At 46.3% G+C, this 142,916-nt stretch overlaps 3 protein-coding genes and 2 non-coding genes across 7 annotated transcripts; 2 read left to right on the top strand and 3 right to left on the bottom strand.

Annotated features, from left to right (window-relative positions):
* On the bottom strand, positions 4,174-4,250 carry MIR9 (microRNA 9). Its single transcript, NR_129802.1, has one exon. It is a non-coding gene; the product is annotated as a microRNA 9 (primary transcript).
* TRNAR-UCG lies at positions 38,635-38,707 on the bottom strand. Its single transcript has one exon. It is a non-coding gene; the product is annotated as a tRNA-Arg (tRNA).
* Positions 38,942-56,083, top strand: POLG (DNA polymerase gamma, catalytic subunit). 3 transcript variants are annotated; one of them, XR_001919869.1, is made up of 23 exons: positions 38,942-39,106; positions 39,834-40,604; positions 43,450-43,645; positions 44,529-44,693; positions 44,790-44,936; positions 45,086-45,165; positions 45,976-46,158; positions 46,264-46,418; positions 46,642-46,768; positions 47,686-47,922; positions 48,836-48,956; positions 49,109-49,195; positions 49,498-49,605; positions 50,342-50,502; positions 51,212-51,265; positions 51,371-51,488; positions 51,878-52,013; positions 52,113-52,359; positions 53,314-53,436; positions 53,554-53,722; positions 53,846-54,054; positions 54,553-55,038; positions 55,564-56,082. XR_001919869.1 is itself a non-coding variant. In XM_018066145.1 (23 exons), exons 2-23 carry the CDS (start codon positions 39,994-39,996, stop codon positions 55,620-55,622), a joined length of 3,654 nt encoding a protein of 1,217 aa, XP_017921634.1. In that variant the 5' UTR covers positions 38,943-39,106; positions 39,834-39,993; the 3' UTR covers positions 55,623-56,083. The 3 variants fall into 3 exon arrangements, 2 of the variants coding, with proteins under 2 accessions (XP_017921634.1, XP_017921635.1); XM_018066145.1 differs by having other exon boundaries at positions 38,943-39,106; positions 54,878-55,038; positions 55,564-56,083; XM_018066146.1 differs by having other exon boundaries at positions 38,945-39,067; positions 54,878-55,038; positions 55,564-56,067.
* FANCI (Fanconi anemia complementation group I) lies at positions 55,300-118,136 on the bottom strand. Its single transcript, XM_005694969.3, has 38 exons — positions 118,018-118,136; positions 115,306-115,408; positions 109,929-110,001; positions 105,250-105,380; positions 104,664-104,820; positions 104,526-104,583; positions 102,988-103,029; positions 102,538-102,661; positions 102,040-102,125; positions 100,365-100,491; positions 97,130-97,219; positions 96,357-96,493; positions 93,249-93,429; positions 91,825-91,912; positions 86,200-86,330; positions 85,663-85,733; positions 84,753-84,867; positions 83,565-83,687; positions 79,795-79,863; positions 76,093-76,194; positions 75,023-75,193; positions 74,825-74,946; positions 74,142-74,306; positions 73,397-73,576; positions 68,753-68,919; positions 68,345-68,418; positions 67,236-67,352; positions 64,822-64,873; positions 63,865-63,992; positions 63,699-63,767; positions 63,420-63,513; positions 62,949-63,136; positions 61,500-61,553; positions 61,358-61,417; positions 58,931-58,999; positions 57,323-57,418; positions 56,922-57,029; positions 55,300-55,988 (listed from the first exon to the last, which is right to left on the bottom strand). The coding sequence occupies exons 2-38, from the start codon at positions 115,387-115,389 to the stop codon at positions 55,908-55,910; spliced, it is 3,984 nt and encodes a 1,327-aa protein (XP_005695026.2). The 5' UTR covers positions 115,390-115,408; positions 118,018-118,136; the 3' UTR covers positions 55,300-55,907.
* On the top strand, positions 131,330-142,593 carry RLBP1 (retinaldehyde binding protein 1). Its single transcript, XM_018065879.1, has 6 exons — positions 131,330-131,449; positions 133,414-133,618; positions 135,492-135,670; positions 139,800-139,958; positions 141,599-141,709; positions 142,028-142,593. Exons 1-6 carry the CDS (start codon positions 131,336-131,338, stop codon positions 142,184-142,186), a joined length of 927 nt encoding a protein of 308 aa, XP_017921368.1. The 5' UTR covers positions 131,330-131,335; the 3' UTR covers positions 142,187-142,593.

The raw sequence follows: 142,916 nt of genomic DNA, 5'->3' as shown, positions 1-142,916 counted from the left end.
AGAACACCACTCTCTGAGGAAGAGAGACACAGAAGAGGGTAAGAGGTTGACCAAGATGAGAGACAGAAGGGAACACCACCTGGAAGAATGGGAAAACTCCTGAAAGAGCAATTCCCAGCACAAGCTCAGGTCTCTACCAAGGCACTGCCCACATCATCCATTCTCCCCCTGCCTGACCCAAGCTGAACTGGGATAGGAGTAAGGATGAGGTGCCACAGCCTTCCTCCAACCCCCACCTGTCACCACCTTCCTGTCCAGGCGGATTGAAGACTCACCCTCTGTGATGGGCGGCACTGCCAGGGCGCCCTGACTGTCGCCATGGTGACGCGCATCCCACCCTAGGCCAGAGCTGATTGGTCACTCCATCCAGGCTGATGGAGGGGGGCTAAAGTCTAGGCGGGATGGGGGACCGAGACACCCCGACACACACACACACACACACACACACACACACACACACACACGAGAAAGACAAATGCCAAGGGGGAACTGAAGGCTATTAAAATGGCGCCGCGGCCTCTAAGGGGCCGCTGCGCTGGGTGCGCATAACCGGGTTGGAGAAATCTGGGCGGTTTTCTTGACCGCGCCGCGTCGCCTGGGACCTGGAGGACGCATAAATTCCGCTGGGGCTGCCCCGGGGCTCGAAGCAGACCACTCCCTGCCTTTCCCCGACCTAGGCGTACAGGACTGCACACCCCAGCTGGCCGGATCCGCCCTGCGCACGGCACGTTCGGGCTGGGCGAGCGCGGCGGATTAGCCCTGAGCCCGCAGACCCGAGGGCGCGGGGCCCGCGCGTTTGGGGGTGTGAGGGCGGGGCGGGGCGGCGGCCGCGCCTCTAATCCCAGCGCTGCGTGTGGGAGCGGCCGGATCAGGGAATTAGCGCTGTAACTTCGGATTAGTAACGCTCGCTAAATGAGCGCCTAATTCCGACCCTTCATGCTTTTCAGCGTCGCGGCTGGGCCCTGAGAGGCCTTCTGGCCTCGCTCCCTCCGCGCTCAGGTCCCATTTCCCGGGAGGTCAGCCCGCGACCGTGGAGAGCTCCCTGACCACCCTAGATCAGGCCTCTAGCCGTGCCGCAGCCTGATTTTCGGCGGCGCCCAGCGATGCCAGCTTTTCATTCGCTGGGCAGAGGCCCCAGCAGGCACTCTTGGTTGGGAGTTCGTGGACTACTGAGCAGGAAACCCTTTACGTCTCACCACGGCGGCTACCCTGATCCTTGCCCTACTAGTGGCTTGCCGTGCGACCTTTGGCGAGAAACCGGGTCTTACCGAGCTCGCTGTTATAGATGTCAAATCAAAGAGGTAAAGAGCATCTTTGAGACACCAACCACTCCCAGCTTCCAAGCTCCATCTTTAATTGCGTTCTCAGGCTCCCTAAAGCCTTTTTGAGTGGGTAGCAGACACGTGGGGCAAAAATGAAGCCCAAACATGGGGAGCCTAGTGGCCAGAGGCGGCTTGGGGGAAGGCCTCCCTGGGGCATGGAGAGAAGAGCCAAGAAGGGCCAAGGCCCAGCCGGCTCCTCCAGGCTCGGGCAAGCCAGATAAGGTTTGATGGGGTGAGGCATCGATTTTGACTCTGTGCCTCAGGCTTTCAGTGTCCAGAGGGGATGTCAGCATGGCTCTGTTAGGGCCGGGCATTCATACCCTGAAGCCCAAATCCGGCAGGTTGGCCTCTTTAGGAAGGGCACTTCTTAGTGGGTGTAGGGTGGGGTCCAAGAGATTAGGATGCAGGTGCTCTCTGTCTGCCAAAGCCCTGCCATGATCCTTTCCCTGACCCAGGGGTTTGCATCAACGAATTTTCGTAATAAGCGGAAAGAAAACCGTATTCTCTCCTGCTCAGACTCCTCCTCCCCTGACCTAGATTTCAGGACTGACCAGAGGGTTTGAGACCCTAGTGTTTAAAAACAAACAAACAAAAAACTCATTTGAATTGTGTAGATACAGCTGTGAAGGTGCAAAGCCATCAGGCTACTAGAAAGACTAGTTCTTGCAAAATAGCAAAGGATAGGGGTGGTGGGAAGGGAAGATGGAAGCCCGGGACCCAGGGCCAGCTGGCTGGGAATGGAGGCAGGAAGGGCTGTTCTGGTTTCTTCCGAAATGGGGTCACAATCATTGCACAGACTCCCAGGTGTGCTGAGAGGGGAGGGCCGACCCCAGTGATGCTGCCTGTGGCCTCCAGGATCCTGAAACAAGATAGCCATCCCCTCCCTGCCTCTTCCCAGGAAAAAAGGGGAGACTGGCCTTTAAAAATGGGAGGCGGGTATCACACAGGATCCGTGAAAACCTTCTACCTGGTGATTATCTCTAGGGAGGAGAAGGGGGCCAGAGGGAGGACAACTTGAACTTCCCTGCCTAATCTTTTGTTTTTTCAATAACTAACACATTCAAGTGGTTCATAATTCAAAAGGTGATGTAGTGGAAAGTCTCCATCCACCATTAATCTTAGCCTCACAGTTCCTCTCCAGAAGGCCGACAGACTTCCTTTCTGTACTGTTTGAATTTTTGCCTTTTACACATATAACCCATTAAAAAAATTTTTTTTTTGTTAAGCAAAGACAAAACAAAAAGGCTTACAGGGATAAAAAAATGGAAAAAGATTTCTGTAATTAAAAGAGGACTGGGCAGGTTCTGGGTAAGATGATGGGAATGATAAGCCATATAAACACCTGAGGGAGATGGTCTGGGGAGTGAAGTGGGCAGAGGTGGGAACAAGACCTGGGCCCAGCTCTGCAATTCTGACCTGCAGGAATCACTCTAGGCCTCCTGATTTGTTTCCTCCTGTATAAAAGGGTAATAGGATGGAGGGCCATGTCTAAACAGTGGCTCAAGTTCATTCCAGCCTGCCTGTCATACCACTCACACGTACATTCCTAGAAACCCCCCCAAACCATCAGGAGATCTGAACCCACATTGGCTGCTTTCTTCTCTGAAGCATGGCATGGTGCAGGGCTGGGTCTACAGCCACTCATCCCTGGGAGCTCGGGAGGTTCCAGGGCTTCCAGGACAAGTCAGTTGCCAGGGAGGAAAGTGACCTGGAGGCAGATGAGGACCGCAGGAAGGACCCCAGCGCTGTGTGCTGTGTGGGAGCCTGATACCCATGCAGTGAGCAGGGGTGCGTCCCCACACCCCCACACCCAGCTAAGAGGGGCTGGGAGCCTGAGTGGCCGGGTGTGCTGCATTGGGTTGCCATGGGAACGGAATGCAGATTTCCCCCAATTGCTTTTTTATTTGCTAGACATTGTAATACATCTTATGTTGCAAAGGGGTGGGGGGGGGTGCGGGAGACTAGTGGGAAGGAGCCGGGAGCCTGCCTGCACCCTAACCACTCCGGGAAGTCGGGGAGGCGCGGGCAGGAATGGCCGAGCCAGGGCTAGTGCAGAGGTTGGCGGGGTTGAGCTCCGTCCTTCCCGCCCGCTGGCTGGCCAGCGCTCGGTTTGTATGCAGGGCAGAGACGGCCCGTCGGGGAGGGAGGCCCCCCGCCCCAGCCCCTAGCCATTGAGCGCACTCCTCGCCGGTTCTGCTCCGCTTCACGCTGCACACAGACCCCCCAACTGCACACAAAGGCAGCTGCCAGAGCCCGTGAAAAGTGATCAAATTATCAAGAACTTGACCTCACCGAGGGGCGAGGCTCCGGCAACCCCCAAGCCGTATGCTAATGACGCTCAGGGACTGACTCGTCGAATAATTCGATAAAGGGCGCATTGTTAGCGGCAGGGCAGCCCCCCTGCCCACCCTTTCACTTCCCCCCACTCCCACCCCCTACCGGCCACTGTCTCTCTCCGTCCACATTTGCATCCCAAAATCCCCGTCCGCAGCTCCGGGAGAGGATTGTTCCAGCCTGATTTATGGGGTGAAGGCGAAGGCTGGCGCCTTACCCGCCAGCGACCCCTCTGCAACCCCAACTCCCTTCCCCCAGCCCGCTCCACTTTGGGGTTCCAACTTCGGCGCTGGGGGATGGGTGGGGGCGGGGAAAGAGGAGGAGGAGTGGGGAAAGCGGGCGAGTTCCTCCAGGGTTCGGAGAGTGTCTCGGGGGACAGCCGAGGTCAGGTACCTGGTCCTGGCGCGGCCGCTCCGCCGGGCTGGAGTCCGCTGGGCCGACACTGGGCTTCTTCGGGTTCCTCGGGCTGGTGGGGGCCGGGGCGGCCGGCGGGACGGGCGCTCGCACGCAGAAGTTGTGAGAGTCATTTCTACTTTCGGTTATCTAGCTTTATGACGGCTCTGTGGCACTCATACAGCTAGATAACCAAAGAGAGAAACGGGCCTCCCTTCGCCACCGCCGCTGCCGCGCCGCTGGCCCCACGTGCCGCTGCCCACCGGGCGCGGAAACCGGAGCGGGCGCGGCTCTCGGAGCCGCGGGCGCACGCGGAGAGCCGAAGGGGACCGACAGACACACAGACACACTGACTCCCAACAGCCGAGGCCGGCAGCCCCCGCCCAGTCTCCTCCACCCCTCCCTCCTTCGCCCTCCTAGAGCGTTCCCGCCCGGCTCCCCGCGCTGTCCGTCCGGGCACCGGCGCCGGCTGCCGGCTCCGACGGCGCCCCGTGGCGCACCGAGGGCACCCGCGCGGCGCGCGTCGGCAGCCCCGGGCGCCCCGGCCGCCCCCAGTGCTCTGGACTGCCAGCCCTCCTCTCTCAGGCTAATCGCCCCGCGGGGAAGTGACGTCAGTCCAGGGGTTGACCAATCACCGCCTCTCATTCAAATCCCAGCCCCCTTCCCGCGCTCCGTACCACCCAGCCTTACAATGGCCTCGGCGTTCACAGCTTCCCCTCCGCGAGCGCAGGGAGCGCCCCCTCTGCTCTCAAAAGCGCTGGGGCTGAGCGCCTGGGTGCGCACCGTCTGGCCTTTCCCCCCAACTCCTTTGCCTTCCCCCAAGTCCCTAGGAGCCTGGCAGCCACCGCGGACCAGCAGAGTTAGGGAGCTATGGTGACAGGTTTTGGGGACGCGCTCTTGGGGCGTGGTGAAGGTCTCCCTAGAACGGCCAGAGATACGCGCTTGGGAGGCCGATAGCCGAGACTAGGCGCTATTTCACCTTTAACTTCCCTTTCCTTCTCCCACGCCCTGCCCCTCACAGTCGACCCAGCCCACGCGCCTGCCGAGACTGAGTGAGAAGGGAGGGAGGAAGTAAATGTACTGGTGCGCGTGGGTCGGTGTCCCACCCATTGGTGCGTGCCTGGCACCCAGAGGCTCCGGAGCCTTACGACACTTGGGCCAGGCCCTGACACTCAGTACGAGGCTGCTGGGTCCCTCCTCTCTCTGCAAGCCTGGGAACGTACAACCGATTGTGCCCGACCCCTTGGAGATGTCCCTGGCCCGAACTACGATGCTGGTTACATTTCTGTGCCACTGAAAAATGAAAGCACAAAGCCTTGCCTCGGCTCTCCTTCTAGGACTCTCAGCACCCGCCTGGCCTACTCACTGCAAGTAGCTCCACGGGGGAAGGGGCTGCCACCCAGGACCTCCCAGAGTCACCCCCAAGTAAGCCTGACACAGACCTGGAGGCCCCATTGTAGCCTTCCAGAGGTGCATGGCCAGGGGCAGCCTTTCTCGCTCACTCCAGCCATCATCCCTTTCGTCCTTGATGCTGCAGCCACCCTCCAACCGTAGGCACTGAGATTCACCTTCCCACACCAGCCATCCCAGAGAGGCAAAAGATTAAATGTGAAAAAAATGTGTTATATTTGCTCCCAGATACCCCCCAGGGCAGGTAGTGAGTCCAAGAGCTAGGGAGAGATTTGGCAATGGAATAGGCAGGTGGATTCTCCACTTTCAGCAGCCAACACACCAGTTTTCTCTGACCGGAGACTGCTGCCACTGAGCAGAGCACCGGGGAGGTTGTGCAGAGGTACCCATGAGGATCTATTTTCCTAGGATCCAGGGGCGCTGAGCCACTCTCAGCCAGGCAAATCTCCACAGGATGTGTTCCAAACAGGAGGGCCAAAGCAGGTGGCTTGGAAAGGATTTCATGATTTTTCTAAATATCCCTGATCTCCCTGATCTTTCCCTAAAAACAGGACACATTTCCATTTTGCCAAGTTCTCGATTTTGTCAATTCCTGTCGCCCCACCACTTGTCTCATCCTGAACCTAAATCCAAGGCAGCCTGCATCCCATTCCCATCCCAGTCCGCTTTTGCCAGCCCAGACCTGGTGTTTACATATCTCCCCCCAAATCCCATTTTGCACATACATCCCTTTTCCCCCAGAAGGTGAACAAGAACTAGACAGAACCACAACGGACGGAAGAACAGAGCGTCTGACAGCAGCCTCCGGGAAGGAACCACCTGAATTTGGGCCTGAGACAGTTAATTCCAAAGGATTACCATAATTGGGAGGCGCCCCTTGCTTCCCCTCCTCCAGCAGCTCCAGGAACCCGCACCATCTCCCCTTCTTGGTGTGTGTGTGTGGGTGGCCTCCAGAGCCCTAGCCCTCTGGGCCACCCCGGGGTGGGAAGGGTGGGGCTGCAGAGGCAGGAAGGGGTGGAGAAGCACTGCTCACCTGCGGGAGAGGAAGGGGAGAGAGAGAGCATGGGGGAAGAGAGCGAGGAAGGAGCCCCTCGGAGTGTGATTTAACCAGGATGCTGCACAAAATGGCTCCTCAGCGAGGCTCACGGTAACAGCGGCGGCGCCGGAGGCCCAACTGGCCTGCTGAGGGCGAGTAGGGGCTCTGGGAGGAAGAATTAAAAGCCCGATTTAGACTGAGTTCAGATGCGAGAGGCCACTGTCTTCAGGGCCACGTATCCGCTACCCTTTCTGAGAAATTGAGTCCCTTGGCGGGGAGCAGGTAAAGCCAGCCAGCAAAGGTCCCAGGCCCTGCCTGAGCGGGATGCTCCCAGAAGGAGTGACCCCTACACCTCACTTGCAGCTGGCCCTTTGAGCACTGCTGCCAAGAAGGAGGCTACAGAAAAATCTGACCTTGAGGGCACAGGCATTGGGAAGGAGACCACTCTTCGGGGTCAGGGCTGACTGTGTTCTCCTCAGGCTCGTGGCCGGCCTCCACGCACAGCTTACACCGGGGCCCAGGAAACGGTCCAGGTTGGAGCGCATCCGGTGGAGGTGCATTGTGTGGGCCTGACACCGACAAGTGAGGTGGCAGGCTGTTGAGCAGGCCGATTCCAAGCCCGACTGGGGAGAACCCCATCTGCCCTGGCCCGGATCACTCTCTTCTCTGCACAGCGGACTGGGTCTGGCATCTACACGCTTTGTCCCACGCCAAGCCCCTGGCCTTGGCACCAGGGGCCCAGCACAGGCCTTATGGGGAAGCACACACTGGGGCTGACTTAAGTGCTGGGCGGGGAGATGCAGGCGGCAGTGGTGCAGCTGGGCCCTGGCCATGGTGCTGAGAAGCACCGGCCGGGTCTCTCTTGCCCCCACTCCCTTTGCCCTGATTGTCTTCAGCCTCTTCCCCCCACCCCCCACCCCGCCCCAGTCCTAAACCAAGCTCCAGGGACACAAGCAGCTACCAGGAAAAAAGGGAGCGACCCCTGAAGAGAGTCGCGTTGGCAGGTGACTCCTCAAGAGGAGGCTTCCCTCCTAGGCACCTCCCCCAAGGGCCAGAGATTTCATTTTTCATACTTGAGTCTCGTCAAAGGACAGAGAGGCTCATGGGCCCCTCACACCTGCATCTACAGAAATGCTCATTCCTGCTTCAGCCACATGTGCCCTGTAGCTCTGCAGAGCCATGCAACCCAAAAACCCCTCCTCCAAAACCTGGCCCAGGCACCCATTTAGCAGCAAGGTCCCTTGCTCATGCAGGCACTTCTGTGCACAAGCGTTCTCATATCCACTGGCAACCTCAGCTGCTAGGGCTCCAAGTCGGCTTTGGCCCAAGCAACTGTTTCCTCTTGGTCGTTATAGCAGTCAGTGCGAGGGCCCTAACCACCACAGGAGTGTGACCCCCACGTTAAGACACAGTGAGTTAACTGGTTACATGGAAGGAGAGCGAGCAGTCCTGACTCCAGCCAGCAGCCTGCCAGGCCCATTTTCCTGCTGCCAGACTGGCCCTTATCCAGAGGCTGGGAGCCTGAGACCCACAGCGCTCCCCAAGCTCCAGCCCAGGCAGATGCAGCCACCGGACCTGAAATTCAACCTGGATCTTGTGCTCCCTTCCTGAGCTCCTCTGGGACTAAAATAGAAGACATCCCTGGTCACAACCCAGGCCAAGTCCAGAGTGCCCTTTCCCCACTCCCTCCCTTCCTTCCTCCTCCCTCAGGCTCAAGCTTTGATTAAAATGATCTTCCTATTGTCTGGAGTTTGGAAGTCCAACAGTGGACTGCCTCGGATGGACCCAACTTCCTGCACCCAGGACCTCCACATCACCTTCATGTCCACGTGGTCAGCAAGGCTGTGGTGCTCTCTATGGCTGCCACATCCAGCCTCCGTTTCCTCAGCAGCTAAAGCTTAGACATCCAGGGTGTGGGCGCTGGGGTGACCCAGGAACCCAGAAACAGCCCTCCTGAAAAGATATGGGCAGAGCAGCTCCCCTCTCCGAGGTCCAGCTAGCATCACTGATAGAGGCTCCTGTGGTGGAGCTTTGCATATTACCCCCACCTCAGTGCCCACCTGTCTCACCTTCTGGCCTCTGTTCCTTGATTGAGAGCCAGGCCTCCAAACTTCATTCTCTCCCTCTACATAGCTAGAGAAACCGCCTTTTTCAGGGTAGGGGTAGGGGGAGCTCAGAAAGGAGTTCCCTTTCAGCCCCAGCATCTGTTTTTCAGTCACAAAGAATCACACTGTGTCTTTTCGGATGCATGTACAGTTCCCATGAACTGGCTGGGAGCCACTCCCAGCTTCTTCTACCTCCCTGCTTTTCTGGGGGGTCAGCCTGGCTACTGCCCCCACCCAGACTTCTCCCAGAGAAGGCCCTCACCAGAGCCTCAACCTCCACTGGCACCCTCATTCTTTCTCAGTTCACTGGAACCCAGGTGGAGAAGGCTGCAGGCACCCCCAAACAGATCCAAGAGGCCTATTCTGGGGCATGGAGAAGGAAGCAGAGCAGAAAGGGTTTCCCCACAACTTCCCATTACAGAAGGGGAAAGCCTACCATAAATCTTGTCTAGAGTGGATGCTGTGGGTTGCAATATTCCTTAAAATATTTTCCCAGGAAACCACTTTCTGGATTCTTTTCTGTGAGATGGGAGGCAGGGATAAGAAGGAAGAGGAGCTTTAGGGGAGGGGTGGGGTGGGGAAGGGGGGGTCGGGGACTCCAGGGAACCTCACTTCGGAAACATTGCCTCCTCTGCTCAACCTGTGGGCCATCCCACAACTTCCGTCGGCCGTGTGCCCCTCCCCTCCCTGCATACCCAAAGTCCTCACCTCTGGGCGCTTCCCACTGCCCCACGACCCTTGACCTTGGCCTTGGTGATTTGTTGGGGATGGAGGGGGGGGTCAGGCTCCAGAGGCCGATCCTGCCTTCCACCCGCAGTCGGAGCGCACCCCTCACCCCGCCCGGCGCCAACGGGAAGCCTGGAGCCGCCCGTGCTGCCCAAAGGGGCTGAGCAGGGGCGCCTCAGGCCCCTCTCCCAGTCCAGACCAGCTTCTTGACGCTGCCCTAGGCGAGGCTACCGCCCTGGCGCCCGAGACCACGCTCCCCAGCTTCACTGACACACAGCCGGCAGCGGCACTTACGGACCGGGAAGGGGGCCGGGGGCCCGCGAGGCGGCGGCGGGGGTGGGGCGGCTGCGGGGACGGCGGCTCCGCGGTCCCTGATCTGGCGCGTCCCCGGGCTCAGGCCCGGCTCCGGCCGCTCTCCGGGCGCCCCGGCCCCGGCGGACGCACGGCCAAGAGCCTCCGGAGGCGAGCGTGGCAGCGGTGGTTCGGGGGCTCCCGGCGGTACGCGGCTTCTACCGCTCCGAGCCGCTCTCAGCGCCGCCTCCTCGGGCGGGCACGGCCCGCAGTGACGTCAGCGCGGCTCCCCCCCCGTCCCCCCTCCCCTCACCCGGACCAGTGCGGAATGGAGGGGGCGGAGGCAAGCGGCGAGGGGCGCCCAGCCCCGCGCCCCGGCCCTTGCGCCCCCACCCAGCTCGCCTCCCAGCTTTTCCCGGGGAGTCGTGGCGCCATTCGAGCCCTCCTTTCCCCTCACGCCGCCTGACTCGTGCAGAGCCGACAACTGGAGGCAGCGGGCTGGAAGCCTCGCTGGCAGCTCTGAGCTCAGGGACCCGGGGAGAATGGAGAGCTAGGAGGATGGGGACGTCTCCCCTCCGTGCTGGAAGGGGACGTCTTACCTTGTTCCCTACGCGAGTGTGGGTTAGGGTGAGGATATCCACGCTGATAGGCCGGAGCCTCCGTGGGAGCTCATAAGGGATGTTTTAGCATGGGAAAACGTGTCCCGTGCAGAGCTCAGAGAGCCCTCCAGCCTGGGTCCTGCCTCTCCAACGCCCAAGGCCTCCGCCTCCTCTTCCCCGCCGGCCCGCCCGGGGCTATGCACCTACAAACTCCACTCTCTCGGCCGACGGCGCCCCGGAGCCGCTGTCCAAATGCTGAACCCGGCCTCCTTAGAGGCTGGCTCCCGATGCCTCGTTCCGCTCGCCCAGAATGCTCACAGGGGCCGGCAGGGGGTTCTGGGACACCCAGCGCGGAGTCCCGGGAAACTTTGGTGCTCCACGGAGAGGTCGGAAAGCTTCGAGGAAGGAGGCGAGCGGCTAAGGAAAGGAGGGAGCCGAGAGGGCAGGCAGAGCCGCGCGCCGTATCGGTCGCCCTGCCCTGTCGCCGAACCGCCGTCTTCCCCTGCGCGCCCTGGCCGCGCGTCCCGGGTCCCCTCTGCTTGTGCGTTTCTCCCGCCGCCACAGCAGGGGAGGTCCCTCCGGCTGAACTTGTCAGCGGGTTTCACCATCCATCACGAGCCAGACAGACAGGCCAAGTTCACGAGCAACGCTGTTAACCCCTTGCAAACCGAGCGCCTCCCATAAAAAGGAGCTGCCTGACTGGCGCGCTCTCTCCGATTCTAGAGGCATTCATTGCCTCCCCAAAGCTGTGGTCGCCACAGCACTTTTTTTCTTTCCCATTTCTCTCCTGAATAACTCGGGAAAAGGGATGGAAGAGAGAAAGATGATTTGTCTCTCCATCCCACCACCCCCAACGCATTTCCTGACCATTTTCCTCCGTCATTTTGTTTACTGTTTTGGTCTCCATAACCTCTCCAGTTTCTCTTCTAAATTAATTTGACAGCAGTGTAACTGAGTGCTTTTCTAACTGGCTCCCCCTTTTTCTGCTTTATGACTGTTCATGGTGGGGGGGAATGAGATTTAGAAAAATATGAGATAAAAATAATAATTGGCCCTGATTTCTAACCTAGAGGCCTGACTTTCAAGGCAAAAGATAAAGAAAAAAATATTTTCATTAGAAGAATCTCGACTGCTGGTCCTGTGAGGGGGTGGGGGTGCCAGCAGTCCTTAGAGCCGAGATGGGGAGGGAACCCATCCTTCCTGAATCGGATGGAGAAAGGAAAACAAAAATGAGGTTTGAGGAAAGGATCAGAGAGGAAGACCCCTCCAGATAGAGGAGCCTCAGAGAGAAATGGGGAGGTAGAGGGCTAGACACAGGGACCCAGAGAGAGAGGGTATATTTAGAATCTCTACTGGAGAACAAGGGTGGGCCCAGTCACTCCATCCCCCCTGCCCACCCTTTGGCCCCCGCTCTAGCATTCCAAGTCCAAGAGACGCTTTTTTAGCCTCTCTGGGCAGCCCAGCTCCTGAGTCTGGTCCACCGCAAAAGCCTGGAGTCTGGATCCCTGCACTGGGCAAAGACTCAGTCCTGCTGGGGAACCCTAGCCTCCTCCAGGAGAACTTTCTCAGCCTCTCCCTGCCGTCCAGCAGACTTGGCCTCCCCCCACCCCCATTTCCTATTGAATTCCTGGTGTCTGGTAGCTGGCGGCAGCTAGGGAGACCTACCAACTTTTCCCCTGTGCATTTTCTCACCCCCTCCACCCCCCCAGTGCTTTCTTTTCTTCTCCCAGAGCTCTTTTTGAAAGGAGGCACCCAGGCCCAGAACGTGTTCTGCAGTTTAACTACTTCCAAATTCTTTGTTCGGGTCACCCCGGGACTCCATTGTCCGCTATTGAGAGCTGGGGCAGGCGCTCTCCTGCCAGCGGGCCTGAATCCATTAGGCCGCTGCTCGGGTCCCTGCCGCCCATTGAGGCACCCGCCAAACCCGGGCTCCTGGCCCCCTCCAGTCCTCTCCACACCCGCACCCAGCTGCCCTGTTTGGAGCCCTCAACAGAGTCCGCCCAGGGTTACGTGGGTCTCTCCCCTTCCGGAGGGAATGGGCACGGATGCAGGCCTAGCATGATTCTTGCTGACCCTGTCCCAGCCTACAGGTTCTCACCCTGGGGGTTGCCAAGACCCTCTCATCTGCCCTCCGGGGCAGCTTTTGAGGAGGCCGCAGTCTTGGCCTCAGGACTGGGCAGTGAGGGGACAGCCAGCACATACTGCTGCGACTTAACCACCTGCTCACCTGCTCTCCTGCAGCCCGAATTTCCCTTCCTCTCTTTCCTCCCGGCCCAGACCCCCAGCTTCCAGTTGATTCAAGCCTCTCCTGAGTTAAGGGAGTGAAAAAAGGCATCCCAGTGTTAGAGGAGAAGCACAGAAGGGCACATCAGCTCTGTCCTGTGCCCACCAGGTGCCCTGTGTTCCCTCCAAAGGCCTGTCTCCTCAGCATAACAGGTCTCTCAGATCACTAGGAAAAGAACGAGAGATGCTCCGGTCTGAGGCATGACTTTCAGGCTCCCAGGGTGCCAGAGCGGGTTCCCCAGTGGCCTCACCTCTCCTGCCTCAGGACCAGAGGAGAGAGAGTGCCCATGAACCCCTCCGAGGGCTCAGCTCGGTGGTGCTAGCCTGGGAATCGGACTCGGATGCCTAGGCCCTACAGAGCGCTCCAGCGAGTGTCCCTTCCGGTCCTACTGGAAGGTGTTTGCCCTCTGAGCCCCGAAAAGCCCAGGAGAGACTGAGAGTTCAGCTTGAAGCCACGGGGAAAACCATCGAGATTCCAGAACCAGTGCCCAGGAGAGGGTCGATTTCTCTCAGCATGTCTTTTCCTGGCTCCCTAAGGTTCCCTTCCCGCAGCCCCCATCCTACCCTCCTACTCCAGGACTATGGGGTCCCCGAGTCCAGGGTGAATAGACGTCTGGCCCCAGAGGTCATTCAAACCTCTGGCTCGACCTGCTTCGTCCATTTCGAGGATCGGCACGCCCTTCCCAGGAGCAGAACTGGAGGGAAAGCGGTTAGACGAGCTCATAGGCGGGCCGGGGTTAGGAGGACCAGACCTATCGCGGGAGAAGGGCCCGGGAGCGCAGAGGAAGGGCGCTGGATGGTGGTCTACACAGGCCGCGGAGGGAGGGAGGGCGGTTGGGCGGCCTCTTTTGCACGATCTCTCCCAGGAAGCCCCGCGACTCGGACCCCGGGGCGGGGACCGCGGAGGGACGCGGAGACTTCGAGGAACCGACTGCGGCCTAGATGGATGGCGGAGAGGCCAGACTAGCGCCCCTGGCGTCTCTGCTGCAGCCCGCGCAATGCCACCTGGACATCCTCCTTGCCACAGGGTTCAAGACCCGCAGCTGGAGAGGCTGAAGCCCGCGCACGCCCAAGACCTGGCCATGCAATGCCAGCACTCTTGCAGGACGCAGGAGTTATGAGGATATCCCGGCCTCCCACCCTAAGCCCTCCTCCTGTTCTTTCTGTGTGTCCGCTGTCCTCCTGTTCACTGTTCTGACCTCGCCGCCCTCCGGAGCGCGGCTCTGCGCGCTGTCCAACATCGCCCTCTGGCGGCAGTTCCTTGGAAGTACAGGCGCACTGCGGCCCGGGCAGGAAAGCCTCCAGACCCGCCGGGCGCCAGCCTGATGGTTTAGGGTTGTCTCTTCTCACCCCTGGCTCCTCTAGTCTTCTCAGCCTGCACGCACATCACCCGCTCGCGTGCACCGGGCCCTCTCATGGGAAACAGGCACTCAGGTAGTGGGAACAACAGTGAGGCAGCCAGTCTGCAAGCCTAAAGCTCACCTGTTCTACCTGGGACTGGAGTCTCTGCTATTCTGGCCTCCTTCGGGAAGATCCCATGAAGACTGAGGGGGATCAGGCAGGCTCAGGACCTCACCCCCAGGGTTCTTGCAGCCAGGCAAGCTGTGCCCCTTGTCACTTCCCATCTTTCCCCTCCCCACTTCTGCAAAAACCCTGAAGAATGAGATTAGGTCTGAGGAATGAGAGATGGGCCAAGGGAACTGTGGAATCTGTGGGGAAAGCCTGGGGTTTGGAGAGTCTTGAGTTCCAAGAGAGTTGGAGTTGGAGAGTCTAAGCTCACACCTCCAGTGGTAGGAGCATCTCTGCCCCTGCAAGCATGGTGTTCTGCTTTCTGCCTGATCATGTGTTGATAGGTTCTTGACATGCATTCAGCAGAGCTGAGCTCCAACTACATGCCTCTGGGAACACAACTCAGAGAGGGGAGGTAACTTGCCGGGAGTCACACAGCTAGAAATTTCTGGAGCCGGGATTCAGCTTCAGACGCATGCCACCCTGCTCCATCTCTCATCTTTCACCTGAATCATTTCAGAGGTCTCCTGGCTGGGGCTCCTCTTCAGAACTCAGCCCCCTCCAATATGTCATCTACACTTCTGGACGAGGACCCTTCTAAGATGCCAGTCTGGTTGGTCATGTCTCCTCCTTGCTCAGAATCCTTCAGAGGGTTCTGCTACTTTCAAAATAAAAGCCCAAGTTTCTCAGAAGCATTCAAGCTCCCCCCATGACCTGATCTGTGACCTCTCTTCTGGGTTCCCAACACTCCCACCATCTCAGATGTCTTCATTTCCCCAAGGCCCACAATTTTGCACCACTCACTCCCTACATTTGTGTGATCAACCCTTCCCCTGCCTGTAATACTCCTCTCTCCTGAGTATCTTTTGGATTCTAGGCAAATGTCACCTCCTCCATAAAATCTTCTGACTCAGACATAGCTCCCTTCAGATAAAAGACCAGATGGGCCTAAGTGGCCAGCTGGGGCTACTCTCTAGTTGCAGTGTGCAGGCTTCCCATTGTGGTGTCCTCTCCTGTTGGAGAGCACAGGCTCTAGGGCACGTAGGTCTCAGTAGTTGAGGCGTGTGGACTTAGTTGCCCCAGTGCACGTGGAATCTTCCTGGACCAGGGATCGAACTTGTGTCCCCTGCATTGGCAGGCAGATTCTTATCCACTGGTCCATCAGGGAAGTCCTAAGTGGTCACTTCTGCACCTCCTGCATTCTTTCTTCTCCGTGATGATCCACTGATTATATCAGGCATGGCCACTGGCCCCCTGAGGCTGATTTCTGGCCCAAGTGGAGTCTCTCCTGAGCACTGAAGTGAGAGTAGGCTGAGCAGGTCCTCATGGGCCTGATGGATGCTGTGTCAGCCCAGGCAATGGGAGCAGAGACGCTGAGAAGAGAATGGAGCCAGTAGACAGAGAAAAGGTCCCAGGGCTCCGGGATGAGAGGGCCCGAGACTTTCTCAGAGGGTTTCCGCCCCTCCCTGGCGGGAGAGTCTTGCAATAAGCCTATATCCATTGGCCTGCTTGGCATAGGATTCTGTTCTCTGCCCCTGACAGCTTCCTGACCCAGAAAAAAACCCTTCTGTCAAGCCTGGCCTTCCTCCCTCGTGTGCGTGGGCACCTCTTGGCAATGGGCACATCTCGCGGAAGCGGCCCTCTTGACCACCTGGCAAGAATCACACCTGGCGGCGTAATGCGGGCGCTTCTGTTGCGCCTGCTGCGTAGCGCCACCGTGTGGCAATTCTGAGAAACACAGCCTGCCGTCCACTCGAGAGCCAGCCCAAGAAAGATGTGCTTATTGATTAACGTTTAAAACGTTTTAGGGTTTGCATTTTTCAGATTTGGTTCACGGGGTGAGAATTTGCTAACAGTTAATTGAGTGAGAACAAACCAGTCGATCCTAAAGGAAATCAACCCTGAATACTCATTGGAAGGACTGTTGCTGAAGCCAAAGCTCCAATACTTTGGCCACCTGATGCAAAGAGCTGACTCATTGGAAAAGACCCTGATGCTGGGAAAGACTGAGGGAAGGAGGAGAAGGGGGCAACAGAGTATGAGATGGTTGGATGGCATCATCGACTCAATGAACTTGAGTTTGAGCCAACTCCTGGGAGATCGTGAAGGACAGGGAAGCCTGGCGTTCTGTAGTCCATAGGGTCACATCCAACACAACTTATCGACTGAACAGCAACAATAATTGAGTGAGTGTGCTGTCCCAGCACTTTATGATTAATCTTCACAGCCATCCTTATTCCAAGAGGGTCTTCCTCTCCTCATTCAACAGATAGGGAAACCGAGGTACAGAGAGGTTAAGTCATTTGCCCCATCACAGGTAGTCAGTCAGTGGCTGACGGGATGTGAATCCACAGTCCACGGTCTTTACCACTACGTGACACCGCCTCTTAGTAATAGTTTTGCATTGTCCCACTTCCTGTTCAAATCATCCAATGTTCTTAAACAAACAAACCAGGCAGCACTTTTTATTGTTGTTTAATTGCTTCAGTTGTGTCCAATTCTTTGCGACCCCTTGGGCTGTAGCCCGCCAGGCTCCTCTGTCCACGGGATTTCCCAGGCAAAGTGGACTGGAGTGGGTTGCCATTTCCTTCTCCAGGGGATCTTCCCGACCCAGGGATCGAACCTGCCTCTCCTGCCTCACCTACATAGGCCGGCAGATTCTTTACCTTATCAGACTCGGTTGTACATCTCATCTGTTTGCTCTACACGACTGTGAGCCCAGTGAGGGAAGAAGTCCTGTCTTACTCATCTCCACATTTTCGCTCCTAACACAGAAGACACAGGCAGCAGCATCTCTAACAAATGACTCGCTTTTTTATTACTCTTGTATCGATGGCTGCTCTGGGTCTTCGTTGCTTCTCGTGGGCTTTCTGTAGTTGTCAGCAGGGGGCGCTCTGCACTGCGGTGCGCAGGCCTCTCGTGGCGGCTGCTTCTCTTACTCTGGGACGTGAGCTCTAGGGTGTGTGGGCTTCCGTAGTCGCAGCTCCTGGACTCAGCAGCTGTGGCACACGGGCTTTAGCTGCTCCCACACATGCGGAATCTTCCCAGACCAGAGACTGAACCCGTGTCCCCTGTATTGACAGGTGGATTCCCATTCACTGCACCAACATCTCTAGAAGCTGCACCCTTCAAGAGATAAGAAACTGCCGAAATGCTCTGCATATTTCTGCTTGTTTTCATTACTCCCGTGGCAAATTCTGGCATTTCTCTTCTAGAGACAGCAACAAGTTTTTGAATTATTGTTTGTAAATTTCCTCACATGGTGTACTTTAGAGGAAAAAAAAAAAAATTGGAGCCTCCTTGTGGACCACAGGCTGCCCTCTCCTTCTTAGTGCATCCTGAGACTAGGACTATGCAAGTCAGAGATTTCAGGAACTTGATCTGCACAAACAGGAAATGGGCTTCCTGATGAGGTAGTGAGCACCCTGTTTTTGCAGGTATGTAAGCAGAGTCAAGAGGTTGGGGGAGACAAACAGGGATGCCCTCAGGCCACAGTTCATCTGGGGCTTCAGGAACCATGTTGAAGTTCATGTGTTAAGCATCCAGCCCGTGCAGACCCCTCCTGGTTTTATTCTTTAATGGGCTGCTGGTCTCCCTCTCCTTGCTTTCATGCCCTCATTTTCTCTCTGCCAAGCCCTTGTGATTTGGCTGCCTCTCTGTCCCTTTTGGTGATTGAAGTCACCCTCTCAGCGAAGGCCAGGGGATGCCAGCCAAGGCCTGGATACCTCCCTCAGGCTTGAAACAAGGAGTCTCAGGTCCTTGCTCTGGCTTCAGAAGGAGCCTGGCAGGCACTCTTTCTCCCTGTCTGCAGACATCTCCGCCTGTCTTGGTGATTACAGCCCCCACACCTTGACAGTCCAGCTTTGACAGCTTGTAGAGTGGCCGTGTTCAGCTAGGATTTCCTCCCAAGCCAGGGTCACCAGGCACAGTTGCACAGGTTGGGTGCTGCATTTCTCCAGGGGGTGCCATTCATTTGCACCCCAGTGCTTACCCTCCCCAGGGTTGCATATTGCAGGGGAGGGAAGACTATCAGAACAATGGTGGTGGTTTGGTCACTAAGTCATGTCCGACTCTGCGACCCCATAGACTGTAGCCCACCAGGCTCCTCTGTCTATGGGATTTTCCAGGCAAGAACACTGGAGTGGGTTGCCATGTCCTTCTCCAATGCACGTGCGACCCCATGGACAGCAGCCCACCAGGCTCCTCTGTCCACAGAATTCTCTAGGCAGGAGTACTGGAGTGGGTTGCCATGTCCTTCTCCAGGAAGCCCTTTTAGATAAGGAGAAATGTCATTAAGAAACATATATATCCAGGGTCTTCCCTGGTGGTCCAGTGATTAAGAATCTGCTTTCTAACACAGTTTGAAACCTGTTTGGGGAACTAGGATCCCACATGCCGAGGAGTAACTAAGCCTGAGCATAGCCACTGAGCCCACGTGCTGCAACTAGAGAGTCTGTGCACCACAACAAAAGTCCTGAGTGCTGCAACTGAGACCCGATGTAGTCAAATGAATCATAATATTTAAAATATAAATATATCCATTACTGGGGTATAATTACCTTTTCAGAAAAATTAAATCCTTCGTTGTTTAGGCAAAACAACCATAGAGAGTAAAGGTGAACTAAATCTTCTCTTCTGATGGGGTCTGTGGAGAAGATCTTGATTTTCAGTGGTGTGTGCAGCTGGCAGGGGAGGGCAGGAGATGTTTGTGTCTGTTAAAAGGTGATCAGAGGTTAGGACTCTGGGCTTCCACTGCAGAGGGCCTGGATTTGATCCCTGGTCAAGGAACTAAGTTCCTGTGAGCTGCGTGGTGCAGAATGCACCCCCTACCCACCACCAAATAGATCATAGAAGAATGTTGAGAAATCTGGTTGTCCCAAAGAGTGGACAAGCCTCTGGCTGACACTTCCGAGTGTCCAGCAGGAAGTGAATGCATTTTGGAGGGCACCAGACAGGCTGGGTGGGGGCCAAATGTGGTACAAAGGCAGGGGGCCTGGCCACCAGCAGGCGAGGTGGGCCAAGGGGTAGCTCTAGGCCCCATGTAACCTCCAACAGCCTTCAATAGCCCCCCAAAGAATACCAATAATCACGATCCCACGCTGTGTAAAGGAGGAGGAAGAAAAGAACTGGCAGGGTGATCCTGGCAGGGGTCACGTCAGTCTATCCACGCTGCATCTTGCGTGCTCCACACCGTTCCAGGAACAGAGTGAGCACTTAGCAAATCAGAGTTGGTTTCCCCTGAGGCCCCTCTCCTTGCGGATGGCTGTCTTCTCTTCCCTGAGTTTTTACGTGGTCTCTCCTCTGCGCTGTCTGTGTCTTATCCCCTCTTCCTATCAGAACACCAGTCAGACTGGATTACAGCCCACTCTGAGGACCTCACTGCAACCTGATTCCCAGCTTGCCGGGGCCAGTGTGGCTTTGGGACAGAGGGGTCATCACCATGCAAAGACCATGCCCACCCGTGTCCTAGGGCGTGCGGTCCACGCCCACAGGTCTTATCTAGTCAGCAGGTCACTGGACTCTCTTGCTCCCCGTCCCTGCCGAGTCCCCACCCCCATCCTTGCCTGAAGCCTGGTGTGTGTGGCTCCCTGAGGGACCCGCTGTCATTTCCTGGTCCACAGCCACCTGTCCTCACCCTGCACGTGCTCAGAAATCCGCCATCGGCTCCTTTTAGCCCTCAAGTCCCACATTCACCCTGGAAACTTGGACGGTTCCAGGCTGACACTGGCCCTGATTTCAGCCTGGTTGAGAAGAGAGACTCTGTTATTTCACATTGCCCCTGCCCCTTCCCTGCTCTGTGGCCAGCCAGGGCCAGCAGTGGGCCTCGCCTCACTCCTAGCTAGAGCACGTCATAAGACGCCCCCCAAAGGCCTGTACTCATCTGTCCAAAGCCCTTCTGTCCTGGAGACAGGCTGGTTCTAGATCAGGACAGATTTTATGGCATAAACTCGGGCCACATTCCCAGCAGCCTGTGCAGGTGGCATCCGTGGGTGTTTGCGTCTCAGCTAAAGGGAAAGGCAGCAATACCACCCTTCTGTGCCACTCGGGCGGCTCCCAGCCCTGCTCACGAGTTAGTCATCACCTTGGCAGAGCCCACGGATCCAAATAAACCATCTGGAATGAGGAAGGCCAAGTGAAGTGAGGAATCAGTGGAAAACAGCAGAGTGTCCAGGCAGTCGCTAATATTCGTGTGTAAAGGAATACGTGCAGGCACAGAAAAATAATCACTCGATAGTGTCAGATGACAGACAGGGGTGTGGGTGCACGGCTCACACCGAAAATGACAAATACAGCAACTTCACAAAGTGCACCCACCAAAGTGTCAGCAGCGATTATCTCTGGGTGACGGGCTTGGAATATCTGAATTCTCTTTTTTTGTTTGTCAGTGTGGGGGTGGTGGTGAGGACCGGCTTGGGTCTAAATGGGATTCAGACAGCCTGGGCTGGACTTGTGGACTAAGCTATTTGCATGTGACCTCTGGGAACTACGATTCTAGTTCCACAATCCCGCCAACCAGGATTCTTCCTCTTCTTCTTCTTTTTTTTTTTTTTTAACATATATTTGTTTATTTGGCTGCTCCGGGTCTTAGTTGCGTCATGCAGAATCTTTGTTCTGTGTGTGTGATCTTTAGTTGCACCACGTGGGAGCAAGTTCTCTGGCCAAGGATTGAAACCTGGCCCCCTGCATTGGGAGTGCAGAGTCTTAGCCACTGGACCACTGAGGAAGTCCCCACCAACCAGGATTCTGGTCACTGTTTCTAATGTGTGTAGGGGGTTCCCCCTCATCACCAGGCAATCTGTTGCTCACCAGCTGGGTGTCGTGTAATCCCAATCCCACTCGATCTGACACTGTGGAGACAGCATCAGACTCCACAGGTTAAGGGCCCGGTCCCGCGAGATCACCTCCCCTGTGGGTGTCCCTTGCAAGTCCATGCCATCACCTGGGCTTCTGACCAACTGGCTATAAACCAGAGGTTTCCACGACCCATTCCTTGGGTTTGATGAATTTGCTAGAATGGCTCACAGAACTCAGGAAACTCATTGACTCACTAGACCACTGGTATATTACCAAGGACATTAAAGAATGTGAATCAACAATCAGGGGAAGAGATTCACAGGACAAGACCCTGAATAAAGGAGCCTGTGTCCTCGAAAAGTCTGGGGAGTTTGGGGCCCAGCAAGGTAGCATGTGGAAGAGTTCTGGTTCGTCAGCCTGGAAGCTCCCTGAACCCTCTCTTTTTGGATTTATCTGGCAGCTTTGTGGCATGTGCAGGATTGATTAATACATTGATCATTGGTGATTGATTCCGCCTCCAGCCTCACTGTCTTTCCTGGAAATCAAGGGGTGAGACTGAAAGTTCCACTCCTCTGTTCAGTGTTGGTTCCTCTGGCCACCAGCTCCCCATCTCTAGAGGATTTCCAGAAGTCACCCCATTAGCATAAACCCAGTGGTGGTGGAAAGGGGCTTGTGAATGATGAGACAAACATTTCACTTTTACAGCTCTGAAGTGATTTCAGGAACTGAGATTGGCTTGTTGATGTTTAATCACTAAGGCATGTCCTACTCTCACATGGTTCTCCCATGAAAGCTGTGAGCCGGGAACCATGGATAAGGACCAAATGTACATTTCATACAAATCACAACATCACAGGAATCTTCTGAAAGTTTACAAACTCTACAATAATAATAGCTAACCTCATTGTAAGGGACTAGGTATTTGCCAAGCAGTTTGTTTGATTTTGATGCCTACATAACCTTGGTATCCCTATCTTACAGATGAGGAAACTGAGGCCAAGAGAGGTTGAGTAGCTCATCCACAGTCACACAGTGCTAAGAACCCAGCTTTTAACCACTCCATCCTCATGCTCAGTCACGTCCTACTCTCTGTGACCCCATGGACTGTAGCCTACCAGGCTCTTCTGTCCATGGAATTCTCCAAGCAAGAATGCTAGAGTGGGCTGTCATTTCCTCCTCCAGGGGATCTTCCTGACCCAGGGATCCAACCCACGTCTCCTGTGTCTCCTGCATTGCAGGCGGGTTCTTTATCCATTGAGACATCAAGAAAGCCCCACTCCCTCTGACCACCCCTCACATTCCCCCGTGGTTTTGAGAATGACCTCCCTCCATCTTCCCATCAGAGAAGCCAGGCACTCGGGGTGCCATGCTGGGGGCCAGGTGGCATGCAGACAGGCCTCGGTGAACTGACAGACCCGTGTGACTTGTCCTTGAATCCGTGTGAGATGTCCCCAGAGGTTCTGAGGTGTATCTAGGGGTAAGGGCTGGGGTCATGGGTAACCTCATCCATCAGAGGGCAGAAAGAATGCATCTTCCCATACATAGGATGCTAAATTCCTTAACTTGCTACCTGAGCTTTGATATTCAGACGGCCTGCTCCCTTTGTTGCAAACCTGTATATAGCCTGACTTCCCCTCCTGCCTCTTTGGAACAGTTTTCTCAGAGCTACTGAGATGCTGTTTTCCAGGCTTGGGGTCCCAAGGATACCTACCAAATAAAAATAACTCTCAACTTTCAAAAAAAAGAAAGAAAGAAAGAAAACCACAATCACAGAAAACTAACCAAACTGATCACATGGATCACAGCCTTGTCTAACTCAATAAAATGATGAGCCTCACCAGGTAGGGAGAATCAGTGATGTCGGTAATTCCAGCTGTACCCACTAGGTGCCGCCACTAGGAGAAAGAGATTTTTTTTTTTTTTTTTTTTTTGAAGTTGCATGGAACTTTGTTCAGTCGCTCAGTCATGTCCAACTCCTTGCGACCTCATGGTCTACAGCACGCCAGGCTTCTCTGTCCTTCACTATCTCCCAGAGTTTGCTCAAACTCGTGTCCACTGAGTTGATGATGCCATCCAACCATCTCATCCTCTGTCGTCCCCTTCTTCTCCCCAATCTTTCCCAGCATCAGGGTCTTTTCTGATTCAGCTCTTTGCATCAGGTGGCCAAAGTATTGGGAACTTCAGCTTCAGCATCAGTCCTTCCAATGAATATTCAGGGTCTATTTCCTTTAGGATTGACTGGTTTGATCTTCTTGCTGTCCAAGGGACTCTCAAGAGTCTTCTCCAACACCACAGTTCAAGAGCATCAATTCTTCAGTGCCTAGTATTTTTTATGGCCCAACTCATCCTGATCCATCACAGGGCAGACAGAATGAAAACCACAATCACAAACTAACCAAACTGATCATACAGATCACAGCCTTGCCTAACTCAGTGAAACTATGAGCCGAGCCGTGTGTAGGCCACCCAAGATGGACGGGTCATGGTGGAGAGTTCTGACAAAGTGTGGTCCACCAGAGAAGGGAATGGAAAACCACTTCAGCGTTCTTGCCTTGAGAACCCCATGAACAGTATGAGGAGGGATGGAAGTTCAAAAAATTACAAAAGTGACGCACACCTCTCATAACAAAGCAGAGGTGTATAAAGAAAATACTTCATCATCCCCTCATCCCTTATTCTTCCCCAGGAAAGTCAGGTTGAACTTCTCCACTCTTCTCTGAGTTCCAACAAACATAAAACACAGAGGTGGAGGATTAAAAAAGAAAACTTGGCTTTATTTGTTTATGTACTTTTTACAATATGGAGTCATCCTGTAGTCAGTACTTTTCAACCTTCAGTCTTCATTGAACTGTCATGGGCATCCCTCTAAATTAGAGAACAGATCATGCTCATTATCCAGTAGTCATGCTCTGTAAAGACCCTCAAAAACAGGGAAGAAGCGAAGGCTGAACCACCTCTCCTAGGGTAACGTGGAGTTGGATTCTTGCCAACCTTGGGTCACTGCATTTTTCTCAGTGGATCAATAGGTAAGTATATAGCCTTGTTTGGGGGGATGTTTCTACTTGAAGACATCTTTTTAATGTGTACTGCTGGTTCATTAATGTTGCACTCAGGGTCAATAGCTCTATGACTTATGTCTGAACAGAGCTAATTGAATGACCGTATTTTCTCCTTAAGGCCCACTGCATGCTGAGTCCACTTAAGAACACTTGAGGGTACTTCATTCACCTCTAGGTTTGGGGGTCGTTATAAAGACCAAAATCACCTACAAAAAGTGCATAAATGCGAAAAAAAATCATCCTGCTTAAATTACCAAAAGGACACTTGTTTGGGATCTGAGAGCTGAAAGGAGAAGGCAGAACTCTGTCTTACTGGACCTCAGCTAGAAACACCAGCACCCGGCTCCTCAGGTTCTTCTCAGCTCTGCCCATGTTGGAGAATGACCGTGAAAATCCCACAGGGATCGATCTTGGGGGTTACAAGTACATGCTAGAGAACAGGTGAATTCACAAATACAGAATCCATGAGTTAGGGGTATGGATTGTGTTTTTTTTTTTCTTTTTTCCTTTTTTGGCTGCTCTGGGTCTTCCTGGCTGTGCGTGGGCTCTCTCTGGATCCAGTGAGCTGGGGCCGCTCTCTAGCTGTGGCTCACAGGCTTCTCATGGAGGTGGCTTCTCCAGTTGCCAAGCTGGACTCTAGGTGTGCAGGCTCAGCAGCTGTGGCTCACAGGCCTGCTAGTTCGGGGCATGGGATCTCCCTGGACCAGGGATTGAACCAGTGTCCCCTGCATCACCAAGAGGTCTCTTTTCAAAAAAGAAATGCGTCTATTTGCTTTTGGCTGTGCGGGTCTTCGTTGCTGCACAGGCTTTTTCTCTAGCTGTGGCGAGTGGGGGCTGCTCTCTAGCTGTGGTGCTCAGGCGTCTCTGCTGCAGAGCACAGGCTCTGGGGTACGTGGGCTCAGTAGTTGGGGCACATGGGCTTAGGTGCTCCTAGCACGTGAGATCATCTTGGACCAAGGGTCAAACCCATGTCTCCTGCTTTGGCAGGTGGATTCTTTACCACAGAGCCACCAGGGAAGCCTGGCAGGAGGACTCTTAACCACTGGACCATCAGGGAAGTCCTGGATTGTATACTGATTAAGATACATTTTCAAAAATTTCTATAGTTCATCTGTGGGGTTTTTTTTTTTTTTTTTGAATGGGGAGGAGCGGTAAACAGAGAAAAAATATTGCTTACTTGGCAAGGGTTGGGGGAGTGGGTGTGCTTCACCTCTGCTATTAATTCCATTTGCCACCCTGGTCCTCCACGCAGAGTGAAGGTGGAAGCAGTCGCTTCAAATGGAGGGGGCCCTTGGCTTGGGCTGTGGCCAGCGGGTGAGGGGGTTGGAGGAGTGGGAGGCCACAACTCTGTCCACAAGGCACAGAGAACTCTGACGAGGGCAGGGAGCTGGGCAGTGTCCCAAGTCTTCCACTCCCGAGGGCTCAGCTGGTTGTGAGGGAGGCAAGGAGGCATTTTCTCCCCATTTCACAGATGAGTGACCGTGGTTCTTAGAGGTCCCCTTCTGCAGTCACGTAGCACTGGATGTGGCCCACCACTGGCTCAGGCCTTTCACCGCGATGCTTTCTCCCGACATCCATGGAGTCAGTGCTGCTCTGGGGCCTCTGGGGGCTAAGTGAAAGTCACTCAGTCGTGTCAAACTCACTCAACCCCACGGACTATCCATGGGATTCTCCAGGCCAGAATACTGGAGTGGGTAGCCTTTCCCTTCTCCAGGGGATCTTCCCAACCTAGGGATCGAACCAAGGTCTCCCACATTGCAGGTGGATTCTTTACCAGCTGAGCCACCAGGGAAGCCCTTGGAAAATTCTGGGGGCTAAGCCCCTGGAAGATAGTGGATTTTCCCCTTTCCTCCTAGGTGGGTCTGGCCTGGAGGGCCTAAGGGACAGCCCCCCAAAGCAACTGAGCCTGTAAGCAAGGCCAAGTAGAGGCCTATGAACAAAAGGAGTCTGAACCCTGACACCGCCTGTTGAAGCCGTGTGACCTCCAGAAGAATATGCTGGACCTCTCCGGGCCTGAGCCCTCCTCTCTAGAAGTGGGAAGCCTTGGCTCCAGAGGGAGCTTGTGAGGTTTCATTGCAGTAACAGGGACTGATTCCCTACTCAGAAAGGCTCTGGTTGTGTTCCCCTTCTCCTGGCCCAGCGGCGGGGCAGGTGATGGCAGGCTGAGGCTAGAGAAGGTGGCCAAACACCTTTTCGTCATTTGGCCCATCCTTCTGAATGCAGTGTCCCAAGAATGAGCCATTCCGCCCAACACAGAGGGGGATGGTCTGTGTCATATCCAGGTCACACCCTGGCTCACTCCAGGGCGCAGGGCGTGGACTTTACAACCTCTGATACCAAAGCTACCAGGACACCCCCCCAACCCTGCTCCCAAGACCAGCCTGTTTAGCCCCTTTATTTTACAGAAGGCAAGATGAATCACTTATAATTCTTTTAGCTGCAAGCACCAGAAACCTGATTCACACCAGTTTTGGCAGACAAAGGGAAAACGTATTGGCTTTCCCAGCCAAACCGCAGAAAGGGAAGGACGACAGGAACCTGACATCATCGGGGTCTCGTCCGGCTCTCCTCTCCTCTCCTCTCCTCTCCCTGCGGGTCAGACCAGCTTTCTCCACACTGCAGATGCACGGCTGCAGCAGATTGGAGGCCTGACCCCTCTTCTGCTGCTGCTGCTAAGTCACTTCAGTCGTGTCTGACTCTGTGCGACCCCACTGATGGCAGCCCACCAGGCTCCCCCGTCCCTGGGATTCTCCAGGCAAGAACACTGGAGTGGGTTGCCATTTTCTTTTCCAACGCATGAAAGTGAAAAGTGAAAGTGAAGTCGCTTAGTCGAGTCCGACCCTCAGCGACCCCATGGACTGCAGCCTTCCAGGCTCCTCCGTCCATGGGATTTTCCAGGCAAGACCCCCTCTTCTAGCTGCCGTTTAAAGAAATTCCAGGCAAAGAGCCTGATGGGCTGCCTTTGACTCACCTGCCACCTTTAGATCAGTCCCTGTGGCCAAGGTGGGGTCTGCAGATCTTTACGGACTACCTGTGGGAATCCATGGCTCAAGCGGTAAAGAACCCACTTGCTCGGGTTCAATCCCTGGGTCGGGAATATTGCCTGGAGAAGGAAATGGCAACCCAGTCCAGTATTCTTGCTTGGAAAATCCCATGGACAGAGGATCCTGGCGGGCTACAGTCCATGGGGTCACAAAGAATTGGACACAACTGCATACACACATAGGCAGATTGTGGGAAACCAGGTGTGTGCTCAGGGTGGGTGTGAAGTATAGCATGGAGAGACCTGCTTGAGGAACCATAGTGACTTGACCGTCGCCTGCAGTTACGTCGAATGTATGTTAACCATGGAAGTAAGTGAAAGTCGCTCAGTCATGTCCGACTCTTTGCGACCCCATGGACTGTAGTCCGTGGAATTCTCCAGGCCAGAATACTGGAGTGGGTAGCCTTTTCCTCCTCTAGGGGATCTTCCCAACCCAGGGATTGAACTGCTGTCTCCTGCAGTGCAGGTGGATTCTTTACCAGCTGAGCCACAGGAAAGCCCTAACCATGGGAGGAGGTAATAATAATATATGGAGGGGAAAATCACTTCTTTTTCTCTTTAATCACTTCTTTCCTTTTTAGTTTTCTTTTTAGTATTATTTTTGAACAATAACAAGTTCATCGTTCAACATTCAAGAGCTGGGAATTCTCTGAAGGTCTGGTGGCTAAGGCTCCATGCTCTCAACACAGGGGGCCAGGGTTCGATCCCTGGTCAGGGAACTGGATCCCACATGCCTCATATAAGAGTTTGCATGCCACAGCTAAAGACGCCACACGCCACAACTTAGACCTGGTGCAGCCAAATAAACAAATATTAAAAAAAAATTTTTTTTTTAATTCAAAAGCTGCCACAGGATTGAAGTGAAGATTCTCCCTGTGTCCCGCCTGGGGGCATTGACGGGGCCAGTTTCTTGCATTCTGGGGGAAGGCGAGGAGCCCTGAGCGCTCCCCTCAGGATGCCCAGGGTGGAGGGGAGGTCACGGAGAGAACCAGGCGCCGGGGTTTGCCGCTCCCATCAGGCCCTGGATGTGCCTGCTTTCTTGGTGGACCCGGCCTCCCCAGCTGAGCCCTGGAAGAAGCGTGGCAGACCCTGGCGCTGTGGTGTGTCAGCAGCTTCCACAACGCCCTCCCCTTCCCACCCCTGCCTGCTGGGGGGCTTAGGGTCCAATTTCTAAGGCTGACCTGATCATGGCCTGCCCCACCCCGGGGGCTCTTCACAGCCCTTCAGACCCAGGACTGGCAGGAGGCTGAAGCACCCAAACTGGGTGGTCAGACCCTGCCATCTACCAGGTACGGGTAGCCGAGGGGACCTGACCCACTCAGGAGGCCCCGAAGCAGAACAGCCAGACCCCACGCACCTCGATGGGTGAGGGGTGAGGAGCCCTGTGCCGGTGGGTCGGGGCGGCCGCCTTTGCTCTCTGACCCTGCAGTGAGGCCATCGTTTTCCCCTGGGCTCCTCCCTCTCACACACCAGTCACACTTCAGTGGCCTTGACTTCAGGGCCTCTCCCTCTGGGAGTCACCGAGGCTCTCTGCAAACACAGGGAGGGGCAGCTGAGCCCTGTCTTCTCTTGCTGTCGTCCTGGGATTACACAGCCTGCCCAGGACCCCCACACCGGGGGTATAGTCCTTGTCTGGGGCCACCAGGCTTCCCCAGCAAAGTATTCTGAATTCTTCTGTTTGCCTGACCCAGGCCTGCCCTCCCGCCCGCTTCTGTGCTCTGCCTTCCAAGAGGTCACTGGTTCCTCAGCTGAGGCGCCTCAGGCCAGGCCTGCAGCTGCTCTTTCCTGCTGCCTCTTGACTCCTGTGAGTAGGGGTCAGGGGGTGGGGGTGGTTTGCTGGCACTTTTTAGGAGTAGCCCAGCAGTCCCTCTCCTAGATCCTCATTCTTGGGAACCCACAGAAATCTGTGTGAGAACTTGGCCAGAAACCTCAATGGAGCTCTTGTTGTCTTCAGAGCAAGGGTCAGGCCCAGGGTAACGAAGAAACAGCTCCTGCCCTCAATGCTGGGAGCCAGCGTGCAGTTCCCAGAGGCCCTTGCAGCTGGGGTTCTGGCTGTAATTTATATTCTGCCTGTGAGACACACATATGAGAGGCCTGAGAGGCCAGAGAGAGGCAGGAACCGCCTTCCTGTGGCCTCCGCACAGACCAGCACGCTCTGGCTGACATGATGGCTGTCGCAGCCCAACTCGGTGTGGCACTCTCTAGTCGCTGGATTCGCATTGTGGCAGCAGCCACAGTGGTAGCCATGGCAACAGTGGCCTCCTTCCCTCTAGAATCTGGCTCCAGGTCCCCTGCTGCCGTGGTGTGACCTTGAAGCAAGTCACCCGAGACACCCACTCTGCCAGCTCGTCCGCCATCTTTATTCTTGCTGATGAAGTTCTGTACCAAATCTCCTCTTGCAGGAAATAGCCAGAGTGTTCCCTAGTTCCTACTCTGAATGATGTGGCTATGAAGGTGAAAAAGAATTTATTCTCACCAGGGAGATTCATTGGTCCATGCAACAAATACTGGCTGGGCACCTTCTTCCTGCAGGTTCTGTGCTGGGTGCTTGGGATATAAGGGAAACCAGACACAGCTCTCAGCGAGCTTGTGGCTGGGGTGGATGAGGGCAGCAGGGAACTTAAGCACACCATGGCTGCGTGATCCATACCAGAGAGCGTGATGGGAGCCCAGAGGAGGGTCCTGGCATCAGTCAGCGTTCAGTTTCAAGAAACAAAGCTTTCCAGATATTTTTGTTGCTGTGTTCAGTCTCTCAGTCGTGTTCAACTCTTTGCGGCCCCATGGACTATAGTTCACCAGGCTTCCCTGTCTTTCACTATCTCTCGGAGTTTGCTCAAACTCATGCCCATTGAGTCGATGATGCCATCCAACCATCTCATCCTCTGTTGCCCTCTTTTCCTCCTGCCCCCAATCTTTCCCAACACCAGAGTCTTTTCCAATGAGTCAGCTCTTCACATCAAGTAGCCAAAGTATTGGAGCTTCAGCTTCGGTGTCAGATTTTTTTAAATTTAATTGGAAGATAATTACAACATTTTGATGGTTTTTGCCATATATCAATATGAATCGGCCATAGGTATACGTGTGTCCCCTCTATCCTGAGCCCCGCCTCCCACCTCCCTCCTCACCTGATCCCTCCAGGTTGTCACAGAGCACCAGCTTTGGGTGCCCTGAGTTATACATCAAACTTGCACTGGTTATCTGTTTTACATACGGTAATGTATATGTTTCAGTTCTTTCCCTTTCCAGATATTTTAATACACAAGGGACTTAGCACAGGGAATTAGGTGCTTACAAATCTTGGGAAGGGCTGGAGGGTAGACTCTTAGTTGGGCTTCTGGAACGAACTTCGAGAACTGACCCTCCAGCAAAGTGACCCTCCTGCCACGGTCACAGAGAGGCCTGCAATTCTGCATCACTCACAGGGGTACAGCGGTAGCTCTGGTGACCTCGGGCCTCTTGTGTTCTCAGATGAGAATGGCCAGGGCCCCTTCACGCTTCCTGAAATAGGATGCGTCAGGGACACTTGGTCACTGTCTGGTTTGGATCACCCCTGTGGGCTAAGCCTCACTGCATTGACATCTAGTCTCTTTCAAACCTGGCTGGTCCATAGCTACCTTGGCTGGGTACCTGCCTGAGCCCAGTCAGTTGTGGTCAGGGGAGCCCGGCTGGTTTCCTGAGGGGTGGGTCTTTGGGCATGGCAAGTCTTTGGGCACCTTCTGGCAGGATCCCCTCCCCTGCGGCTGCTGACACCACCAGACACTAACCTGAGCTGCTTCCTGGTTCTACGCTCTAACTAATGATTACCTGATCACAACTAACCTTGTTCAGTCACTAAGTTGTGTCCGACTCTTTGTGATCCCATGAACTGCAGCATGCCAGGCTTCCCTGTCCCTCACCATCTCCTGGAGTTTGCTCAAACTGATGTCCATTGAGTCAGTGATGCCATCCAGCCATCTCATCCTCTGTCACCCGCTTCTCCTCTTGCCTTCAGTCTTTTCCAGCATCATGGTCTTTTCCAGCACAACTAACCTCTGCCACCTTAAAGTGTTTCTGGGACAAAGCAGGGAGTAAATAAATAGCCACACCAGTCTGAACTGAATGGCATATTACAATTACCAAATATGCCCGTCATTTCCCCTGAAGGACAGCAGACAGAATCTCGAAACCCTGACGATTAAATGGCAAGACAGGATGACCATTTCCTTCTAAAAGTGGGGTACTAGAGATGTTCCTCTACATGAGAAAACCTGCTCTCAGAGAGTCTTGCTCTCATTTTCCCCCCATTGAATGAATAACTTAAACCTTGTTTGTTACTGGGATGGGATGGGGTGTGTCCTCTTTCAATAGGAGAGCAAGACTGTCTCTACAAAAATTCTTGGTGCTTGGAATTTAGCCCAGTATGACCCAGAAATCCCATTACTGGGCATATATATAGAGAAAACCATAATTTAAACAAACATATGCACCCCGGTGTTCATTGCAGCACTATTTACGATAGCCAGGACATGAAGTGAGAGTGTTAGTTGCTCAGTCGTGTCCAACTCTTGGCAACCCCATGGGCTGTATTCCACCAGGCTCCTCTGTCCATGGGGTTCTCCAGGCCAGAATACCGGAGTGGGCTGCCGTGCCCTCCTCCAGATCTTCCTGATGCACGTCTCCTGCACTGTGGGTAGATTCTCTACCATCTGAGCCACCAGGGAAGCTTTGCCAGGACATGGAAGCAACCTAAATGTCCATCAGTGGAGGAATAGATAAAGATGTGGTTCATATATACAATGGAGTATTACTAAGCCACAAAAAGGAACAAAATTGGGTCATTTGCAGAGATGGGATAAACCTAGAGACTGTTACACAGAATGAAGTCAGTCAGAAAGAGAAAAACAAATATTGTATATTAATGCGTGTATGTGGAATCTAGAAAAACGGTACAGATGACCTTATCTGCAAAGCAGAAGTAGAGACACAGACATAGAGAACAAGTGTATGGACACTAAAAGGGAACGCGGGATGGGAGGAACTGGGAGACTGCGACTGACGTATATACAGAATTGATAGGGTGTAGAGCATAGACGGCTAGTGAGAACCCTACTCTATGTTTGTGATGACCTGAATGAGAAGGAAATCTAAAAGAAGAGAGGCTATATGTATGTATGCATAAAACTGATTCACTTTGCTCTACAGTAGAAATTAACACCACTTTGTAAAGAAACTATACTCCAAAAAATTAGCTTAAAAAAGTAAAAGAGTTCAATCCAACATACTCCTCAGGAAATGTCTCTGCAGGAGAGAAATACACATTTCTTTTAATCCCACAGCTTATATTTTGAGCATAAAATCTTTAGAGATAAACAAACGGCAGGAAACCCATTTGCCTTCTCCGGAGGGCGTGTGGAGTGGCCGCTGCAGGTCCAGGCTCTGTGCCGTTCTCACCCTGCAGGGGTCGCTGCTCACCAAGCCAGGCCAGGCCAGGAGCTAACAGATTAGGAAGTGGGATTCGCAATTTTGCAGCTGGCAAAACATGCCACAGGGCCTTTGCCAGGGCTCAGAGCCCATGGATATTTCAATCCTCCAGGAACTGAGGGTTTTGCCCTTCTCAGTCTGGAAGGACACACGGCACTGATGCCATGACCCCTAGGATGGATCCTTGTGGGGATTTTTTTTTGCCCCAGCGATTTGTAGCACTGTCACTTCCAGAAGTTGGCATTTGTTTAGTGTATGAAGTATGAAGTAAGGATGCTAATGTCTGTCAGAGAAGGCAGTTCGGTCGCCTTTCTGGTGGTGTGCACATGTGGACTGAGATGCCTGGAGCTGATGAATATTACCATTTTATATGTATATATATATATGAAATGAAATTGTCTTGTTGACCCAGAACCTCCTCTTTATCTTAAGCTAAGCTATGTTAACTGTCTCCCTTTTGCAGAGTGTTCGTAACATTTCATTCTTCTGATGGAAGAACTTACTTTCAGGAGTGGGTTTATTTTTTTTAAGGATTTAAAAACTAACTTTATTTTTGTCTGTGCTGGACCTTTGCTGCTGTGAGGCCCGCTCTCTAGTCGCGGGCCTTGGGCTTCTCATCACGGTGGCTTTTCTTGCTGCAGAGCACGGGCTCTAGGGCACAAGGCTTTCAGTAGCTGCAATGAGTGGGCTCAGTAGCTGTGGCTTCCGGGCTCTAGACCACAGGCTCACTTGTTGTGGCACACGGGCCTAGTTGCACGTGGGATCTTCCCCAATCAGGGATCGAACCTGCGTTCCCTGCATTGGCAGGTGGATTCTTTAACCACTGAGCAGCCAGGGAAGCCCTCAGGCGTGGGTTTTTGTAAATCAGTTGAATTTCTTACTGGTGTTTGTTATTTTAAAATTGTATATGTTAAATTATAATTCAATGTATTTTAAATATATAAATTAGCCATTATATAGTCGTATATGTTGAAATTATATTTATGACGTGATAATTTTCAGCTTATGGTAGGAATAAATAGTTTTCTTTCTAAATGCTTCTCTGTATCAGAGATAGCTCCAGTATCATAAATTGCTGTGCAGCTAAGGTGAAATTAACAGCTGCAGAGCACATTGCAAATGGAAGAATCTCGTATACTGGCCTGGTGAAATTTACTTCAGTGAAATTTAGCCAAAGGTATATTTTTTAAAAAGCTCAAGCATTTATTCAGCAAATATTTAATGAGTGCTCAAGCCTGCTGGTCGAAACCACGGAGCCCCTGTGCCACAACGAGAGAATCCACATTCTGCAACGAAAGATCGGACACGATGCAACAAAACCCTGCAATGAGACCCGACGCAGCCAAGTAAGTGATTATTGAAAGCAGTTGCCCCTCTGAAATATGAAGCACACTTTGAAACTAGCCTATGCGTGTCATCCCAATTTTTACATCCATGCCAGGGTGATCCCACATGCGGTAGACAGAGACCTGGGACTCCACAGGAGCTGACCCCAAACGAGCACTCGACTCCCTTTACCATGTGCTTAGAAACAGCTCAAGAGAGATGGTTGCCTTCTGCCTTCTGAAGCCTGGAAGTGAAGGCCTTGTTATTTCAGGGACAGATGCCCTGGAGGTGCTCATAATGCTGGTACAGCTTTTACAGAGGTGCTGACGTAAGAATAATCACACACTGTATTTTGTGAGCGATTACTCTGGGCCAGGCTGTGTTCTCAGAGCTTTACACTTAGAACTCATTTGACCCTCACAGCAGATTCATGGTGCTGATGCTATAACTGCCCCAGTTTATGTATGAGGAGGCCCATGAACTGCATAGTAAATAATATTTGGTTAAGACACCTCCCCTACCCACTGCTTCATCCTGTTCCTCTCTTTCAGCTCCTTGGGGGGGGTCCCACTGGTCAAGCACCAAGGAGGCAGTCTCATGAAAAATATTGCTACATTCACATGTAGTACACACTGCTATATTTAAAATGAATGACCAACAAGGACCTACTGCATAGCACAGGGAAGGCTGCTCAATATTATGTAACAACCTAAATGAGAAAAGAATTTAAAAAAGAATAGATACATGTATATGTATAACTGAGTCATTTTGCTGTACACCTGAAACTATCACAACATTGTTGATTACCTATATCCAATATAAAAGAAAAAGCAAAAAAAAAAAAAAAGACCTATATCACTCAGATACAAATGTAAAATGTTTTTGAAAAAATAAACTCACATTTGCTTTCCGACAAATATCAGAAGGCCCGCTATTGCTGTGACCTGGGATCTTAGGCCAGTCACTCGGGGGCGGGATAGTAGCAAACCCAGGATCAGGGCTGACTTTTTGTCTTTTCAAACTTGCTTTCTTGCCTGCGGGGTGTTTAGTGGGCTCGAAGAAATGCCTGGTGGGTTGGGAATCATACGGTACTTGGGTCCTAATCCAGGCCCTGCACTGACTGTATGATTTTTGGATAAGTGAGTCAACATCATACTTATTACTGGAGACTTTCTTTTCTCCTCTGGTTCTCTGAGATGACCTAGAGGGGTGGGATGGGGAGAAGAGAGGGAGGCTCAAGAGGGAGGAGATATATACATAATTATAACTGATTTACATTGTTGTAGGTCAGAAACCAACACAACATTATAAAGCAATTCCCTGCAATTGAAAAGGAAATTTTTTTAAAAAAAGGAGAAATTCTGGGTATTAAAAAGAAAAAAACAAAGAACATCAACCGTACCTTTCTATTCTAAGATTCAATTAGTCCAACCCCAAATTATTACTTTAATATAATTAATATTAATATAACTATTATAGTAATATAATCACCCTAATAAAATAGTTAATATTGAAATAAACTAGTATTGTGTGCATGCATGCTAAGTTGCATCCAACTCTTTGCAACTCCATGGACTGTAGCCCACCAGGCTCCTCTGTTCATGGGATTCTCCAGGCAAGAATACTGGAGTGGGTTGCCATGCCCTTCTCCAGGGGATCTTCCCAACCCAGGGACTGAACCCAAGTCTCTTATGTCTCCTGCCTTGGCAGGCGGGCTCTTTACCACTAGTACCACCTAGGAAGCCCCATAAATATAGTTCAAAGAAAAATCAAATAATAACAGTACCTATGTGCTAGTGGTAAAGGACCCGCCTGCCAATGCCAGTTAGACGTAAGAGACGCAAGTTTGATCCCTGTGTCTGGAAGATCGGCTGGAGGAGGGTATGACAACCCACTCCAGTATTCTTGCCTGGAGAATTCCACGGACAGAGGAGCCTGGTGGGCTACAGTCCATAGGGTCAGACAGAGTCGGACACCACTGAAGCGACTTAGCACTCGCACACCAATAGTACCAAAGGGGTCATTGAGCAGATTGAAGGAGATGCTACTCTAAAGCGTTCAGCTTGGTTCATTTGGCAGTGGTAGCTTTTGTTAAAGGCAGAACAGTGATAGTTTCTCTCTGAGGCAGAAACTGCTGAAGCTGGGCTTGGCATAAATGACACAAAAAGGTCATCAGGAAGGAAGCTCCCTAGAGGGACCGTGGAGGAGAAGGCAGTAACTGGAGAATCCCTTAGTCAGCAACAGTGATGCAGAGTCACCCCAGCCTGCATCTCCAGCCTCAGCCTGTGTCTGGCCCACAGCCTAGGAGCAGGGGTCCTCAGCTTTCAGGGTTGGTGGGTGGTCACCAAGTAACACAGTAGAGCAGGTCTCCCTGGGTTCAAATCTTGGGGAAGCTCTACCACTTACATGCTGTAGGGCTTTAGGTTCCCTACTTTATCTCTCTGGGCCTCAGTGTCCTCATCAGTGGAAGGGGATAATAACAAAATTTCTATCCTAGGGTTAATGCAAGGATTAATTAATTTAGATGCCACAATCTGACATCTTAATATATGCTAGTAGTTATTACCAAGCTCCAGCCAGGTCCTGGAGCAGAGCATCCAATGAGACACAAGGTCAGTCTTCCTGGGTATTTAACAGCAGTGGAAAGGGGATATTAAAAAAAAAAAATCAGCTTCTGTTGCACCTGAGATTCGTGCTCTGCAAGAAAGTACAGAGTGTTTCCCTCTGGGCAGGGGGTTCCTAATGAATTTGTCTCTTGCTCTGTGGGAGGAGAGGTCCAAGGAATTGTAGGGAAATGTATGTGGTTTCTCAGGTATTATTCCCTTGGACAGCAAGGAGATCAAACCAGTCAGTCCTAAAGGAAATCAACCCTGAATATTTATTGGAAGAACTATTTATTGTGAAGAATTATTTATTGTGTCATCTATGCCAAGCCCAGCTTCAGCAGTTTCTGCCTCAGATAGAAACTATCACTGTTCTGCCTTTAACAAAAGCTACCACTGCCAAATGAACCAAGCTGAACGCTTTAGAGTAGCAGCTCCTTCAATCTGCTCAATGACCGCTTTGGTACTATTGAAATTGAAGCTCCAATACTTTGGCCACCTGATGAGAAGAACTGACTCAATGGAAAAGTCCCTAATGCTGGGAAAGATTGAAGGCAGGAGGAGAAAGGGATGACAGAGGATGAGATGGTTGGATGGCATCATTGACTCAATGGACATGAGTTTGAGCAAACTCCAGGAGGTGGTGAAGGGCAGAGAAGGCTGGCATGCTGCAGTCCATAGGGTCACAAAGAGCTGGACAGGACTGAAGCTACTTAGCACAGCACAGTATATATACTAAATACATCTAGAACAATGTATAAACAAGGTTTCATACTTAAAACTAAAGAAAGGGGAAATGTATGGAAGGATCTAGGTTCAGTGCTACTGTGCAGTCTTCAAGCCTTGTTCTGGGGCTTCTCACTGCCTCCCTGGGCGCGATCAGTTCGCAGGACCAGTGGGGCAGCGTGTTTTCCCCCTTGTTCAGTGGCTAAGTCGAATGGGACTCTTTGTGACCCCATGGACTGCAGCGCATCAGGCTCCTCTGTCCTCCACTATCTCCAGGAGTCTGCTCAAATTCATGTCCATTGAGTTGGTGATGCTCTCTCACCATCTCATCCTCTGCTGCCACCTTCTCCTTTCCCTGGGTGTCCCCAAACCACACCCCTGAAAAACACCGAAGTCCCTTTCTCAAGTCAGTCAGTTCAGAGTGTCCTGGCACACCTACAGCCTAGGAAGTGGGGGCTGACTTTCTGCGAGGCCTGAATTTTGTCCCTAATCAGCTGTGTGTCCTCAGGCGTGTCTCAAACCTCTCCCAGCCTCACTTTCTTCATCCACGTGGCCGAGCCTCCAGGATCCAGCCTCTAGGCTCTCGTCGTGTTCGTGGGCCTGATTCTCTGCAGCACTTTACAGTTTATCAGAGGCACCTGGAGCAACAGGCGGTGGATGCAGACAGGAGACCGCGAAGATGGAAGGCTACCTCTGGTGACTCCTCCGGCCGGCGGGGTGAGCCAGATGCGTTGGCTGCTGTTGCTGCTGCTAAGTCCCATCTGTCGTGTCTGACTCTGCGACCCCATAGATGGCAGCCCATCAGGCTCCTCCGTCCATGGGATTTCCCAGGCAAGAGTACTGGAGTGGGGTGCCATTGCCTTCTCCTCAGACACGTTGGATGAGAGCTTAACATCTGGCGACAGATTCAGCTTCAAGAGAAGGCAATATTTTTACTCATCAGAATTGACCAGGATGAAAAGAGGGAAGGGGCTTGCCTTCAAATGTGAATCTCTATGATTCCCACCTATCAGTTCAGTTCAGTTCAGTTCAGTTCAGTCGCTCAGTCATGTCCGACTCTTTGCGACCCCATGAACTTCAGCACGCCAGGCCTCCCTGTCCATCACCAACTCCTGGAGTCCACCCAAACGCAAATCCATTGTGTCGGTGATGACATCCAACCATCTCATCCTCTGTCATCCCCTTTTGCTCCTGCCCTCAATCCTTCCCAGCATCAGGGTCTTTTCAAATGAGTCAGCTCTCCGCATCAGGTGGCCAAAGTATTGGAGATTCAGCTTCAAATCAGTCCCTCCAATGAACACCCAGGGTCCAGTTGATTTAAAATCGGGGTTCCCCCAAAGGATGCTCCTGCTTCTCTACCAGTGTGACGGTATGAACACGGATGGTACGTTTTTAGAAATGGACCACCACTTCCGCTCACCTCCATGTAGCTGTAACAGGTAGAGGAACAGTTTCACAAGGACACTGCCGGGTGGGATGTAGCTGCAGTTACTTCGTCTGATTTGAGTGTTCCCAGATATCAACAAGAGGTGATAATTGGCAACAGAGTTTCCATACGGTCCTCTTACTTAAATTCCTAAGAAAGGATAAACCAAAAAGCAACTTTTCCCATCGCGACCGCGGCAGGACTCGAACCTGCAATCTTCTGATCCGAAGTCAGACGCCTTATCCATTAGGCCACGCGGCCGCCCGCTAGCTAGTGCTCTTTGGACAATCTAAAAAGCATTATTACCGCCCACCAGCTTGCCTGGGACCAACCCACCTGCTTCTTGAGCAGGGGAGGTTGGACCTTGGTTCCCAGAGTTCCGCAGGGGAAGGTCCACCCGGAAGTCCTTTTCCCCCCCCTACGGGCGGACCGGTCTACTTGTGGCTCTCCTATTGGTCGCGCTAGGAGTCTCCCGCCTGCGTCTCGGGTAGCCGCGGGACCTAGTGGGGTACAGACGGGAAGTTGCCCCTGCCAGCGAGGCGGATCGCTCGGGTGGAGGCCACGCGCCACCCCGAGGCTGCACAGGCCGCGCGGAGGGAGCCGGGGCGTCGCCAGCCTGGGGTCGGGAGCCGCAGACCGGGAGGCACCGGGCGGACTGAGGTTTCCGGCGGGTTCGGCGCTGGGGGGCAGGTGGCCGGGTCGCTGAGCGGCGGCGCGGCCCCTCCCTCTCCAGTCTGGGAGCGCGGCCCTGGGCTGGGCGGAGGCTCGTCCCAGCGCGCACCGCGGCGCGGCCGCCGGGCTCAGGCTGGCGGCCGAGGGCTCCTGCGGCGCGCTGGGCCAGGGCTCCGGCGGGGGTGGGGCTCCCGTGGGACTGCAGCCCCCCTGGCGGGCTCGAACCCGGGCACTGGCCCCTAAGGGCGCTAGGCCCTCGGGCTGCGGCGCTGGGGGCACCGGCAGCCACCGTTTGCCGAGCACTTGCCGAGGGCCGTGCCCCGCGGCAGGTTCGCCCTGTGTGTCACCCGAACAGCAGTCCTGTATGACCGGTAGAACCCAGTCACCCCAATTTACAGAGTAGGGAAATGGGCCCAAGGCGCTTGCCCAAGGTCACACGTCTCGGAAGAGCTGGAGCCGGGATTCAAACCCTCGTCCCCACCAGAGTCTTGCGCTCTTAACCACTACCGTCTCCTTCTCTGATGAACTTAACCCGAACCTCGGTTTTCCGAGGGGTATTGGTATTTCCCAAGGTTGCTTGATTAACTGAGAACATGCACCTAAAGGCGCCTGGCACCCTGCTTTGGGACGCAGGCAGGGCTCGCGGAAGGAGGGCTGTTAAGATCGCAGGTGCTTTGCATGTAGTTGCTAACACTACATCATCTGTCTCCTTTAGGATTTGTGGGTGGAAGGCAGGCATGGTCAGAACCGTTTCCCTGGCAGGAAAGCGGAGACAGGACGTGTCCCTCTCCACGTCTCTCAGCCAGTGAACGCTGCCAAGCTGGAGCCCAAAGCCAGGTGTCCTGACGCCCACCGGGGGGCTCCCTGCACCCACCATGAGCCGCCTGCTCTGGAGGAAGGTGGCCGGCGCCAACGTCGGACCAGGCCTGGTTCCAGCTCCGGGACGTTGGGTCTCCAGCTCCGCCTCCGACCCCGTCCCCAGCGACGGGCCGCCGCCGCCGCAGCCTGTGCCATCCTCGGTGGGCGGGCAGCTGCGGCACAACCCCTTGCACATCCAAATGCTCTCGAGAGGGCTCCACGAGCAGATCTTCGGGCCCGGCGGGGAGAGGCCCGACGAGGCCGCGGTGCGCCGCAGCGTGGAGCACCTGCAGAAGCACGGGCTCTGGGGGCAGCCGGCCACGCCCTTGCCCGACGTGGAGCTGCGCCTGCCGCCCCTCCTCGGGGGCAGCCTGGACCAGCACTTCCGCCTCCTGGCGCAGAAGCAGAGCCTGCCCTACCTGGAGGCGGCCAACTCGCTCTTGCAGGCGCAGCTGCCCCCGCGGCCCCCGAGCTGGGCCTGGGCGGAGGGCTGGACCCGGTACGGCCCCGCGGGGGAGGCCGAACCCGTGGCCATCCCCGAGGAGCGGGCCCTGGTGTTCGACGTGGAGGTCTGCTTGGCAGAGGGAACCTGCCCCACGTTGGCGGTGGCCATATCCCCCTCGGCCTGGTGAGTAGGGAGGGGCCAGGGTCAGGGGACTTGAGCCCACGTGGGGGGCCCCCACTCTGTGTCTGTCGGGCGAGTTTCCAGGGACTGCAATCAGCTCGACCCCAGCTTTGATAGAGCTTACTTTCTGGTGGGGAAGGTGTAGGGTGGTAAAGGACACCCTAGCAAGTGTCAGGTGGTGACGGGCTCAGCAGAGTCCCAGTAATATGTTGTACTTGAGGCTGACTGGGAGACCAGTTGAGATTACCTTGATTTGATTCCTTTACCCCTTCCCCTAATAGCTTCCTGAAAAGTTAGTCTAAGACATTTGAACAGTGTTTCTATTTGGGGATGTCAGTGGTTATTTTGGGCAGGAGAAACTTCCCTTTGATGGGAATGTCCCAGGCAGTATAAGACACTTAGCGTCCCCAGCTGCTCCCTTAAGTGCCAGACCAAATCCCGCCCCATTTCAGTTTCCAAATACCCCTCCCCTCAGCTAACACCTTGCTGACCACCCCTAGTTGAGAAACACTTCTTCCATCCCCCAGCCTCCCAAGTAGGCCTGCAGGCATTTTGGTCCCCTAAATGTATATCCAGTCACTCTTTTCTTTTTGAGTAACTTTCTAAGTGCTACCCAAGTTTCTTTTTCAAACAATGATGGCAGTACTGTTTCTCCCCTTTTTTATTCTTCATTCCAGGATTAAAATACTATTTACAACCTTAATGCTTTCAGGCATGGCCAGCAAAAAAAAAAGTTGGCAGTTTCTTTATTCCTATTGGAAGCTACATCTTTGTAAAGAAAGCTGCGAAATGTTAAATATGCAGTTGAAAATGGTGAAAACATGGCTAAATAGATAAGGTAGGCATTAACGGCTGAAAAGAGCAAAACCAGATGATTCCTTATTGATTAGTTCCAGTTAAGATGAGAATCTCAGAGCTTACTATGTAACTTGATGGTCAAACTAGAGGGAATACTGTCCATCATTTGAGAAAATAAAGTAGGCTGTGGTGGCTGAAAGGAAATTAGGAAACCAGTGATAAGAACTGTTTTTCGATCTTTGGGTCATTCTTGGCCAGTTTACCTCTAGGTCCCCTTTTTCTTGTCTCTTCTTCCTCTGCTGACTGTTCACCTCTTTCTCTTCCTGTCCTTTCCATCATCCTCTCATTCTCATACCATTCTTGCCAGTGGTACTGGGGGGCGCCGCTCAGTTTGCCTGGCAGTGGAAGTCATTACTGAGGACCGGGCTCATACAGGGCCTTCCTCCTGGGGGCCTGACTGTGGCAGGGAGTGGGAGGCTGGGGCCCTGACAGCAGCCCACTTAACTTCGGCACATCCCTGGCACCTGGCTGTGTAACGTCAGATGCCTGAGCAGCCCACAGATTCCAGTGGAAGGGAGAAGCCTTGCACAGGCCAGAGGGCAGCTTCTCAAAGGCTGCAGGTGAGGGCTTTGATCATCAGACCGGAAGGACATTGCACAGGCTGTCAGTGGCAAGCTGAGGCTCACAGGGAAAGTGTAGTGTTGGTTGGTTCTGACTCATCTTAAATATGCCAAAGATGTTTGCATTTTGGCTTTCTTCTTTTTTATCACAAAAATTTAACAAGATGGCTCTCATGCACAGCTGCAGACCCCGATCTTGACACCAGTCTGGCTTTTTATTGCAACCAAAGTCCCTATCATCCCCGTAGCCTCTGATATTTGACATCCTTCAGCCTTTTCTTCGGTGTTATTAAGGGCTTTGACATGCTGAATTGAGAGGGAAGGAGGTTGCAACTCGAGTTCCTGAGCGTTTTCCCATCATTTGGGGTGTGGGTTAGATCTCACCAGGTTTAAAATTAGGAACCACTTTTTGCTGGTAATGCCCTCCCCGAGAGAAACTAGTTTTACGTTTGTCATTAATTATTGTGACAGATAACCCCTCCTCCCCTCCATAGGGACACAGGGAGCTTGTTTGCAGCTGTGGTGGCCACACAGGTGGCCTCGTCACTCACTTTGGTGCTGAGTGGCCTTGACCCTTCGGCGTGATCCATGGTTCACAAGAGGCTTTTTGCTCAGTGGCCGTTTCCCCACACTTATCCTTGTGGATCTTGAGCAAACTCCAGCCTTTTCCCGAGTCAGTGTCAGGCCCCCAACAGACAGCACTCACCCCCTGTCCACCCCACCCCCCAGCTCCAGCACAAACTTCTAGAACATGTGCATACATCTCCTCCTTTCTGGCACTTTCCTTGGTCTGTCACTGAGGGTGGTTGCTCAGAGGCCCAGCACCTTCTACAAGGTGCGTGACTTGCTCTTCGTCCTTCAGAATCTTTCCAGCCGTCAGATGATTCATCCTGTACACATGTGCAGCATTTGTCTTTTTTTTTTTTTTTTTTTTTGCCACTTTCAATTAAAAAAAGTTCCACTTTGGAACTTTATAATTTTATAATTGTAAAAGTTATAACTTTATGATTGTCTGTCCCTTTTATTAGCTCTTTGAACATGAGCTGTTTCGTGCTCATAGATGTGAGGGGTCGGTAACATTCATTAAGATACCTCAGAGCCAAGCACCGACTTGGTGCGCCCCGGACCTAACAGACATCTTGACGGCCAGGCTGCATGCCCGTCCGGGACACTGGGGACTTTGGCGCGTAGCTGCCTTCCTCTCTGTGGAGGTGGAGAAGTAAAGAAGGCTTTGTAACTCCTCACTCCCAGCACGGCCCCCGACAGCCCCCCACCTGACCTCCAGCCGTGTGAGGGTTAGGAGACCTCGTCCCCCTTGTGTCCCCAGCTGCTAGTGCAGGACCTGCATGTGGTGGAAGGTGTGCAGTGGGGCTTGTGGAGCGGGGCATGCACGTCTCTGGGCTGAGCCTGCCCGCCTCTCACCTCCTCAGGTATTCCTGGTGCAGCCGGCGGCTGGTGGAAGAGCGTTACTCTTGGACCAGCCAGCTGTCGCCGGCTGACCTCATTCCCCTGGAGGTCCCTGCCAGTGGCGGTGGCCCCGCTCAGCGAGACCAGCAGGAGCGGTTAGTGGTGGGGCACAATGTATCCTTCGACCGAGCCCACATCCGGGAGCAGTACTTGATCCAGGTGAGGATCCTAGGGCTGAGTGCAGGTCCTGGCTCAGGGTGGGCTCAGAGCCCGGCTCTCAGTGGCTGGGGAAGGACTGCATGTCCTGGCTAGTGCCTCCATCGCCTTTGTAGCAACTCCAGGGCCCCCTGTTGACCAGCCCTGCCCATGGTCCCTGTGCCCAGCTCTTGGGTCCCCAGGATCCCTGGCACAGGACCTGAGCTGTCACAGTACTAATGGCCCTTGTCTGTGTGTGGCGTTTTAGAGCTTGACCTGGGCTTTGGAGGCCATGGGCCCCACAGCCTGGGCACACGTCCTGCCTCAGCCACTGGTGAGCAGCATGTGCTTCTTGACACCCCTGAGCCTCAGTTTCCTCTTTTGTAAAAAGAGGGAGATAGCAGAAGTTGCATCATAGAATTGCTGAGAGTTTGAACAGTGCACATGTCAGAACCGTAGTGGAGGCACTTCTTGAGTTTGTGGAAAGTGCCCCAGGAGAGGGGGGAGCAGGTGGGAGCAGCCTTGGCCTCCAGCTACAGATGCTGAGGCTTGGACAGCCTTGTTAACTTGCCCAGGGCCTCATAGCTGGTGAGTGGCAGGGCGGGGCAGCCAAGCCTGATAGCTCGGAAGGCTTGGTTTAGGCCCCTCTGTTCCCAAGGTGCCTCTCAGTGCTGTTGCTGGGAAGGGCCTTGTGTTGGGACTGAGCCTGGCCTGTGCCTTCCAGGGTGGCTAGGATCTAGAAGGCAGGCCCCTCACAGGTGGAGGAACAAGCACGAGCAAGTTTGAAGACGCTGCATCTTGAGCATCCAGCTGTGTGCTGGGTGGAGGGCTGTGGTGGGGCTGGTGGGCTGAAGCACTGAGGTGAGGTGGGCAGGCCCCTCTGCTGCAGCCTCTCCCCTCTCCTCAGGGTTCCCACATGCGCTTCCTGGACACCATGAGCATGCACATGGCCATCTCAGGGCTGAGCAGCTTCCAGCGCAGTCTGTGGATGGCCGCCAAGCAGGGCAAGCACAAGGCCCGGCCCCCTGCTCAACGAGGCCCAAAGTCCCAGAGCAGAGCCAACGGCCCAATGGTGAGGGTACAGTGGGCGTGGGGGGACCCCGTCACAAGCCTGCCCATCTGGCTCAAGGCCACGCTGACCTGCCATGTCCCTTGCTCTGGCCCCCAGATCTCGTCCTGGGACTGGCTGGACATCAGCAGTGTCAATAACCTGGCAGACGTGCACGGCCTCTATGTTGGGGGGCCTCGCCTGGAGAAGGAGCCCCGTGAGCTGTTCGTCAAGGGCAACATGAAGGACATCCGTGAGAACTTCCAGGTATGGTGGGGGGGTGGGGGTGCTCTGGGGGTGCGGGCAGGGGCGGGCCCCAAGAGACCCTGGGAGTGTAGCTGCCACACCTGACCCTGGGCCCCAGCGGCAGCAGTGGGATGACTGCCCACCCTGCGCCTTCCTGTCGCCTGTGCCAGGACCTGATGCAGTACTGTGCCCAGGACGTGTGGGCCACCTATGAGGTTTTCCAGCAGCAGCTTCCGCTCTTCCTGGAGAGGTGAGGGAGTGCCCCTCTGGGAACCCCTGGGGGTCAGTGGGTTCCCAGTGGTACCTGGGCCCATTGTAGCCAGGTACCGCTGGGCCTTTCTCAGGCTGGGGCCCTCAGCCTTTCTGGCCCGAGAGCATAGAGCTGCTCTGTCCAGGGCTGGCCACCTGGCCCTTGGACTCTCGGGTGTCTAGAGTCCCAGAGGGGAGGACCCAGGCTGTGCTTATTCATGGTCCGCTCAGCGCCCTCTCTGAACCCAGAGCCTGAGCTAAGGGCTTCACGTCCATCTTGGTTATGTGTCCTAGGGAGTCAGTCTGATGATGCGGTCAGAATTGGAAGCCTCAGCCAAACCCGGTTCTGATCTTAATTGTCTGGTCCAGCTCAGAGGACCTCGGGCAAGGCACTTGGTTTCTCTGGGCCTCAGTGGTCTTGTCTGTGAAGCACGCACAGGCATGCTTGGCTGCTCCAGTTGTGAGGCTCTGGTGTGACACTTCGTGTGTATGGAGTTGTTAACACAGTGTCTGGCTCCTGGTCGTTACTCAGCAGGTGGCAGCCACCTCCATTGTTGTGAGCCGTCATTCTCACATTATCCCTGAGGACGGAATGATATTATCCCCATTTTATAATGAAGGAACGTTGGCTCAGAGAGATGAAGTCACTTATGCAGGGTCTCATGGCTGGGAAATAGGAGAGAGCTGGAGTTTAAACCCCTGTCTCTCTGATGTGGGTGGTTGGGTTGAGGATTGCCAGGCCGGCTCAGGGCTTGAGCCAGAGCCTTGCCTCCCGTGGTCATTTATGGCAGCCCTGGTGTTTGTCCTGAAGGTGTCCCCACCCGGTGACTCTGGCTGGCATGTTGGAGATGGGTGTCTCCTACCTGCCCGTCAACCAGAACTGGGAGCGTTACCTGGCGGAGGCACAGGGCACCTACGAGGAGCTCCAGCGGGAGATGAAGAAGTCGCTGATGGACCTGGCCAACGACGCCTGCCAGTTGCTCTCGGGAGAGAGGTAGCCAGGCCCTTGGGTGGACAGGGACCCCCTGCAGGGGCCAGGCAGCAGGAGACCTGGCCTCTGGCGTGGCCTTAGCCCTGCCCTGGTGAACTGGCTGTGCAGGTACAAAGAGGACCCCTGGCTCTGGGACCTGGAGTGGGACGTGCAGGAGTTCAAGCAGAAGAAGGCGAAGAAGGGGAAGAGGAGGGAGCCGGCCGCAGCCAGCAAGTTGCCTGTTGAGGGGGCTGACGCCCCTGGGGACCCCAGGGATCAGGAAGGTGGGGAACATGGGCGGGAGGCGGGGAAGGGAGGGGCCCTGGGAAGGGCCTGGGACCCGGGGGTCCCTTGGCAGTGGTGGCTCCAGCCTTCCGGAGGAGAACCCATGCCCCCTCAGTGGAAGCACAGAATTCGAACCACTGGACTGGACCGCTGGGCAGGTCCTGGGAGGGTCTTTCTGAGATACCCTTCCCCGGTCCTGATTGTCCTCCCCGCCCTGTGCAGACCCCGGCCCCCCCAGTGAGGAGGAAGAGTTCCAGCGAGGCGTCACAGCCCGCACCTGCTTGGAGCAGCTGAGGGGGACCACAGAGCTCCTGCCCCAGCGGCCCCAGCACCTTCCTGGACACCCAGGGTGAGCCCTTCCCCTCACATGGCCAGAAGCCCCCCATCCCTCTCTCCACCCCGAGACAGCCGTATTCCGGGCCCCAGCACAGCGGGTAGCATGCATATGTACCCCTGCTAACATGCTGCCATTTGTCCCTGCCTTCTCCCGGTCCTGCTGTCACCCCCGGGTCACTGGGCTTGTTCACTACAAGTGCACTAAGCGCCTGCTGGGCTCTGGGCCTTACTGCAGCCTCTGAGGGGCAAGGAGAAGCACAACTCCTTTCTAGTAGCTTCTCCCTGGGAAGAGCCAGCCTGCGCTGGAGTTGATATCCATCATGAGACAGGAGAGTCATCAGTGTCGAGGCAGAACCTAAAACTCTGCCTGGGGAAATCAAGGAAGGCTTCCTTGAGAAGATGACCTTCATTCTTGCCCCACAAAGTGGCAGAGATGGGAAAATAGGGGCATCCAGACTGAACAGCAAGGGGCCAATTTTGTGTTTCCCTGAGAGGAGGCCTCCTTGAATCTGTGCCCTGAGTGCCTCACTTGCCTCGCTCTGGCATTGGCTCTGGTGAGCAGCCCGTGAGGGATGGATCGCTGGAGGCCCTGGTGTGCTTCTGGAGCAGCAGACGTCGGGCAGACCGGTGCACTGCTCTGGGCAGTTTCCCTGGTGAAGTGGAGCTTGGCGAGGAGTCCTGCCCTGGGCAGTGTGTATGGGTCCTGGAACAGGGGGCTGACAGAGGATCTGTCCTTGGGGGATATTTGAATTATTCTAGGGGCCTCCATGGGGGTCCTGGCTGAGTCCCAGAGGGAGGGGGTGGTGATGTCAGGCTGAGGTCACCAGCAGGCCTTGGGATGGGTGGGCATTGTCATGGATGGAGAGAGCCTTCCTCGTTACACGCTGTCCTCCCCTGACTGCTGTGACGCGCTCTCTGCTGGCGGTGTAGGTGGTATCGGAAGCTGTGTCCCCGGCTCGATGACCCTGCGTGGACCCCTGGCCCCAGTCTCCTCAGCCTCCAGATGCGGGTCACACCTAAGCTCATGGCGCTGACCTGGGACGGCTTCCCCCTGCACTACTCGGAGCAGCATGGCTGGGGCTACCTGGTGCCTGGGCGGCGGGACAACCTGGCTCAGATGCCGGCCGGCAGTGCCCCCACATCAGCTGGGGTGGCCTGCCCCCACACGTAAGGCTCTGGCTCGGGGAGGAAGGGGCTGGCATCTCGGGACCCTTCCCCTTGTTGGAGAGGCCAGGCCCAGCTCAGGCTAGGGTGAGGAGCCTGAGTCGGAGTGTCTGGCTTCTAGTTCTTTTTTGATGGCAGTCTTTCTGTCCGGGCCTCCGAGCCCTGTGGAGTTGAGGGCGTGGGGTTTGAGTGGGAAGGGCTAAGGCCCTGCTAAGGAGCCTGCAGCCCGGCTGCCCGCACAGGAACACGTAGAGGGCAGGCTGGAGGGCTGTTGAACGTGATGGGTCCACAGACTTTGTGTGCCTCCTTTGAGTGTCATGTATTGAGCACTGGTTATATCTTGTGTTAATCCTTTTCGGTGCTTCCCTCGTTTGTTCCCCAGGCAGCCGCATGAGACAGGGTGGTTATCTTCATTTTAGAGCTGGCAGAAGAAAAGGCCATGGGGAAGTTAGTTTCTTGTCTGAGAACCCAAACCCTTGAGCTTTTGACAGGCAGGTGCTGGGGAGAAGCCATAGTGTGTGAAGTGGCCCAGAATTGAGGGTCCTGGCTCGGCAGGGCAGTCTAACCCGCCTGTGGGGCCTGAGGACAGAGGGATGGGGGTCGCCTGCGCCTGTGAGCTGAAGAGTGGGTGCGCGCGCAGGAGCCAGCCTGGGGTGGGCCTGGCCCTGACTCCCTGCTGCCCTGCTCCCCACACGCTCTTCTCCTGAGTCGGCCCGGGCCTCGAAGCCCAGCCTGCCAGCAGTGCGCTGTCGTTATCAGCTTGTCACTTGCTGTCTGTGAGCCAGGGAGCATGCTGTCCATTCCTGCCTCAGATCCTCTTCCGGGGACTGAACGGGGAACGGTGGAAGGCACCCAGCGGCGGCCTGGCCTGGAGGGGCCCGCGGTAATCAGGCTGCGGCTGCCGTTCTCTGCGCAGAGCCATCGAGTCCCTGTACAGGAAGCACTGTCTTGAACAGGGGAAGCAGCAGCTGGAGCCGCCGCGGGCAGACCTGGCCGAGGAGTTCCTGCTGTCCGACAGCGGCGCCATGTGGCAGACGGTGAGGGCGGCTCTGGCTCCAGGACGGGGCAGCCTCTGGGTGGGGGCCGGGCGCCAGAGGCACTCGTCTGCTCACTCACCCCAGAGTGGGGCTGGCGGACGTGGGCCAGCCCTGCCCCGTGCTTTACTCACTTGGTACCTGGGCCCCTCCAGGTGGAAGAATTGGGCTGCTTGGAAGTGGAGGCTGAGGCAAAGATGGAGAATTCGCGAGAGGCAGTTCCAGGTCAACCGCTAGCTCCGGTGAGCTGGGCGCCTGCTTAGGGCTTCTCTGGGTGGGTGCTGGCTGGCCACGTCCTCCTCTTGCACCCAGATAGTGCTTTCCCCCCTCAGTTCCCAAGGTTTTGCGGGGTTGGGAGATGACCGCCATGCCCTTGGGCAGCCTCACCCTTGTTGGAGGCCCGAGAGGGAGCCTGAGACCACGTGGCCATTCTGTCGTTTCCCAGCTGCATGCCGTTTCAGGCCCTTTTCCCACCCCTACCCCGTGGCCCTCGCTGAACGCAGGTGCTGGAGCAGGGCCTGATCTAGGTGTGTGGCCCCCACAGACTGCTGCTGGTGGCCCCAAAGCCAGCCAGCCAGCTTATCACCATGGCAACGGACCCTATAACGACGTGGATATCCCTGGCTGCTGGTTCTTCAAGCTGCCTCACAAGGTGTGTGTGCTGGTTCACACCCTGTTTTGTGGTGTTCTTGCTGCACTTGGGGTGCATAGTAGGCCTGCAGAGTGACTCAAACCAGGAGATGGCCTTGCTGTGGGAATGCCAGGAGTAGAGGGGCAGAGCATGATCTCGGACAAAAGTTGCCATCTCTGTGAGCCTTTGTTTTTCTTCTAAAAATTGGGTGGCAAGGGGCCTGGTGGCAGAGTTAAATGACATAGGGCTAGAAAAAAGAGAAAAATGACATCGGGCATCTCTTTGTGACCCGACAGGCTCCTCTGTCCATGGGGTTCTCCAGGTAAGAATACTGGAGTGGGTTTCCATTTCCTTCTCCAACGGATCTTCTCCACAGGGATTGAACCCGGGTCTCCTGCACTGCAGGCAGATTATCATCTGAGCCACCAGGGATGTCTTTGAGCCTTTGTTTTTCTTCTAAAAATTGAGTGGCAAGGGGTCATGACATAGGGCGAGAAAAAAGAGGAAACTGACATGGGGCGTGTCGGGCCTAGTGCCACATCTGGTGACTGGTGGCTGTTCCTGGGAGGGGGCTGGGTGTTCGCCTGTGTGTGAATGTGTGTGTGTGTGCGTGCCTGTGTGTGTATGTATGTTGCAATCAGGGATTTGCCCCAGACTGCTCTGCTCGTGGGGCAGTCTGGGCTCGGTGTCGGGCAGTGCCTCTGGCACTGGGGATCTGCCGCACGCCTCCAGACCCCACTTTCTTTGCCCTCCACAGGATGGCAATAGCTGCAATGTGGGCAGCCCCTTCGCCAAAGACTTCCTGCCCAAGATGGAGGACGGCAGCCTGCAGGCTGGCCCGGGAGGCGCCAGCGGGCCCCGGGCCTTGGAAATCAATAAGATGATCTCATTTTGGAGGAACGCCCATAAGCGTATCAGGTGGGCTGTTGGGGAGGGCAGAGACTTGCTGCTATCCATGCCTCTGACCAGGTCACCGCTCTCCTGGGATGTCTTCCCCTCCCCCCTCCCCACCCCCACAACCCCTGGCCCCGACAGCCTGTACTACAGTACAGGGTTCGCCCAGTCTGGAGACCAGGCTCTCTGTGGTCCTGGTGCTGTGCGCCCGCGGGCCGGGCTCTTTCCCTCTCCAGCTTCAGTTTCCTTGTTACGTAAGAAGAGTGGTACTGTAGGTCCCCGAAGGCCCCTCCCAGCCCTGTGAGGCCCCTTCTGTGAAGGGCTAGTGGCCTGTAAGCTGTGTTGGGGGCTGGATCCTAGGCTGGGAGTGGCAGATGGATCAAAGTCTAGTTCCATGGCGGAGGTGGCTGCCAGCAGCACGCTCCTGTGAGAAGAGTCTGGCAAGGGCTGCTGACGCCTGCCCTGAGCGTGGAGGAGGCAGTGGTGGCAGGGCTGACGCAGGGTGCCTCACGGTCACCCCAGGATGCAGGCGGAAGCGGCCTCAGCTGCCTGGCCATCTCCCTGAGGGCTTGTGCTCCTGGGTGGTAGATGGCAGGGCCCAGCCCAGGTCAGGTCAGTGGAGAGGGTTGAGGCCGGGCACAGAGGGCATGCAGCAGAGCAAGGGGGTTGAGAGCTGTGTCATGAGGGGGTGGCTCCTGCCCCCGTGGTTGTGCTCAGCAGCGTGTCCCCACAGCTCCCAGATGGTGGTGTGGCTGCCCCGGTCTGCGCTGCCCCGGGCTGTGACCAGGTATGTCCTATCGGGGTTGTGGGAACAGGAAAGCTGAGTGAGGCGGGTCCTAAGACCAAAGCCAGCTGCGGAGATTCAGGTCCTTCCCCCCCTACACCCCCACAGGCATGCCAACTACGATGAGGAAGGCCGCTACGGGGCTATCCTGCCCCAGGTGGTGACGGCCGGCACCATCACTCGACGGGCCGTGGAGCCCACGTGGCTCACTGCCAGCAATGCCCGGGTGCGTGCTCTTTGTGCGTCTGGTCTCCCTGGCCTTCCTGTCCTGTCTCAAGAAGCTGGGGTTGCATTGGGCCTGTACTAAGATCTGAGTCTGGTGGGACTCAAGACCAAATCTGGCATCACAGCCCCTCCATTTGTTGGGCAGATAAGTTCTGGGCACCTGCTCCTGGCCAGGCATGCGTGGCACAGCTTTTGTGGTGTCTCCATGGGACCGAGTGTGAGCCAGGCATGGGGCAGGGGATCTTTACCTAGAACTGGCAGAGCTGGCTGCATTCCCTAAAACCACGCCCTAGGGAAGGGCCACCACATCTCAGTCTAGTCAGGCCCCGGGGTGAGCGAGAGGAGTCTCACCGGCCACCTACGTGGGGTATGACCTCCCTCTTCCCACAGCCTGACCGCGTAGGCAGTGAGTTGAAGGCCATGGTGCAGGCCCCGCCCGGTTACGTCCTCGTGGGTGCCGACGTGGACTCCCAGGAGCTATGGATCGCAGCTGTGCTAGGAGACGCCCACTTTGCCGGCATGCACGGTAAGTGGGAGCCAGGGCTGGAGCAGCGTGGAGGCAGCCTGATGTCTGGCTGGCGGAGCACTTCCAAAGCCGTCTCTCTCGCTGTCGCCCTGCTCCCAGGCTGCACGGCCTTCGGCTGGATGACCCTGCAGGGTAGGAAGAGCAGGGGCACTGATCTGCACAGCAAGACAGCGGCCACCGTGGGCATCAGCCGCGAGCATGCCAAGATCATCAACTACGGCCGCATCTATGGGGCCGGGCAGCCCTTTGCTGAGCGCCTGCTCATGCAGTTCAACCACCGACTCACGCGGCAGGAGGCAGCTGAGAAGGCCCAGCAGATGTATGCGGTCACCAAGGGCCTCCGCCGGTGAGTGTCCCCCCCCTTCTCCATCTCTGGGCCTCAGGCTTGCTTTATTGTCTTTGCTGCGCCTGTTTTTTTGACCTTCCCGTTGCCTGAGCCCTCATATGGTCTCTGACCTAGCTCCAGGTGGGTTGTCCTTTGGTTGTGATGTGTGCTCGCTTCACGGTCCGTTTTCCTCATAAAGCTGTGCATTTGTTATCACTGAGTGGTTGCAGGGTGCCTGCTCTGCTCCTGCAGAATAAATAGTAGTATGGGGTTTGCAAACCCACAGGCTCACAGGGCATGAGAGCAAGTGAGAGGGGGAGCAGAGTGTTGTCCAGGGAGGTGAGGAGGGAGACGGGGCTGGGGGGATGCACTAGGGTAGCGTGTACTGGCGCAGGCAAGGCAGTGGCAACAGACGGCTGGGTGTTAGTCATGGAGACCTTTGAAGGCTTCACGGTGTGGACTGAGGGTGGGTGGGGAAAGCCTATGGCACCTCTGAGCAGGTGAGTGACATGACTGGCCAGCAGGGGACTAGCCCGGTGTCGTCTGAAGCCACAGTGAAGCTGGGAGTCAGGGCAGCGGGGACCGAGAAGAGTGAGCCAGGCCTGGCTGTATGTCCTGTCTTCTGCCTTTCTAAATGCTCTTCCCACCCCCACCCCAAAATGCAGGGTGGTAGCCTTCGCTGCCTGCTGGACTGACATGACACCTGTTGGTCACTGGGCAGTGCAGGGTTGAAGATTTAGGACAGTAATGGTCCCCTGTCCTTTATCGGGCTACCCTCAGGTAGCCCATAGAATCCTGGGATCCTGTCTAGGCTCTGCTTCTGCCTGCTGTGTGATCCCAGAGTCACTTAGCATCTCTGAGCCTTTTGACCCCAGGGCGGTTGTGGAAATGGAGTGGTGTTGAACATGCCTAGCCCAGGGTTTGGCACAGAACAGGCATTCCCATGGGAGTGACGGTTGTGACGCTGCCTCCCAGGTACCGGCTGTCAGATGAGGGTGAGTGGCTGGTGAAGGAGTTGGAACTCCCTGTGGACAGGACCGAGGATGGCTGGGTTTCCCTGAAGGATCTGCGCAAGATCCAGAGAGAAGCTTCGAAGAAGTGAGAACCCTCTGTGTGTTCCCGGCAGTGGGAGGGTTTGGGCTGGCCCGGGGAGAGCTGGCGTGCGTTTGCTCTGATAATGGTGGAACACAAAGCTTGCCCCTCTTCGTTCCCCAGATCTCGATGGAAAAAGTGGGAGGTGGTTGCTGAGCGAGCCTGGATCGGGGGCACAGAGTCAGAAATGTTCAACAAGCTGGAGAGCATTGCCACATCTGACATACCGAGTACCCCGGTGCTGGGCTGCCGAATCAGCCGGGCCCTGGAACCCTGTGCTGTCCGAGGGGAGGTACCGCTGCCCTCGGAACGGGGCAACGGAGGCCTCAGGGAGGGCAGGGCTCCTGTGCCGCCTCCTGCTCCGGAGGGAGCTGCTTGTGGTCTGGCCCTCCTCACCTGTGCCTTCCCTCCCCAGTTTATGACCAGCCGAGTGAACTGGGTGGTGCAGAGTTCCGCGGTGGACTACCTGCACCTCATGCTTGTGGCCATGAAGTGGCTGTTCGAGGAGTTTGCCATTGACGGGCGCTTCTGCATCAGCATCCACGATGAGGTTCGCTACCTGGTGCGGGAGGAGGACCGATACCGCGCAGCCCTCGCCCTGCAAATCACCAACCTCCTGACCAGGTAGGCAGGGCCCATGGCTCCTCCAGCCTGAGCGTCTGCCAGATACATGGGGCTTGGACCACACTGAGCAGTCTGAACTTTCATCCCCCCAGGAATAACTGTTTCCACTTTTATCTCTGATTTTTAAAAACTGAGAAGTCTTAAAAAGACTGGCTCAATATTTAGAAAAGATTTTTGGAGGCTGAAAGTGTATTGCCAGACTCGATCACTCGGGTGGTCAGGAGGTGGGAGAGCCCAGGGAGTAGGCTGAGAGAGTTCTCAAACTGTGCTCCCCTCAGAATACACCTTTGTTTTGAAAATCAAATGACAGGCTTTTCTCAACTCACAGAGAATTTAGATACTTTTTCATTTGTAAACATTTATTCTTAAGTGCCAAAAGTTTGTTTTTGTTAGTAAACAGAAAACATTGTTAACAGGGAAGCTCAAGTATACATATTGAGTTGAATTTTCTTGTAGTAAAATCTCTAGTTTATATGGTTGGATTAACTGATGTTACAGTTCCATGTTGATCTGCTACTAAGAACCAGTTTGGGAACCGTGGCCTGTCCTGATTAATGGGTATATAATGAATGTTTACAATGATCACTACTGTTGCCCTCATCTTCTGACCAAAGTGGGAAAAAAGGTGTGTTTTGAGTCCACAGTTGTACGTGAGTATCTCAGCAGGAGGTGTTGGGCTGCTGGGTGGAGGGCCGTGCTAGCCCTTCAGCTTTCTTTGCTTGAACAGAGTTGGCTGGGCAGGCCCTGCAGGTTATCTCCTGGAGAGACGGGCCTTTGTTATAGCAGGGACACGACTGTTGAAAGGAGATGGGGTCTCTTTCAGGTGCATGTTTGCCCACAAGCTGGGCCTGAATGACCTGCCCCAGTCAGTCGCGTTTTTCAGTGCAGTTGATATTGACCAGTGCCTCAGGAAGGAAGTGACCATGGATTGTAAAACCCCTTCTAACCCAACTGGGATGGAAAGGCGATATGGGATTCCCCAGGGTGAGCACACCACCTTCCTTCCTTATTACACATGGGATGGGAGGCGGACTAGAAGGTGGTCTTGGACAACAGAGGCTCGGGGCACTAGAGGATAATAACTCTCCTCGTGTGCTGTGTGCTGGGCTGTTTCGGTTTCTAGCAGACCCTGAGTCCAAAGTGAGCATAATGTTTGGATCACAAAGGCATGTGTTTCTAGGAAGGTGTTCCTAGTAAATGAAGTGTTTTGACTCTGGTTTCTTTCTTCAACCACACACACACACAGAAGATTTAAATAAGATTTATTGTTTAAAAGTCACAGTGTGTCCTTGGGTGACAAAATTATGCTCTGAATGCCAAACAAGTAAATTAGAAAGCTTAAAGTCTATTTAAAATGTATCTAAGACAAACTTATTTTATAAAGAAAACAGACCCTCCCCAAATATGACCCTACCATTCTTGGCAATCCTTTTTGACCTTAACATTAAGCTTTTCTCACTTCTGACTGCTTCATGAGGGGGCATTCTAACAAACTGCACTATTTTTCAGGTGAAGCGCTGGATATTTACCAGATAATTGAACTCACCAAAGGCTCCCTGGAGAAATGAAGCCAGCCTGGACTATAGCCCTGCCTGGAGGCTCTGTATTTGCTCCTATGGAGCTTCATCGGGGCAGCGCAGGCTCCTAAAACTCAGGCTTTCAGCTCTGCTTTTTGCAAAAGGGCTGGCCTGAGGCCAGCCATTTTTCAGTAGCACGGCCTGCCAAGAATGACTGCCTCTGAACTGAAGGTGCAGTTGAGTTCAGAACCAAGATGCCAACGAGGTGCAGGCAGTAGGACAAGGGGGCATTGTTGCTTGTTGGGTAAAAAGAAAGCAGAATCCCCAAAGTTCACATTAACTCAGGCATTTCTTTTCTTTTTTCCTTTTCTTCTTGGCTGGTTCTTTGTTCTGCCCCTCATGCTCTGATGCAGTGCCCTAGAAGGAAGGGGAGAGAAGTAACGCTGTAATGTGAGAAGCCTGTTCAGAGGCAGTGGAAATAAAAGCAGAAATCCTTTATCTTCTCATCAAAGCCTGTGTTGGTCATGCTTTCTCCCCTGCCCCACTCACGGGAGGTGACTGTTGGTGATGGGGCGAGCTCTGCAGTAGAGCAAGGTGGTGCTGACTCCTTCCCTTTGGGCTTCTGTAATGATGCAGGGAACACGGTGACAGAGAAGGGGCATCAAGATGCTGCAGAACTCCCCTGAACTCAAATGCCAGGCAGGCAGAGGCAGTGGACAGGGCCAGGTGTACTATAGCTTAGAGTGTGGTAAACGGAAGAATGTGGATTCAGAATTTTTTGAGAAGCTAGAAATCCAGGGTGGTTGATGTAAACTTCCAGTTTATCTTGGATATGCGTAAGGTGATAGAAATTCTAGGCACCAGAGGTAAGGAAACACAGGGTTCTGCTTCAGAGATGCTGCAGGGCTCACGGTGTGCCGTTGGGACAGGTCTGTTCCTCTCCCTTCAGTCTCAGCAGAGGGGAAAGGAGGCTAAGAAATGTGCCGACCCTCATTCAGAGTAGTGGCCCTACTTTGAGAGCATGGTAGAAGAGGGAAAAACTGGTTTCTGAGCCAGAATGCTTAGGCTCATAATTTTCCAGTGGTTTAAAAGGTTATGGGGAGAAGACCCACAGTAAGACCCTGTTTTCAACATCCCCTTCCTGGAAATGTCCATCCTAAAGGCATACAAGCCTGGGAAACTTCTTGTGTGGTTCACTGTTTACAACCTTTCTCTTGAGAACGCTTAGTTTTGTTTTTGTCTTTGACCACCTTTTGGCCCTTTCTCTGTGGCTGCTCCTGGACAGGCTGCTGACAACCGGCCAGGAGGGCAGCTAAAGCCTGCTGCACGCCAGTCAGAGCAGGCACTGACCTCTTCATTTTCATCCTCCTCCTCCTGCCGAAGAACTGCGTCCAGGACGTTTCCCTTGATCTTGAAGTCTCGTGAGGTGCTGAGCTTTATATGCTTCATCAGGTTCACCTGGGACAGGATTGTAAACACAGGCACAGTTTGCTACCAATAAAACCTGCCCAGGGCGGCCTGAGCCATCACTGATAAACCCTTCAGTTCCTAGAGAAGCAAGCACACACCCACTAGACTTCACATCAGGTTCCCTGTGTCAGTGTTTGACTTCAGGCCATCAGATCAGAAATAGCAAAGAGACAAAAGAAACGTAGTCGACCCCCGACCCAGTGCAGTTGTGTTGCTTCAGTTTGCCAGGTCCCCTCACAGGGTAAGTGGAAATCAGTAGAAAAACAACAGAATATGCTTACCTTTGACCTCTTAGAAAGGTGGATGAGAAACTTTTCATACTGTTCAATGGCAAAGATGAGATTAGGAATTGGCTTGGTTTCCCGAAGAGCTCTGGCCTACAGGGCAAAGAAGAGGACCTAGATTTGGGGTTCAGGGGTGGTGAAGTCCTCTGAAACTGCCGTAGCAGAACTGCTCGTGGCTTTGAGGGAAAGACAGTCTGACTGCCAATGAAATGCAGTTTTACTTATACACCAGTCATTAAGATTTTTTTTGACAGTTCATCAAAGGACCTAAATGCCAATGGAGATGGCAATTAATCCTTCTACCTGTAACTCCTAAACCTGTGTTTTAGAGGCTGGCTGAGGGAAGGGCTGTGTCTGGTGTCTGGCTGCCTCTCTGACTTGGGATTCTTGGGATGATGAGCCCACTCTGCACTGGCTCTGTTTCCGCTCTAGTCTACAGAGGCATTTTCACTGCTGCGATTCTCTTTCCCCTCAACTTGAATTGTAGTTTGTAGATCCTTCCGTATGTTTCTTATGCATATAGACATGTTTTTATATTTTTTAAACTACAAATGAAGACACTGTTCTCATCTTTTTTTTCTTTAACATTATCTCAGAATTTTGTATCTGAACATTCAGCTTTGTATTTTTTCATGTCTGCATAGTGTTCTACAGTATAAATATACTATAAAAGCCAGCTCTCTATTAGTGGGCATCTTAGTTTTCCCAATATTTCACTTTTACTTAAAACATTACTAGGACTGAATATACACAGGTCTTTACAATTTCTCTATGCTACAAGTAGAATAGCTGCATTAAAGACTGGTGCATGTCAACAGTTATTGCCAAATGTTCCCCTTGAGAGAGGACTCAGTTCGTTCTTTGCCAGCAGTGCCCTGGAGAACCCACTTTCCGGCACCAATCTTTTACATCCTTTAAGGGGTACCTTTTGCACTCACTAACTTTTCCTAAAATCAACTCCTTCCCAGTGGTTATCATAAGCTTTTTCTATTTTTGAAGAGCTCAAGATTTCCTGGTACTTCTGAATCGAGCATATACAGAAAAAAGATGTTCCATCTGAACAAAGTCCATGAACTGAGAAGCAGCCATACACAAATAAGCCCATTTCCTCCAGCTTTACTCAGATGTAATTCACATACCAACCAGTTTACCCATTATGTTGCATACTTTCTTGTGTGTGTTTCTTTGTGCATTCACAGAGTTGTACAACCATCACCATAACTTTACAGCATTTTCACACACCCTACCCCACAAGAAATCCTATACCCATTTTAGCAGGCACCTTCCCAGTTTCTCTAACATCCCCCTAACCACTCCTGCTCCCCACTAATCTTTCTTTTTAGATTTGCCTTTTCTGGGCATTTTATATAAATGGATTCATATAACACGTAGTCTTTGTCTGATTGGCTTCTTTTACTTAATGTATTTTCAAGGTTCATCAGCAACCTTGTTTTTTTTTGGCTGTACTGCATGGCATGCAGGATCCTAGCTCCTTGACCAGGGATCAAATTGGTGCCCCCTCCGGAAGTGGAAGCACAGAGTCCCAACCACTGGACCACCAGGGAATTCCCAGTGGCCACGCCTTGATCACTGTCAGCAACTTACCATGGCTGTGGGGCCGGCAGCGGTTTTCTCCTTTTCTCCTGTACATTTTAGGCTCTTACTGTGCTTGTTCTAAAGAAAAGGAAACAAGTCCTCTCATTCCTGAAGGTTTTTCTATAGAGCTACCAGGCTAGTGGTAATTTTCTAATACGATGATTATAGCAGTAACAGGAGAACTCGTAAGGGGGCCAAGTCTGGGTGAAGAGATTATCCTGAAGCAGATGCTGGACAATGGGAAACATTCTGGGACACTTTATAATCCTCAGATATTTTTCTGCTTTTGTTGTTGGGAGATTTACAGTCTTGCTCTTGGACAGGGCTATCACATGGAAGTGAGGTTAGGACACACCGTTATTTACACTAGGGCAGCCAAGGGACTCGTGAGCTACGAAAGAACTGTCAAGGGGGGAGTAGGACTAGGTGTTCCCTACTGGGATGTTCGCTAAAAGGGCTAGAGAGAAGACAGGAAGCTGGAGAGGTTGTTCTCAGAGCCATGTGTCTCACATGACAGGTGGTTACAGGCTCCATAAAGGTTTAAAGGTCATAAAAACACTTTGTTTCCCTACGTTGCAGAGAATCAAAATAAAGAGCTCCTGGAGAAAGGAAGAATCGAGAAGGGGACCAGGAAGCACAGGATTCTGAGCCGGCAGGGGAGCAGAGCCACATGAGGCAGAGCCCACCCACGTGTGAGGCGCACAAACAGGAACCTCCTCCTGGAAGGGGAGTTCTGTGCCCTCTAGGAGCGAGAGGCCACGGCCCATGGGACAGCTAGCAGAGTTAGAAACAGAGGCCTGCAAGTGGAGAGAAACCACACTGCCACAACCCTGTGAGGGAGAGGAGGCTTGGTCCACATGGCATGTTCTGGGAAATAAGAAAATGTAGGGATCCCAGAGATGCTGGTGTGAAGAAACTTATTTTCGGCCCTGGAAGGCAGGGTGGAGGGCGAATACTTGGTAGGGGAGGGCTGAGAGGCAGCACAGGCAGTAGAACTCATGTGACCAAATGGGAAGTGAGCCATCTTCCTAAAAGTTGTACCCCAGATGGGACCTTGTTGAAACTCCCTAAATCAATCCCAGCTACGGCCTCTTTCTGCTGATTTAGGCAGGACTAAAACTGTAGTGGGAAGAGAACTATCTTGGGAAGGTATACAGTCCTAAGCAGGATGCTAAGCTACAGGTTTTGGAGCAATGGCTTTCACTGCTTTCTTCTCACTGAGATCCAAGGCTATGGGAAAAAAGAAGGGGCTAAAAGAGAATAAGCAGCTCTTTGAAAGATGTGGCAAATGCAATCCAGATTTCTAGATCAAAGTTGGAGGGAGTTAATGGAACCATGAGCTCTTGACTCATTAAGCACACCTCACAAAGACAAAAAGTGCCTGTGGATCAGCTGACTTGTCGAATAAGGCTTTAAGTCAAGATCGAGAAGGGGAGAAATATCCAAGGAAGAACACATAAACCAGTTTTTATGTAATGTAGAAAAAAGATAGTCTAGAAGGTGCCTAGTGAAAAGCAGAAGAAAAACTTGAGAATGGGTCAAACACAAAACCCCAAACCTCCCAGCATTTTACATGTCAGTGAGTATCAAGTATGGTTCCAGAACAGGGGCTGGCCAACTACAACCAAGAGGCCAAATCCAGCTCACTGCTTGTTTTTCCAAAGTTTCATTGAACACAGCCAAGATCATTTATTGTATATTGACTATGGCTGCTTTTATTTTACAATGGCAAAGTTTAGTTGTGACAGTTGACTCTATGGCCTGCAAAACCTAAAGCATTTACCATTTGGTCCTTTGCAGACAGTTTGCAAACTACTGTCATGGAGTTAAAGAACCCAGTTCGAACCTCAGCTTTGCCCCTTTTTTTGGCTGTACCACACGTCACGTGGGATATTAGTTCCCCAACCAGTGATCAAATCCACGGCCCCTGTATCAGAAGCTTGGAATCTTAACCCTTCTGATTTTGGCCTTATGTCTGACAGCTTGGGAAATGATGCTCTAAGGTCATGTTCATTTTATTGGAACAGCAAATATTTAGAGAACACCTGCCTGGTGTTGTGTTAAGCACTTTCCACAAGGCACCTCATTTATCCTCACTGCCTGCCACTACTTCACTCACATTCCCAAAGGAATGGGTTTGGAATCACCCAGAAATAAACCAAGTCACCGAGCCTAAGGATGCATGTTTCTCCTCTGCTCCGAGTGCAAGCATACCAAACACTTTTTCTCTCTAAATCACACTTTTTTTTTTTTTTTTTAAAGATTTTCCTGCTGCAAAGACTTCAAGCCTTGGCGTGTTCTCAAATGGACACCTCTGGCTTATTTTAAGTAGAAGAAACTTAATATACGCTCAGCTCAGGTGAGTGATCAGTCCCCTGGGAATATAAGGAGCCCTTTCTCACTTGAAGATACATTGTGATACAGACAATCACTTACCTGTACATACGAAATAAACGAATAGCATAGAGGGGTCAGATGTGAACCAGACAGCTTCACCTGCAGCAAAGGAGAAAGAAATCAATATAACTGTAGGAATTAGATGCTTTCCCCATTCCTAGGAAAGGCATTCTCAACTCACCAGTTTTTCCATATTTTTCGGAATTCCTGTGGGGCGCTGATACACCTGGAGATACTAACAAAAGATTCCAAGATTCAGTATTAGGCAACGGCAGGACACCCACTTGTCTCAAAGGTTTCATAAAGTTCTAGGGAAAAGTGTTGGAATCTTGCATGCATGCATACTCAGTCACGTCCAACTCTACGACCCTATGGACTGTCGCCCACCAGGCTCCTCCGTCCATGGGATTTCCCAGGCAAGAATACTGGAGTGGGTTGCCATTATCTACTCCGGGGGATACTTTCCAGCCCAGGGATTGAACCCGCATCTTGTATGTTTCCTGCATTGGCAGGCAGATTCTTAATCACTGAGCCACTTGGGAATCCAGATTTAGAATGCTATTCCTACATAGATGTCCCATGAACTACAGGTAGTGCCTCAGTGAGCACCTGGTATATGACTATTGCTCTGGCTGGAGAGAGAAAAAGAAAATAAGCTACCCAGATTCATGGAGAATCTTAAGACTCCAGGCTTCCTTTTTTTCCTCCCCTAAGCTCCAAACCTTCCCAGACAGGAGGCAATGAAAGATTTATGTTTCTGACTTGTTCCATTTATTGCTTTAAAAATCCTTCAGGGTGATAGTCCCTGCATCTAGAAAGCCAATGACTTTGCTGTTTTTCTTTTAGAAAAAGCCAATAAAGATTATAGAGGTTCTCAGTATTTCTACCACAGAAGCTAGTTAGCCACACGCTATAGCCAGAACTGCACCTTCTCAGAAATGGCAGCGCTGCTGTTTGGGTACATGGTGTGAGGCGGTCCACCATCTTTCTTGGGTTGTCTGTGCCTTCCTAAGTAATGTGGGTCAATGCTAGAGTCGGAACTAAATTACGCAGTTCCTAGCACTCTTGAATGTCTGCTGAGAATCAAAATACTGCAAATACAAAAAAAGTTTCTTGTTAACGGATACTAAGAAGCATTAACTTAAACTCAGGGCAAGTATACCTTGTATTTTCAAAAAATAAACTTAGTCCCTACTCGTGTACCTGACCTGTGAGGCATTTAACACCTACTTGTTAAAGGACAAACACCCTTTCGGTGTCCAGACTGGTCTGAAATTGTCTAACTTTTTGTGTAATTGGAATCAGATTAAATTCTAAAACTGAAGTTTAGACTGAGTCTTAGAAGGTGTTTGAAAAGGCATTTACACTCAATCAAGAGGCATTTACATTCATTATACTCAATCATATGAGCAACATACTCATATGCTAAAGAAATATGGAGCTCTAAAAACATTTAGAATTATGCCTCAACTGTTATTTCCAGGCCTGTGGAGAAACCTGCCATCTACTGGTCAAACTGTGACCTGCAGAGATGCAGACACGGGCTCTGCACTAGGGTGTTCAGCACCAGGGGCAGTGTCCTAGCTGGGTGGGGCAGAATGATGGTGGTGATCGACTCTCCGATACTCACATATTTGACAAGTGCTGTAAGAGTGGTGTACATTTTGCAAAGGTCCTTTAACAAGGTGTCCACACAGCTGCCTGATGGCAGGGCTGTCTGCACCAGCTCGTGGAAAAATGTGAGCAGAGTTCCCAACTGTATGATGGTGGTTTTCTCCATGGGATGGTTTGTTAGGGCTGCCTGAGAAGAGGCCTCTTCTGAAAGGAAATGAAGTTAGCACTGTCAAACCCAACTGACCTTATTTTCTAGTTCAAGTCAAAGAGATTTAGAAACCAACTAAACCTCATTAACTAGGAAGTCTGGATGCAGAATACATTAATAATTACGCTGTCATAAGCCACACTACCTTCTACTTTCATTACTTTGGAAATCTAGCACAAACGAACAGAGCTCAGGGGCTCTGCCTTTAGGTTTCCTCCAGTTCAGATTTTAGTTGACTTTGATCACAATTCCTGGAACCCCTCCCTCAACTCATGTTACCTGATACGATTTTTTGATTTGCTTGTCCCTTAAGCTTGGTGATCAGCCAGTCCACTTCTTCTAGGACCTTCTCAGCTTTACTCAGAACAAGCAGCTGTGAAAGAAAAAAACGCCTGGCATGGCTCACTGAACACAGCTGCTGCTGTAACATGATAGCCACGGCCACCCGTGGGTGGGTTACAGGCCTCGGGACTTTAGCCACTGTAATTCACTCCTCACAGGGAATAAAATGGAAGGGATGACAAGGCTATTTGCCAAGTGTCAAGGATCAACACTTACACAGACAGTAGGGGCAGCTGTTTTCAAATTCACCAATGCAAAGTTGTTTGTTTTCTCCACTTCTACATCCTGGATGGAAAGAGAGGTGAGATGTAATGACACTAAGGCTGTTTCCCTGGCCTCTACTCCCAACTCGGGGCGCCATACTGAAGGCTCACTACAGTACCTCGTCTATGTCCCCAAGATGTCCATGGATATCCTGGGACAAGTCACGCAGCAGGCTAACAGGACTCTTATACGAAACATGGAGGTTGAAGAGCAAACTCAGCATGCCCTTGCAAAAGGAGGCATCCTCTAGGAGTAGGAAGGAAAGAAAATTCATTTATAATCCAAGTCAGTCCTGCAGCAGGTGGGGGTGCCTAGCTGGAATGCTAGCCTGTTATGTTTCAGGCACAACATCCCCATACTGCACACACTCCAGCCCAGGCAGCTGGCCCACAAAGGTACACTTCAACCCACAGGTGCAAATGAGGGGGATGTTTCCCATTTACTGGTCACTATCATCACATAACTAGCATATAGGTCAAGAAATATCAGCACCCCAGGACACCCCTCCCCTCACCAAGGAAACTGTCATTCTGCCTGTACCCTCACATGGAGTCCTGTCTGACTTTGCACTCTATCTAAGTAGCATCATGCAGTAAGTACTCTGTCTGTGTCTGCCATCTGCTGAATGCTGTGTGCACCAGACTCCTCCATGCCGCGAGTCAGTGAAGGCTGTACATTCCCACTGCCGCGGTGTCCCACTGTGTGCATGCGGAGCAACCCCCTGATCCACTCAACTGCTGACAGACGTCTGGGTCTGGTTTTGCCTATTAGAACAGTACTGCTGTGAGAATTTTCCACCTGTTTATGCTGGGAGTAGAACTGCTTGATCGTAAGCCTATGTTTAATTTTAGTAGTTAAGTATTGCTAAATAATTTTCCAGAGTGGTTATACCAACTGACACCTCCAGCGGCAGTGAATGAGAGGTTCAACTGCACTGTATTCTTACCAACCCTTGGGATTGGTTTTGTGTATTTCTTCCATTTGGCTACTCTGGTGAATGTGTCATTTTCTAAATGTTGTTTGGTGCTGATCATTTTATATAAAGCCGAAAAAGGAAATATGGCAGGAAACTTACCACAACTGTTTTCCGCGCAAATCTTAGATGTCCAGGTTAACATCTGCACAAACTAGAGATCATTCAGATATTATAGAAACATTCAAAAGACAGGCCTACCTAGTTTGCTATCAGACTAAAAGAGCTCTGCTAAGTCACTTCAGTCGTGTCCGACTCTGTGCGACCCCAGAGGGCAGCCCACCAGGCTCCCCCATCCTTGGGATTCTCCAGGCAAGAACACTGGAGTGGGTTGCCATTTCCTTCTCCAAGGCAGCAAAGTGAAAAGTGAAAGTGAAGTCGCTCAGTCGTGCCTGACCCTCAGCGACCCCATGGACTGCAGCCTTCCAGGCTCCTCCGTCCATGCGATTTTCCAGGCAAGAGTACTGGAGTGGGGTGCCATTGCCTTCTCTGAAAAGAGCTCTAGGCCTTTCCAAGTCTAAGCAAATCACCTGCTAAAACTTGTGCCTGGATCTAAAGTGGTACTCTACTGAAAAATAGCATAAAAAAAGTCCAAAGTTATGAGAAGAATTACTGATTATTTTCTTAAATATAGCCTATGACTCAGTTCTCAAATGCCCTCATTAAGGGCCAAAGGTCCTGGGGTCTGGGCTATTATCTGAGCTTCCTTGGCCCCTCCCACCATGGTTTGGGGCTAAAGTGCCCTTCTTCCCCTTCCCATGCCTAGTACTCTCTGCATCTGAGACATCTTTTAAGGACAGTAAGCTAATAGAGGCACAGAAGAAGATGATCTTGGCCACAGTGACAGTCAAATTAGCCTTTAGGAACCAAGAGGCCACAGGAGGTTAAAAGGGAGCAGGGAAAAAAAAAGAAAAGGGGCAAAAGAAAAGAGCTGGGGAAGCTTAAGGCCTTGGACTAGTAGGTCGTGTTTCGCTAGACACACACTCAGCTTCCTGCTTTAGCAGTTGTTTGGGATAGGCTTCTAGCCACCAAGACACTGAAATGCAGTGATGTTTAAAGGTAAAATGACCAGTAAGAATTCAGGTTTTCATCTGTCAGGGAAAAAAACTTCAGAGGCTAAATGAAAATTCTCTGTGAACTGATACAAAAATATTTCCCCTAATACAGTGATTACTGTAGAATACAGATGTCCACAATACAGTGTTAAATGTAATAAATAAATAAAGCAGGATGCTAAAAAAGCTTTTGTGTGAAGAGGGTAGGGTTGGGCATAAGAAGCTATATTTATATTGCTGTATAGGAATAAAAGAACTCTTTACACAAGAAACTAAAAGATATTTACCTACTGGGAGAGAAGAACCGAACAGATGGAGGACACGGATAGAAAGGTGACCATTTCCTGCAAATTTTTTTATAATGTCTGGTTTTCAAATCATTGAACTTTATTACCCAAAGTTAAATTAAAAAATTTTAGACACACTACCCGAAATTATGAGGGGTGGTAAAATTTTAAAAATTCTTCTTTATATTAGCCTTTCCAAATCTATTTTTCTTCAACTGTCCCCATATTCCAATTCCCTGTGTTTCTTTCCTAGTCTTGGGCTCCTTGCAGCAAAAGTAGCAATATGAAAGAATGAAGCTGAAAGTAAAGTGGGGACGTGTTGTTCCAATCTAGGATAAAATAAGTAGCAATGCGGATTTTCTTTGGGCTACCTGGAGCTAGGACAGAAAATGAAGTCTGCTTTTTCAGTGCTCAAATGTCATAACATACCAGGCTGTAGTCCAGCTAGCTCTTCCTAAAAGTAAGGGCTCACACAAGGAGGCCTGCACCTCAGCACTCTCAACTTGTCTCCCCACAGGTCAGGAAGTAGATATGGGAGGACCACACAGCCCTAGGCTCTCAAGGACTCTATCATCCTTTAGGAAAATTACTCCTGAATGGAACAGACCCACAGAATATAGCTTATTTCACATGTGTCAATGCTCATGTGGGTACATATATTCTTCGTGTATATGCGCAGACTTAAGAACATATACCTAAAATCTATCTGGGTAGAACAAATTCTATTTTAGGACTATAATCATGCTTTCTGACTTATCACCTTTTGTTGAATATCCCCCAAACTCAGAATCCGCTAATTTTGATGAGAAAGTTAACTGCTGAATGTCCGCTACCTTGATAATTAACACACTTTCATCTTAGAAGGGGGTAGGGAAACACCAGAAGGTTTAAGGCCCCACAGAAAAACAAGACTTTTTTTTTTTTTTCACAGTGCTTATTGTTTACCCTCGACAGTGGCCAAATAAACAAAAGCAGTAACTACATCATGGTAGAAACACTATGTATGGGGCGGGGCGGGGGGTACATCCTACAGATCTTATATTAATTCAGGAGCGTTAACTGGATACATGATTTTAAATGAGCCAGATTTCGAGAGGACATTTAGTTGTACACTGTAAAATGTAGTATTCTGGCCTCCTGGGGGATGCAGAGTGGGACTGACTGGAGCTCGTACCTCAGCAGAAATGGGCTTCAGCAGCTTGGACAAGCTGGTGAGAACAGTGGCCAGAAGCAGGGCTTCTTTGCTCTTAAAGTCTTCCTCTTGGCTGCTAAGTAAATTCAACAAGGACCTCTGAGAAAGGATACACAGAAACATTAGCAGACATGATACTAGCAAAGAGAAGAGACATCTAGCCAGAGATTCTTAAGGCTGGGACAGAAATGACTCAAAATTACCAAAAATCCAAGAGGATAAAATCTGGAAATAAGACCTGGATCGATCAGGTAGTCTCCTACCCTGTTTGCGATCAAACATCTGAGTGTTCTCCTGGGCGCTGTGGACTCCTCCAAAGCCCTGCCACGTGTACATTAAGAATGAACTGTGCACCCCGTTTTGTTTATTTTGGGTTGCACCACACAGCTTGTGGGATCTTAGTTCCCTAACAAGGGACAGAACACGGGCCCAATGAAAGAGCTGTGTCCAAACCACTGATCGCCACAGAATTCCAGTGCACCCCGGTCTGGGTGGTTCACAACTTCCTGAGGCCCATTCACGGACCTGAGGGCTAGACCACACGCCAGCACTGGCATTCCCTACACACTTTCCGTTTCCCCTTTCTCTGTTCCTCTCTCACCAGCCAAAACAGTCTTTGGTCCGTCAGTCTCTTCCCACTACAACATAAGCTCTGTGAGGGCAGGGTTTTGTCTCTTATACCTTGCTTTATCTTTAGCACCTGAACAGTTCCTGGCACATGATAGGAACTTTAACATTAAAGAAATCCTCTGGGATAAAAGATCCTGATACGTGACAACTAGTGGTTAGAACCATCTGACAGACAAAGCCAAGTTACACTCCCTGCACGAGTGGGCTCCTGGCCAGCTCTTTGCATAATATCAGCTCAGACAGTGATTCCTACAGGCAACGAGTGCTGTAGACTGGGGCGGCTTGACACACATCCTTCCTGGAATGCTTTTAAACGCATTATCTTTCATTCTCAGAGCTGTCAAGTTGCTTGAATGACGACCCAGAAAAAACTGCTGTCCTACTTGTGGACGGTCTGCCCGTTCCCACCAGCTGTCCTGGGTTAACAGTCCCAAAGCACAGCAGTCTCCTAGGTGTCTCACCTGAAACTGCCGGATCTGGAAAGCTGCTCTCTGACTGACACTGACTTCCTCCTCTTCTTCCTCATCTGTGGCATCTAGGAAAGGAAAAGAATGCTATCTGCTTTGAAAGGGGCTTGGTTTTTTTTTTTTTGCCAAGCTAAAATTTTAGGAGGCCAAAAAAGTCTGGAGGCAGCTTTAATTATATTCCTAACATTCAGCAGCTTCTTAAGGCTATGTTCAGTTTCCCAATCCCATCTATGGCTAAACGGAATCCAGGAAGTGCCAATTCTGAATCCACTAGATGTCACTCCTTAGCCACACTGGGACTCTTCGCAGGTGTCCTCTGCTAGGCTAACAACTGGAATCGAGAGGTTTGGTTGAGAAAGAGAAACTCAGATCAAGCCGAGTTATCAAAACTGAAATGCCCACCCAGAGCCTTGAGAAACTGATGACACTTGGGCTGGTAGAACTGCTGCACAGCACTGAGTATCTTCTGTATGCCCTCCAAGCACAGCAGCGAGATGTTCTTTCCTTTCTCTTTCTTTCCCAACTCTTCCACTGAGGTAGGGATTGAAGTGTATCTCCAAAGCAAGACCCTGGGGAAAAGAGATTTTATTTTCAAAGTTAAGTTCACTGAGATAGTTTACATACAGTAAAATTCCCATCCTGTAACTGTATGGCTCTGCTGACTCACATCCACAGTCCTGTACTCACCCCCCTCAATCTAGGTATTTCCATCACCCCAAAAGTTCTTATGTGCTCCTTTGCAGTCAGTTCATTCTCTTTGTTTTCCCAGGCAACCACTGATCTGTTTCCTGTCCCAGTGGTTTTACAATTTACAAACTATCATATAAAAATGGTATCATTCCTTACGCAGCTTTTAGAGTCCAGCTTTGCAAACAGCATGTAGCTCTGAGGTTCACCGATGCTGTTGCACGTACCGGCAGCCTGTCGCATTTCACTGCTGAGTAGTATTTCACAGAATGAATGTGCCACAGCTTGCATAGTCACCGATTTATCATCTTTAGGTTGTTTCCAGATTTTGCTATTACAGATAAAACTACTATATACAAACTTTTATAAGAACATCTGCTTTCATTTCTTTTGGGTAATTACCTAGGAGTGGAATGGGTATATCGTATGATAGGTGTGTGCTTAACTTTTTAAGAAATTGCCAAATTATTTCCCAAAGTGGCTGCACCATTTTACATTTATGTCAACAGTGTATCAGAGTTTAAATTCTGGGCATCCCTGGAGGCTTAGTGGTAAAAAATCCACCTACCCATCAGGAGACATGGGTTTGATCCCTGATCTTAGAAGATCCTACATACAGTGGAGCAACTAACTACTTGAGCCTGTGCTCTAAGGCCCAGGAACTGCAACTACTGAAGCCTGTGTGCTCAAGAACCTGTGCTCTGCAACATGAGGAGCCACTACAATGAGAAGCCTGGGCACCTCAACTACAGAGTAGCCCCCGCTCACTACAACTCGAGAAAAGCCCGCACAGCAAGACCCAGGACAGCCAAAAACAAATACATAAATGAATATTAAAAACCAAAAAACAAGGAGTTTAAATTCTTCCACATCCATGACAACACTTCGGTATAGTCAATCTAAACTTTTAGGCATTTTAATAGGTGTTTACACCGAGGAAACCAGAATTGAAAGAGACACGTGTACCCCAATGTTCATCGCAGCACTGTTTACAATAGCCAGGACACGGAAGCAACCTAGGTGTCCACTGGCAGGCAAATGGATAAGAAAGCTGTGGTACATATACACAATGGAATATTATTCAGCTATTAAAAAGAATGTATTTGAATCAGTTCTAATGAGGTGGATGAAACTGGAGCCTATTATACAGAGTGAAGTAAGAAAGAAAGAAAAACACCAATCCAGTATATTAATGGATATATATGGAATTTAGAAAGATGGTAACAGTGACCCTATATTCGAGACAGCAAGAGATACAGATGTAAAGAAGAGTCTGTTGGACTCTGTGGGAGAAGGCGAGGGTGGGATGATTTGAGAGAATAGCACTGAATCATGTATATTATCATATGTGAAACAGATCGCCAGTCCAGGTTCGATGAATGAGACAGGGTGCTCGGGGCTGGTGCACTGGGATGACCCTGAGGGATAGGATGCGGAGGGAGGGGGGTAGTTCAGGATGGGGAACACGTGCACACCCATGGCTGATTCATGTGAATGTATGGCAAACCACCACAATATTGTAAAGTAATTAGCCTCCGATTAAAATAAATAAATTTTAAAAAGAAAAAAAAAAGGTGTTTAGTGATATCTCATTGTGATTTTAATTTGACTATGCCAAAGCCTTTGACTGTGTGGATCACAAGAAACTGGAAAATTCTGAAAGAGATGGGAATACCAGACCACCTGACCTGCCTCTTGAGAAATCTGTATGCAGGTCAGGAAGCAACACTTAGAACTGGACATGGAACAACAGACTGGTTCCAAATAGGAAAAGGAGTGCGTCAAGGCTGTATATTGTCACCCTGCTTATTTAACTTCTATGCAGAGTACATCATGAGAAACGCTGGACTGGAAGAAACACAAGCTGGAATCAAGATTGCTGGGAGAAATATCAATAACCTCAGATATGCAGATGACACCACCCTTATGGCAGAAAGTGAAGAGGAGCTAAAAAGCCTCTTGATGAAAGTGAAAGAGGAAAAAAGAAAAAAAAGAAAGTGAAAGAGAGAGAAAAAGTTGGCCTAAAGCTCAACGTTCAGAAAACGAAGATCATGGCATGGTCCCATCACTTCATGGGAAATAGATGGGGAAATAGTGGAAACAGTGTCAGACTTTTATTTTGGGGGGCTCCAAAATCACTGCAGATGGTGACTGCAGCCATGAAATTGAAAGACGCTTACTCCTTGGAAGAAAAGTTATGACCAACCTAGATAGCATATTCAAAAGCAGAGACATTACGTTGCCGACTAAGGTCCGTCTAGTCAAGGCTATGGTTTTTCCTGTGGTCATGTATGGATGTGAGAGTTGGACTGTGAAGAAGGCTGAGCGCCGAAGAATTGATGCTTTTGAACTGTGGTGTTGGAGAAGACTCTTGAGAGTCCCTTGGACTGCAAAGAGATCCAACCAGTCCATTCTGAAGGAGATCAACCCTGGAATTTCTTTGGAAGGAATGATGCTAAAACTGAAACTCCAGTACTCTGGCTACCTCATGAGAAGAGTTGACTCATTGGAAAAAACTCTGATGCTGGAAGGGATTAGGGGCAGGAGGAGAAGGGGACGACCGAGGATGAGATGGCTGGATGGCATCATGGACTCGATGGACGTGAGTCTGAGTGAACTCCAGGAGATGGTGATGAACAGGGAGGCCTGGCGTGCTGCGATTCATGGGGTTGCAGAGTCGGACACAACTGAGCGACTGAACTGAACTGAACCTAGTGACTAATTATCTTGATCACCCTTTCGTGTTATTTGCCATCTATACATCTTATTTGGTAAAGTCTCTGTTAAAACACTTTATCCATTTTCTCAACTTGATTGTTTTCTTAACAAGTCTGAGTTCTTTATATACTCTGGTTACCAGTCCATCATCAGACACGTGTTTTGCAAATATTTCCTGTTAATTTGTGGCTTATATTTAAATTTCCTTAGGAATGTTTTTCAAGGAACAGAGTTAAATTTTTAAAAAATATTGACTGTGCTTCTGGTTTTATACCTAGGAAATTTTTTTACCTAAAACAAGGTTGCAAAGGTTTCTCTGTCTTCTAGATGTTTTACAGTATTTGGTTTTATACTTATGCCTCTGATTCATTTCAAGTCAATATTTTGTTATAACATGAGAAACGGATCAGAGTCCAATTTTTTTCACATTAGTTGCTCAGTCGTGTCTGACTCTTTTGTGACCCCATGGACTGCAGCACGCCAGGCTTCCCTATCCATCACCAACTCCCAGAGCTTGCTCAAACTTATATCCATCGAGTCGGTGATGCCATCCAAACATCACATCCTGTCTTCCCCTTCTCCTCCTGCCTTCAATCTTTCCCAGCATCAGGGTCTTTTCAATGAATCAGTTCTTCACATCAGATGGCCAAAGTATTGGAGTTTCAGCTTCAGCATCAGTCCTTCCAATGAATATTCAGGACTGATTTCCTGAATGGAAATCAGGATGGACTGGTTTGATCTTGCAGTCCAAGGGACTCCCAAGAATCTTCCTCAACACATCAATTAATTCAAAAGCATCAATTCTTTGGCACTCAGCTTTCTTTATAGCTCAACTCTCACATCCATACATGACTACTGGAAAAACCTTAGCTTTGACTAGATAGACCTTTATTGGCATAGTCATGTCTCTGCTTTTTAATATGCTGTCTAGGTTGGGCATAGCTTTTCTTCCAAAGAGCATCTTTTAATTTCATTTTTTCACATATTCCTGTACAATTGTTCCACAAACACCTGTTTGAAAAGACTTTTCTTTCTCTGTTCCATTTCCTTGGCACCTGTGTCAAAAGTCCAAAGACCATACTTGTGTGGATCAGTTCTAACCATCTGTTCAACTGATTCTGGCAATACCTCACTATCTTAAATACTTATTTAATGTTCTATAAATATTGATTAAAGTCAAGCTGGATGATAGTGTTGTTCGAGTCTTCCACATCCTTCCTGATTTTCTAATTCTACAGATTACTGAGAGAGGTAGATTATTATTTGTGTATTTCTCCTTCAGTATTACTGTTTTTGCCTTAAGTATTCTGAAGCTGTTATTCGGTGCTGTTAAGTACATGTACATTTAAAACTGTTCTGTCCGCTTGATGAACTATTTAGTCATTATGTAATATCCCTTCTTATTCCTGGTATTAGATTAACATTTTATATGTGGCCAACAATCCACACCAAAACAGGACTAGGAAAAAACCCCAGCATAGTGAGTGACTGCACTTCCACCTTTGGGTATGCCCAACTTCAAATCACCTTCCTCCCCACCCAACTTCAAACCACCTTCCTCTCCCCACCCCCCTCGTTGATTTCCTCTTCTGGAGATGCCACAGCAAGTGGAACAGGTCTCTAAGGGTGCGTGGGGCTTACCGAGTTATGTCACAGAGGTTCTGAAAGACCTTCTCTGGGTTTTGGCCATCAGGGCCACTCACATGCCCTGTTTCCTTCAGCTGCTGGACCTTCTGCAGAGCCACGTTCACTGCGTAGCGCATGAACTCATTGCTGGACCTCAGGACAGACAGGCTCTCTTCATGACTCTGGGTACTGTCCCTAGACAGGAAAAAAGAGACAGAAAGATTCCCCTGCTACTGGGACCTGAAATTATGTTTTCTAGGGACAGTTCACTATAGCACCCAACCAGCTCTAAAAGACAGACTCCAGCAGCCCATGCCCAAGTCACTGCCAAGGCTGTCTTTCTACAAATATTATTCTCAGTATTAGCTCCCTTTCTCCCTCTTCCCTCAATCCTTTAACTTTGATGAAATTTAAAGGTCAGTCTTAGTTAACTTTCTGTGATTTTTTTGGTTGCCCCCCACTTTTTTTAAAAATTCAAGCTTTTCTTTCCCCTTTTTCATGCTACTTAGGTTGATTTCTTGGAATCTATCCTGTCTTTCATCCACTAGTTCACTGTTTCTGATGTTCCCTTTAGTAATTCAAAGCATCTCTTTAAATGCCTGTGTGTTCTGCTTTCAAGAAAATGACAACCCCCTTGACTTACTTTTTACTGTATAGATGCTAAGAATTGTGAATCCAAACTAGGTCATATCAGTGACCCTCAGTAGGTGTTTTTACCTTCACCATAAGGCTGTCTTTAAGCTCTTTGTTAGAACCTTACCTGAAAAGAGCTGTGAGAAGATCAGACACAAATTTCATGGACAAAAAACTATCGGTTGTTCGGCTGGCCATTTTCGTTTTGCCTTTACCAGATTTTTCGTTAAGGATATCAGAGAGCTTCTTGTAACACATAAATAAGCTTAGAATCGTTTCAAACTTAGTCTTACTGTATAAAAGGAAAAAGAGACCACCAAGGACAGGTGTCAGAATATTATGGTTTACTTTCAAAACAGTAATAAGGAAATCACAATACTTCTTTAGATGTCATACTTTAGACCCAATATTACAAATGAATGGATCTTCACTATTAACACAGTACTCCTAGGTAATAACAATCTGGGTCATTTCTTTTTCTCCTTAATTTTATCAGTCATTGCAGAGAATGAAAGTTCAATACTACCACCAATCAAAATTTCTCTATTAAAATCAGGGGTTGTTATGTTCAAGGTCTGGGGAATGTTCAATAAAGTAAAGCCTGATGGAGAGACAAAATTTACGAGCCTGTTTGACATGTGCTTTGATGTTCCCTGGTAGAAAGAACATAGTTTGGTCTTAGGCTAGAGGTCCATCTAAGAGAGAGTGTCATGGGCTGTGGTCTTTTCATACCTAGCCTATTGTTAGTGTTAAGAAAACATACTCCCACACACAAAACGAACTATAAGTAGAGTTACAGTAATACCCTACCTGAAATTACTTATGAAGAAATTATATTCTATTAGAACCTCACAAATTCCCATGACAAGAGAAGCGCAGATATTATTTTTGATGCCAATACCAGTGCTCTGAGAAAAGTCTGCTGATTTGTCCTAAAAGACACAAGATAAAAATTAATAAGCTACTAAAAACCTCCATTACTCAACACAGCTTAGACTTAGCAATTACCAGTTCGAAGTCCTCTAGTTCACTCTTAATCATTCTATTCGTAATCGACTCCAACATATCATCTAAGTATTGGTAGAACCCCTCTTCCTCCTCCTCTTCTTCTTGCTGTAATGGTACCACTCTGCTCTTATACCAGGCCAAACAGTGTTGAATACAACATAGCAGATAGTCCTGTAGAAGAAAATATAATAACTGAATATTCTTGTTAAAGGATAACCTATCAAACTGTTGATAATTGACAAATAATCCTTATCTATAAGGCTAAATAAGTTATTCATTAGCATCACAAATTAAGTCAATCTGGAGTTCAAAACAAAACAAAACAGAAAAAAAGAACTAACAGAGGCATTGTTTTCTGGCCTTTCCCAAAGGCACTGGCTTCACAAGTAGCTGACACCTAAGAAGGTAACATCAAATGTGCTATCTCTGATCTGGTACAAATACCAAGGAGGCAGGCTGTGAAATTAAATCCTCTCCAGCACCTTTGAGTCCCAGAGGCTATTCTAAACATATGAGTTTAGGTTGAGGGAATCTTTGGGAGACCACCATAGCTTCTCTGACCTAGGCTGAGGATATCTGTTTTAAGTCACTCAGGAGTTTCAGTTTCTATCTTTCTTCCCTGTCTTTCTGAGGCTAGATGAGAATAGAAAACCAACCTGTCCCAGTTCCTCTGAAGGTTCAACAGAATGCCAGTTCTAGCTCAGCCTAAATCATATAATCCAGACTAATGAAGCAGATCTCCTGGGTTCATCTGCTTCTGGGTGACCTCCTTCTCCCAATTCTAAAGTATATTTATTTAGTACTTGCAATCAAAGAGCCATTAATGGGAGGTAAAATGCTCCTTGGGAGAAGTGCTGGATGCCTTGATTATTAGTCAAGTGTTGACCTGCAGATATCTCGCCACCAGAACCAAGGTGGTGATGGATCAGGGAAGAGTCAAGAGTAGAAATTCACTGGCAGGTGTTTCACAGAGAAGTCATCTCTTTCTGAAGCTCAACCATATCAACAGGGGTGGTAGTTTTACTTAAGAGTAAAAATAATGGTTATGGGAGGAGGAAAGAAAGGCTTACCAGTGGTTCCTGTAGAGAGACCTGATCTCCTTGGGTCAGAATACAAGCTTCTAATTTCAGAGGAGGCAGTACATCAGGTTCTGGCTCATAGAACTGTTTCAACTGTACATGGGAAGGAAAAAGACATCACGGCTCATGAATGCTTTTCACTTTTTTAATTGGTCAAGCTAATGGCAACTTTAATGTCTAATGTTTTCTAAGACATTATTTCCCAACTGTCCAAAGAACACAGCAGGAAAATCTGTTGCTTTGGCCCAACGCTATCCTTCCTTTGCCCTTGCATCAGGCAGTGCTCTGACAGATCTTTCCTAGTCCACTTCATCACCCCTCCTATAAAACACCATGCTCTCTTACACCAGTTACTTAATTGGTATAGACTATCAAGCACTTTCAGTACAGCTTGGTTGTTAAGAATAGAGGCTCCAGAGTCAAACTGAATCTAAAATCCCAGTACCACTACTTATTAATTCAACAAAGGTAGATGTCTTGGTTCCTTATCTGTGAGACCAGGATATTATTAATATAAGCATAAACATTTGTATAAGATTAAATGTGCTAACACATGTAAGGAGCTTCAAATACTATTTAGCAAATAACAGAGCTCAAAAAAAGTTAGTTAACTCAGCCATAAAAAAGAATCAAATGATGCCATCTACAGCAAAATAGATGGACCTGGAGATGGCCATACTAAGTGAAGTCAGACTGAGAAAGACAAACACTATATGATATCACTTATATGTGGAATCTAAAACGATACAAATAAAACTTATTTACAAAACAGAAATAGATTCACAGACCCAGAAAACAAACTTACGGTTATCAAAAGGGAAAGGGGGTGGGCAAAGGATAGATTAGGACTTTGGGATTAACATAAACAAACTATTATATATAAAATAGATAAATAAGATCCTACTGTATAGCACAGAGAATTATATTGAATATACTGTAATAACTCATAATGAAAAAGTTTATGTAACTGAATAACTTTGCTGTATACCAGAAACAAATACATTGCAAATCAACTATACGTTCATAAAAAAAGATGTTAATTGCCATTTTCCTCTTTTTAACTTTTGGAGTCTATATAATTTTATTGGTCCACATACTAACCTGAGTTGGGAAGCACTGCTCTACGCTTTCAGTCATAACTTGCCATGTTAATGTGCAAATGTAGATGCACTGATCATTAGCTTGAAAGATAAAATATAACTAATAAGATATAAACTTTATATAAGATCAGGTCCAATGCCCACTGGAAAACTTTTGATATATAGTGTAAGACCTTCCAATCATTTCTCCACTTTCAAATGGAGCTTCTTTAGCAGAATTAGCACAAAGCAATGGCATAAAAAAGGAGGAAGAGCAAGAGGGAAAGAAGTTCCATTTATAGCAAAATGGTGGACTAGGGTTTAGAGAAACCCTCACGGTAAAGAACAATAAAAAATACTGCATTAAAATCTTTATATAGATACATTTATTAAATAGATAGCTAAGATGAAAGGAAAGTAAAAGGAATCATGAAATTAAAGACAGAGCCTAGGGTCCACATGGGGTTGTATCAGAGGTTGTATCTAGATTGTATCTGAGATTGTATCAGAGACAGTCACAGAAAGCTGGAATTCTCAAAAGTGGATATCCTTAGTGGATGAACCTAAAAAATTAATCCAACACATGGAGGAAGATAGTGGGGCGATATGTACCTCCCTCCCTCCCTCTGACTTCAGGTGAAGGGGGAAAAGTCTCCTCAGGGACTTTCTAACCGTAAGTTAGTCTCCAAATGTAGCTGGGGCTAGAATTCACACGACTTCAAATATAGGGTTATTTTATAATTAAGATTGTCCAAATCATTAGACATAATAGCTGAAAGTTTAAAGAAAGTGTTTAATTTTGAAACAAGTAAGGGAGGAAATGGAATAAAGGAAACTTCAAACTTTACATAAACCAGAAAAAGAGGGAACATCCCCAATCACTTTACTAAGCTCATACTTAACCAAAGAAATTCAGTATGAAAAATGAAAATTATAGGCCATTCCTTCTTGTACACATATATGTATGCCCTAAATGGAAACCAAACTCAGTAGTGTATAAAAAAGATAATATAATCAATTTGAGTTTATTCTAGGAATGCAATGTTTTTTTAAAAGATCAAATAATATAATTCACCATGGTAACAGATTAAAGGAGAAAAATCATACGGTCATCTCAACAGATACAGAAAAGCATCTGATAAAATTTAACATGCATTGAAGAGTAAAACAACAGAACTGAAATGGCAGAAGAAAGTAAACTTGAAGACAGATTATGAGAAAATATAAAATCTGAAGAAAACAGTGTAGAAATATTGAGGAAAAATGAACCAAGTCTCAAAGATCTGTGGAACAATATCAGGCATTCCAATATACATACCACTGAAGTCCTAGAAGGAAAGGAGAGAAAGAGGGGATAGGAAAAAATAATCTGATGAAATAATGAACAGACATGTCTCAAATCTGGTGACAAGCATCAACTTAAAGGTCCAAATAGCTTAATCAACTCCAAATAGGAGAAACACATGCTTTGGCTCTTGAGCCAGAAGATCTGAGTTCAAATTCTAGCTCCATCACTTATTAACTGTGAGACCCTGGGCAAATTAAATTACTTAACCTTTTGGAGCCTTAAAACACACATCTGTAAAATGGAACTAAGCAGTTATTTCACAGGATTTTGTGAGGACTAAATGAAATCACCTACCATACACCATTCATAAATTGCTTGGCCCTCTGTTAAGTGCTAAACATCAAGTACTGCTGTTAATTACTATTGGTACATAATAGTCTCTTGAATTCTCTCAACATGTACTAAAAAAAATATATATATATATCATACAATGAAATATTATTTAGCCATAAAAAGGAATAAATTACTGATGAACCCTACAATATGGATGACCCCTGAAAACATCATGTTAAATGAAAGAAGTCAGTCATAAAAGACCACACATTGTTTGACTCCATTTATATGAAACGTCCAGATAGGCAAATCTAGAGAGAGAAAAAGGAGACTGATGATTGCTTAGGCGTAGAAGGTTTGAGGAAGGATGGGAAAATTAGAGGGGGGGTAGCTAAATGGTGTGGTTTTTTCTGAGATGATAAAATGTTCTCAATTGACTATGGTGATGGTTGCGCTTTGTGAATACACTAATTCAAATAAATAATAATAAATGTCAAGAGTAAAAAGGTCTTATTCACATTAGAAACTCTTTAGCTAAATTCTTCTCATCTTGATGGTCCTCTGAAATTATTTCATAATTTGCAGCTTTTTAAAAAAGCTGAGAAATACAGAAAATAACCTAATAGACACTCATGAATATGTCACTCAGATTAAGAAATGTCAATATTTTACTGTTTTCTCCAAATCACTCTTCTTTATCAGAAATAAACATAACAGATACTACCACTGATGGCCTTTGTATAAATGGTTCTACAAAATGTCCTTCTGACTTAGGATGTTAACTGAGGTTAATTGTCAGATGATGGCAATGTGGTAGACAGATAAACAGTGATTAAACTAAAACAACATGAAATAGCATCATGTACCCTAGGCATGTTTGCAATGTACCAGTGGACTAGTTGTGAATTATTTTATATTTTGAAAATTATGAAAAATGTCAATTACTTAATGCCTTGGTACCTGTTCCCTTATATCCATGAAAATATAGTTTACCTGTGAGAGCAGAGTTTGCATGACTGAATTAGCCAGCTGAGAATTCCTTCGAAGGACATCATAGAACCCCTAAAAGAAATCAGAGGACAAATAAGCTATCAGAGTTGCTAGTGATTTGGACAATCTTAACTTTAAAATATCTTTGTATTTCTTTACCTATTCTCAGCTCCCTGAGAATGAAAAAAAGATGGAGGCCATATATGCTAGAGGGAGAAATAATTCAGAAAGTTTAGGTTGTTGGCCTACACTAACGTGAGATCTCTGACAATGAGAACTGGATTATCAACTGACCATAATCCTCACAACTGTTAGACATCAGGTCTCGTCTGGCTTTGGAGTACTTTTCCCTTTCTCAGACCTCATTTTTTCCTCTTATCATACATTAGCAGCCTTCCTTTTTAGGGCACTCCCCCTCGTCTCCAGTGATTCAAAAGTGCCTCCTGGACCTAAGCACCCTAATGTGAATGACTATGACATTTCTTCCCATCCAAAATTTCCCAGTCTTATTTTAAAATTGCTCAGATTAAAATCCTGGGGAGGCTTTTCTTTTCAGAACCTGAGAAAGAGGTTACACAGTTCACCAGTGAGAAACAGAAAATGAGAATTGACATCCCCCCCATTTTTTTTTAAAAAACAAAGGATGATCAGCCCTAATAAGTATTAGGATATTTTATAAAAGTATAAAGGTAATAAAAAGAAAGTTGTGGTCCTGGCACAAAAATTACAGAAAAAGGCATAGCATACAAACAGAAAGACTCAGTACACATAAAAGAGGCAATATATTATATCTGAAAAAAGAAATGGCTAATCTGGGGAGAGTTGGGTCTTTATATATTAATATAAAAATTGCACAAGATTAAGTAGTTAAACAAAAGCATTAAAAAAATAGAAGAAAATGCTAGTAAATATTCACTGGAAGGATATGGACTCTACACAAAAGAGACAGTAGGTATCTCAAAGGTAAAGATTATAACCAAACTGTAAAATCTAAATTTCTAGCTCTAAAATGATTATCATTAAAAAAAAAAAAAAAAAAGCAAATGGCAATCTGGCCTGTGCTTACAAGTATGACAAAAGGTATTTATGTTAATAATACATAGAGTTTTTACAAATCAAAAGTACTGACTTAAGTCTTTGATGAATAAATGTATACCAATATCCTAACAGATTTAGGACTATGAGACATTACAAGGTAATTTTTTAAATTTGGAGCTAAATAAGGGTTGAGGGTTTCTTCTTTTTAATACAGATGATTGTGGAGAAGAGTTAACTTAGTAGTCTGAGACTGCTATCCTTGGCTGGTGGCTGTGAATCTGGCTGATAAACAGTTTCTTATACTGATAGAAAACTCCCGAAACAGTGAGAAGCTTATTGTGCCTAAACTGTATAAACAATATAGTTTATGTTCTTAAAGAGGAATCTGGTTTCCTGAGGACTTTACTCTATCAGCCTCTCCCTTGTGGTATTTTTTGCTTTGTATCCTTAACTATAATCTTAGTCATGAGAACAAATATATGCTGTTTTATGACTCCTAAAGAAATTTTTAAATAGAGGTGGCTTTGGGGACCACCCCCCCAATACAACAATTGTTCCAGCATTGTTTGTTAAAAAGACTATCCTCTTTCCATTGAACTACCTTGGGATCTTTGTCAAAACTCTACTGACCAATTTTATACTTTTCAATTGTGCTGTTCATCTTAGAGGTGGTTCACATTCCATATAACTTTTAGAATCAACTTCTTAATTTCTACCAAAAAAGCCTGGGATTTCACTCTATTTACAGATCTTTCTGATACTTAAAAATATTGACAATATTGAGCATTCTTTCTGTGAACATTGCATATCTTTCCAATTATTTAACTCTTCTTTCTCTCAGTGATATTTTGAGGTCTTCAGTGTACATATCTTGCATATACTTTGTGGAACCTCTCCTTAAGTATTTTTCATCTATTATAAATATTACTTTCAATTTTGAACTGTTTGTTGCTAATAAGCAGAACTATAATTGAGTATTACATGGTTACTGATCTTGTATTCTACAACCTCACTTTATCATTTTTTGTAGACTTACTGTATCATTTTTTGTATGGTCTATGTACACTATGTGAATCAAGACAGCTTTACTTCATACTTTCAAATCTATGCGCCTTTATTTCTTTTCCCTGTCTTGTTGCATTGGATCAGACCTTCACTTCAATGCAGAACAGAAGTTTTGTGAACAAATATCCTGTTCCTGACCAGAGGAGAAATGCATTAAATTCTCTCACTATTTAAATTAGATGTAAGATTCATAGACACCTTTTATTAAATTGAGAAATTTCCCCTCTAATCCTCATTTGCAAAGAGTGTCTGAGATTTTTCATCACAAATGTTAAAACAAAGGTATTTTTAATCATTAAAAAAAAAAATTCAGTGCTTGACAGCATATACTATAGACTTTAAAATGTTCTATCTGTAACCCACCAATGTGGTCATTCACAGCGGTACATTACTGTCAGACATTCAATGTGGTACAACAATATTCACAGTGAAAAACTGGAAGCCATAAAAATGCCCCCAAAATAAAAAAAAGTTAAATAAATTACTGTATACATAAAGAGCACTTTTTAGCATTCAAAATTATGTGGCAAAGAACATTTAATAAAATAGGAAATGCTTACAGCATAATATTAAGAGATAAAAAGCTAGAGAAGTCTATGATTCCAATTTTGTGTAAGTATGCATATAAGTGGTAGGACTAGTAATAATCAAAATTTTTTTTCAAAGTACTTTCTATATTTTTTACAATAAACCTGAAAAATCCAATGTCAGGTATGGTGCTTGGCCACTACAGTAGCTCAATAAATGCTATTTTAAAAAGGCCAAATGAAAGTATAGCTGTTCTCTGAAATGACTTGCACTTAATCTACCTGCTAGATTATCTAATGTTCTCCATCCTATGAAATATGTGTGCTGAAGCACAAAGCATACTAAATGCTAGAAATTGTACTGCAGTCTCCCATGACTGCAGACTTTTGTTCCACTGGCTGAATTATATCCTAATTACAAGTCAGTAGTAATATCTGTTCCACTCATTTTTTGCTAATTGTACTGTCATTACGTAATCTACTCAAGACATTCTGTAAACTGTTGGAAACCAAGAGCAAAATGACAAAGAAGCTGTCTGGGGGAATTCCCTAGCAGTTCAGCGGTTAGACCTCTGCTCTTTCATTGCTGAGGGTGTGTGTTCGATCCCTGGTCAGGGAACTAAGATCCTACAAGGCATGCAAGCATGGCCAAAAAAACCCCAAAACGCACTAAAAACACAAACAAAAAAACCCCAAGAAGTTGTTTTTATGAAAACTAAGTTGAATGTTTTGGAAATATTTAATAAAAATATCTGTAAAACTAATTTCTGATGGATTGGGGGAGGGGTAAGACAATTCTAAAAACAGGGAAAAAACTGAACACATTTAGAGGATTTCTCTACTAAGATTAATCTGGAGTATTTTTCATACTCAAAAGCAAAAGAACTCTTCCTTAAAACAAAATGGTGGTAAATTAACAGTACATTTAAATATATTTCAAATGAAAACATTTAACATGTTTCAACTATTCTTTATGCTTCCTCACCTTCAATGAATTTTTGGCTAAGCATCAACAACTAGTAGTCCTCACTGCACTAAATAAGAGCATATCCACTGTACTCTGATAAGAAAAATTATTAAAATTAAAAGGATCAGTGGAGTTGGGGAGCGGAGTACTATATCCCTTTCACCCTAGTGATTTACCTCATAAAGCATGAGTCGAACATCAGCCTGCTGACCTAAGCATCTCTTCAAACTATCCATGATCTCAAGGCAAAAGGTCTCATTGGCGACAGAATTGTAACGGCTATGGATATCCACGTGGACCTGAAAGGAAGAGAGGTCAGTTCATGTAGATCTTACCTGAGTAATAGTTCCATTAAGGGGTAAAATGAGCTGGTATTTTTGGTCAAAGAATCTTACACTTAGCTTTCCCCATATGGCAAAACCCAGAGCTGAGGCAGACATTATAATCATTATCAGGCCACGATAAGTATCTTATTCCATTTTGGAATAAGAATTTTCAAGCACTTAAAAAAAATTAACTTTCTCATTCCTTAAGATTTTCCTTGGCAATGTGGTACAACAATATTCCTAAGTCACCTACTTAGGAAGGCACACAGATTATTTCATGCCACTAGAATTTAGTAGTCATAATAAACTTGATTTTACTTAAAAGGCTAAGAATTGAGCTCTTCTGAGGGTTCCATGAACTCCTGAGAGGTTTAGAGGCAGGTAGTTTTGTTTCAATATGGACATGACAAAGAATAATATCAGGTGTGCAAATAAATAAACTATTAAAACTGAGGACAGTAACAGTATTAGCTAGAGGACTGCTGTGAAGGTTAAATGAGAAAATAAATATAAAGCACTCAGCAGTGTCTAGCTCAGTGCTGTCCATTAGAAACACAATACAAATTACAAATGCAAGCTGCATATATAACATTAAATTTTCTAATAGCCAAATCAAAAGAGTAAAAAGAAATTGGTGAAATTAATTTTAATATTTTACTTAACCCAACATAGCCAAAATATTATCTCAACACATCATCAAAATAAAAAATTATGAGATATTTTACACTTTTATCTCACACTAAGTCTTCAAAATCCAGTGTGTGTGTTTTACATATATATACAGCACAACTCAATTTGAACTAGCCACATGTCAATCAACACACAGTTCAAGAGCCAACTTGAGGCTAGCGGCTACCATACTGAAGAGCAGTTTAACATACAGCAAATTTGCCACCAGTTAAGTGATGGCTGATATTATCATCGTCAGACCCTCAGTTTCAGGATCATCTGTACAACCAGAACACAAGTAAAAAAATCTTTACATCATCAACTCCTGCATCAGTGCACATGTAAGCTGGTATGAAAAAAAGTCCTTACCTGGCTAACACCGATAGACTGACTGCACTGAGAAGACGACAAGCTGCCTAAAACTTTAAAGTTCTTCAGTAGCAGTAAAAACCCAGCAACTGCAGATTTTCGGGCATCAAGCTGGCTAGCTCAGGAACAGACAGAGAAGAAGTTACCAAACAGTACTGATTTCACAGGAATAGGCTTCTGTGTCAGAAAAACCCAGTTAGTTTTCAACAGAAAAAGAATGTGTATTAATAATGAAGAACAGAGCAAAATAAACATACTTAAAATAAGGCATCGCTGTTCACATCAATTTAGGAAGTACAGGAATTCAGCTGAAGTTTTCATCTACTTAACCTCATGACACCATCTCTACTCTTCTCTATTCTGCTGACCAGCCTTTGTGGGCAGTGAGAACAAGAGTCCTGAGAGGCTGCACAATGAGTTGATAACTCAAACATAAGTACTAAACAGCAAAGGAAATTGTTGATTTTTCTGAGTCTAAAGGAGACTTCCCTTCTACATAGAGGAGTGCAGTGCTTGGCAACTTATAAACCCTCCATCCAGAGAAACGATTCATCTTACTGAGACGACAACATACAATGCTGGCCTATCACACACACTTTTGGGAAAGGACTAACAAAAACTGTCAGCTCTACAACATGGATAAATAGCATCTGGCTGCTTACTAGTTGCTCCTCTGAATACCCATGAGTGTACTATAATATGGACAATGTGATAATAATTTGGTATTTTATCCTTAAAGTAGCAAATTCTTTCCACAGTACTCATCTCATAAACCCTCTAAGAGATGGTACTGTCATCTCGATCGTGCATTAGGAATTTGCATGACTGCTGTACTAGAGGTGACTGCAGAGAGGACTTTAGGTAACATTAGAGAGCATCACTTCCTAGGATCTCAGGGGATGCTACATACCTGGCAAACATGGCTTTCCGAAGGACAAGTATCAAGGAGTCTCTTATTGACATGCTGACTTTGAGAAGGGGCTGAAAGAGGAAGAATCAGTGTTAAAAACAGCAATCTGTTTATTAGCCTTAGCACATTTCTATTCAATACTGTCACCATTTGGCTTAAGAAAGCTTGGTTCTGTTTTATAAACATGCTGCTATATTTACTGCACTTAGTAATAAGGACAGTTAATACTAATGCTAAATTGAAACTAGTCATGAATACCTTTATATCTACTGTCTTCCATTAATAATTTCCTAAGAGCCTTTCAATTACTTCACTGACTCGAAACAGAATCAAAGGAGAGAGAATAGTACTATGAAGAGGGGATAAACTTGGAAAACAGACCCTAGCTCAGTACTTCTGCTCTTTTAATAGAAAGTTCTGTCTTAGAATCAAGGGAAATAGGATTTCTTATACATATGTAATTATGAAGAAATACATCAGACTTCCACTGAACAGTTCAACCTTGCTCATGAGCTACTTAGGAGTCAAAAGACTTACCTGCACTGCCTTCAGCAGTCCTTGTACGGTTTGAACGGGCAGAAAAGACAAATAGTCAAAAGTTTCTATAACTTTAGATGAGCAGCTTTGAAGAACTAACGGTGAATACTTGATGATATCTGAAAGCAGGTCTGAAAAAGAGAAGCTATGATCAGTTGTCTCAAATAACTAAAGAGGTTTTAAATAAAAGGAACATAAATATGGAAAAAGAAATGGTAAAAACGTTTTTTGCTCCTTTCTCAAGTAAGTCAAGTAATATACATTTCTGCTGATCCTATATACTGAAAGGTCAATGGTAACCAGATACTTTTCAAAAATTTTATGTCTAAAAGAAAGGAAGAAACTCATTATAGTGCCTGAACAACCAGCACACATTGTCTTCATATTTCCAAGCTGAAATAAATCAATAAATATTAATTTTTATTATAAACAAGCATAATTATATGGTCCTACAAGGAATATACAGAAATACAAAACATGGTCTCTCTTCCTTCAAGAATGATAATTTAGTTGAAAATCAAGAAAAAAAAAATTTTTTTTAATTTTATTTTTAATTGGAGGTAATTACTTTACAATATTGTGCTGGTTTCTGCCATACATCAACATGAATCAGCCACAGGTATACTTACGTTCCCCCACTCTGGAACCTCCCTCCCACCTTCCAAGAAAAATATATTTTAAAAGAATGAAAGAAGTAACAAAATCATATCAAGTATCCAATAATTCCAAACACTGTTCACTGTCTATGAAACAGTAGAGAATTTAAATAGGAGTGTAAAGAAAGTGATCATTATGGGATGGTATGCTTTAGGTGAGCAAAGAGGAAAAGGAAATTTAAGTTAGATTCTAAAGAATGCACAAAGAAACAGGAAAAAGTCCAAGTAAAAGTACAGGAAGGTAAGTCAGTGTAAGACATATTCAAAGGATGGTGGGGAACTCTGTGGAGGTGGGGTGAAGGATTCAGAAAAGTAAATAACGGAAGTTAATGTTGGAAAGTGAGGTTCAAATTGTCAGGGACTTTTTTGGGTTTTTTTGGCCATGCCTTGTGGCATCTGGGATCTGAGTTTCAAAACCAGGGATGAACCCAGGTTCACATCAGTGAAAGCACCAAGTCCTAACCATTGGACAGCCAGGGTATTCCATCAAGAACCTGAAATAAGAGGATAAAGACCTGGTAATTTATGAAAGAAGGTACCGGTGATTTCTGGGTGACAGACAGATGTTTTGGGAATACTGTTCTGGTAGTAATTTGCAGGGTGAACTGCTGCAGAAAGAAAAGCAAGCAGGGAAACCAGTTAGGAAGCTGTTGCAGTAGTCTAAATGGAAGGTTATAAGGTTGGGAATAAGACAAATTGATGTCTGTGTGTGGAAGGGAGGGTATAAAAAAGAAGATTAAAAACTATGAGGGAAAGAATGAGAGAACTTAGGTACCAAATGTATTCCAGAAGATTAAAAGAAATTCTAGCCTCTGGGACTCAGACATCCATGTTTCACATAACAGAAATACGGACAAAGGAAAGAGGAGGTTGTTTGAAGGAAACAGTATTACATTTGAAATAAAATTTAAAAAAAAAAAAAAGCTAAATGGAAAACAGCTAGCAGGAATGAAGGCACTCAGGCACTGAACTAAGCAAATAGTCCTGACATAAAGATTTGGGAGCCACTCCTACAAACCACCCCCCCGCTCCCACAAAAAAAAAAAAACAAAAAACAACTGAAATCTTGAGAACAGAGGTGATGATATCTACAGGTAAGAGAGTGTATAAAAAGAGAAAGAGACACTTTCCACCACGATGGAGTAAGAATTATCTTCACTTTAAACACCTACAACAAAACAAGCCTAATTATATGAAACAATAATTTTCAAACACTAGATAAGCAGTACAGAAAATGATCCCCGAGAGTGGGAAACACATGAGGAGAGGCTTATAATTGTCCCATATTACTGCCTGGAGAGCTTCTAGGCAGGAACACAGAGAAGAGAAAACTCAGAACCCAGTGGTTTTCCTGAGTTAAAGAGACAGAGTTGAGAATTCAGGAAAGCCAAGGCAACTAGCACTAGAAAGGAAAGGGGTGCAGTGAAAGCACCTTGGAGATGTGCAGGGAGCTCTCCCTGTATGTGAGCTGAGTGCTAGTCAGTACATGCGTGTGAAAAAACGACCTGAGTAAAGCTAAAAGTTACTGGCAAGGAGTAGGCACATCCATTCTCTGAGGTCATAAAGGGCAGGAAACAGTTCACATTCACAACACCCACAGTGTACACACCTAATAATACACAAGGAGCGTTGCTTTAATTGTAGCATCAAGTTGGCCCTAGATTAAAAGCTGTCTGGTCTTTCATAACACAACATAGAAATAATCATCAAAAGGATTAAATACTTTCCAAGAAACAAGTGAAAGTGAAGTCGCTCAGTTGTGTCTGACTCTTTGCGACCCCATGGACCGTAGCCCACCAGGCTCCTTCATCTATATAATTTTCTAGGCAAGAGTATTGGAATGGGTTGCCATTTCCTTCTCCAGGGGATCTTTCCAACCCATGGATCAAACCCGGGTCTCCCGCATTGCAGGCAGACGCTTTACCGTCTGAGCCACCAGGGAACTCAAAGCTCAAGAATATTTGAAGGAAAAAAAAATTCAGCAAATCAACAATGTGAAACTCACAAAGTCTGCCATCCAATCAAAACTTATTAATGATGCAAAGAAGCGGGAAAACAGAACTCATGATGAAGACAACATAAATCAACAAAAACATATCAGAAACAACACAGTGATAGAATTAGCAGACCAAACTTAAATAACACACTTCTAAATAACCCATGGGTTAAAGAACAAATCACAAGACAAATGAAAAAGTATGTGGAATGGAATGAAAATAAAACACAAAATTTACAGGATGCAGCTAAAGCGAAGTTCAGAGGGAAATTTACAGTGTAATGCCAGTATTGAAAGAAAAGAGAAAGACCTCAAATTAATGACACACGCATTTAACCAAAGGTAGCCCAGACTAAACCCGAGGTAAGAAGCAGAAAGGACCCAAAAGAGCACACAAATCAATAAAACTAAAAACAGGAAAACAACAGAGAAACTCAATGAAATGAAAACCTGGTTCTTAGAAAAAAAAATCAATAAAACTGATAAACTTCTTGCTGATAAATACAGTATTCCAATACTATTGTATTTTATGGACTCTGAAATCTAAAATTTTCATGTATCAAGAAATATTCTTCTTTTGATTTTTTTCACCCACTTTAAGAAAGCAAAATGAACCCAATGCAAGCAAGAGGAAGGAAATAATAAAAAGCAAAATTTGGTGAAATTGAAAATAAAAGAACAGAGAAAATTCAAACTAAAATCTCATTCTTTGAAAGGCTGTAAGCTGACAAGTTTCTAAGCCAAACTGATAAAGAAAAAAAGACAAATCACTGATATCAAGAATGCCTGAGTTTGCAGATAACGTGATTTCTATGTAAAAAATCTTTAAGAATTGCTGAAAAGCTACTAGAACTAATAAATGGGTTTACCATGGCTGCAGGCGATAAGGTCAACTTTAAAAAAGCAACTATTTCTACGTGACAACAGTTAACAATCACAAATTGAAAATTTTTTTAATACTATTTACAACAGTGTCAAAAAAATGAAATAGGGATCAACTGACAAAAGATACACGATACACGCACTAAAAATATAGAACAGTGTTGAAAGAAATTGAAGACATAAATAAATGCAGAAATATATTGCATTCATGAGTTAGAAGACTCAATACGGTTAAGATGCCAATTCTCTTCCATATTAATCCATAGATTTGAGGCAATCTCCATCAAAACTTGAGCAGACTTTTTATAAAACTTGACAAACTGATTAGAAAATTTACTTGGAAATATAAAGGACCTAGAATAGCCAAAATTATTTTGAAAAAGAACAAAGTTATAGGACTTACACTACTGATTCTAAGACTCAATATGAAGCTATAGTAATCAAGACATAACATAGCTCACTGAAATAGAAGATTCCTAAAATAGATCCACACATTACATAGTTAGTTGATTTCAATAAAGATGCCATAGTAATTCAATGAAGGAAAGATAATCTTTTCAAAAAACTGTGCTGGAACAATTGGATAGCCATAAGCAAAAGAATGAACTCTGTTATATCACACCATACACAGAATTTAACAAAACTGGATCATACATCTAAGTACAACAGATGAAAATATAAAGTTTTTAGTAGAAAATATAGGAGAAACCTTAGGGACCTTGGATTTGGCAAAAAAAAATTTTAAATACATGACACAAAAAGCAGGAACTATACAAAGAAATTGATGAACTGATAAAAATATTTGCTCTTCAAATGACATTGTTACAAAAATTAAAAGTCAAACCACAGACTATGAGAAAATATTTGCAAAACATGTATCTGACAAAGGATTTGGAAAAATCTCAAAATTATGCTGAAAAAGCCAAACCAAAAGGAAAAAGAAAAAAAAAGGAACATATTGTAGGATTCCATTTATACAAAATGTTTAAAATCTATAGTGACAGAAAGCAGACCAGACTAGATAGGAGGTCAGGGAAGGAAAAGAGATGCAAGAACAAATCAGAAAAAGGCGCCAGGGAACATCCTGGGAGACAGGGAGGGTCATGGGCTTCCCCAGTGGCTCAGCAGCGGAAGAATCTGCTTGCAATGCAGGAGATAAGGGTTCAACAACCAGGCTGGGAAGATCCCCTAGAGGAGGGCATGGCAACCCACTCCAATATTCTTGCCAGGGAAATCCCATGGACAGGGAGCCTGGCAGGCTATAGTCCAGGAGGTTGCAAAGAGTTGGACATGACTGAAAACTTAGCACACACATAGATATGTTCTTCTTGACTGTGGTGAGTTTCCATTTCACAGGTGTACACATACACCAAAAGTCAAACTCTTACACTGTAAATATGTGTACATTACTGTGCCTCACTGTATTTCAGTAAAGCTGAATGTAAAGAAAGAAAAGAAGTAGAATGAAATGTCAAGCACAGAACTCTGGAGAACCTTGACATTTAAGGACAGAAGAAAGGACAGAAGAAAGAAAACCAATCCCTAAGAAGAAAGAAAAACTGAGCACAGGCAGGATAAAAGATGCAGACTATTACAGTTATCAGAGACCTTCAGGAGTTATAAATAGTGTAGAATGAAAAGGAAATTAAGAAAGCTGGTGATTAAGATGAGTGGATTTAGGCATTAGGAAATATGTATTAAAAAAAAAAACAAAAAATTCAGAGGTCACCAAAGAGACCAAAGAGGTCACCAAATGGCCACTGGTCACTCTGACCAATGAAGCCAGAATGTCAAGGGTTAAGAGAGTGGGAGGTCAGTAAGTAGACAGCAGAAGGACAGCACTCACTTGACAATTATTAAAACAAAAAAGAAAGTTGATGCAACGTAGAAGTTTCACGCATTAGTTATATGCTCCTTTCCTTCTTGACAACCACAGACAATATAAATGAATTTATATTTTACTGGCATCATAATCAAAGATGTGGCATTAATCTACTATATCATTAAGGGTTTTTCCCAGGATCCAAAGCATTATGACATTTAAATAAAAATATTCCTGACAACTTTTTCCACCCTTTCAAAGTTCAATACCTAGGAAATGACTGATGGGGGAGGATGCTCTGGTAACAACCCTGTTGAGGACCTGCTCCAGAATTTCTTGTCTGATCATCTCATGGATCTAAAAGGAAAAGAATCAATAAAATATTCCTTGGTGACCTTCAGCTTACAACTGTATTGATATCTATTAGGCAGAATAAAGAATAGTTTGAATATGGGTAAAACTGGACTGCTTATTTCACAGACAAACATTATGTGGATCATCTGGAAAGAATCATTTAATTCAACTCTCATCCTATATTCAAATGATTCATTAACCAGGCAAACTTTTATTAGCCTAAAAGAGAGATCACATGTAAGGTCCAACAGCAAACAGGAATAATTCTACCTAGGTATCTACTATATGTCAATGTCCATATTTCTGACAGTATGCACAACTTTCATATTAAAAGCCCATAAAAAACCCTGAAAATCTAGAAAATCTTCACCAACCCTGTCCTCAGTTTCTAGAAGCAGAGTAGTTGCCTTAAAAAAGATCTGTTTGAATTTTTACTTGAACTTTAGCTCAATTTCATACCTGAACTTGATTACTTTCAGTAGAGACTGATTTCTTTCAGACTCTGGACTAATAATTTGATTATTAGTAAATTCTATGTTCTACCGACACTGTGACAAAGCCAACAACTGTGTGAACCAAGCAGAACCTTGATTTTAAAAAAGACTAATTTTAAAACAAAAAATATTAAGTCTTATTCTAAGAATGTTTTTAAATCAGATTACTGTTAAACAGTCATGTGTATCTAACACACAATCCTCAAGGACTATTATATAGTATTCATTTCACTTCTGGATCAGAACATCAGATTTACATTTAAAATGACCTCCACATAACACTGTTAGGAGATACTTTTGGTGTGTAGATACACTGAAGAATGGATGTCAAGATGACTTAGAGAAATCACTAGCAAAGCAAATTTGTTTAGCCTCAGATATGACCTTACTTAGACTGAGATAAGTCATAATATGGTAATGAATTAAAAGAATATGAATTTCCCATTTGCGGTTCTTCAAAAACAATAAACCAATAGGCATGATTCTTCAAATTTGATGTTCTACAGTGACCTAAAATATTATATTTTGTGTAAGGGAATAAAAAAAATCCAGAAATGATTTACTGCTAGAGGAAGAAGAGGAAATCATAAGGAAGTTAATCTATATTCAAACTTCTAAGAAATGGTCAGAAAGAACAGAAATTAGAATAGATGAAAAACTCAGATAAAGAGTGAGAAAGTATTTCATCAAACTGCATCTATTAATGTTTCAACTATTATCCCAGTTTCTGTTCTGGGAAACTGCTACATACTCAAATTGTCCAGTCCCCCAAACTCCCAGGTGAATGCCCTATTTATAATATAATACAACAAAATGAGGGAATGGTTGCCAAACTCAAGTCTCACCTTGAAAGTTTCCAACAGGATATCAGCTCCCAGCTTACAAGCATGCTGGTTTGGCATTCTAGAAAGACCTGAGCTGGTTTCAGCAGTTTTTCCATCAGGAATCCTCTTTGGCCCATAGGAATCCATTAAAAGGAAGCCAAATTCTACCAAGCCCTGAGTAACATGATCCCAACTATGAACACTGCAGGAAAACAAAGTTCAGTTAGGAAGAAAACCTTTACAGAATACCTTACCTCTACATTCTTTGCCATGTTACACATTTCCCAAACTTGACCTGTATAACCAACACTCCACATGAGTCTTTCCTTTTCATGTACCCTTAATCTGGCAAAAATCTGAATTTTTGAAGGATCAGTAATGGGGAATTGGTAGGCAAACAATCTCTACCGACAGATCACCATGAAAATCCAGAAACTATGGAACATGAAGCAACATATGGAAGAAACTGGAATATTTCAGTGTACAGATCATTAGAGATTGCCATTCAAGATTTCATGACTACATGTTAATTTCTGCTTCTACTATTCCCCTCATGCCAATAACAACACTTATATACATATGCTTACAAGTTTGTCTTCCTCTCTAGATTGAGATTCTCTCAATCAGTGTGGATAGCACACTGTAGTCATATTTTTGCTCACAGAGCCTAGCACAAATTCTGGCATATAGAAGGCACTCGGTAAATATTTATAGTAGGAACATTTATATTCATATTTATTTCATATTCATATTTATAGTAGGAATTGGACTGATGAATGACTAGATTTCAAAAGCATGAAATAAAACTACAACCAACCTTTGGAAAGCAAGAGAATCCCTGGTGATTTTATACCACTTAATGTTACCCACTATAGTGGAAATAATGTTTATAATAACCTTTATATCATTACATCTACCTGCTAAACAGCAACAAATTATAATGCAGCATTAAAGAATAAAGGAAACAGTTGTGAATAGATTCTCATAACATTCTGACAGATTTTAACAATAGACACACTCTAGGGATCTGGGATCAAGATAATAAAATGAGTACATGCTCCATTTTTCCCAACCTAAATACCCACAAATGACAGAAAGGATAGATATAACCATGTGTGAATGTCTATATGTGGTGCATGCATACAATCCATGATAACATGGAAAAATAAGAGGTGCTTTGACTGTCTAGAAATTATAAGGAATCCTTAAAAAATGAAAGTAACCCAAGGAAAGAAGAAATCATAGACAACATTATGCAGACTGAAAGGATGCCTCCAAAAGCAGATGCCAAGGGCAGCTATGCTGGGAACTGGAAGGAACCCTGGGGCAACTTTTGTGGTGACTGGCTAGGATACCCCTAAATGAAGTTCAGTACACAGCAGCCTTTTCCACCTTTTTCTCCAAAACCTCACTGCATCTGAGGCCTGAGAGGCAGAGCAGCACTCTGAGAGGATGACAACACGCTGGAGGATTAGGGAGACACCATACCTAGAAGATTAGCCCCTGGTACATCCTACTGCTATCCTCAAATCACTGAGGTAGAGTGTGTTAAATAAATACAGCACTCTCAGACAAACTAATGGGGAACGTCAAATACAATAATAACGAAATAAGCAATCACCAAATACAAGAAAATAATACCACCAGGAAAGAGAAACATCAAACTCAACAAAGAGAACCAACCCTACAGGAAAAGATTAATGGAACAAATAGAAGATTTTAAAAGTCTAATGAATATTCTCAGAAAAAAGAGAATATTATCGCAGGAAACAAAAAAATAAACTGTTATGAAAAAACAACCACGTAGAAATTTTGGAAATAAAAAACATGATGGATAGAGTGAAAACCTCAACAGATGGCCTAAGAATAAAATGCGCAGAACTGAAGAAGTAACTAAAGAGTGAACTAAGGAGTTTTTATTTTATTTTGGCTGTGTCAGGTGTTAGTTGTGGCATGCGGGATCTAGTTCTCTGATTAGGAATCAAACCCAGGGCTCCTGCATTGGGAGCATGGAGTCTTAGCCACTAGACCACGAGCGAAGTCCCAGGAATTTTTGTAGAACTTGACATAAAAAGACAAAAATATAGAAAGTATGAAAGAAAAATTGAGACATAGTATACAGAGCAAGATATTCCAAGAGAAAAAGGAGAGAGTACTCAAAAAAAATAAAAGAAGAAAACATTTCAAGAGGAAGTACATGAATCCTTATAGCGGAAGGGCATACCAAACACCAAGCAGAAATCAGATGGGCCAAAGTATAAGATTCAAAAGATAAACGTAAACAAAGAAACCAGTAAAATAATGAAGTCTAAGTAAGTATTGCTTGTTAGTAATAATGTTGAACAAGAAGGAAGTGGAGAAATTGTGCTATGCACTAAAGTTCTCATTTTGGAGAGAAGAGGCAGTTACAATCCGTTTTGCTACAAAATGTCTTAACTGTAACGTGAAAGAGTTCACATGTGATTGGTACAGACGGGAGTAAGTATAACCTAGAAGTTGTATTGGTTCATAGGTGATTTTTTTCCTAGTACATTAATGTTTTGCACCTTCAAATTATCTGCAGGTAAGCACAGAAATTGTCAACAGAGCTAAATTCAGCAAACCAAAACCACAAAAAAAGCATGACTCAGTAAAGACTGTTATGACGGCTGATGTATATTCTGAAATACAACATTAACCATGAAAATAACAACCAGGATGGTAACCAGTTTTTTTTTCTATTTAGGTTAAAGATAGATTTGCCTAAAACTGCTAATCAGTTGTCTAAAACTAATTCAATTCCATCCATCAGCCCCAAACTCCAACAGTTACAGTAAACAAAACTGTTTTTTATTTACCTAAAAAGCCAATGAAGACTTAGACCAACAGAATAGTAATAGCATGAAAGGAGCAAAGGTACCTACTTCAGTTTCGTATTCTTGCTAACAAGGTGGCCATGAAATCAGGCCTTGGGATTTAAGAATCTGTTGATACAGGGAAGTCTGCTTGATCAATTTTAAGGGATTTAAACCTTGATATGTGAAGTCAACAGCTATAGTCAACAGTTTTCTCTGATGGGCCATAAGTATGGTACCACACTGCATTTTCTAGCACTAAATAGCTTACAAACCTTATGGTTCATAAACTTACCTATTATTTACCACTTCCAAGATCATGGTTGAAATACAATATCCATGAGGAAATAGATTCTGAATATATTTTGAGCCTTGGAGAAGCTGAAGATCCTTAAAGCTTTTTATAACTGAAGACTTTAAAAAGTCAAACACCTAACATAAAGAAAGAAATAGGAAAATGAAGCAAAAAATGTATAGCCCATACTAAAGAATCTTAACCCTGTAACTGTTCCTACTTGCTGCCACACACTCATATCCCTACAACTGTTTCACTAGATGAGCATGATGCAAAAATTATAACTTTCAGTGAGAACTTCAAGGAGCTGAAGACATGCCTGACTTGATAGAAAAACGGCTAAAAATCAATATTACCCACCCCCAGGGAAACACATATGAGAAAAAAGGGTAAAGGATTTTATATTTTCATTCTTGCAAATAACCTATTCTCATTAATTTCAACTTGGTCAAGGAATATTTCTTAGAAAGCTACAACATAATATGACTGCTATGAATACCCAGCTAAACTTGCCATTCTTGCTACCTGGACTGTGTGATGTTCCCACTTCTATTCCCATCTTAGGCCCTGGCTTGCCACATAGTCGGAAACGGAAGTATAAATCAAGTATCTGAAGAAATCTTCAAGCAGCTCCCAGAGAAGACTGTGGGCCTACATTCTTACAGGGGAATTAGCTGCTGGCAGGATGTGAGTGAAATTGTTTAGGCAAGGATAAACAGGCTACTATACTCCTTATCAACTACAGAAGGAAATCAAAAGTCACTCATAAATACCTGTTCCTCAAATCTTTGGATTCTTGTTACAGAGAGCAAGAGGGCGATGCTGAAAGGACAAATACTGCTGAAATCTCCTTGCTGTGCTGCCTAGAACAGATAAACCGAAAAGAAGTCATAACTTACATCTGAAAAATATAACATATCCTACTTAAAAACAGGTCCTTAAGTGGATCAGAAACCTAAACCTAAGAGCTAAAACTACAAACCTTTAAGGACTTCCCTGGCAGTCCAGCAGTTAACTCTGTGTTTCCAACTCAGGGAGTGCAGGTTCAATTCCTAGTTGGGGAACTAAGATTCCACATAACACAGTATGACCAAAAAAAAAAAAAAGCCTATAAAAACTTTTAAAAGGAAACACAGCAGAAAATCTTCAAGACTTTGGATTAAAGATTTCTCAGATATAATGCCAAAAATATAATTTATGTAAGTAAAAAACTGATAAACTCGGCCTCATTAAAAATAAAAACTCTGGTGCTTCAAAAGAAACACCATTAAGAAACAAGCCAAGGACTGAAAAAAATATTTGCTAATTACATACACGATAAAGGACTTGTACCCATAATATGCAAAGAAATCTTAAAACTATCTAAGCCATGCAATCAAAAAATGGGGAAAAGATTTGAGTAAACATTTCATCAAAGATCGTTGTTGCTGTTCAGCTGCTAAGTCATGTCTGACTCTGCAATACCAAAGATATTAGAATGGCCAATAAGCTGTTTTATAGCTATTAGAACAGGTATAAAAAAACAGACAGTAACAAATATTGGCCAGGATGTGGGAAAAAAAAGGAGTCCTCATACAGTGCTGGTGGCTATGTAAAATGTTGTAGCCACTTTGGAGGACAGTTTAGTAGTTTCTTTAAAATATAAATATAAATGTATTACAAAACCCAGAAATTCTACTGGTAGGTATCTATCAAGAGAAATGAAAAACACATGTCTCTACACAAAGACATGCATTTGGATATTCACAGCAGCATTATTCATAATAACCAAAAAGTAAAAACAACTGCAACGCCCATCAACTGGTGGACAGCTGATCAATGGACACACACACACAGTGGAAGACTATTCAACAACAAAAAAGAATGAAATACTGATAAATGCTACAACATGGATAAAAACCTTGAAAAATTATCCTCAATGAAAGAAGCTATACACAAAAGATTATATATTAAATGATTTCATTTATATGAAATGTCTGGGAAAGGTAAATCCATAGAAACAGGCATGAAGGATCTTACAAGGTGATGAAAATGTTCCACAATTGAATTATGATGATGACTGTTGCACAACTGGGTAAACTTATGAAAAAATCACTGAATTATACTTTAAAATGAGTGTATTCTACATTACATAAACTGTAACTCAATAAAGTTAAAAAGCAGGTTTTTGAGCCCTAAAAGAAATGGTAGACAACAAAAGAAAAAAATAAATCAAAGATGAATAAAACAGAAAACCAACAAACAAAAATAAAGCAGTAAACAAATACAAAGCTGGTTCTTTGAAAAGAACAGTTACTAGAAACCTAAATAAAAAAAGAATAAATAGACACAGAGAAGATAAAGGAGCTTTAAAGGCTACTTTTCACGTTTGGTCTTTAAATATCTTCTCCTACAAAAGGGACCTGAGGCTCCTTGGAGAAATCAGATGCGATAAAGAAAGTACAGGTGTGTTTTGGATAGCTTATGCCATGAAAGTGCTCAAGACTAACGGGGCCATGTCAGAAGGACACATAAGCCAACCTCAGGGATCCAAATGGCCAAATATGGATCACTCTGGGTACTGTTTATGAGTACATGGAATTTTAAAAGGTTCATGGTTGCATAGCAATATTCAAAAAAATAGAGGGAGGTGTGGGGCTCTTTTCACAGAAAACCAACTAGAAGGAATGACCAATAAAACCTTCTGATTTTAATTCTACCATTTTCAACTCCCAGTGTAATTACTGATTTAGGACAAGAATCATTAATAGATGGGAAAACAAAATCCACTGTGTGAAAGGTTGCTAAGGAAAGGATTTTCACATGTCTCAAATTATGACCCCATGGATTAATTTCTAATTACAAAGGGAAACATTTATCTTTGCAAGTGAAGAAAACTGCTGGTCCTTGTCTTAATAAAATGATTTCGCTAAGATTGCCTGATACTATAAGCCTTTTGACGTGATGCAATAGAATAGTGATGGCAAAATAAAGACTCTGGGACAAATCTAGCTCACCACCTATTTTTGTACAGCCCATGAGCTAAGACCGCTTTTCACGTTTTTAATTGTTGAGGGGAAAAAAGTCAAAGGAGTAATAGTATTCCATAACACATGAAAATTAAATAAAATTAAAACTCAGTGCCCATATAGTTTCACTGGCCCACAGCCACACTCAAGCATTCATGTGTGGTCTCCGGTGGCCTTCTTGCTACAAGAGTGGTGCAGCGGTGACAGAGGCCATGTGACCCGCAAAGCCTGAAATAGTTTATCTGGTCCTTCAGAGAGAGTTTGCTGACTCCAACAAGAGAAAAAACACAACAGCATTTGTGACATATTCTCACCAAAAATGTTTAACTTGAATCTAATCATGGGGAGACAATGAGACAAACCTGACAATGTGAGACACAAGAAAACTGGGCAGGATTCTTAAAAAATTCAATAAAAAGGTATTAATCCTTATCGTACAAGACACATGGGGAGATACTCAGGCACTGAAGTGTCACTATTTCCTCTTTTAATTGGTTCAGAAAAAATATTCTTGAGAGAGGTGAGATAAGGTAAATGTTGCACAATCCTTAGAGTTCAAAACATTTCTAATTTTTACCTTACTACTTCACAAAAATTTAAAAATGACTTAGCTCCACAAAACTCCATGATTTACTATGAGGAGGAGACAATTTCCCCAATTCGCAGATAAGGAAACAGGTCAAGAGTGAAGTTCATATAATAATGGAGCTAAGGCTAAATTTTGAGTTTCCTACAGAACAGTCTTCATCTTTAAAAAAACAAACAGAAAAACACTAGAACACTTAAGGTTTGGTTTTAAAAAGGGACTTGCTTAAAAATGTAGTGGTATCATGTATCTTCCACTTTCAAAGTTAAAAAAGAGACCCCCTAGACCCAGGGTCATTCTACAGTATTTCTATGTATTGGTTTCCAGTCATTAAACGGCATAAAAAGAGGCTTGAGTTCAAACGTCCTTGTTTCATAAAGAGATCCTGAATCACCTTAAGAGTCTGGTTACTACCTTTAAGTGTTTCAGGAGTTCTCTGCCTAGCTCAAAATCCAACTTGATGGCAAACACAATGTGTAGAATAATGGTGCCTTCCACGTGACGAAGTTCATCCAATGGTACAGTAACAAGATCCAAGTACCTAAAAGATTCAACAGAAAGGTTTGAGCTATAGCTTGACCAAGAGACAACGGTGCATTTGCTCATATGAACGAATAGAAAAACTCAGGCTGAACTAACAGGATCACTGGAGGCATGCAGAAAGTACAAAATCTACTGTCTTATTCTCTGCTCCTTCTCATGAAACCTCTTGAATGAACTGTCTATGGTCATTATTTCCACTTGTTTACCTCTCCCCAGTTAAATCCAACTCAATTAGGCTTCCGTGCCCTCCCTAACCTCCCTTCCAATGCTATTTGATTATCCTTGCAAGGGCTACAAATGACCTCTACATTGTCAAAACCAATAATCAAGTCTCATCCTAATTAAAGCCTCAGTAGATATGACACAGTTGGCCCCCTTCTTTCTGGAAACATGTTCTTCTCTTAGTTCCTGGGGCACTGTCACTGGCCTCAAATTATTTGTGCTGGCTCATCCTTCAAGTGGTAGAATGCCTCTGAAAGTTCAATCTTGGGTTCCTTTTCTCTTTTCACAACTTCCCCAGGGATCCTAAAGAGCGTGCAGGCTTCAGTTCCTTCCAATCTGTATCTCTGGTCCCAACCTCTCCCTGAAAATCCAGACTGTCTGCTCAGCACCTTCATATAAAATACTAATACATATCTCAAACTTATATGGTAAAAACTGAGCTTATTCTCCTCTAAACCTGCTTGTTCTGTCAGTCTTTCCTAACTCAATATACAAGAACAACTTCTCATCAACTGCTCAAGTAAAATAACTTAAAAGTTATTCCAGGTTAGTAGACTGAGATAGGATTAAAAGCACAAATGTTGCAGACAAATTGCTTGCATTCAAATCGCAGCTTAATTTATGGCTATATAACCCCAGGAAATCCCTTATCTCTCTGTGCCTTGGTTTCTCCATGCATAAAATAGAGACAAAATGGAGTTGCTGTGAAGTTTAAAGTGCTAAGAACAGGACTTGGCACACAGCAAGCATTCTACAAATATTTGCTTCAGAAACTCTTTTCCAGCCATACCGTGCTGTGTCCTGCCTTTGGACTAACTGTTCCACTGAGAAAGTTCTTTTCCTTGAGCTATATACTACGGCTCTTATCCTCCAGGCTTCTGGTAACACAGCACCTTCTCAGAGGTCTCCCTGACCACCCAACCTAACATAGCTACGCTGTCACCGTCACATCATCCGCTTGAAACGTACGCATAGCCCTTTCCACTCTAATACGTTTCTTGCCATTTCTTTTCTCTTCTCATTAAAATTTCTCCATGAGAGCAGGAACTTTGACTAGTTCATCACTGTCCCAGGTCCAACAGCTTCTGGCACAGAATAAACACTTAATGCCTTTGAAGTCTGTAACTACAGAGTCATTAATGCTGTTTTCCAGGAAAGATTAAAATAAAAGAGTTGAGGAGACTACACTATTTTTAAACTTTATTACTGAGCAACTAAGGGGACTAGCAAAATACTATACTGAGGGGAGGGTAGGGACTGAAGAGTTAGATAATGAGATGATGAATTTGGAAAAATGATTTTATTTCTATACTCTTTGACTCACTCATCATCACTTTTTTCCTCATTGTGTTGCTGATCTAGCTTGTTGAAGAAAGCTATGATTCCTCCCAAGACCCTCTTTCGGCTTCCCTGAAAAAGAATAAAACAAAATAAATAAGGGCAAGTTAAAGTACTTTTCAACTTGAAGAATTTTCAAGTATGAATTTAAATAAATTATAAGCTAGACTCACACTAAGAATTTAGAGAACACTTTTATAAAAACACTTTTTGAAATTGAGTTTGAAATACATCTTAATATCAGACTCTAAGGGGCCTACAATCCACCCTTTCAGAGCTCTTCACCCCTCTTCCTACCACACACACGAGACCAGAGATAATACACATTCACTCTGGCTGAGGACCATGACATTTTTAGTAGACCAAATTGTCATACGTGAAATGAAAGTTTCTATGTCCTAGTACATAAAATAAAGACTATGAATAAGTTGAATGGTACTAATTGGTCATTATACCAGAGTTTAAAAAAATATTTTATTTATACCTTTGAGGAGAGAACCAGAAGCTGATAGACCAAGGGTGGTATTTCTTGAAGATTCAATTTGGAGAACACCTTAAACACTTTTTCCACCACGAATTCCACTTCTTCTGCAGTCAGAGGGACAGCCCTGTGGATCAAAGATTCTAAAGATTACAGACTAATTTGGGAGATATCAGAATATTGTTAATTGCCTCTTTTGATTTTTCTCTAATGGAGAACCTTAAAGGAAACCAATAACCTTACCTCAGCAAAGTTATCTTGGAAAAAAAACATAAAGTTATACTTTAAATAAGAAATTAAAGCAAAAAAGGGTGGGGGAAAATCTTGTAACAGAAAACAGAGGTATCAAATACTCTTACTCAGGAACAGTGGTATTTGAGCTTACTACATTTCAATTTCTAGCAGGTAAGTTCTCACAGCAGGATTAAAAAAGAAGGGAATGATGATACTTACTTGAACATCGAGGTGAGTCGGATTACATACTGATGATCCCACCTGATTAAAAATGAAAAAGAAAAGTTTATGTTGTTTTAACTTATTTACGTGTTACTTTGTAAAATTAGCAAGGAAGAAAAGAATTAGGGCCATTTCAAGTTTGATTTGCTGCCACTGGGAAATAACATCAAATAAATGACATTTAAAACAATGAAATAACAGCTTTTAACCTACCGGACTGGCACAATCAAAGCTTGATGACATTCAATGCTGGTGAGATTTTGGTAAACAAACACTTTCACATACTATTTTGTGGAACATACACTGATATAATCCTTCTGGGAAGACAAGTTGGCAATACTACTTATCAACTTTAAACATGCACATAACCAAAGAGCCACCCAGCTTACTATTAGGAATATATCCCATGTACATGCTTATAAAAGATCCCCGAGACATAAAAGAATATTAACTGCAACATCTTTTATAATAGCAAAAACCCAAATAGCCAATATTATTTATTGGCAAAAACTAAATAACAATTAAGAGATTAGCCAAATATCAAAATACTATGGAACTACTAAAAAGAATGATGTAAAGCAGGATATGCTGACATGAACATATGTGTTAAATGAAAAATAAAAGGTACATTACAATGTGGAATGAATAAACTTTTGTGTAATTAAGAACTAATAAATGGATAAACATACATGAGCTGATACATGCTTAAAATTATTTCTGTAAGAGACGTTATGAACCATGAAAGCAGTTATCTCTGGTTTGGATAATCTAGTTCCTTTCAATATACTGAAGTATAATCACAGTATTATGTAACTTAGTATTCTATTCATTTCAGACTATACATATATATATAAATATATATATATGAAAGTATATATAAATATGTATTAAGGATTTACTATATATATACATATATCACAAAGATCTTTCATCTTCCCTGTATGTCTTTATATATTTCATTTTTAATGGGTATAAATTGCATGGAGTGGCTCTTTCATAGCTTACATACCACAACTTACGTATTTCTATTATTGTATCCTTAAGTTAGTCACAAATTTCTGTACTGAAATGTTCATGTATGAAGACTTTCTTATACAATGCAGTTTTTCCTTAGCGTAGACACTCGTATCTCAGGTTTAAAGATACAAATACCAGGTTTAATGATAAAAATATCATTAAAAATACATTCAAAAAATATACATAAAAAAAAAATATCCCCCCTGCCCCAAAATAAAAGATAGTGCCAAGGTGACCTTCTAGCTTTGAAGACCCTGGGACTCCAAATAATACTATAGGGCTAAATTGCTGCGTTAAGATGGACAGTAAGTAGAGCCTATGTGTATAATGTTAGAACAAAGAATACAGCAAATAACCTCTCTCAAAAACTGATCACAGACTAAATGGTTTTATAGCAGCAAATCATAAATGAAAAAAAGGACTAAAACTTCAGTGATATAAATTCTCAAAATAATGGTATTCCTTTTTTTGGTGACTTGTGGTCCTGAGAAAAGTTCTTCATATTATTAAGGACTTACCTGCCAGAACAGAGGGCGTTAATCAACTGCTTCTTACATTCTTCCCCACTCAGTTCACCTAGAAATGCAAAATATACTGAAGAATAAACCCGATTAAGTGAAGAGAGAAAAAGCCACTAAAACCAGAAGAAAAATTACCTTTTCCAAAAGTCAGATTTTCCTTTTTGGTACCAAGGGCAGTGAGAATGATGGGCAACAGCTCCAAAGATTTTCCATTTGTTAGCTTGCCTTCATTGATAGCACTAACAAACTCATTGGCTAATTCAACCAATAACTGTCCTGGAAAACGGTGAACCTAAAAGTTCATGGGATTAAAAAAACATTCAGCAATATTTAGATGTTTGATACCTCTTTCCAAAAATCAGTCTTTTGCTGAGTTGACAGAACTGGCATTGAAGCCCAAAACTGGTTCTAAAAGTGATTCAGGGAATCATTCAGCTCTGGTAAAGGATTTCAAAAGGTCAGGATCTTCTATCAGTTCCCTGATGTTCTTAGATATTCCAGCTCTCGAAAGAGACACATGTCCATGATACCGGAAATGTAACATAAACATCTAGGTGGTTTATGGCTCCTTCATCGGCTATGTTGTTTTAAAACGGTAGTTCTTACTTATAAGTACGAACTATGGTGGGTTTGGGACATTTACATTTTCCCTCCCTCAATAAATTACCAACCCCACTCCAAATCCAACCAAAACCAAAAAAGTTTTTGTTTTCCATCTCACCTCCAGCATTAGCAATCCTATGATTTCAGATGCTACTTCTTTCTGTAAATCCCCTGATTCCAACAACTGGATACAACAACTGTATATCTTAAGTCTCTTAAGAGCTCCAGCTTCCTCAGAACAGGGTAAACCTTATCGTTTTAAACAGGTAGTATAGAAACAAAGAAAGAAAAAAGGAAGAAGTCTTACAAGGTTGAAAGGCAAACAGGAATAACAAACAGCTTTGCAGTTGAATATAGAAACAGAATTATCAAAATACTTCCTATGGTACTTAAAACAGCAATATTTAGGAGCTTTGAAAAAGTCTTTTAATTTAGACAGAAAACTGAAATACCACCTTTTCTGTACACTTCCACCCATGCCATTAATTTTTAAAATAATTTTATAGTGCAGAAGAAGGAACACCTTTTAATATTTCTTAAAGCTTTTCTGGGATCCAGTAACCCAAATTAAGTAACATACTTTACTTCAAAACGTCATCACTGGGTGAAGTCAGCAAGAAAATAGAGAAAAATACCTTGAGATGAATGGGAAAAAAAACACATTCCAAAAGTTATTGGCTACAGCTAAAGTAGAGCTTAAAACGAAACCTATAGTTGTAAATACCTACATTAAAAAAGATCTCAAATCAATAACCCAAACTTCTACCATAAGGAATTATAAAGAGATGAAACTAAACTCAAACCAAGTGAAAAGAATATAAAAATAAAAGCAGACATAAATGAAAGAAAGAATAGAAGAATAATAAAAATCAAGGAAACCACATCTTTTTCTTTGAAAAAATAAACAAAATTGAAAATCTTTAGACTGACCACGAAAAAAAGGGAGAAGAATCAAATTACTAAAATCAGGAATGAGAATGGCATTACTACTAATCTTGCAGAAATAAAATAAAATAAAGTAATAGAATAAACAACATATGAAATGAACAAATTGCTATACAGACACAAAGTTATCAAAATTGACTAAGATAATAGAAAACCAAAACAGACTTCTAAATAGAGACTAAATTAGCAATAAAACCTCTTCTACAAAGAAAAGTCCAGAACCAAATGGCTTTACTGGTGAATTTACCAAATATTTAAAGAATTAACAGCAACTCTTCCAAAAAAACAGAAGAGAAGGTAACATTTCCAGATTGAGTCTATGAGGTCAGTATTACCTTTATACCAAAACCAGACAGACATTCTAAGAAAACTATGAACGATATTCCTTGTGACTACAGATGCAAAAATCCTCAACAAAATATTAGCAAACTAAATTCAGCAACATAAAACAAAGACTGTACTCTCTAACCAAACTGGATTTAACTCAGTAACACAATACCGGTTCAATGTATGAAAATCAATTTCATATACTGCATACATAGAATAAAGGATAAAAATCACATGATCACCTCAGCAGATACAGAGAAAGCATTGGAAAATTTCAGTACTGTTTCATGATTTAAAAAAAAAAAAAAAAACACTCAACAAACTAGGAATAAAAGGAAAACTCCTTAACATGATAAAGGGCATCCATGAAAAACCCACAGCTAACAACATACTTACTAATAAAAATCTGAAAGATTTCCCCCTGAAATCAGGAAAAAAAAGGATGTTCACTCTCAGCATTTCTATTCAATATTGTACTGGAGGTTCCAACTAAGGTAATTGGATTAGAAAAATAAAAGGCATCTAGACTGAGAAAGAAGTAAAGTTACATATATTTAAAGATGACATAATTTTGTTTATAAGGGATCCACAAAAAAGAAACTACTAGAACCAATAAACAAGTACAGAAAGGATGCAAGATATGAGATCAATGTACTCATCTACTGTTTCTATACACTAGCACTGAACAATGAGAAGACTAAGAAAAGGATCTCATTTACAATATCACTCAAAGAATACTTCAGAAAAAATTTAATAAAAGTAGTGCAACACTTGTACTCTGAAAAGTACAAAATCTTGTTGAAAGAAATGAAAAAGAACCTAAGTAAATGGAAAGATATACCATATTTATTAATGGAAGACATATAAAGATAGCAATACTTTTCATAGATAGATTCAACATAATCCCTACCAAACACCCAGTTTCCGTTTTTGCAGAAATTGACAAGCTAATCTTAAAATTCGTATGAGAACTCATGGGACCCAGAATATCCAAACTAATTCTAAAAAAGAAAACAGTGGAGGACTTACACCTTGCAATTTTAAAGCTTACCACAAAGCTATTCTAATTAAGACAGTGTGGTGCTGACACAAGGAGACACATGTAGATCAAGAGAATACAACTATGAGTCCAAAAATAAACCCTTGCGTTTATGGGCAATTGATTCTCAATAAAGGTACTACTGAAAATGGGAAAAGAGATTTCCCTGGTGGTCTAGTGGCTAAGATTCTGTGCTCCCAATGCAGGCGGCCTAGGTTCAATCCCTGGTTATGGAACTAGATCCCACATGCTGCAACGAAGACATTCCACAGCCAGATAAATAAACAAATATTTTCTAAAAAAGAAGGAAAAAAATGGGGAAAAATGAAGCTGGACTCCTACCTCACATCATATACAAAAATTAACTCAAAAATGGATCAAAGTTATAAAGGTAAAAGCTAAGATTATAATCTTGAAAAGAAAACACAAGAAATCTTTTTAAGAAATCTTGAAAAGGTATAAATCTTTGTATCTTTGAATTAAGCAATGATCTTTTAGATAAAAACCAAAAGCACAAGCTACAAAAAATTAAGTAGACATCAAAATTTAAAACTTCGTGCATCAAAAGATATCATTAAAAAAATGGAAAGAACCTAAAATGGAAGAAAAACTTTGTGATTCATACATCTAATAAGGGACTTGTATCTAGAATATTTAAATATTACAACTCAGTAATAAAAAGACAACCCAATTTTTAAGAGGTCAAATAATTTGAACACACATTTCTCCAAAGACATACAAATGGTCAGTAAGCACAAGAACAGATATTCAATATCATTAGCCATCAGCAAAATGCAAATCAAACCCACAATTAAGATACCCCTTCACACTCACCAGAGTGTCTAGAATGAAAAAGACAATAACAAGTGTTGACAGAGGATGTGGGAAATGGGAATCCTTATTCAGTACTGATGGGAACATGATGTAGCAGCTTTGGAAAACAGCTCATCAGTCCTCAGACACTTAAACACAGAGTCACCACGCTGCTGCTGCTGCTGCTGAGTCGCTTCCCTGTGTCCAATAGGACCCAGCAATTCTACTCTTAAATATTCACCAAACAGAAATGAAAATGTGTTTACACAAAAATTTGTAGCAGTATTCGTAATTGCTAAAAAGTGTAGATAACCTAAATGTCCACCCATTCATGAATGGAAAAGTATGATCTATTCTGATAATGGAATATTATTCAACAAATAAAAAGAAATGAAATACTGATACAGGTTACAACATGGATGAATCTTAGTAACCTTACAGGAAGTAAAAGAAGCCAGTCACAAAGGACACATATAGTATGATTCCACTTTTATGAAATATCCAGAATAGGCAAATCTGTAGACAGAAAGCAGATAAGTGGTTTCTTAGGGCTGGAGTGGATCAGGAATTTAGGAGGTGACAGCTAAGGAATGCAAGGTTTCTTTCAGGGATAATAAAAATACTCAAAAATTGTGACAGGTGTGCATCTCGGTGAATACATTAAAAGCCACTGAATTGATATTTTAAGTGGGTGAATTTTATGATGTCAATTACATCTCAATAAAATAATGTATACTTTAAAAGGGTGAATTTATGGATTATATCTCAATTTTGTAAAACATCATCATTAGCTAACTATTGGTCCTTCACAGCACTGACTTGACAGGATTAAAATAGTTATGAGGCAGTTTCCATAAATATTTGATAATTCATGCTACTTTGAAACTCAGATTTCCAAATCTATGATTTTAAATAAGGTAAAAATAAGGTTAGTTACAGAAGTGGGAGCCATGATAATCTGTTCCCAGTTTTACTCTTATAACTTTCACTTAGTATACACAGGCAGCAGCTCCTGATTCTCCGTTACTTCCTGGTCTCTGATATTTCTACAAAACAGTCATTTAAAAAGCTTCCAAATTTTAAATATGTGTTTTTGAACCCTTGCAAGGCAAGACCCAATTACTTGAGGGGGTAAGAAAAATAAAACAAGTTAAAATAACCTGCTAAGAGTCTAAAGCCACTTTTAATTTGTGCTTATAGAATTTTATTCTACTACAATTTATAAAATGATTGTGAGTTACAATCTGTACCAATATAAAACTGGCCCTTGTACAAGATACAGAAACAAATATTCCCCACTGGGAATTAAGCATCCCTAAACAAGTCAACTACGATATTCCATTTTGTTAACTTAGAGCTCCCTAGCCTCTTGTTAAACACAGATTAAGTATTAAACACTGCCATTCTCCACAAGCTTAAAAGCACAACTAAACCAAACCATATTTTATGAAGTACACCCTTTACAGGTTCAAAAACTAGCAATACAATCTCAGATACCCACTTCTACCTGCCTTAGAAAAATCATTTAAGTCCACAAGATAGTGCTATTGATTCTGTAAAATCCCCCAAACAGAAAAGCTTCAGTGGGGCTTCAAGCAATACGAAAAGTAGCAACAGGAGCCAAAAGTAGACCAACGTGCCAGTGAACCCCGAGAGAGAAGTGGCATTATTACCTTTGAAGATGGCTTTCAGTAGTGCTCCAGCAGCTTTTCCTTTCACTGCCTGATTCTGAAGGAGGTCAGTCAGCTACAAAGAAAGGACGGAAAAGGTACAAGTCTGGCAACAATTTCCCTATTTGAATGACCTAAACTCACAATATGAAAAACACTCATCTGTCAGAATCATATCTTTCAGAAGTTCCAGGCATCAAAAATTCACGTATGTATTCACATTATAGCAGGGTGGATTATAAGATGATACTGGGCTGTCAAGACGAAATTTATTCATACGTTCATTCTACAAACATTTATTAAGTATTTAATCAGCACTAGGTATTGAGCTATGTTCTTGGGGATATACATTCATTCAACAAATACTCTTTGAATATGTTCTTCCTCAGCATTAGGTATACAATGCTAGACAAGACATGAACAAGACAGACATAGTCTGACTCAGTTTACAGTAGGACAGAAGGAAAAAGGGTAACAGGACAAAAAATCAGAAAAAGAAATGGTTGAAAAGCCTGAAACAGACAGTAATTGAGGAAAGGGAGGCAACTTCCGCTAGAGTAGTCAGGGAGAAAGCTTCTCTGAGGTGGAGGTGAGGTGGAGGACATTTCCATACAGAGAACTGGAGGATGAGAAAAAGCTGGTAATGCAAAGGGGGAAAAGGAAGACACTTCAGATGAAGGCACTGTTACACGCAAAGGTCCTGAAGGAGCAAGGAGTTTGGCAGGTTGGATGGCCTGAAAAAATATTTAGAAGACCAATTTGGATGAAAAATAGTAAGGAAGAGTGGCACAAGGTGAATTTCGAGAGAACCAGATGATAAGAATCTTGTAGGCCATGGTAGGAAGTTCAGATTTTTGTCGAAATGCAACAGAAGTAACTAAAGAGAAAAGAGGAGGGGGACATGATAGATGTTAAAAAAAAAAAAAAATCAGTCTTCCTCCTGTGGCAGAAAATACACTGTGGAAGGGTTTAAGAGTGAAATAGAAATAAGCTAGGAGATTGCTACAGTGATCAAGAGAGATAATGGCCTACATTGACATCATCAGAGAAGTCATGAGTTGAATTGTGTTCCCCTCCAAAATTGATGTTTAAGTTCTAATCCCCAGCACCTCAGAATGTGATTTTATCTGGAAACAGGGTCATTGCAGGTGTAATTAGTGAAGGTGAGGTCATATGGGTAGGCCCTAATCCAGTATGACTAATGTCCTTAGAAGAATGGGAAACTTGGGACAGAAACACATACACAGCAAGAATGCTATGTGAAGATGAAGGCAGAGACCACGGGTGGGTGACATGAGGCCAGGAATGTCAAAGATCGTCAGCAATCAACCAGAAGCAAGGCGAGAGGCGTGAAACGGATAAGCACAGCCCTAGCAGGAACCAACAATGCCAACACTGTGATCCTGGGCTTCTAGTCCTCAGAACTGTAAAAATAAGTAGCTACTGCAGTTTGTAGTACTTTGTAAGATGAAGTACAGGTGGTCCCCAACTTAAAACAATGGATCAACTTAGGATTTTTCAACTTTACAGTGGTGCAAAAGTAATACACATTCAGTAGATATTATATATCAAATTTTTATCCTTTCCTGGGCTAGTGATCAGCTTTGGGATCACAAGGATAAGCAACCAATACACTTACAATGATTCTGCACCCATGCAACTATTCAGTATTTCACTCTCAGAACAGTATTCAATAAGTTACATGAGATATTCACGACTTTATTAAAAAACAGGCTGTTGGATGATTTTACCCAACTGAAGACTAATCTTGGCACATTTAAGGTAAGGTTAGGCTACAATGTTTGGTAGGTGTATTAAATGCATTTCCGATTTACCATATTTTTCAATGTATAATATTTTCAACTTAAAATGGGTTTATTGGGATATAACTCCATCTTAATTTGAAAATCAGTACACTGAAGATATATTTGAGAGCTTGATCAGGAGGACTTTACTGTGGTCTGAATGTTTATGTCCCCCAAAATTCACGTGTTGGACTCTTCAGACCCATTGTAATGGTATTTGGAGGTGGAGACTTTGCCAGGTGAATAGGAAGAAGGACGAAACTCCCACAAATGGGATTAGGGCTCTTATGAAAGATCCCACAGAGCTCCCAGGCTCCTTCTACCATATGAAGGCACAATGTGAAACCTGAAATCCAGAAGAAGGCACTCACTTGACCATACTAGGACCATCATCCAGGACTTTCGGTCTCCAGAACTAAGAGAAATAATTGTTGTTATAAGTCACCCAGTCTACTGTATTTTGTTATAGCAGCCTGAATGGACCAAAACAAAGACAGATTTCCTCATGGTTTAGAAGTGAAATGGCTGTGGTGATAAAGGAAAAAGAGAAATCAAGGAGAACTCAAATTTCTGGGTTAAGCAACTAACTGGGTAGATGGTGACACCATTTACTGACATGGTGAAAATTTGGGATTAAGCAAGCATCTAAATCTTCCAGAGGGCTTGTTCAAACAGAGACCTCCACTTGCAGTTTCTGATTTAGCAGATCTGATGCGGGGCTCAGAACTACTATTCTAAGATATCCAAGTGGAGATGTCAAGTTGATAATTGGATATGCCAAAGTAGAGCTCAGAGAGGAAAGAGGTCAATGGGAACATGTAAGATCATCCAGGGAGAAAATGTAAAGATAAAAAAAGCACAAACATTCGCGATTAACCAGCAGCAGCCAGCAAAACCTGAGAAGATGAGGTTAATAACATCCAGACAAAGGACTATCATAGAGGCCAAAACCAATAAAACAGTGAATTTGATCTCTTCTACAGGTGCCTGGTCTTTCTGACTGGATTTCATCTCTCCCTTCTTAAATACTTAATAAGGAAGTAACTGACTGCTCCGCCTGGAACCTCCAATAGCCCTTGACATAACCCTTATTAGAGAGAGGTTCCCAACCAGGGGCAACCCCCTCACCCCCCACCCTAGGCAGGGTATGCAGGGCAATGTCTGGAGACATTTTTAGTTGTTATAACTGGAAGGGTGCTGTCACCTAATGGGTGTAGGCCAGGGATGCTATTAAACATCCTACAATGCACAGGACAACCTCCCTCAATAAAGAATTAGCCACTCTAAAATATACAGAGTGCCAAGGCTGAGAAACCCTGACTCTTCTTGAAAAAATTCAGTTTTAAGAGAAGGCAATGTGGCATATGGGGAAAAAAACTGGCCCCAGAATCAGAAGACCCAGATATGAATCCTCACTTTGCCATATATTAGCTTTACAACCTCAGGTTATTTAACCTCTGTTATGTGTGTTTATTCCCTACCTCAAAGCACTGTTAGAAGGATTACATTAAATGACAGGTAGAGAGGACGCTGCACAGGGCTAGTGCACAGCAGGTTCTAAACAAATGTTAGCTCTCTTCCACTCCTCCTCCCTCTAGTTAAATGATCTGCGGTCTTCGTTTCTGACCTTGCAGTCACCTTTTCACTGCATTTTAAAATGCAAAAGTAAACCAAGTGTATGTTAGTCACTCAGTCATGGCCGACTCTGCGACCCCATGGACTGTAGCCCACCAGGCTCTTCTGTCCAAGGGATTCCCTTAGGCAAGAATACTAGAGTGGGTTAGCCATTCCCATCTCCAGGGCATCTTCCCCACCCAGAGACGGAACCCAGGTCTCCTGCACTGCAGGCAGATTCTTTACCATCTGAGCCACCAGAAAAGCCCCAAGTAAGATTAAGTATCCTTGCTATGTTGGAAGGCTTAAAATTTTTTCGTTTAGTGGACAGACTGGAACAACCAAGTTAATGGCACCGTCAAAAGAGATTTTTATAAGACGGGACATTTCTCATTTTCTGTTGTTTGATGCTTCCTCATGAGTAGACTGAGTTTATGTATTCTTGGCCAGAATACAAGTCATATTGTGTCCTTCTTGGAGTATCACACCTGGAGGCATGTGATACCATCTGTCCTTCACTGGCAGTATGAGTCTGATCACCCAGTCAAATGTGTTGCCTGATTTTCCCACTTTATTATTATTTTTTCCCCTCCCTTTGCAACCAGTATGCAGTTTGTGGAAGAAACTTTAAGACCATGCAAGTATCGTGTTCCTCATCTAACTTTCTCTTGTATAATGAAAAAGCCCAGAAGCAACCTCTGATATCAGGTTCTCAAAGTCAGCATCACCAGGCATGACACATCACAAGCCCGATGATACGACGCAGTGAAAAGGCATGGAGCCCTTTCTGTGGTCTTTTTGCTAAGGATGCATGTCCTGAGTCCAACCATGAGACACATCAGACATTCAGCAAAATAATGGATCAAAACTCTTCAGTGTTCTCAAAAGACGGAGAAAGACTGAGGAGCAGTTGCAGATTGCAGAAAATCAGGGGAAAATGACAATTAAGTGCAGTGTAGGATCCTGAGTGGGATTCTGGAACATTAAAAAAAAAAAAACAAAAACGGGTATCAGTCAAAAAACTACCAGGTAGGGTTCAAATAGTCTTTAGCCTCACTAAAGGTGTTGTACAAATATTAACTTCCTGGTTCATAAAATTTTACTGAAATTATTATGTAAGATGTTAACACTGGGGAGAGAACTATATGGAAACTCTACTATTTTTACAACTTTTCTGTAAGTCTAAAATCAGTTCAAAATAAAAAGTTCAAAAAACTTCTCCCTGGATTTAGCATCCACTGCAGCTTCTGCCTGATCTAATCTTGATCATGACTGTTGCCAAATGACGATTTTCTAACTTTATGGTAAGCAAGAACCTTTCTCACCATTTATTTATTTTTATTATCAATATGGACTCACAGATTTATTATTTCAGTGGTTTATAATTCATAACTGAACTTGATTATTTTGATGTTCACATTTCACCAATGGAAGCCCCTTCAAGCTGTCTTTATCAGGTTTAGGGCATCAATGTTGTATTTTATAAAAAGCACTTGGAAGCTTCCCTTATGTATGTACATACATTATGTAATATATACGCTCTAAAACAATTTGTGTAGCACTGGGACTATCTAGCTCTTACCTCTGATCGCTAAACGTTTGGTAGAAGCCTCCTGCAAAACTATCTGGGCCTGGTATTTTTGTTGAAGTATAACTGCTAACTTTTTTTCTTCTAGGAAAACTGATCTGTTTAAGCATTCCATCTCAAATTGGGCTGATTTCATTAAACTGTATGTTCCCAAGAAATTATAGTTGTATAAATGTACACAAATGCCCTTAAGTAGTCCATATCTCTTCCTCTCCCCCATATCTTTACATCTATGAGTTGTTATCAAATAAACCCTTGTCTCCTAAGGAGAGTGGGGGACAGATGAAGTGGCAGAATTAATTCTAACACATCCCTTGCATCTGTCATCATGCCTGGCATCTGCTTTTGGCAGAACTTGCTTCCCAATACTCACATCATCTTCTTTCACGGTTTGAAGAAATTCCTGTAGGCCATCTGCTGTTTTTTCTGCTGCTAGAGATAAAATTTTCTGGTCCATTGTTGCACACAGCAAGGAACTGAGAAGGAAAAACATCAAGAGCTGGATAAAACTACCAAGAGTAAACAAAATTTTGATTTTTTTCCCCTTCTCTACTTGTTAACTGAGTATTTCAAATATGTTATGTACACAATGGGTACTCAACAGGCTAAGGACTACCAACTGTAGGAGCAGGTGATTCTTACCAAACCAAAGAATCTAGAGAATCCCCTGGAATTTCCTTATTAGAAAGCTGTAGTCTAATCAAGTCGTCTCATAATTCAGTTGTTCACATTTTCTTTTTTAGTATCTACCCATTATGCTACCTAGAACAAAGCTGTCATTTACCAGTACTGCAAATATATACAATTATCTACACATACACAATAAATGAATAAAGCAATAGCACTGTAAATGCATTTATACCAATTAAATGGTATAAAAATAAATGAGAAGTTAACAAGGCTAAGAAATAAATGTGTGCTCAAACATCAAGCAGGCTTCCCAGCAAAGGAAACCTTGAACTGGAATTTGAAGATTAAATTTAGATAGTCACCAGAACCACATGGTGTACATTACTGGGAAGGAAAGTACTGTCAACAAAGGCATTCATAAGAGAACCCAAAAAACTTACTCGGGGAAAATGAGTATGTATCCTGAGGTAGACAGTTCAACTAGGGGAGCAGTGAGAAGGAAGGCTAGTAAAAGGGTGGGGCTAAACTGTGCAAGATCTTAAATGTCGAATTAAGGAAGTTAGACCTTATTCTGTAAGTAATAGTGACAAAAAGTTTCTGGAGTAAAAGAGAATCTGACAAGACTGAAACAGTGTTTGAGGAAACTAAATATGGCATCAATGCGCAGATTAAAGCAAGGAGAGAATAAGGAAGAAGAGCAGAGGCTAAGAGGCTACTGGGAGCTATTTTAGTGGTATTGACAAAGGCTGGTGTTGGGGGCTGACTCTGGGGAGTACAAAGGAAAGGGTGAAATGGAAGCACATTAGGCAGATAGGATTTAATGAGTAGTGAGTAGCTATGGGAGTATTACGAGAAGAGGGCAATGCAGACTGGTGGAAAGAAAACCTCCTCCTTTATTTCCTGCTGTTTTCAATCTCCCTAAATTATACCATCATCCACCCAGCTGCTGAAACAAGAAACCTGGGCAACATTCTTAACCACTTTACCTTCATCCTTCACATCCACTACCAAGTCCTATGTCCCCAAACATCTCTCAAGTCTACTTCTGAGATCCACTGCTGCCACATTATTCCAAAGTCACCATCATCTCTCACCTGAACTACTACACAGCTTCCTAACTCATTCCCCACCCAGCAGCTAAAATGTCTTTGAAACACAAACCAGATTTGTGATTCATCCTCATCTTAAAAACTATTCGGTGGCTTTCCATTATTAGTCCAAAATCCTGACATCAGGATATAAAGGTCTGGTCCATGTTAATTCCCTTTCATCACTCTATATTCCAGCTACAATGATCTGCTCAGTCCTTCAAACCCCCAAGTTCCTTCTGCCACAGACAATTCCACATGATTTTCTGTCTGGAATTTATATAAAAATAAATACCCCTGGTTTCATCCCCTGCCCATCAATCTTTTTATTGTTAATTCCTAAAAATCCTTCAGGTCTCAGCTCAATCCTACACTCTTTTACAAGCTCAGTCTAAACACTCCCCTATTACATTCTTTCAAAGCAACTGTAATCTCTCACCATCACCACACTTTTAACATTACACTTATTATTAGATTAAGAACTACATCACAAGCTCCAGGAGGGCTGGGGGCCATCTCTGGTTTTGTTTATCACTCAATCTCCAAGACTTGGCACAGTACCTAGCTCATAATAGGTGCCCAATAAATATTTGTGGGAAAAATGACATTGATCCTCACACCAGTCCTCTGAGGTTGGTGCTAGTACTCCCAATTCAGATGCAGATCTTTTGGGATTCAGAGAAATTAAGGAACGTCCCCCAAGGTTAGAAGGCTAGTAAGTTGCAGAAGTAGAATTGAAACCTAAGTCTGTCCAACTCCAGACCCCAAAACCCATGCTTTTACCTACTACTGGGGACTCTTACCTACGATCAGCCCCTCTATTAGGGGCTGAGTGGTAGTAGAGGATTCAGAAAAGACATACCAACCAAAAGAGACGTCCAGCCCTAAAGGGAAGATACTGAACTCCTTCTATCTCAGCAGGTACATTGCTAACTTAGTCCTAAAACCAGAATTGAGTAGCACACAGATAGGTGGCTGTTAAGTCCCAGTGCGGATAGCAGACTCCTTGCCAAGAGGCCCTGAGGTTAGTGAGGCACCGCGGAAGGGAGACGCCGCGGGTTTAGCACCCGGGCTTCTCGGAGAGCGAGAAGCGAACACAGAGAAACTACAAAACAAGGCAGCTGGGGATGGTCGCTGTGACCGAGCTACAAAGGCGAAATGGGTTTAGAGAAATGTCTCAGACGTAGGAGCTGAACGCTGAAGGAGAGGAAGAATTTAACCAGAGGGCCAAGGGTGTAGGCCGCCCGAGGAGCGGGAAAAGCTAAAGGCCGCAACGGGAGACCCCAGCGCACAGACTCTTTCGGGCCAAGGAAAACGCCAGAACGCCATTCGGAAGGGGCGCCGTCCTGTCCTCCCGGACCCGTTACCTCCCGGGAGCTAAGTCCCACGTCCCCTGCAACGCGCGAAACTCCTCTAGCTGGTCACTTCCACCTCAACGCAGCCACCGAATTCCAAAAAACCCGCTCAATCTTCAGTTTCCGTCCTTCCGTTACCCTGAGCAACGGGCCCCGCCCCCCGCGGCTTATTTCCGGTACCCGGGAGCTCGTGCTTGGAGCGTACCATTAAGACAACTGGGGAGGGGGGGAGCTGTGGCCTCCTGGGACGTTCCCACTCAAAGTCGTGGTGGGGGGCACAATCTCCGAACGCTAATTGGGGATCTCAGAACAAGCAGGGAAAGTGTGGCTTGGGCATAGTCACTACGATGTCTTGACCAGTTAAGGCCTTCTTGTATACTACTGGGGAAAGAGTCAGTGAAAGAGGCAATGAATCAAGTAATGGCTTGTTGCATGGAAGTGCCTGGAAGGGAGAGAAAGGCGTCCTACTCCTTGTGCCAGAGGAGATGCCAGTTGCCCCTGTAAACGAAAAATAAATGTTGCGTGCAATTCCTGTTCTGCAGGAATCAAGTCTGTAGCCACTGCAGTCTCTGGTCTCAGTGTGCCTGAGGGGAAAACAGGAAACGTTCTGTGTTTGGAATGTACTGATCCTTAGATAGTGAAGATGCACATCTGAGGAATAATTTAAATGCATTCATTGGAAGGACTGATGCTGAAGCTGAAGTTCCAATACTTTGGCCACCTGTTACAAAGTACCGATTCATTGGAAAAGACCCTGATGCTGGGATAGATTGAGGGCAAGAGAAGAAGGGAATAACAGAGGATGAGATGGTTGGATGGCATCTCTGACTCAATGGACATGAGTTTGAGCAGACTCCAGAAGATACTGAAAGACGGGGAAGTCTGAGGTACTGCAGTTCATGGGGTCGCAAAGAGTTGGTCGCGATTTAGCGACCCAACCAGATTCTTGCATCTTCCTACACAGAGAAGAGCATTTAAGTCATTAACTTGAAATGGCTGGGGTTTTGGGTATGATCTGTTATCTTTTGACGTTCAATTTGATGGATGGATTTCCCACCCATCCATCCGCTGCAAAAAAATCTCATATATATCCTCCCTTAAGGGCTAGGTTGTTTCCTGGGTTATCGTTCTGTGTAAGGTCCCTGGATAAAACTTAACTCACTTTTAGGTTGTGTATTTTTCTTTCAGTTGACAGCCCTAAAATGTAAGTCCCATGTGGCTAGGGGGGTTATGGCATGCAAAACCTCAGCATTTAGCACAAAGTCTGAGCTACAGTCTATGAAGTTGCAAGAGTCAGACAAGACTTGCAACTAAGCCACCACCACTGGCAAAGCAGTAAATATTTGTAAAATAAACAACTGACAGTAGAACAAAGAGCAATGGAGGGGAGGTTTGAGAGCCTGTGTTAGGTTGAAGGGGCAGCTTGTGCAAAGGGTCCGATGGCAACAAGCAATCAAGCCCCCGGCTGGCTCAGGAGATAGAGGTGTTTTGGATGGAGGTGGAAAAGCAGTCTTTTTCACATCAGGAGCAAGTGAGGAACAGCTCAAGGGGAAGGGCATTATTGTACTCACTTTGCGGAACGATATTTCTGGCAGGTGAGTGATGCAGAGATTATTCAAAAGAGATGATGGAGGTGAGGAAGACTGAAGTCAGGATCCCCTTGCTGCCACTGCCGCTGCCGCTGCTGCCGCTGCCGCTGCCGCTGCTGCCGCTGCCGCTGCCGCGTCACTTCAGTCGTGTCCGACTCTGTGCGACCCAATAGACGGCAGCCCACCAGGCTCCCCCGTCCCTGGGATTCTCCAGGCAAGAACACTGGAGTGGGTTGCCATTTCCTTCTCCAATGCATGAAAGTGAAAAGTGAAAGTGAAGTCGCTCAGTCGTGTCCGACTCCTAGCGACCCCGTGGACTGCAGCCTACCAGGCTCCTCCGTCCATGGGATTTGCCAGGCAAGAGTACTGGAGTGGGTTGCCATCCCCTTAGGGGGCTCTAAATTGTCCTGAACAAAGGTGGTGGTGGCCCAGGCTTGGGAGAAGGTGGGAGGGGTTGAGGAATATTTAGGCTTGAGTGACAGGGGTGGAAGTGGGTGATACTGCCAATGAACCGACACACAGGGAAGGATGCAAGTTTGAGGGCGATAATGTGGCTTTTAGACTTGGACTTGCCAAGTGTGAGACCATGGGATGGCATTGGAAGGAATGCTAAGATGGGGGGGGTATTCAGTCTGGAGACTGACTCCCAGTCCCCAGGGGTGAAATGGATCTACTTGGCCAGTTCTGGAAGAAATATTGCTGCTGGAAGAGAACAATGCCTCTCAGCTGTCTACTACTTGCTCACAGCCCTTCGTAAGCACTTTATTACTTCTACCATATCCCTGGCCCAGTGTTGAACTGTGATGTGTGGCTAGAGGGCTTCCCTGGTGGCTCAAACGGTTAAGAACTCACCTACAATGCAGGGGACCTGGGTTTGATTCCTGGGTTGGGAAGATCCCCTGGAGAAGGGAATGGCAACCCATGCCAGTATTCTTGCCTGGAGAATCCCATGGAAAGAGGAACCTGGCAGGCTACAGTCTGTGGAGTTGCAGAGTCAGATACAACTGAGCGACTAAATACAAACACATGTGGCTAAAGCACAGCAGCTGAGTTGGAAGATTATTCCTGAGGGGACTCCCTTAGCTTTCCAAGGAAGAGAATTTACCTTGTGTCCTCCCCACAAAACCACCCTTCCAGGATGCTTCTGGGGAAGGGCCAGCAGCCATGAATTTGTGTGTCTGTGTAGCTCAAACAGGCTCGTTTTCAGCTTCTATTTTTGCATTCCCAGGTGCACTTGCTGCATTGCCTGTTTAAGTATTTACCTACTGGCATTGACAACTAGAGGGGCTTGCCTCCTCTTTTTGCATGATCATATCATCTGTATTTCCTATTAGTGCTCATGGGTGTTATGTATGCAAAGGACGAGAACAGACTTAGACTCATGACAGTTTTCCACCCCGGTGCAAACTTCCTTACTAAGCAACAAATCTTACCCATCTGCTTCAACCGCCTAGACTCCATACACTGGGCAGCTAGGCATACACTGATTCTAGAAAATATAGCCAGTTAAACACAGGTTTGCAACGTTGGAACTACATGCTTTGCAGACCTGGTTCATGTTTGGGTAATAATATTATAGCTGCTGATATTTGCAGGGCTCCAGAGAAAAAGTACAAATGGAGGCCCCGTGTCACTTCCCACTCAGTCCTGCAGTGTAAGGGCCTTCATATGCCTGCACGTGGACACTCAGTCTGAAAATCCACACCACATCTCTCCCTGAAAGCTGCCCTTGGCTACCCTTGACTACCTTTGGGCTCAGGGCTGTACACACTAACAGGTCCACTCCAGGAAGGGTGAACTTAGGAAGAAGTCTGTATAGCCTGAGCTTGGAGATGTTTGGGAAGGTACCCCAAGCATGGTCTAAAGAGGGTATGTGGGCTTCAGAGGATATACCCTTCAAGTTCCTTGGATTCATCATCATCAAAGAAGGGGGCCATTGAGGCACCACTAAGCCCAAGCACTCCAGTTGCCTGGGTTTAAGAATGACATTGCTTGAGGGAATAATCAAAGTAGCACATAAAAAAAAATTTTTTTTTTTAGAAGAGGGAGCTTCCTTGGTAGCTCAGTGGTAAAGAATCCACCTGACAATGCAGGAGACGTGGGTTCGACCCCTGATCCTGGAAGATCCCACATGCCAGAGAGCAACTAAGCCAGTGCACCAAAACATTTGGACACCCAAATGTCCACCAACAGATGAATGGATAAACAGAATGTAGTATATCCATAAGCTGGAATACTATTCAGCCTTAAAAAGGGAATGAAATCCTATCACATGCTACAACATGGATGAACCTACATGGACATGTTAAGTAAAATAAGTCAGTCACGAAAAGACAAACACTGTATGATTCTACTCATATGAGGTATCTAAAGGAGACAGACTCCAAGCAAGAGAAATTAGAATGGAAGGGGCTTCCCTGGCAGTCTGGTGGTTGGGACTCTGAGCTTCCACTGCAGGGAATGCGGGTTCAGTTCCTGTTTGGGGACCTGAGATACCGCATGTGGTGCAGCACACACACAAAAAAAGAAGGTAGACGGTGGTTGCTAGGGGCTGGGGAGAGGGGAGATTTGGGAGCTGTTGTTTAATAGGTGTAGAGTTTCAGTTTTATAAGATGAAAAAGTTCTGAAAATCTGTTTCTCAACAATGTGAATGTACTTAACACTACTGAAGTGTGTACTTAAAAATGGCCAAGGTTTGAAAAAGATATTACTATCTGGGAAGTTCAAAGGATTATTAAGAAGGACCAGCTGACTTCACTCTGAAGAAATTCTGATTTAGAAGGGCTTAAGTTCAGAGATTTAACAGCTCACTGTTTGTATTCCCAGTGTCTAGAGAAGTGGCACATAGTGGGTGCTTCAGATATTTGTTAAATGGGTGCAAAGTTATGAACACATCCTTAGAAAAATAGGTTTTTTAATTATTTTAATGAAATAAATTTCAAAATGAAAATTTTAACTTAGGGACTTCCCTTGTGATCTCGTGCGTGTGTAGTCGCTTCAGCTGTGTCCAACTCTGCAACCCCAGGGACCGTAGCCAGCCAGGCTCCTCTGTCCATTGAATTTTCTCAGCAAGAATACTTGAGTAGGTTGCCATGCTCTCCTCCAGGATATCTTCCTGACCCAGGGATTGAAAGCTTGTCTCCTGAATTGCAGGCAGATTCTTTACCACTGAGCCACCAGGGTAGCCCCTCTGGTAGTCTAGTGGTTAAGAACTCAGCTTGCAATACAACGGGCACAGGTTCAATCTCTGACCGGGGAACAAAGATCCTACAAGCCTTGCAGTGTGGCAAAAAAATAAAATAGAGTTACCATAAGATCCAGCAATCCCACTCCTGGGCATACATCCAGACAAAACTATAATTCAAAATGATACATGCACCCAGATGTTCATTGCAGCACTATTTATGATAGCCAAGACATGGAAGCAAAATACATGTCCATCAACAGATGAATGGATAAAGAAGATGCGGTACGTACACGTTAATACAGTGGAATATTAGCCATAAATAGAATGAAATTATGCCATTTGCAGCAACATGGATGAACTGAGAGATTATCATACCAAGTTAAATAAGCCAGGCAAAACCAAATATCATATATCACTTATATGTGGAATCTTAAAAAAAAGTTTCAAATGAACTTATTTACAAAACAGAAGTCGACCCACAGACATAGAAAACTAACTTACAGTTACCAAAGGGGAAAGAGGGAGGAAGGATAAATGAGGAGTTTGGGATTAACATAAACACACTACTATACATAAATAATCACCAAGGACCCACTGTATAGCACAGGGAATATATTCAGCATTTTGTAATAACTTACAAAGGAAAAGAATTTGGAAAAGAAATGGCCTATATTTGGCCTATATGGTGGCTCAGTGGCAAAGAATCCACCTGCCAACACAGGAGACACAAGTTCAATCCTTGGGTTGGGAAGATCTGTTGAAGAAGGAAATGGCAACCCACTCTAGTGTTCTTGCCTGGGAAATCCCATGGACAGAGAAGCCTGATGGGCTACAGTCCACGGGGTCACAAAAGAGCTGGACATGACTTCACGGCTAAACATAGCAATATATATATATATATATATTCATATGTATATATATGAATCACTTTGCTTTACACCTGAAACTAATAGATTATAAATCAACTATTCTTCAATTTGAAAGAAAAAGAAAAAGCCATTGTCACCAATCTCAAGGCTTCAACACAGCCAATCTTCCCTAATTAAGTTTAACCATTTTTTTCTTCATGAAGATTATTTCAAAGTTTCCTATCTCCTCCTTTATGCTCAGCAGATGACCTGAACTTTATACCAAATCTTTAAACTCACGGTCATCAGCACAAATTCTTCTCTTTGGCTTCTTGTAGTGATGGGAGAGTGTTCAACCAAACTGGCTATATCTAGTACTTCTGGTGGAGCACTGAATCCTTTTCTCTTCCATCTTCTCAGCAAGAAACTCACTTACTGCCACTTCCCCCTCTCTGAACTTGGTCCTTGTTGTTGTTCAGTTGCTCAGTTGTGTCCGTCTCTTTCCCACCCCATGGACTGCAGCACACCAGGCTTCTCTGCTCTTCACTGTCTCCCAGAGTTTGCTCAAACTCATCTTTATCCTCTCCCTTTCTATGCCTTCCTTCCTATACACACTGCCATGACAAGATACCATAGACTGGGTGGCTTAAACAAGAGACTTTTTTTTTTTTTCTCACAGTTCTGGAGGCTGAAAACGTGAGATCAAGGGGCTAGCTTGGTCAAGCTCTGGTGAGGACCCTCTTCCTGGCTTGCAGATTGGCCAGTTTCTCATTATGTGCCTGAGGCCTTTCTCCACGTATTCACATGGAGAGAGAGCGAGGAAGCTTGGCCTGGGTCTCTTCCTTTTCTAAATAAAGGCATTAATCCCATGACAAGGGTCCCACTGGCAAGATCTTATCTAAATCTAATCACCTGTCAGAGACATGGCCCTTTACTACCAACACATCGAGGGTTGGGACTTCAATGTAAGAACCTGGTGGGAGACACAAACATCCAATCCATAGCAAATACTAGTGTGTTTTTCTTTAGTGGTGGAAGTTAAAACCGACCTGCCATCTGAAAGCACCAACTGGTCTTTCCCTGTATTGATGTGTTGCGTGCGTGTTCAGTCATGTCCGACTCTTTGAGACCCCGTGGACTGTACCAGGCTCCTCTGTTCATGGAATTTTCCTGGTAAGAATGCTGGAGTGGGTTGCCATTTCCCACTCCAGGGGATCTTCCTGACCCAGGTATCAAACCCAAGTTGCCTGCAACTCCTGCATTGCAGGTGGATTCTTCACCGCTGAGCCGCCACATACTGTTAAACCTACTAATTTGAAAATACTCTGTGAACAACATATTGGTTGATTTCACTCTTCCACTTCTCGTTACTTTCATCTCTGGCACCTCCACTGCCACAGGGCAGACACTTTTTCATGGGATGAATAAGCATGCCTCTTGGAAACACCGGAGCTTTTTTTAAATAAAGATTTTAAAGTTTATTTTTAACTGAAAGATAAATGCTTTACAGAATTGTGCTGGTTTCTGCCAAACATCAACATGAATCAGCCATAGGTATACATATGTCCCCTCCCTCTTGAACCTCCCTCCCACCTCCCTTCCCATCCCACCCCTCTAGGTCTTTAGAGAGCCTGGTTGAGTTCCCTGAGTCAAACTGCAAATACCCATTGGCTATCTGTTTTACATATGGTAATATATGTTTCCAAGTTACTCTCTATATACATCCCACCCTCTCTTCTTCCCCTCGTCCATAAATCTGTTCTCTATGACTATGTCTAAGTACAGGAGCTTTTTATTATTTATTTTTAATTATTATTATTATTTTTTTGCTACACTATGCAGCTTGCAGGATCTTTAGTTCCCTGACCAGGGACTGAACCAGGGCCCACGGCAGTGGAAGCATGGAGTCTTAACCATCGGACCGCCAGGGAATTCTGCGGAGCTTTTTAGAGCACAAGGTGACTGCCAGTCCTTGTGGGTCAGCCCACACTAGTTGAGGGACTCTCATCACCACTGTGTAATTTTAAAGAAGATGTAGAATGTCCCTCAACCTGGGTTTTCCCACTTCTCAAAGCTGGGGGGGTTTGAGGCTTGGCCACTTGCTGGGGTCCTCCTTGGCCCAGGGGAATTAGTACTGACCAAGAGAGAATGGCAACGACCAGACTCTTGTCCCCAGAAGCTGCTCCCCAGAAGAGGAGGCCACCTCACCTTCCCCAGGAGCTGGGGGCAGGTGTGACTTCCCTGGGCCGTCACACCAGTGTCACTCTCACTTCTGGAGAAGAGGGCAGCCTTATGCAATGAACAATGAGAGGGCTTTAGAGGAACCAGGACTTGACTCTTTTCCAGCTGTGTGGCTTTGGGCAGGTCCCCTCACCTCTCGGGACTCAGAGTTCCCTGTTCTGTGTAAAGAGGGGATTTACTCTCTACTTCACATCAGAAAGGACTGGATCAGATAATGCTGCTAAAGCCCCTGCTGCAGTACAGAATGGGGGCACGGCGAATGCAAGCCCCTCCCTCTGTGCCTCTAGCCTGGCAGAGAGAGCCGAGGAGCCCACAGGGTCTGCCGATGCAGCCTGCACAGGGCAGTGTCCCCACTCACACAGCGGCACCATTGTTCCAGCCAGAGAGGCTGGACGTGAACGTGACTCTTGGGAGCGGGGAGGGGCAGGGCAGAGGCACAGAAGGGCTGTGAGCAGAAGAATGCCACAGAAAGGTCTGCTCCTCACACAGGGCCTTGTGGCCTGTTGGCATCCTGAAAATCCCCACTCGGGTCAGGGCTGTGCCATCAACTCGAAAGTGTTCTTGGTAGAAAGGAATATTCCTCATGATGGAGTCCATCACCCAGTTTGTTTGTTTGTTTTGTAATTTGTATTATTATTTTTGGCTGTACCATGTGGCGTGCAGGATCTTCGTTTCCCCTACAGTGGAGGTGTAGAGTCTGAGCCACTGGACTGCCAGGGAAGTTCCCATCATCCAGCTCTGACACAGCCTCTTCTGCGGTCTCTGGGCTTCCCGGGGGCTCAGTGGTAAAGAATCTGCCTGCCAATGCAGGAGACTCAGGTTCGGTCCCTGGGTAGGGAAGAGGCCCTGGAGAAGGAAATGGCAATCTGCTCCAGGATTCTTGCCTGAAAAATTCCATGGACAGAGGAGCCTGGTGGGCTACAGTCCATGCGGTCGCAGAGTCGGACATGAACTGAGCACACATGTACGCTTCCGGGGTCTCTATGTTTCCTTCCCACAGGGCAGCTTGAGCTCTCACCACCGCTTCCTTCTATTATTGCCCTCACGCTTTGTGAAGTGCCTGGGGGAAAAAAAGAAATCCAAGGACGCATCTCTATCAGTTTGCTAAAGCTGCTGTAACAAAGTACTATAGACGGAGAGGCTTAAACAACAGAAATTCATTGTCTCACAATTCTGAAGGCTAGAAGTTTAAGGTCAAGATGTCAGCAGGGCTGGTGTCTTTTTTTTTCTTCCTCTTCTTCTTTTTGGTTATGCCACATGTGGCTTTTGGGATCTTAGTTCGTTGACCGGAAATGGAACCTGGGCCCTCACAGTGAAAGTGCAGAGTCCTAACCACTGGACTGCAAGGGAGTCCCCAGGGCTAGTTTCTTCCAAGACTTCTCTCCTTGACTCGCAGCTGGCACCTTCTTCCTGGATCTTCACGCCGTCTTCCCTCTGTGTGTGTCGGCGTCCACATTCCCTCTTCTTATAAGGACACCAGTGATTTGGATTAGGGCCCACCATGATGACCTCATTTTTCCATAATTACCTCTTGTAGTTCCAAATACAGTCCCTTTCTGAGATCCTGGGGAATAGGACTTCCTCTAATGATCTCCACTTCTCTGAGGAGGAAACTGAGTCACTCAGCGGTGAAGTCTCTTCTTGAAGCTAGAAGGTGCTGGAGGGGGCCAGTTTGGTTCCTAAGCAGGTTCTTATCACTGCACACCACTGCCCAGAAGTGGGTCAGCCTGGTCTTGTCCTTTCCCCACGAAGCCTTAACCAGTTACCTTCCCCAGTGGGCCCTGCTCCCTGCCCTACCATGCCAGGCACTGCTGGGCTCAGGGAGAGGGTGACCAGCCCAGATTCTCTGCCACTGTCATTTCATCAATGATCACATTTCAATTTTCCCTCCGTCTCCAGCATGTCTTACCCTAGGGAGTGCTTCTCAGACCCCCTCTGCAATGAGAGAGAGGAAGGGGAGGAGAAAATGGGACTGACCCAGATCCCACCCCCATGGCCTGGCTTCCACATGGCTGAGCAGGAACTCTGGAGCAGTCGCACACAAAGGAGGGCTTTGAGGGAGCTCTAGCCAGGCCCAGGCTGAGCCCCTCTCCCCCTTGGTGCGTCACTTGCCCCAATCTGGGCCTCCCTGTGAGCCTGATTTAAACGGAAACTGTGGGCCCTGAGAAGTTCCTTGTGACCCAGTAATCCCAGCCTGCTGACTGGACCACGCCCCCAGCAGAGGCAACCTCCAGGCTCCCAGAGGACACAGGCACCAGGTGTCCCAAGGAGGAGCTGCTAACTTGTCAGGTAAGTCAGTAGCAGGGGCCTGGCTGGGCCAGGAAGCTCAGGATTAGAGTGAGGAGTTTGGTGGGGAGACCACATTCCAGGCTGCCCCCAAAACTGAAACCAACTGGCCATTCTTCAGGTTGAGTCCGACCAACCTGATGGCGGATTTAGCAAATAAAAATATAGGATCCCAGTTAAATGTGAATTTCAGATGAACCACAAATACTTTTTTAGTGTAAGTGTTTGTGTTGTCAGTCTTTGTAACCCCATGGACCATAGTCTGCCAGGCTCCTCTATCCATGGAATTTTTCAGACAAGAATACTGAAGTGGGTTGCCATTTCCTACTCCAGGGGACCTTTTCAACCCAGGGATTGAACCAGGGCCTCTTGCATCTCATGCATTGGCAGGTGGATTCTTTACCACTGTGCCACCTGGGAAGCCCTTTTTAGTATAAGTTATGTCCCAAATATTGTATGGCACATACTTAAACACTTCAGAACTTTTTTGTTCATCTGAAATTCATGTGTAATTGGACATTCTATATTTTATCTGGCAAGCCTAGATGGCAGGGAATAGCTTTGACATGAAGTGAGGGGTGGGGTTTTTTTTCCGTGTATACAACTCATAAATCAATAGTTTAAAATCACAGTGACTAGTTTAGACATATTTTATTTTTAATTTTTTGACCATGCACAGCATGTCAGATCTTAGTTCCCCAACCAGAGATCAAACCCACATCCCCTGCATTGACAGCGCAGAGTCTTAATCACTGGACCATCAGAGAAGTCCCCCCTGGGCATATTTTATTTTATTTTTTAAAAACCTTTTTATTTTGTATTGGGGCATAGTCAACTAACGATGTTGTGATAGTTTTAGTTGAACAGGGAAGGAACTCAGCTATACATATACTCGTATCCATTCTCCCCCCAATTCCGCCCCCATCCCTGGGCATATGTTAAAAAGAGTTGCTGTACTGACTTTAACCCTTCATTTCTAAGACCCTTGATCTTGTGATGATCTGCTTAACTCTCTGGGGGTGTCTAGCTACTGTCTCTCCCGTCTGAGCCTCTCGCTCAGGGAGTTCTATTAGCCTTGCCATTTCTGTTCCAGCAAAACCGAAGTGAGAGCACAGTCGCATTTCAGTCTATCTTATATATCTTCCTGCATATTTGGAAGTCTATCTCTCAGAAAGTTGACTTCGATTTTATTCCTGTTGGTGGATTACAGCCCCCAGAACTTCCCTGTTCTTCTGGGGCTGTGGGGTGGGACAGGCAGGAGATGGAAGATCCTCAGATACTCCCTGCAATCTTCTAAGCCTCTCTCTGCAAGCTGGGATAATGATCAGGATGGTGCTAAGAAAGAGAAGGGGAACTATGTTTCAGAGCAAAACACTGTGCTAGGTACCCTACAGAACTTATATGATCTTCATTACTACTCTGTTTGGTAGGTGTGGCTATTATCCCCAATTTGCAGATGAGAAAACGGAGGCTCTGAAAGGTTTTATTTGCCTAAAGTTACATGGGTGATAAATAACAAAAGCTGCTTCAAAACTGGGTCTCTCTGACTCTAAAGTGTGGTTTTCTGTGACACCTGCTGTCCTAAGAGTTTGCCTGGAGATGTCTTGGCTCTAGGTGTCAAAAAAAAAAGTCTTGGTGTCAGGCAGACATAGGTTCAAGTCCCACCTCTGCCACTAATCAACAGTGAACAGGTGACAGAACTGACAGACGGGAACCTGGTCGGAGGCAGGAGTGGAATGGTGATGGGCCTGGGGATGTTTAGGGAGGAGAGGGGAAAATGTGAAAATAGAATTGTCTCCAAAAATACTCAGCGGGATGTCATGTGGGCAAAGGATGAAATTTTTTCTGCTGGCCTCCCACTGCTTCTGTGTACATTATTTAATAAAATCTTCATAACCTTCTACCTCCCCTTTATAGGGGACAACCCCAATTCAGGTTAGATCACATCACTTGCAAGTGGAAGGACAGAATTTGAACCCAGATCTGACTTCTGCCACAACAGGCTGCCTCTTGGTGCTGATGGAAAGTAACAGCTTGGTCTTGTGTCCTGATCCCTGGCTATATCTGGCTGTGTGACCTTGGACAAATCACCTACTCTCCTGGGCCTGTTTCCTCTTATGTAAAATGGATATAATAATGCTGGCTCCCAGACAATGGATTTGAAAAGTGCACCACAAGGCACTGAACACACATCCAGTTATGGTTATATAACTAGCCATCATCCCTCCAGAGAGTGAATTCACTGGAATGAGGCCATTCACTAGGCTGGGGAGTTTCTCAAGTGCCCCCCTGGGACTGGAAAAAGAGGGACACAAATGGGAAGAGGGATTGCCTTTTCCCTCAGTGACCATGTAACCAAGAATGGGAGCCTGTTCTAGTTTCTCCCTGGCTGGGCCATCTCATTTTAAGAACTGAAGTTCGAGGTATATTTGTGAGTGTTCCCTCTTAGAGGGGTGTTTCCCAAAGTGTAGCCGAAGAACCACCTTATTCAGGGCCACTGGGGGTGCTGCTTTGTTTTTTTTTGACTGCGCCACATGGCAGGTGGTACCTTAGTTTCCCAACCAAGGATTGAACCCAGGTCCCCTGAACTGGAAGCATGGAGTCTTAACCACTGGATCATGAGGGAAGTCCCTGGGGTACTGCTTTAAAATACAGATGTCTGGTCCCCAATTCAGAGTCAGGCACAGGGCCGAGGCATCTGTATGCTTAGCAAATGCCTCATGTTACTCTGATGCACTCAAAAGTCTGAGATTCATTGTTCTGAGGCAATAACAGAAGAACTTCTCCATGTCTCCCCTAGAAAGGAGGCTGTCTTGAGAGGCCAGGACGGACGAAGTGGACTCCTTCTTTGTCTGCAGCACTCCCAGTCTTCCAGAGACAGCATGTCAGAGGGGGTGAGTACCCCCGTGCCCTGGGGCTCCCCTCTGTCCACCTTCCCTCCTTCCTTTTCTTCCTCCCGGTTTCTCCGTTGTCTGCTCTCCTCAGGGTTATGGGCAGGCACCCCTCAAACCTCTCGGTGGTCCCTGACCTCCCCCTGCAGGGAGGAAGTTCAACAGTGACCTTGGGCAAAAGCACTAGCTTGGGGTCTGAGCAGACCCATTTGGCTGGCTTGCTCAGGCTGATGGGGGCTTTTCCCTCTCTTTTCCTGGCTTCTCCCTCCTCAGGCGGGCACATTCCGCATGGTCCCTGAAGAGGAACAGGAGCTCCGTGCCCAGTTGGAGAGGCTTACTACCAAAGACCATGGACCTGTCTTTGGCCCGTGCAGCCAGCTGCCCCGCCACACCTTGCAGAAGGTGAGGAGGCCTGGGGGTGTGTGAAGGGACAGGTAGGGAGGCAACAAGGGGGAATATATTGATTTATTTATTTGGCTGTGCCAGGTCTTAGTTGCAGCGTGTGGGATCTTTAGTTGTGGTATGCAGGAGTTGTTAGTCATGGTATGTGAGATCCAGTGCCCCGACCAGGGATCGAACCTGGGTTCCCCTCATTGGGAGTATCAAGTCTCAGCCACTGGACCATCATGGTAGTCCCAACATAAGGGAATACTGATAACATCCTCTCTCCTATAGAAGGGGTCCAGTACCACCCCTCCGGGTCATTCTAGACCTAAAGGAGTGACTTGTTCTAGGAGCTATTCTGAAAGTCAGGGCCGTGGTAGCAGTTGGGTCGACCAGATGTCCAGGCCACCCTATTCTAAGACTGTGGCATCAACAGCATTCCTTGAAACCAAGGCTGGGATGTAGGGCTTCTGGACCAGGGATCATCCTGCACTCAGACGTGAGGAACCCTGATTTGCAATGGCCTTAGAGAGCACGGACACAACTGCTGCCCCCAACTGAATAGGAAAGGGCCCAAGTCCTAATACCACAATGACTTCCAACTTGTTGTGTGATCTTGAGAAAACTGCTTTCCCTCTTTGGGTCTTGTCTTCAGTATCTATGAAAGAAGGTTGTCGGACCCGTTCAGAGATGATCAGACTGTGGCAGAGCTGGCCTGGGGTTGGGCTGGCCCTGGGCCCCTGGCTTCCATCTCTGCTCCCTGGGCATCTCAAGGGAAAGTTGCTTCGAGTTCCCCCAGACCTACATTCGCCCCTCATGCCATCCAAGGAAAGAACAGCCACTGGCATGCTAAGGATTTCTCCAGGCTCATCCAAGGGGAGGAATGTGAGGGAGAGGGCAGGCTGCCATCTGACTGGTATCTTTAATTGTTTTTGTTAATTAATGGTATCTTTAATTTTGAGAAGATCAGAAATGAACCAGGGACGCAGCACAGTGAAGCAATTAACAGTTCAACCTGATCAGAAGTTTCAACTTCAACTCTTTTTACCTGGGTGATCTTGGGCAAGAATATCTTGACCTCTGTGAGCTTCAATCTGCTCACCCTGAGAAATGAGGGATAAGAATACAACCTTCCTGTGATGGACTGTGGCCAAGATTTAAAAACATCATGTATTGGACTTCGGGGTCGTCCAGGGGCTAAGACTGCCCTCCCAGTGCAGAGGAACGAGTTCTATTCCTGGTCAAGGGAACTAGGATTTCAGATGCCCCAACTAGGAGTTCGAATGTGTGTGTGTCAGTCTCTCAGTCATGTCCAACTCTTTGCAACCCCATGACTCCTGAGGGCTGCAACTAAGACCCAGAGCAGACAAATCAATACATTAAAAAAACAAAAAAAAAGTATCTACAGGACTTCAGTTCAGTTCAGTGGCTCAGTGGTGTCCGACTCTTTGCAACCCCATGAATCGCAGCACGCCAGGCCTCCCTGTTCATCACCAATTCCCGGAGTTCACTCAAACTCGTGTCCATCGAGTCAGTGATGCCATCCAGCCATCTCATCCTCTGTCGTCCCCTTCTCCTCCTGCCCCCAATCCCTCCCAGCATCAGAGTCTTTTCCAATGAGTCAACTCTTCGCATGAGGTGGCCAAAATACTGGAGTTTCAGCTTTAGCATCATTCCTTCCAAAGAACACCCAGGACTTAGCAGTGTGCTAATTCAGGGCTCCAGTAAGCATAGGCTGTTGTGGTTAGAAACATTTAGACCTTTGGCTGTCTCCTGCAAACAAACCCAGGATGAGCAGTTTGACCTAATTTTCTCCAGATATAACGGGCAGTCTGAGGGGCTGCCAGTGCTGATGCTCTCGTGGGCAGAGGAGCGATGGCACTACCTGCCGTGCCCTCTGCCCGTCAGCCGGTCTGGCACCCGAAGGAGACTCCCAAACCGCGCCTACCTGACTTTGTGCCTGCACCCCGCCCCTGCTCCAGGCCAAGGATGAGCTGAATGAGAAGGAGGAGACCCGGGAGGAGGCAGTGCGGGAGCTACAGGAGCTGGTGCAGGCGGAGGCAGCCTCGGGGCAGGAGCTGGCCGTGGCCGTGGCGGAGAGGGTGCAGGGAAAAGACAGCGCCTTCTTCCTGCGCTTCATCCGCGCGCGCAAGTTCGACGTGGGGCGCGCCTACGAGCTACTCAGAGGTGAGGCCCCAGGAAGGTTGTGGGGGTTGGGGAGTCGGGGTGGGGGGGAAGGTCATGAGGGTGGCTTGGATCCTCATCCAGGCACTGAGGAGACTGGCCACTCCACCTGCCTCCCATGCTCTATGAAGTGACTGTATCTGAGCCTCCTTCTCCTCATCTGTAAAATGGGTTTGTGAACTGAATAGATCCTTTTCAGTTCAGACAAATGCGTGAGTCTGGCAGGACCACATTCCTGGAGATCCGGCCCCTCTTTCCACTCTCAAAGAGCAGAACTTAGAGAGCCACCCAAACTGGGAGCCCAAGATGCGAGAGCTTCCTCTCCAACCCCTGCTCCCTCCTCGTCCCCACCGGCCCCTCCTAGGCTTTGGCTCTGGAGCGCTGCATGGAAGGTGGGTATGGGCCTGATTCCTCGCAGGTACTCAAACCTCACAAAGAGTGGAATCGAAGATGGTGCCTGCCCTGGGAGTGAGCCTGGAGGAGGGAACCTCCCTGGCCACCCCCACTGGATGGAGACCAGTGTCCTAAGGGAATCAAGTCTTAGGTGCTGTTGGAGGGAACGGTGTCTGAGCAGGCGCTCAGCAGCCTAATGATTCTCCTTCTTCTTAAAAAAATTTTTTTTCACTATTCCTTTTGGTTTTTTTTTGGCTGTGGGATCTTAGTCCCCCCCGCCCCCCCCCCCCAGATATCCACCAGTGCCCCCCTGCAGTGGGAGCCTCGAATCTTAACCACTGGACTGCCTGGAAAGTCCTTCTCCTCACTCCTTCCTTCCTTCTACAAATGTTAATTCACTGCTGCTCTGTGCCAATGGCTGTTTCAGGCCAAAGGATGCAGCCGAGAACAAGGTAGACAAGAACTGTCCGTCCTCGTGGGTCTGATAGTCTACTGGTAGAAATAACAAACCAGACGAACAAAAATATACAGAGAAAAACAAGAGGTGGATATAAAGGATTGAGGGGCTGAAGTTTTAGGTGAAATGATTAGGAAGGCTCTAGTGCAAAGGAAACTTTCAAAGAAAAACTAGAAAGAAGTGTGATGCCCAAGGAGAGAGCAATAAGGCAGAGGGTACAGCAAGGACAAACACTAGGTGGTGGGTGCCTGGGGTGTTGGAGGAACAGCAAGGAGTTCAGTGGCTTTCCCTTGGCAAATGCCTCCCAAACTCCTCTCTGGGCCTGGCACCTCCAGGGTCTGGTGGAGGAGACAACCGCAGAGAAGAAGGGACCCATTCAGGATGGCTCAGGATGGGGTTGGTGGAAGTTCCGCTGAAATTAGAAGGGACCTCTGTGTCCTACCTGGGGTTTGGATTTTATCTGGGGGTCATTTCCCGACCCCTGCTCAGCTAACCCTGTGCCCAACTGAAACACCTGTGCTTCTACTCGTGGGAAAGAGAGAAATAACCAGTAGCAGCTGTCCTATGATTTAGGATTATACCTTACGTTTGTACAGTTTACTAATGGCATTCATACCTGGAAAAATTAATGCATTTTTTCTCACTTTTTATTTTGTATTAGGATATAACCAATTAACAGCATTGTGATAGTTTCAGGTGGTCAGCAGAGCAACTCAGCCATCCTTCCCCCCGAGCTCCTCTCCCATCCCGGCTGCCACACAACTTTGAGTACAGTTCCCTGTACTAGACTGTAGTGTACCTGGAATCTTGTTTGATTACCACAGCAACTTGGTGAGATAGGCTAGTATTGTCCTCCTATCTTTTGGAGGGGAAACTTGGGGCACAGAGAGGTTGAGTACCCTGCCGGGTTATACATAGCATGTAGATGAGGAGCCAGGCAGAAGCCCGGGTCTTTGCATGCCCACCATGTGCCACCCCGGGAGGGGCTGGCTCCCTGAGGGGCCTCCTCTGCTCCCCCTCTTCCAGGCTACGTGAACTTCCGGCTGCAGTACCCAGAGCTCTTTGACAGCCTGTCCCTGGAGGCCATCCGCTGCACCGTTGAGGCTGGCTACCCTGGTGTCCTCTCCACTCGGGACAAGTATGGCCGAGTAGTCATGCTCTTCAATATCGAGAACTGGGACTCCGAAGAAATCACCTTTGACGAGGTCAGTGGGGGCTCGCCTGGTTCCCTGCCACCCTCTGGGTTGGGTTCCCTTCTCTAGATCTGGTCTCCATTGGAACCTCATTTCTGGCTCCCCGGGAGGCAAGGTTTGTGAGGGAATGTCTGGTAAACTCATGGCACCAAGCCCTTTCCAGGCAGGAAGAGAAGTCCGTGGATGCGCCGTGGCAGCTAGAAAACCCAGCAGCTTTGCAGGCAGGGCCCACTGGCCAGTACATGGCTGCCCCCTGCATCCCTACCGAATGGGAGTGACAGTTGTGGGCCATGAGCTGGGACCAACCCTGCCAAATGCTGAAAGCTGAGAGCAACACAGAGAATAGGGCTTAGTGGACTGTGGATGGGAGAGATTCTGGAAAGCGTGGGTTCCAATCTGTTAAGCGCCTGAGTTCTTTGCATTTGTGTATGTGTGTGATTTCACTTGCCAAGCCCTTAAGAGAGCTGTCATAGTTGGGGATATAGGGTTCATCTGGGGAGGATGTTGGCATGTGCCACCAAGCCTTAAAGAAAATGTACAAACTTATTTTAGAAAATGCCATCTAGTTGTCACAACAACATGTACTTAAAAGTTCATCTTTCCCCCCAGTGACTTGAGATGCCATCTTTATCATATTCTGCATCTTCATAGGTACTTGGATCTAAATCTGGACTTTCTACTCTGTACCATCGGTCTGTCTTTTCATGCTCCACACTACTTTAATTATAGAGACAGTATCAGCTCAGTTTAGTTCAGTCACTCAGTCATGTCCAACTCTTTGTGACCCCATGGACTGCAGCATGCCAGGCCTCTCTGTCCATCACCAGCTCCAGGAGTTTGCTCAAACTCATGTCCATTGAGTCAGTGATGCCATCCAACCATCTTATCCTCTGTCGCCCCCTTCTTCTCCTGCCTTCAATTTTTCCCAGCATCAGGGTCTTTTCAAATGAGTCAGTTTTTCACATCAGGTGGCCAAAGTATTGGAGTTTCAGCTTCAACATCAGTCCTTTCAAAGAATATTTCGGACTGATTTCCTTTAGGATGGACTGGTTGGATCTTCTTGCAGTCCAAGAAACTCTCAAGAGTCTTCTCCAACACCATAGTTCAAAAGCATCAATTCTTTGGTGCTCAGCTTTTTTTTATAGTCCAACTTTCACATCCACACATGATTACTGGAAAAACCATAGCTTTGACTAGACGGACCTTTGTTGGCAAAGTATAATGTCCCTGCTTTTTAATATGCTATCTAGGTTGGTCATAACTTTTCTTCCAAGAAGCAAGCATCTTTTAATTTCATGGCTGCAGTCATCATCTGCAGTGATTTTTGAGCCCCCTAAAATAAAGTCTGTCACTGTTTCCACTGTTTCCCCATCTATTTGCCATGAAGTGATGGGACCAATGGATGAAGCACAAGCTGGAATCAAGATTCTGGGAGAAATATCAATAACCTCAGATATGCAGATGAAAGAGCCTCTTGATGAAAGTGAAAGAGGAGAGTGAAAAAGTTGGCTTAAAGTTCAACATTCAGAAAACTAAGATCATGGCATCTGGTCCCATCCCTTCATGGCAAATAGATGGGGAAACAGTGGAAACAGTGACAGACTTTATTTTTCTGGGCTCCAAAATCACTGCAGATGGTGACTGCAGCCATGAAATTAAAAGACGCTTACTCCTTGGAAGAAAAGTTATGACTAACCTAGACAGCATATTAAAAAGCAAAGACATTACCTTACCAACAAAGATCCATCTAGTCAAGGCTATGGTTTTTCTAGTAGTCATGTATGGATGTGAAAGTTGGACTACAAAGAAAGCTGAGCACCAAAGAACTGATGCATTTGAGCTGTGGTGTTGGAGAAGACTCTTGAGAGTCCCTTGGACTGCAAGGAGAGCCAATCAGTCCATCCTAAAGGAGATCAGTACTGAATGTTCATTGGAAAGACTGATGTTGAAGCTGAAACTCCAATACTTTAGCCATCTGATGCAAAGAACTGACTCATTTGAAAAGACCCTGATGCTAGGAAGGATTGAAGGCAGGAGGAGAAGGGGATGACAGAGGATAAGATGGCTGGATGGCATCACTGACTCAATGGACGTGAGTTTGGGTAAACTCCAGGAGTTGGTGATGGACAGGGAGGCCTGGCATGCTACAGTCCATGGGGTCACAAAGAGTTGGACACAACTGAGTGACTGAACTGAACTGAACTGATGGGACCAGATGCTATGATCTTAGTTTTCTGAATGTTGAGCTTTAAGCTAGCTTTTTCACTCTCCTCTTTCACGTTCGTCAAGAGGTTCTTTAATTCTTCTTCGCTTTCTGCCATAAGGATGGTGTCATCTGCATATCTGAGGTTATTGATATTTCTCTTGGCAATCTTGATTCCAGCTTGTGCTTCATGCAGCCCAGCATTTCTCATGATGTATTCTGCATATAAGTTAAATAAGAAGGGTGACAATATATGTACTCCTTTCCCTATTTGGAACGAGTCTGTTATTCCATGTCCAGTATAGAATGTTTAATATCTGTTGGGATTAGGTCTGTCCTTAATGCTTCTCTTTTTCAGGTCTTTTCTAGCTATTCTTGCATGTTTACTCTCCCTAAAACAATTAGAATTAACTTGTTTAGCTCTAGGAGAAATGTCAGGAGATTTTTATTGGAGTAACATTAATATAAATAACAAACGAGGAGAATCAGTGTCAGTATGAAAGCAACATCCATGGCCAGTGGCACCATCCACAAAAAGGGGGTGCCTTCCCTTTTATGAATACATTTTGAGCTTCCAGAAGTTTTTCAGTTTTGAATCCTTACGCACATTTGTCGTTAAAGTATTTATTTTATTGTTTTTGCCATTAGTCGAACTTTCTCTGCCATGATATCTCCTAATTGGTTATTTTTTGCATCTATGAAGATTATTGTTTTTGTCTCTTAGTTTCATATCCTAGTATTTTTACTGAATTTTCCTGTTACTTATGTTAGTCATATACAGATTTCCTAAGAATGTTATCATAATATCTGTAATTAGAGGAAATTTTTCTTTTCCTTTTCTAGTTCTTATGCCCCTGAATAAAACAAAAACAAAACAAACCAACAATGAAAAAACTTGAACGCATTGGTCAATACTTCTTTGGTGGGGGAAGTAAGCATGCTTATTGTGTTCCTGATCCTACTAGGAATGCCTGTAGTGTCTGCTACTGAATAAGATATTGGTTTTAGGACTGAAGCATACATGTATCTGTTAAGGAAGAGACTTACAAATATTTTTTTTCTGATTACATAAGTGATACCACTCATTTTAGAAAATACAAAAAAAAAAATCACAAATTTAAAATCATCCAGAAATTTCTACCGCTGACATTCTTCCAAGTCTATTTTTTGGAGAAACCTAGAAATATACACGCATGCAAATGCATACAGACGTACACATTTTTTCTTATAAACATGGATCGTATTCTACAATAATATACCATGAATGGATATCTTTCTGTGTCATTAGTCTTATATATCACTGTTCCAGAATACCCCATGGTGTGAATATACCATAATTTCACCAGTCCCTTATTGCTGGACATGTAGGTTGTTCTGCTGTTACAATGGTATAAGGATAGACACTGTGGCATCTAACCATGGATATGATGCTGAAGATTATTTGATTATTTTCTTGGGATGCATTCAGAGAGGTGGACTGTCCCAGCTCCAAGCCTGTGACAGACTACCTCTAATTTGCTCACTGGTATAGCTCTTCCCTTAAGACCGTTTTTAAAATTTTCTTTCTTTTGGCTGTGCTGGGTCTTCACAGCTGTGCAGGCTTTTCTCTAGTTGCGGAGAGCGGGGGCTACTTTCCAGTCGCAGCGTGCAGGCTTCTCATTGCAGGGGCTTCTCTTGCTGTGGAGCACAGGGTCTAGGCGCACAGGCTTCAGTAGTGTGGCTCCTGGGCTCTAGCGCTCAGCCTTAGTAGTCATGGCGCAAGAGCTTAGTTGCTTTGTGGCAAGTGGGATCTTCCCAGACCAGGGACCAAACCCGAGTCTCCTGCATTGGCAGGTGGATTCTTTACCACTGAACCACTAGGGAAGCCCTCCTCTTAGGACCTGAGTCTTAGCTGTCCTTATGGCTTGGATCTTACAGCCCATTCACTTTGTGCCCAAGATCTTGCAGGCATACTGCTTCATCCTGGAGAAGCTACTGGAGAATGAGGAGACTCAAATTAATGGCTTTTGCATCATTGAGAACTTCAAGGGCTTCACCATGCAGCAGGCTGCTGGACTTCGGCCTTCCGATCTCAGAAAGATGGTGGACATGCTCCAGGTGAGGCCTCAGAACTCTGTCCTGCAGGAGCCTGTCACGGGTCGGGAGACTGAGGCAGGGCCCGGTTTTCTGGTTTAATGATGCTGGATAATCACAACCCCAACCACGAACACTTCACGGCGGTCCACACTTTGCCACGTATTCACATTCATCAGTTCATTTACTCTTTAAAAACATTCTCTCCCTGTTTCGCTGCTTCATTTTACAAACCTGGAAACCTAGGCTCAGAGATTTGAGTGACTTCTCAAGGTCACACAGCTATCAAGGGCAGAGGTGGGACTTGAACTACACCTTCTGACCTGGAATCCCATTCTCTGTCCCCTTTTGTCGTGCTGTCTCCCTCTGCATGTGACTTTATCCTGAGAAAGAGATAGCACTAATGCCCCATGACAACTTACTCCTATATACTGTTGTATCTGAAATCCTTTTTTAGAATGAAAACATTGACAGACTTTATTTTCTTGGGCTTCAAAATTGCTGCAGATGGTTACTGCAGCCATGAAATTAAAAGACGCTTGCCTCTTGGAAGAAAAGCTATGACCAACCTAGACAGCATATTAAACAGCAGAGACATTACTTTGCCAACAAAGGTCCATCTAGTCAAAGCTATGTTTTCTCCAATAATCATGTATGGATGTGAGAGTTTGACTGCGAAGAAAGCTGAGCACCGAAGAATTGATGCATTTGAACTGTGGTGCTGGAGAAGACTCTTGAGAGTCCCTTGGACTGCAAGGAGAGCAAACCAGTCAATCCTAAAGGAAATCAGTCCTGAATATTCATTGGAAGGACTGATGCTAAAGCTGAAGCTCCAATACTTTGGCCACCTGATGTGAAGAACTGATTGGAAAAGACCCTGATACTGGGAAAGATTAAAGGCAAGAAGGGAAGGGGATGACAGAGGATGAGGTGGTTGGATGGCATCACCGACTTGATGGACACGAGTTTGAGCTAGCTCCAGGAGTTGGTGATGGACAGACAGGGAGTCCCGGCGAGCTACAGTCCATGGGGTTGCAAAGAGTTGGACACAACTGAGTGACTGAACTGAACTAAACTGAATCTAATCTTAAATCTGCTTTGCCTTGGAAAGGAGAGATGGGAGGTAAGGGTCACGGGAGGGGATGGAGGACAATTGTTGTTCAGTCACTTAGTCATGTCCAGCTCTTTGTGACCCCATGGACTGCAGCTCACCAGGCCTCCCTGTTCCTCACCATCTCCCCGAGATCATCCAAACTCATGTCCATCGAGTCAGCGACACCATCCAGCTATCTCATCCTCTGTCGTCCCCTCCTCCTCCTGCCTTCAATCTTTCCCAGCATCAGGGTCTTTTCCAGTGAGTTGGCTCTGCACATCAGGGCAATAAGGCACGACAATAGCGTCCCTCTGGTCTATCACAGCTTGTAGTCTACTCAGCAGGCAGGTGGATTTGAAAAAACTCGGTCACCTAAAAGCCAAGCAAGGCTACCTTTCCATTTCCACTCCACCTGATGACAGAGTCTTGTGCATCAGCAGGAAGAGGGTTGGGCTGCTTCTGGGGCATCCTTCTGTCCTGTGTCATGGGGAAGGGGCAGTGTAGTGGGAAAGTGAGTGGGAACCTTTGAGGTCATGGGGCCATGTGGTGGGGGTGCTGTCTGTCCCTGCAGGATTCCTTCCCAGCTCGGTTCAAAGCCATCCACTTCATCTACCAGCCCTGGTATTTCACCACCACCTACAATGTGGTCAAGCCCTTCTTGAAGAGCAAATTGCTCCAGAGGGTGAGTGCATAGCTGCACAGGGAAGGTGCCCACTGATCGTCTGGTGTGTGGGTGAGTGAGTGAGTGGGCTTGTAGCAGGAAAGGGTTCAGGAGACAAGAGGGATGAGGGTGGGGGAGGAGGGAACCCCAGCTCCTTGGGCTCTGTATGAAGATTTGGAGCCAAGTGGATCCCATGGACAGCACAGCAAGGAGGACTTTTGAGAAGGACATCACCAGGCAGAGATGGCACGCGTGCCTTTGGCCTCCTGTTCCTCTTCTCCCCCAGCCTCATCCTAGCGTACCCTCTTGCTCAGACCCATTTCCTCTGCTTCCTTGCAGGTATTTGTCCATGGAGAAGACCTCTCCGGCTTCTACCAGGAGTTTGACGAGGACATCCTGCCCTCCGACTTTGGGGGTACACTGCCCAAGTATGATGGCAAAGCCGTAGCTGAGCAGCTCTTTGGTCCTCGGGACCAAACTGAGAACACAGCCTTCTGAGAACATCTCCTGCCATCTGACCTGTAGTTAGCATCCTTAGGCCTCTCCTCAACTGCCCTGGACCCAGAATGCTGTGAAAAAGGGCTTCCTGAGGTGACTGTGGTTCCTCTGAACCTTCCTAAGTTTGGGCGAACTCAGATGTCATTCTCCTCCCAAGCTGGGGGCCAATAAAAAAAGCAGGGGAATTTCCTGAACATGAAAAAGTGAGGATAGTTCTATTTCTACTGCCCCTGAAGCTTTAGGACAGACTTGGTATGGGGTTGAGTTTCAAAGACTCTAATCAAGCTTCTGAATGATTTCCTTTGTAATAGAGTTTTACTGTTTAGGATCTGTGAAAATAGGCAAGGAGTCTGGTTTTAAAGGTCTCTTCCTCCCTAAAAATACAAAAAATAAAAGATAAAAGAGGAGTAAAGTAAAAGTGTTAGTTACTCAGCCCAAATGAGGAGGGATATGAGTCCAGAGGATCTGGCAAGTATAGTGACCTTAGTGGCTGGTAGGCAGGTGAAAGGTTTTCCGTGTTGAGTTATGGGGTGGAAGCACTCTTGACGTGGCTCCATTTTGGGGTGGTCGGGTCCTCCTCCTCTGATGTATGCAGTGATGGTCAGGAGCTTGGACCTCCTTCCAGGGTGGCAGTTGTGTCCCCCTCCTTCTGTCTGTGGAGTCCCTCCACCAAAGCTGTCTGTTCCAGACCCCTTGCCTCCACGGATGGTTTTGCTTAGATTTACAGATG

Source organism: Capra hircus, chromosome 21, assembly GCF_001704415.2.
Source record: "Capra hircus breed San Clemente chromosome 21, ASM170441v1, whole genome shotgun sequence".
NCBI lineage: Eukaryota > Metazoa > Chordata > Mammalia > Artiodactyla > Bovidae > Capra > Capra hircus.
The sequence above is the reverse complement of the archived record's forward strand: the minus strand, read 5'-3'. Positions and strand labels throughout refer to the sequence as shown.

Coding starts and splice junctions, on each gene's coding strand:
- FANCI (XM_005694969.3), bottom strand. CDS start 115,389: ATGGACCAGAAAATTTTATCTCTAGCAGCAGAAAAAACAGCAGATGGC. Junction 100,492..102,039: donor GAGGAAAAAAGTGATGATGA/GTGAGTCAAAGA, acceptor TGAATCTTTTAG/GTACTTGGATCTTGTTACTG. Junction 85,734..86,199: donor GACTGCTGAAGGCAGTGCAG/GTAAGTCTTTTG, acceptor TTCCTCTTTCAG/CCCCTTCTCAAAGTCAGCAT.
- POLG (XM_018066145.1), top strand. CDS start 39,994: ATGAGCCGCCTGCTCTGGAGGAAGGTGGCCGGCGCCAACGTCGGACCA. Junction 45,166..45,975: donor CTTCCGCTCTTCCTGGAGAG/GTGAGGGAGTGC, acceptor TTTGTCCTGAAG/GTGTCCCCACCCGGTGACTC. Junction 54,055..54,877: donor ATCACCAACCTCCTGACCAG/GTAGGCAGGGCC, acceptor GGTCTCTTTCAG/GTGCATGTTTGCCCACAAGC.
- RLBP1 (XM_018065879.1), top strand. CDS start 131,336: ATGGTCCCTGAAGAGGAACAGGAGCTCCGTGCCCAGTTGGAGAGGCTT. Junction 135,671..139,799: donor AAGAAATCACCTTTGACGAG/GTCAGTGGGGGC, acceptor TTTGTGCCCAAG/ATCTTGCAGGCATACTGCTT. Junction 141,710..142,027: donor AGAGCAAATTGCTCCAGAGG/GTGAGTGCATAG, acceptor GCTTCCTTGCAG/GTATTTGTCCATGGAGAAGA.